Source organism: Protomyctophum parallelum (assembly GCF_964188405.1).
Source record: "Protomyctophum parallelum genome assembly, chromosome: 2".
Classification (NCBI taxonomy): domain Eukaryota; kingdom Metazoa; phylum Chordata; class Actinopteri; order Myctophiformes; family Myctophidae; genus Protomyctophum; species Protomyctophum parallelum.
This window is the reverse complement of record NC_139699.1, coordinates 51,387,319-51,531,497: the sequence shown is the minus strand read 5'-3', so window position 1 is coordinate 51,531,497 and position 144,179 is coordinate 51,387,319. Positions and strand designations below refer to the sequence as shown.

Sequence of the window (144,179 nt, the reverse complement as noted above, 5' to 3'; positions counted from 1 at the left end):
ATTAATCCAGACCTTAAGACCTTGAGAAGACTTTGGGTACTTGGAAAAGCACTGTATAAAGTATTATTATTGTTATTATTATTATAAAATGTTCTGTCACTTATCAGTTTATTCTGTCCTCTGCTTCAGGTGTATGCGCCGATCGCCAATCAGGACAAAAGTTTCCACAGAACACTTTTCCTGTTCTGCTGCAAAAGCCCTGAATGCTATGCACACAATGACAGCAGCTGTATGAAAGGTATTAGATAAGGTACACTACTAATGGCATATCTGAGGCATTCTCTCAACTCAAAGGTCCCTCTCCAGCATTCGCCCCTTTCAATTTTACCATCTGCTATATATCCTCACTACTCTTCTCTGCTCCCCTATTCTTTAATGTAGCGGTTCTCAAAAACTGTGTATGGATATAGCAGCCCAGCACCACACCGCACCTTATGGCCATGCACAGCCCAGCACCCAAAATACCGTTATCTAACATTTCCATAGCACAATGGTACCTTCTCTAATCCACAGCTTTTGCAAGTACATAGGTGGAGATCGTTGCTTCTTGCCTAACAATGTAATACAAACAAGTGGCCAATAGTCCTGCACACCAATGCAAATCACCTGTGCGAACCAAATGGATCAGATTCCTTACATTTCTGTAAACCCAGTAATCTCGCCTCACCAAGATTTCCTCCTCAGAGGACAGCCTGGTGTTTCTAAATTTCTGTGTGATATGGTCTAGACCGGATGCAAGATCAAATAGTCCTCACTCACTTTAGTCTACTGAAACATCATGACCACAGGTATTTGGGCAATCAGTACCGATTTGGCCCTGTTTGGCCTGCCTCAGTCAGACCACCCAGGGAGTGGGGCAAACATGTGTGCCCTCTTCGGCCACACTGAGCCCACTTTGGACCGGTCGCAGCAGGCAGTGCGAGGACTAGTATGTGGAAACGCAGCAAAAGTGGGGTCCGGGGACCACCAGGGGTTCCAGTGGGGGACCCTAGCTAAATTGTTGATAGTTATCTGGAGATCTGCAACCTGGATAGTGTACAAATGGAACCAGATAGATTCATAAGTGTCAGTTTGTTCCATTTGCACACTGAGTTATGAGGGTCTGTTGCCTAAGCCTAATGCTCTCCTAAATACATCACCTCTTCCTATCTTTTATTTTGGCCCCTCTTTGATCCCCACAGTATCCTGACCTCTCCATGCCTCCCTCGTCTTTTGATTACACTTGCACATCTTATTCTACACATGTTGATCAAGTCATTTGTTTGTTCTAACATATCAGTGTTTAGGAGCCAGCTACACAGGAGGAATGAATTCTACCCCTACGAACCCCCACCAGGTCTGTAGATTTATATGACTGACCATAATAATCATCATTATTATTACTGATTTACAATTAATTAATGTAAAATAAATGTAATTGGAACTCAGAGGAGCACTGTTTGCAATTAAAAGCATTCCAATAAAGCATTCCAGGTACATAGAAACTGTAAATGAAAAATACATAAATGAAAACCACTTGATAATTGGTTTAATTGGTTTCATATCATATCATGGGATTATTTTTATTACCTTAGTGACATGGGTGACAATCCAGGATATATTTTAATGAATAAAACAAGATGATTAATAATAATACCAGTCTGTTTCGTTATAAATTATACCTATCAGTGGTTGAGTAATTTCGACATCTTCATTGTAATTGAGACATTGTACGTCTAAATGGAGATGACAGAGATACAGCTTACAGGTTGTAGCTTTCACAATCACAACATGCATTTGGCCCTATGGTCAAAATATCCTGTAGAGACACCTTTTGAATTAAATAAATAAGTGTGTGTTTGTACCAGAGGATGAGACGGAGACACCCAGTGATCCTGACCCCAGTGTGCTGCCTGTCTCTGGGCTGAAGTTGTGTTGGGTGTGTGGTTGTCCTGGGAGCAAAGCATGCTCTCGCTGTCACACCGTCACCTACTGTAGCAAGCACCACCAGACCCTGCACTGGAAACACACACACAAGAAGGAATGCTGCAACCAAGGTTTGGATGGTTTCCATTGTGTGTGTGTTTGTGTGTAGGGTTGTCACGATCATGACATTTTATTTGACCATTCATTGTCATTCAAATGATTAATGATTTAATTGTGTTTTTGGCATTGGAACATCTGAAACATTTTCAGTTCAGAGATTAAAATAGGGTGCATTTTGCATTCCAAAACAACGTCGGCACTACGGTACTACTGTACTGTTTTTTATTCTAGTTTATTTTGCTAGCTTTAGTTATAATAATAATTTCTTCTGTTTTCTACATGAATATTGCCACATTATAAGCATATAAAATGAAATGGGAGTTAAAGGTATATTCAGTGATTTCACTTAATTCAAATATCACTTATTTTTTTGTTTTGTTGTGATAATCCTCCCTACTATAGAGTGTGCTGGCCATATAAGGAGTTCCTCCCTGTCCCCAGTTAACCCCTGGGGGTCAAAAAACCTTAGGTTTCGTTTTTGACTCTCTATCCTGATTGGACGAAAGGCTGGGTCCCACAGCCAAAAACGAAACCTAAGGTTTTTTGAGTGAAATCACTGAATATACCTTTAAATGCTGCAATTTGTAAAAAGAGGCTATATTTAATCATCTTCAAACTGGCAGATAGCAGATAAACAATACGTCACGATGGGACGCGTTGTGTATCTGCTATTTGTATGTGTTGTAGATCTGCTATTTTCACTACCCTTTGAAAACGTAAAAAGAAACACTTTGTGACGATTACGAACCCTGTGACGACTCGTCTTTCTGTTGTACTTCTTGTCCCTCTATGTAACTATGTAGGGGCTCTCAGCATCACAGCCACTTTGTTCCTCTTCCCTGAGTCTGAACTGGACACTGAGCCAGAGAAAGAGGAGTCAGACACCCAGGATCGGGACGAGACGAAGGATGAAAGAGAGGAGAGCATACAGAGTGCGGATTGTCCTTCCTTAGCTGATGGTAAGCTGCCGCCTCTCCAGCTCGGCTATCCTACTGTTCTCTATTCATTTCCAACATTAACATGATAAACTATGGTAGAATAGCTCAGAGATTAGATAGTACACTACTGCACTTGCAAGTTGCACCACATGCTCTTTCAGCGACCAATTTGAACAAAAATAATAAATTAATAATAGCACAGGTCCTGACCCTACCCCCTGCTATTTTCACCGTTTTTGCATTACAACATTGTGCGGTGAAATATAAAAATAACGCTTAAGTGGTTAAGCGGTTCATTATACAAGTATTTAAAACATTTTGCGTCACGTTTATTTGATCAATCTAAAAAAGTAATCAATAGAGAATAGAATAATCAGTATGAAAATAATCAATAGTTGCAGCCTTATTGCTTCATCAGTTGATCGTTTCAAACGTTTCACACCATGAAACGCAATAGCGCAACAGTGATTATGTGCCATTTTCTTTGTTTCTCACTTGCAGCCCTTGCAGAGGCAGACCTGGAAGAGATGGCCACCCATGAGACAGAAGATAACAAAATGGTCCAGAGGTTTAAAAAGAGGATCGCTTCAGAACCACATCAAGTAAGAAGTCTATTGCTAATACATACAAGACACAAAAGTACAAGTTAGGCTTCAGAGCTGTATATATACTAGCAAGGAAGTGTAGAAAAACAAAACTAAGATGGGTGGGGAACAATCCACTCACATATTGTATGATTATCTGTCTAACAGTGTTGTTATTTTTAAATAAGGTGCTGCGTTACAGCCGAGGGGGATCTCCTCTGTGGATCTCCTCCCAGCACATCCCCGCCCATCAGGATATCCCACCATGCACCTGTGGTGCCAAGAGAAACTTTGAGTTCCAGGTAACTGCATTGTTCTTCCTCACCTCTGTAGTTTGACTGGTGTGGTGTTATGTTGTGACATCAAGTGTGTTCAGTTACCCAACGTTGTGTTGGACTCATTACTTGTCTGTTTGCACATCTCCAGGTAAGCACTAGTTGTTAAACAGTCCTGTGTTTTCCTCTCCAGGTGATGCCCCAGTTGTTAAACAGTCTCTCTGTAGACTCCACAGGGGCCAGTATTGATTGGGGGATGCTGGCTGTCTACACATGCTCTGTTAGCTGTAGTAATGACAACCATTACTGCCCAGAGTTCATTTGGAAGCAGGACTTCAGCTCAGAGCAACACGTATAAACAAGCCTGTGTACCGACTGTCCAAGTGCCATTTTCATCAGACCCACCATTGTTTAAATAAACTCAACTGTTCATCAGCCTTTTTGTCTGAAGACAAATTATTTTTTTTACCAAATGGGTTCCCAGATTGGTCTGTGAATAACGTAATATTGTAAAACGACTGATTCCACATTTTGTTCCGTTGTAGTCTGACATGTAATAGAACAAATAAAACATAACTAATATTAGCTTAATTATCCCCAGCCACCACATTTGTATGTTAAAGTACTGACACATCACTAATGGTAAATAAGGTGGTGGGTCATGATTCATTTCATTTTGTATTGAACTGAATTGTAGAACTAAATCCTCTCAAGACAAAGGTGAAGGCCAAGTAAGTAATAGCCTGGCATTAGCCAGACTGATGACGTGGGTTCACTGTGTGATTGAATCCAAGCTGTCAAGTCATTCTAATGCCAGGCTAAGTACATAATGCTATATTACTTTAATGACTCGATATTTGACATGTCAGTCCCAGACATCCTCACATCTTCTAAACAGTTGGTGACTGAGATGTAATTACTTTAGCGTTCTTTCAATTGTGAATGGACACTGGATGTGTTTTTGTTCAAGGAGCCATATTAGTGAGTCACTCAGTGTGCACACTGGAGAACGAAAATGTGAAATATCCCTTTATTATACAGAAAGCAAAATCTTTGAGGACTGCTAATATATACATTTTTAATTATGAACAGGGCAACAAATTAAACAATTTGAAGCCAGAACAGGAACTTCATTGATGGTGCTTTCTCAGACTGAAGCCTTACTATGACATTGTAAAACAAAGTAGGCTTAAACCTGGGTCCCTGTTTTCGTCAGTGAGAAACTTCTTTGCCCCTTTATTTTCTTTTACCATTTTGAAAAACATTAAAGTTGTTCAACAAGCCGATCTACATCAACACATGAGTTTGTAGCACCAGCTATTTTTAACTATTCAACAAATGTTTTTCAAAATAGTAAAAAAAAGCGAAGAAGTTTAGGTTATAAGAGGTTTAGCATTGACAAAAATAGGGCCCCTAGTGTCACAACGCATCTAGAACATTTGTCGTGCAACACCATCCTATGACTGAATATAAAATAGGCCTTAAGTGGTTAATCTTAGCTTGCTGTTTACTTCCCAAATATTTTCTTTCCCCCCTGTCAATACAGTCACCTGTGAACAAGGATGAATTAACATTCATATCTGGTCCATACGTCAATCACAGCTCTGGTATCGCATCTTTAACCACATCGAATCATACCATTTCTGGTTGAACACATGCTCTGGACAACTAAGACTAAGCTCCAGGGGTATTAATTTGTCTATGCTAAGGGTGAAATCATAAAAACAAAGAGCTTAAATATAAATTTAAAAGATTAAGAGAGAGAAAAGAACCTTGGACAGATTGAAGTTAAAAGTGAATCTGAATACTGTGGCAAACCGGTGATATGAAACCTGGTTTGTCCTGTCCATCAAACCATCTTTCAGTGCTGATAAATGGAAGACGGTACTGGATACCAAATATAATACATGGTAAACATTCTGAGACAATCTAGATTGTGGGGGCCCAAAATGCATTTTCTTCAGTGCTACCGATATCCACAACAAATGTGTTCAATTTGTCTACACTTATTGTGTAACCTATTGCCTGGTGGTCTGAGCTCATGTATCACCCCTTGGGGAATAGAGTTGATTTAACCTTATTTTGGGTACGTCCCAGAGTCCTTATTTTGGGTACGTCATAGTTGAAAATCTAATCTTCAAAATGGCAAAAAGAATTGTTGATCAAAATAAATGCATTGGTATGCAACCCATTGTGAATTTGTAAATCTGCTATTTTCTTCTATTAGTTGTATGACAAAGTACAGTATATAGGGCTTAAACTAAGGACTAGTTCACCCCAAAAACGACTTATTTCCTTAATCCTATCAATTACACACCCCATGAAGCCTTGAATTCATGAAGATGTTGTTTGTCACATTCCTAAGCCAATAATTTGATGAAAATATGCTAATGTCTCCGGCAGGACACTCCGCCGGTCATCAAATTATTGGTTTAGGAATGAGACAAAAACTAAAATAAATCTTGATGAATTCATCCAAGGCTTCATGGGGTGTGTAATCGAGAGAAAATAAGTGATTCTTTGGGCAAACTAATCCTGTTTAGAGGAAATACAAATGCAAACACTACTTAATAAAGAACGCGTATGTTGTTTCAACTTACCCGAACACTAAGTCAAACAGATGAAACTGAAACTGCTTGATCAAAAATATTGTCTTCTTACATAAAAAAGGAATGTAGCCAGACGATACGTGTAACCAGAAACAATCCGTGGAAAAAACCTTAAAAACAGCGTAAAACAACAGTCCTTCCAGTCAGTGTGCTGTACTGTTGAATGATACAGCGTTGTTCCTCCTCCTGCTCAACGTTGTTGCAACACAGAGACTTCTGTATCCATTCATTTCAAGTCTATGTACAAGCATGGATTCGCTGCAGAACTTGAGAACTTGAAAATATGCAATTATTTGAGATGAGACAAACAAACATACAAACAAACAAACAAAAACATAAAATGTGTGCGCATGGACGCACGTGCATGACTGTAAAAAAACAGATCACATCCCTGTACAACAGCCCAAATGGCAGTCCAAGAAAAAGAGGGGGAGATGGGTGGAGCAAGCGGAGGAGGGCAGGAGTCTACGTAGTTTTCCTGAAGCCTTTTAGGATGGGGTAGATGTTCTCAAACGCCTCATAGATCTCTCCTCTCACTTTGGCACCTGGACAGATACATATACGCAAGTATAAACACACAGTATATCAGTGGTTATGCCATTACCAGCAGCTACATGAATTACATTATATAGTAGCCATGTTATGCCTAGGCATTATGACAGTGTGTGGGATTCAATTAAATTGTGTATGTTATACTAATATACTGCGTTATGTTATTCTCTATTATACTGTATACACAGCACATTTCAGAGCAAGAGTGGAGGGTTAGACTAGACATTTACAATGTGCATTTTATTTTTCACCTGTGGTGAAACTTATTTGACTGCGTTGAACTTAATACAAATGCATTTAATTTCTGTCCTGCAGCAAATCCAATATCCTTTAATATAAGTTGGACTATTTTTTTTAGATATACACAGAAGTTGAGGATACTAGCTAGCCAACAAAACAGTTAACTTGTTTTAGTTTGCCAAGGAGAGAACTCACCTGTCAATACGACCTTTCCAGACACAAAGATGAGCAGGACAATTCTAGGCTTGATCATTCTATAGATCAGACCAGGAAACAACTCTGGTTCATAGCTGGAACAGACAGATAAGACATACCGCGTTAACATTATAACGTTACAGTCAATGTTGTTTTTGGCAGCAAATTTCTATTTTAGTTTTAGTCAGTCTCTTGAATAGTTTTCACTTAATTTTAGTCACCCGGAATGTTTTAGTTTTAGTCAACTAAATATCACACGATTTTAGTCTACTAAATCCACAGGTGATTTAGTCGACTAAAATGTGTTTTGGAGGGCCTTGATGGTGTCGTAATGGCTGATTTGATACTTGCTGAAAATAATGCGTTGCGCTTTCAGCATGCAATCAAGTGTAAAATGACTTGTGTATATTATACTGGATCTCTTGTCCACTAATACCTTCCTAACATTTTAGTCCAGTTTAATTTTTTTGATGAAATTGTTAGTATATTTAGTCTTAGTTTTAGTCATCATAGCCTAGTTTTCATTTAGTTTCCATTTAGTTTGTCGGTGAAAATAGGTAGTCGAAATGAAACAACAGTTGTTGGACAAAAAGAGTGAAATGAGATGAGAGTGCAAACTGCAACAGTGCGATATAACATTTTGAGACCATTACCGACGCAGTTTCTAACCAGTCAGAGATAAGCCAGAGTTTGGACATTTAAAATGAAGGTACAAAAAAAAAGGTAAAGATACCTGCTGAACTGTTGATGTGTCAGGACCAGTCCCTCTAGTCTTATTGGGAACTTCACATCACAACTGCCCACCATGTTTTGGATCTTAAAGTCCAGGAACTTGGCAGGGAAACCCAGCTTTTGAACAACACGGGCATACTTCCTCGCTGCTAACCTGGACTGCTCTTCACTAGAGACCACATGTGAGGGCGAGAGAGAGAAGGAAGCAAGAGGGATGAGATCCCACAGAACGTGAAATGAGGTGTGTATGACTCCCAAGTTGTTTAGACTGCAACATTAATCACAACCTATGATAAATGGTGCATTTATATAGCGCCTTTTACATAGATTGTGCATTACATTCACACACCGATGGCGGCGGAAACCATCCAAGGCACCAACCAGCACATCAGCAGCAATTAGGGGTTCAGAGTCTTGCTCAAGGACATTTCGACACCAACTCTGGGGGAGCCCGGGTTCGAACTGGCAACCTTGCGGTTACCATCCGGCCACTCTACCCCTGAGCCACCACTGCCGATAGTTGGTTTTACTGACCTTTTGGCTCCTGTGCATACCATCTTTCCAGAGCTGAAGATAAGAGCAGTGGTCCTAGGCTCTCGTATTCTCATGATGACAGCAGCAAAACGCTTGGAGAGAAGAGGAGAGCATGGTATTGATATTTCATAGTGATGCACCGAATATTCGGCCGCAGAAAGTATTCGGCAGAAAATGGCTAAAAATGCATTTTCGGCCTATTCGGTATATATAATATAATATTAATCATATTCGGATATTCGGTATTCGGCTTTCGGCCAACTGTTTCCCAAGAATTTCCCTTTCGGTGCATCCCTAATATTTCATATTATTTATTTGACTTATTTGACATGCACGCAAATCATTTTAAATCCTACAACATATACTGTACATTCAAGATCATATGTTCAAGGCCTATAGTACATTTCGAGTGGTTTCACTGATCGTTTGTCGGCATAGAAACTTTACGATTTAACTAAACGTACATTTTCCCTTCATTGTCAATGGCGTTTTTAAAACAAACATTGACGGTCTGGGCACCGGACTGGTAATCCAGTCGCAGTGTGCCGCGGGTTCGACTCCCGGACCCGACACGGCCTTTACTGCATGTCATCCCCCCATCTCTCTCCCGTTTCCTGTCAGCCTACTGTCTGTCCCTTCAAAAATCAATAAAAAGGCGTAAGCCGCAAAAAAATATCTTAAAAAAACAAAAACAAAAAAACATTGAACTAAAAACAAACATTAGACCTGTATATAGGAAAACATGTTACAGCCCTACCTTAGGGTTGTACTCGGCATTCCTAGCTCTCAGGGCGATGGTCTTCAAATCCAGCTTGCAACCGAGATTCACTGTAGATACTATGTTCCTAGTGAAATGAATGCAGATCTTCAACACATAAAACCAAGAGAAGCCACAATAATAATTGATATCTTAACAGAGGCTATGACTGAGTGCAACAAAGTTATCCAGGAATGCCTACCTAGTGGCAAAAAACTACTTTCTGGCCTTGACAGCCCATACATCCAAAGTATCTGAAATGTTTGTTTCATGAAAATCCACCATAGGCATGTTATGACTGAGCTACTATCTGGCAAGAAAAAGTGTTTGTAAGCGCATGTTTTCAATAATGCAACGTCCTGCTTCCTACGGCATTGTAAGTGTCTGTGACACTGGTAATCCTAACTTCAATCATTTCTTAAATTTGAAGTTGATTTGTTATTTACCTTGCCTATTTTGTTTCTTATTTTGAAACTTCCTGTTACCACACCACACTTAGCTGAGGCCTGCTAGTCTCACACACCATTCTCACACTGAGCCTGTCCCCGTTTCCACACCTAAGTGCAAAACAGTTTTGCGCTGCGGACAGAATAAGCTGTGATGCGCATGCGCAACTGATTTTTAGACAGCTGGTGGATGGGAATTAAGCTCCACCTCCGCGGACGATTGACGCGGAGGAGAGCACTTCCAGGAATCTGGCCATCGCGCAAGTCGTCCGCGGAAGTGGAGCTTTTTTTCCATCCACCAGCTGTCTAAAAACCTGGTTTTGAAGCTGTGCGCAGCCGAAAATGTGCGCAGCTCTTTTGATAGTGTGGCAGCACCCAGAGAGTGGCAGAGGGGAAGCACCAGCATTTGTTTGCACAGCGTGCCTTTGTTACACTGCACAGCAAGGTATGAAATTAAATGTTTGATTGCTTATATGCAAAGTGCACATTCATACTGTAGGCCTACTCAATTAAGTAAATGTTGCCTATAAGACACAGCTTAAGTGAACAATTGACTGAACTTGTTTATATTGTTTGACAGTGCCCGTCATGCTATTTGTGACCATTGATGAAGCACCCATGATGACTGTTTGATGCAAGTGGTTCATGCAGCCTTTTAGTGCCCTTGATAGCAGACTAAAGCGGAGTGAGGTACATGCTTGTTTCTTGTGTTTTGTTTGGAGTTTCTTTTCTTTCGTGATTTCCCTTGGAGGTTTAATTATTATATTTGTTTGGCATTTTGTTTTGGTATAGGGTACATTTGGTTCTTTTGGTATTGGTCTTATAATAGAATTGTTGTGTTACATCACTGAATTATAATCTACTATAAATTGATCATTTGATTGTTGCATTGTATGAAAGTGATTTTATTGTTGATGAGTGAAACTATTAAATTATGTAAATTGATTGTAATGGTATTTATTCATTTTTTATAGTCATCATTTCAACTGCAGAGGGCCGCTTACAGGCATTATGTGCACAGATGAAACAGGTGGTACAAAGGACAATTGTGTGATTTCCATCGAGCGCTTCCAAACTCCATGTTGCTCAATGTTTTGCCACTCAGTCTAGATGAGGAGGTGTCCCGGTGAAAAAAGGTGATGCATGTGCATACTCTCTATTGTGGCATCTTTGCCAAATCATTGAATCTAATAGCCCATTCACACTAAATAACTTTGTTCCGGCATGCGCCCTGGCTACAGTATGCCACACAAAAATGTAAAAGAAAATCATTAAAGCATTAATAAAGATTACTCATATGTGTTGGAGATAAAGCCAGAGAGGCAAGACTGAGATGGTTTGGACATGTACAGACTACAGAGGAGGGATAGTGAGTATATCGGTAGAAGGATGCTGTAGTTGGAACTGCCAGGCAGGAGGCCTAGAGGAACACGAACGAGGAGATTTGCAGTATGGATATAGTGAAAGAAGACATAAAGTTAGTTCTTCTGAGAGAAGGAAAAGAGAGAGGACAGGGTGAGATGGAGGCAGATGATTCGCTGCGTCGAACCCTGAAGGGAACAGCCGAAAGGAAAAGAAAAAGAATCAAGCTTTTCTGCACCTGATCCAGGTCAGAATAATTTAAATATTGAGTAGATACTCAATATTCCCATATTATTTATTTGCTAGATAATACATAGTGCACCCTTTCAAGGAATAGTTTAGTACTGGCTTTGTTGCACTGTCTGCTACAAAATGCATAAACAAGTTACCAAGTACAATGGGGTAAAATAGAAGAACCATAATTATGCAACTTACTGTAGCTGTGGCACTATTCCAGAGCTCTCTGAAGCCGGCGTGGCAGGTGTGATGGGAGTCATGGGGGTGAGAGGTGTGGCTGTGTAGAGGGGGGTGTTCCCTGGCAGGGCAGTAGTGGTGGTGCCCCCTACTGACTGGGAGTGAAACAGCTGAGGGGTCTGCCCTGATGTCCCAGGCAGTCCTGAAAAAGAAAATAAATTTATATTTTATTTATATATACTAGTCCTTACCCGTTGTGAGATATTTGCCCCCCCTTGTGGCCGTGAAGGGTACTGCGCCCGGGTGCGTTTGTTATTGACTAATAAATTAATTAATAATCATTAATGTGTCAAATCCTGTGGTCAATGCCTGTGTGAAAAGTGGGAGTGATTGGTGCAGGCAGTAAGGAGTTACGGCACTGTTTCTGACAGACAGACACACACACACACACACACACACACGGACGGACACACACACACACACACACACACACACACACACACACACACACATTGTTAGAATTATAGTATGATGATGATGATATACACATACATACACTGTGTGTGTGTGTGTATATATATATATATATATATATATATATATATATAAATAAAATATAAATGTCATGCATGCATGCATGCATACCTAGGGTTAAACCTAGGGTTTAAAAAAAGGCAAAAGCATGCTCTGTTGCACTGGCCTAAAAGTGGGTCCTTAAAAACTGCTTCAACTTCTGAGATGTATGTATGAATGTATGTATACAATTTACAATTTAGGCATTTAGCAGACGCTCTTAATCCAGAGCGACTTACATTAAGCAAGAACAAAAAAGCATGGGAATACATCACATAAAAAGCATTTATCATGAAACATGCGTAAGAAAGTAACAGTGAAATATCTATATAATGAAACTATACATATAAACTATACATGTGTATGTATGTATGTATGTATGTATTTAAAAGGGGGGCTTTTTTGTAAAATCCCAGCCCACAATACGTTCATATATTTAAAAATAATTCCAAAATAGGGTTACCAGTGAATGGCAACATGCCTATTCACTGGGGACTATGCAAGGCAGAGGCGTCCACGCCCCTGAGTCCAAGTTAGACTAGACCACATATATAAGTATGTATGTATGTATGTACAGTTGGAATAATAGTAACAACAATAATATAGGTATACTGTACATTTTATTATTATTATTTATCATTATTATTGTCCATCCTACAAGTGGATCAAGCCGAAGGAGTCTGAAGTGTAAAAGGTCTTGCCCAATACAGGGTTAAAAGCCCAAACCACATTTGCCATGCACCACCTTGCAACATTGCACAGCAGAGGCTGATCTCTCTCCTCAATGGGACGTGTAATGGCTGTGCCACGTGATCGTTGGAAGAGGGCAATTACCAGTTCTGAGACTGCAGTTGCCTTTATACTCTCGGCTAGCATGCTGGTGTCATCCTAATGATGTCACGATGAATTGGCTATATCCATATATGGAGTCTCAAGGTCAGCCATACTCAAATATGGAGTCTACGATGTCAGACTTTGATGTGTCAGCCAGCTCCGTATTGGTGTTCCAGGCATTCTATCATACCCACATATGGTGTCCATGACCCACTAACAGCATTGACCATAACCAGGACTCAGTCAAACTTAGTGGTAGCTATGGCGATCTATAAAGAGCAGTAGAATCATTTCTAAATTAGAAGAATTAAAAAGCAAGCATAGTTAGAAAAATAAACAAGTATTTATATTAAACTTAAATATATGAATTATGAAATCAACACTTAACTTCAATAATTCTATATGAAGTATATAAAATAGTAAATATAAAATACATATTGTACATAAACTAAAAACTTCTCAATGTTTGTCAAAAACAGACGATCTGATGTGAGCTTGCAGATCTGCATTTTTGGGGTAAAAATGTTAAAAAGGGACACATCACCTGAGGTTGAATAATGGCCAATATAGTGTGACTCGAGACTGGACTACATCATCATCAATTCTCACTTTACCTGCGTTAGCCTGTTGAGCCTGCTGTTGCTGCTGTTGTCTCTGTTGCTCCTCCAGAATAGACAGACTGTTGGTGTTTGTGACCGGCTGAGGCGTCAGGCCTGAGCCATATGGCATCATGGGACTGAAGATAGGCATTCCTGGGGTCATGGCACCCTGCAAATTGAAGGAAAAAAAAGATTAACCACTTAACTAGCAATTGAACCCCGGCATCCATATAGACTTTGAGGAACATTAGCCCAAAATATCCGATCTACAAGGCATTGCAATTGCGTTAGAGCGTTGTGGGCTTGTAGATCGGCTATTTAATTATAGAAGGTTTAAGTGGTTAAATCCTATACACTTAGTTGCTCACATCACATCGTAATGCGATGCACTGTGAGCTTGTATATTGACACCAGAGTTAATTTGGTTCATTGGGAAGTGTCTAGCATCCTATTTTATTCAAGGCTTATAATTTATAGAGTAATGTTGGCCTATACAGTGAAGAGAAAGACAGCCTGTGTGGATATTATGAACACTGACACACTGCCCCAGTAGCAACCTAGCCGCGTCACCAGACTTTCCACCTCAGAGGAAAGCCTGGTCTTCATTCTAAAACTAACCATGTGATCCGGTTTAGAAAAAAGGAAGAAAAGAAAAATATAATCGTGGTTCCGGTTGCCATTGGATTGTTTTCATTCCCTACATAATGCAAATCAATTAGTTTAGTCTTGCGAGTTTTATACTAGGGGAATTATTTGGGAGAAATGCACGGTGCCAGGGGTTCTGGTCGTGATGATGTTATTTCCACTCAGACCGGATCATAAACCCTAAAATGTTATTGATCCCAGGCTAACAATTCAGCAATGGCTAATTGGCTATTAGATGACACACAAGTGACAACACAAGCAAACATGGGAGGAAAAGCAGACAAACAAAAACAGTAAAGGCAAATGAGTTAGAATAGTCTTGCCTAGACTTGTTGTTTAGTGTCAATGAACAAATGCCATAACACCAATGTTGTCATTCCCTTGCTGTCACATATGTTTTTAGATGATTTTAGAAATTGTACATGAGGGTATCGGTTACAGCATTATGCTTTTCAAGCGTAAGGTTGTAGCCTAGGTTCGAACCCTGCCTGCGGTTGACGTCAGCAAGGGCATGTGGTCACAACAAGTTCCTAACGCCAAATCAAATGGGTCCAGATCTGAGCCAAGTCTCATGGACACTGGGCTCACTTACTTCCTGGACTACATGTTGTCTCAGTAAGACGAATACCAAACGAGTTGCCCCTTTACCAACTCGCCCCGGGCGTACAGCCGGCGGAACTTCGCGGCCTGGTATTCGTAAAGTAACCCAAGTAAATTATGCTTAAACCTAACCTTATTACTAAAACTATGCCTAAACCTAACCCTATAGCTAAACTTAATCTCAGTAAAACGATGCCTAACCCTAAACTTATTTCTACCTTATTCTCAGTAAAACAAAATAAAGAATGCAAGAACCGGCGGACCGAGCGGTCGGCGGAAACAAAATCGAGGGGCGAGATGGTTTAGGGGCGACCGTACCCGATACCAGTAAGACCCAAGGCGGCCACAAAACGGAGCAGTGCACCAAAGCATTATGGCAATTGTAATGTTTTAGAAGACATTTGTAGAATCTGTCCTCAGGTCTAAATGGGTTAATACCGTTGGGGAAGCCAGCCCCTGGAAAGGTGTGCTGTTCTGGTCCATGGCGTCTGGTCTCAGCTAGCTGCCACCGAGAAGGCGGAGGCTATCTGTACGTCACGCAGCAGTATGAGAGGAGTGTTACAGCAGTCTGCAATGGAGGAAAATCAACGTTTATGTGCTGGAGTTTACATTATACCGGTATACACTTCCTCCTCTTTGTTAGTCAAGCTCTGCTTGGAATGGAGTAGTAAAATGAGACTTGAAATAAGAGAAACTTGAAGAATAATTTGTATACTATATTTAACATTTCCTAATTATATGCCATTTAACTTTCATTTGTTCCTTTAATATTAATATATTTGTAATTAAATGGCAGATATTGGCACGTCAAAGAAATCACTTTCCTTGGCAATTCCCTTTCACCTAGGAAGTCCATTCACACTTTGTGTACATGTTTTTTGACTAGTGAGTGGGTAAACATACTATACTTAGCCTTGAAACAAGACTGTCATGATATCATTAAGAAATTTCAATAACTGTTTGGGTTGAGATATGACCCGTTATGAGCATTGATTTATGTAATGAATTAACTTATTCCACCGTCGACTATAAAACAGCTCTGCACATAACATCAATTAATGTTGTAGTGGCGCCAACAAGTTGACAGCTTCCCCACTGAGGCAGCAGCGTTAGCTTATGTCTACAAGGGTTTTTTTCCCCCTCCAGAAAGGGCCCACCTTTCCAATAAATAAATCATTAATATGATTGATTTACACATGCACAATATTATAGTCCAGCTCTGTGGTTTGCTGTGGCAGTAGAACAGTCTCCATCAGATAACACAGCACAACTCAATCACACTGACTACCAGTCAACTTTGAAGCTTGCTATGCTAGCTGGCTACACGCTAAGAAATGAAGCGAATGGGTAGCCATTGAATAACATAACATCACCTCAAGATTGGTTAGAAATGCACGTTTGAAAAGTCGTGCATGAGCTTTTATACAAGTGTCAAGACAGGCGGGTAATGGTTGACAAACACTCACCGGCTCCGTGTCACTGTAAACCGTTTAAAATCACATTTAAAACAAAACACCACCATGGCATGCTCATTGCTCTGCACTGCACTGCGCTCTAGAAAACAGGAGAAACACTGGCAAGTGGCAACTGGCAAGGACACTACGGACACGTCACAAACACCCGGAAGTGTCTGCAGTGCAGAGTAGTTCGTCGCTATGTTTTGAAAAAGTAAATGGATTTCACTGATTGATTTATTTATTGATTGATTGATTGATTGATTGATTGATTGATTGATTGATTGATCCTGTATGTAGAATGGGTATATTTATATAATGAAAGTCAATACAAAAACTGCTAAGAGGATAAAACCATTAAAAACACTATTAAAGATTTGTTTACATGATCAGGGTCCTCCATTTTTAATTCATCAGAACATTTAAAGACGTACAAATATATATACTTGTATGAAAAAGAAAAAAAGGAAATCATATACAGTTTTAGAAAGTAAAAATGGGGGAAAACGTGTACAGTGTGGGGGGGGGGAATTATGTCAGAATTTTAGTTTAGGTGTGAAGCATCCGCTTATTCCGCTACATCACTGACTATTCCTTGGTGAAGTGTAACATCCGGCGGGAAACGGGCTGAAGCCTGAAGTAGCTTTCGCTTCCGTTAAGTCAAAGTTCGCAGCATTACAAAGCAGAAGCAGCAGAAAACATGGCGTCGCTGAGTGATAAGTCCGTTTGGGACGAAGTGGAGGATGGAATTGGAGAAGAAGTGTTGAAAATGTCCACGGAGGAGATAGTGCAGCGCACTAGACTCCTGGACAGCGAGATAAAGATCATGAAGAGTGAGGTTCTGAGAGTCACCCACGAACTCCAGGCCATGAAAGACAAGATCAAGGAAAACACCGAGAAGATCAAAGTGAACAAAACCCTGCCTTACCTGGTGTCCAACGTCATCGAGCTGCTGGACGTGGACCCCAACGACCAAGAAGAGGACGGGGCGAACATCGACCTGGACTCCCAGAGGAAAGGCAAGTGCGCCGTGATCAAGACCTCCACCAGACAGACCTACTTCCTACCCGTGATCGGCCTGGTCGACGCCGAGAAGCTGAAGCCCGGAGACCTGGTGGGTGTCAACAAAGACTCCTACCTGATCCTGGAGACTTTGCCCACCGAGTATGACTCCAGGGTCAAGGCCATGGAGGTGGACGAACGTCCCACGGAGCAGTACAGCGACATAGGCGGGCTGGACAAACAGATACAGGAGCTGGTGGAAGCCATCGTGCTTCCCATGAACCACAAGGAGAAGTTCGAGAACTTGGGGATTCAGCCTCCCAAAGGAGTCTTGATGTATGGCCCCCCGGGAACAGGCAAGACTCTGCTCGCCAGGGCTTGTGCTGCTCAAACCAAGGCCACGTTCCTGAAGCTTGCAGGTCCCCAACTTGTCCAGATGTTTATTGGAGATGGTGCCAAGCTGGTGAGAGATGCCTTCGCCCTAGCCAAAGAGAAGGCCCCATCTATCATCTTCATTGATGAACTTGATGCTATCGGAACCAAGCGCTTTGACAGCGAGAAAGCAGGTGACAGAGAGGTCCAGAGAACCATGTTGGAGCTTCTTAACCAGCTGGATGGATTTCAGCCCAACATGCAGGTCAAGGTAATGACTCCCAGTTTCTCACATTTCACATTAAACTTTGTCACATCATCACAGGTTTACAGGTAAAAATGTGTGATAAATAACAATGAAAATGGGTGATTTTTATGTCAAAATATCCTAATATAATATGAACAAACGTGGGGTCCCAATCACAAGAATTCACCAGGACTTCCCAAACCAAATGTACATTAACTTAAACATCATTTTGTCTTCTGATAGTACACATTAACATAGCCCTGGTCCAGTGCGTCAGCGTCAAGGCTCATTCATAGTCTGGATTTTCGGTGGTGAGGTGACCACCGAACTACAACATGACGTCACGAGCCGCGGTGAAGAGCAAACCACCGCCCCAGCCCTTGTCTCTGTTTTTACTCACCACCGCTCAACGTTATTTCAGCTCCGGTGGTCACCTCACCACCGAAAATCCAGACTATGAATGAGCCTTTAGTGAGTCTTCTGATAGTACAACATGTATTGTACAGGAGTGGACAAGTCAAGTGACTTTGCTAACCTTCCGTAACCCATGTGTTTCTACTAGGTGATTGCTGCCACCAATAGAGTGGACATCCTGGACCCGGCGCTGCTCCGTTCTGGACGTCTAGACAGGAAGATTGAGTTCCCCATGCCGAACGAGGAGGCCAGGGCTCGGATCATGCAGATTCACTCCCGCAAGATGAACGTCAGCCCCGATGTCAACTACGAGGAGCTGGCCCGCTGCACCGACGACTTCAATGGAGCACAGTGCAAAGCAGTCTGTGTTGAGGCTGGAATGATAGCGCTGCGTCGTGGCGCTACAGAGCTGAACCACGAGGATTACATGGAGGGCATCCTGGAAGTCCAAGCTAAAAAGAAGGCTAACCTCCAGTACTATGCCTAAGGAAACATCCGTATGTGTCTGTGAAAAGTGTGTCTTATTTTTCATTTGTAAGGTTTTCAAAGTTAACTACATTTAATAAAAGGAAATGAAAAATGACCTAATTCGATCATGATGTAGATGTGTATTTCTTGTTCTTCCTCTTGATGTTCAGCAGGAAATATTAGAGCCACTGCCAGTAGTCTACTACTTATTTACGGTGACCTTGTGTGGTTATGGTTCACAACTTACATACCAAACTATCTTCATAATTAAGCAACTCTAAAATATAGAATTTCCAATCTGTAAACATTACTGTGCAGACACAGAATTTGAATCCATTAAAAACAATTGTTCATTTTTAAGAGGCTAATTCTTGTCAAATGAACTTTCAACTCTGAACAGGATTACTTCAATAATAGGACACGTTTAATTTGCTGTGGGGATAAAGGTTGTTTGTAGTTTATATTCTTTAGTACTTCAATACTCAAATTCACCTACATTGGACCTGGTCATATGCAGTTTGCACACCAAGCTTTGTGGCTCACATCAGGCTGATGTGAGCCACTGCTACAGATGACTTAAAAGTATCCCCCAAGCTACAGGGATATCGTTTAGTGGTTGTTTGCTTTCCACAGTTGACCCAGCGTTACATGTGCATATTATTCTAGGCACTCAACCTTTATATAAATGCATGCTAGGATTGGGCCTCAAACTTTTAAAACGAACTTTTGCATTAAAACGTAGGGCTCTAAAAAATATTTACTCCTGAAAATAGTAAGATGTTTTAGGCAATTAAAACGTTTAAAATGTGGTTGCTCCAGGTCTATGAATGGACCAAACACTTTCAGATTAACAATATAAAAATGTACTTTCTGGGCATTCAAATATTTGATCGACTTTGACCATCCCACCCACAGGGGCCAAAGTGGGTTTGTTTAGAAGCAGCTTCCTAGGGGATACGATGGGTGGAACTCATCCCAGATGCTGAGAGCTGAGGCACAAAACCGCACACTAAAGATGGAATCAATCATAGAACACCAGGTGTGGTTAAATGTCTTCCCTGTGTATTTTTGGTTTCTTCCTGAAAGCTGAAAGTGAGTCAAAAGGCCCAATCGAAATAACACCATTTTAGTGACATAAGATTCATAACTAGGTATACTTAAAGATGTGTGTCCACTGTCCACATAACATAACATTTCCTGTACACTTTTTTGAAATACATCTTAGTATAATCATATCTGATGATCATGTTTGATACTTAAAATTGTGTAGTGCGTACAGGACTTACATGAAACTCATCTGAATTGCCTTTTCAAGTGGTAGGTGGTCTGTGTATACACTATAGTGTGTACTGTGCACACCTTGAGCAATAATGTAAAAAGAACATTCCAGCAACGTTTATTCTTTAATAACAATGTAAAAAGAACAGGAGATTAATTATTCTTCCACAAAATAATGAAAAATCCAGACGGAGCCAAAAACTACACAATGCCAGGACAGTGAGAAAAGGAATAGGTGAGTAAACCTGGGCAAAAAGGAGAAAGAATGGACATGAGTCTTTCCCTCCTCAATCCTTCCTCAGTGAGAAAGTTTCTTCCTTGATGCCTTCCTTGGTGACGACACATAGCCTAAGAGCATCTCCAGTGTAGACGTCTCTCTCTGCGGCTGAAATGAACACATCTTTGACCAGTCGAGTTGCCTTTTCCTGAGTCAGAGGAACGTGCTGTACACCCTCCATATTCTTAAAACCAATCTGGAGGCGGACGAGAGGCACAGGGACATGGAGTGTTGAATACCATAGAGCACAGAAGCAAAAGTACAAGCAATATTTTGACTTAGTTTGACGTTATGTTGTTATGAAATGTCATAACTGCAGCAGGGCACTAGTTCATACACACAGCACGTAATGTTTATTAATGGGGATATTTGATCATTTCAGTAAAAGTGATTAGTGAACAATATTGGATGTGTGAGAATGCATATTTACCTGGTTGTCTAGTAGTGGCTGTAGCATAGCACTGGCTGATCCTCCTGCCTTGTAGGTGTCTCTCTGGTAGGAGCCCACTGGGTCAAAGCTATAGACAGCTCCCTTGCCTGTCAGACAAACACATAATCTGAATGATTCGATGAAATCCCACTGCATAGTATAATACCAAACGTGTGACGGTCTTATTCTCAAATGTGTCTATTCAACACAAAAACTCAATACAAGACAAAACAGACAAAAACATCAGCTTACAGGGCGAGCAGTTGTGCATCATGTCCTAGTCTAGCTAGCAAGCAATATAATATAATTGGCCCTGCTTCACAGCATACCCAGAGAATAAGAATAAAAACAAAAACATTGTAAAAGGATGCAAATGTAGCTACAACTAAAAAAATTACCTTATACATTCTGTACTTAAAGTACTTCATAAAGTGAGTGTTATTGATACTCAGCTACAGACCCTTCCCATTCAGATCTCCCATGTCAGACATTACATAGCGAGGGCCTCTTCAACCAAGGGAGCTAAGCAACCAACATATAGGCATTGGCAAACAGCCTATGGCCCTCATTTATCAATTCAGTGTAAAATCCCAAATTCGAGTGTGGGTTTCGTAGTACACCCACGTCGCCACGGCATTTATAAAGTGATCGCAAACAGCTGATCCTTCCTTAATTTCGTTCTGACGTTAATGTGACCTCGCTAGCCTTGCTGTCATGTCCACGCACGCACGTAGGCCAGCCTACGTGCGTGCGTGGAAATAAAGGCGTGCAGTCCATTTATACCTTTTTTAAATAATATCACAGTGAGCCGCATCACCGCATTGCGCTCCCAAATCAAGTGCGCTCGCATAACAAGGCCAGTAAAGCACTGTTTGATTAAGCACAAACTAATACATTGTAAACATGTTATATATTTTTTAATTGCGCGATTTTAATTACTTGAAAAGTTGGAAATCTCTTTTTATTTTACATGTATATACTGTACACATACCGTTTTATATTAACATTTTAGGAGTGAAAACATATGTTTAGATGCCTGTGACAGCGTGTCAGCAGTTCAGACAATGCTGCTCCGCTTGTGTACGACAGAAAAACAGCCGAGGACAAAGCGTACGACAGCTCCTGACCAGACGTGACTTTTTGTCCTACTCAAGTTCAATTTCAAGCTTTGGCGGAAATGGTAAATGCTGAAAATGTCGGTAATTTCAACATGCACCCATATTTTGGCGTACGCGCGGTTGATAAATGAGGGCCTATATGTTTAGCACTACCAGGACTTACCCTCCTCATCCAGTCCTCCAATGATGTTGTACACATAGTAAGGGAAGAACCTCCTGCCATACAGGATGGTGGACAGCATGGCTGCTATGGCATTACTGGTCATCATCTTGTTGTTCGAGTGCTTGTACATCTGACAATGGCAGACAGGAAACATTTATTTTGGTCGGTCCATTCGAAATAATGTGGTCATGTGTGGTACATAAAACTACAGCTGGACGCTAATAAATACATTTTAAATGCATTGCGAGCATGATGGGGTGCTCATGACTTTTCATGCCTCTCTACATGGCTTGTACAGCTTGGAGATGAGGCAGAAACCAGATACACAATCTATATATACATTTGAATAGATGTTTTGTTTAGAGCACTTTAGGGCATAAATCGTTTTAATGTTTGTGTGATTTTTGATGATGATTTTTACTCATTCTGTCTTAGCGATCGCCAAAAGAGGCTGGTAATGCAGGGGTGAGTTAATTTGGATAATCCCTGGAATTTCAGGATCATTTCAGTAGCAGTGAGTTACTCAACAAGACCATGCAATGGAGAATAAGCGCCTACTGGCTGTGATTAGGGAAAAAAAATTCGCCGAAGCGAAAACATTGTGAAACTGACTTATGTGGCCGGTTAAGACTGATATGAGGTTAGGGGACTTGCATGACGGGTTAAGACTGAGGTTAGTAATAGTCGGACGTGACCAACACCACGTCGGACGTCTCAGCGTGTCCTAATCAAAGCCAGTATTGCATGGTTGATTTTCATTCGAAACTATACGACTATGCTCACCTTTAGCCTGGCGTCGATGATCTTTGTCAGGGTTAGGCAGTCGCCATGGAAGCCGCTGCAGCCAATCACAGTAGTGTCTGTCCTGTAGGAGGAGGAAGTGCAGAGGGTTGGCAGGATAACATACTCTTCCAAATGTTCTCTGGGACATCTGGGAGTCAGTGAGGGTACAGGCTTTAGTCCCGACATACTATTGGTCCGACTGTCATTAGACAGACACCCTACCCACAACCCTAACTAAGGTTCCATTTGTACACTCTCAGTAACACAGCCCTACGGGGCCATTTAGAACCCACTCAATGACACTGGTGTAGCAGTGTCACCAGAGAGCCAACATGCACAATAGCAGCACCCTGACTCTGTTTGACCAGTATGGAACAGAGCCTTCATTAGTGTCAGTGGTAACAGTGGTATTGCTCTGCATTGGCTTCCTTCCCTGTGTGCCCCTAACCTGGGCCGTGACTCGTAACACATGCAGAATACTACTCATGAGTCGTGAGTCTGTATATTACTAAGGTGGAAAAGCACAAGGATACTGCATTTATGTAAAAGTTACTGTGTAATCAGATTATATGGTGCAGAAACTTGTGACAAAATTGTCACAAAATGTGAGATTCTAATTAGAATTCTGAAAGATCAGTTATCTCCACATGGAACTGTTTTGAGCTGCCTAGCCATGTTAAAGCCTGTTCTTTATTATAGACAAGTTCAGAATGTTTTGTATACAAATGGGTAATTCCAGGTAGAATGTCTATGAATATTTTCAAAACATGAGTTCAGAACATTAGCTATTATCTGATATGCTCTGCGGAGAGGGTAATTGGCCGTCCCCTGCCCTCCCTCAAGTCCCTGCACGACTACAGGACATTGATGACATAGACAACGGCTCTGAGGCACATGTCAAAATTGAAGGTCAATTTTTCCAGCGATTTATTGTGGAAGCTTGTAGTTGTCAAGCTTCTGCGTGCGTAACATAAGTCCTAGAAAAGGTGCGCTGTGATTGGCCAGTAGTCACTTGAGTGACAGCGAGAGACATGGAGTCGCATAAGTGACGTCACTTGGGCAGCAACGCAGCGTGCCTTCAATGGAGACACGTCGCTCCAATGACCTGCAGCGGCCAATGAGGCATCTAGTTTTTTTAATATCTATGGTTGAGGAGAGAAAGAAAAGTCATGGCCGACCACTCCCACTCTGGCCACGGCCTCCTCACCCTGCTCTCCTCTGGGATGCTGAAAGCTACGAAAGCTGCCACAGACTACGTTTTTTGGCAGCTGAGGGGGAAATTACATTGACTTACATTGACTCTGGCTTCACTACCTCCCCTGCCCCTTAGTGTCACCGGCAAAATGATACACTATGAACTATAACTCTGCACTTTATATTTATCTTCCTTGCACAGTGTTGTCTTTGTGTTGTTCGTATTCATCTGTTATGTGTGAAATAATAATTGAATGCAGACACGATACTGCTGAAACAAATTCCTATGTGTGTACAGTGTGTACACACAATGGCTAATAAAGTCTGAATCTTGTGTCAACCTGTGGATATTATAGAACATCATCATGTATTTCTAATAGTCAATAGCAATATCACGCAAGTCCTGTTTTTCTTGGCGTTTAGCTATCCGGATAAACATTTGTGATGTCATGATTCGGTCAATTGTCATTCATTGAGCTTGCACCGCTAATGGGTTATAATTATGGTGCCCAGTCAGTGCCCACTTACAACTTATAGCATTTTGGAGATTCACGGGTGTGAATTGAATAGCCTTCACTTAGACGAGTGTCTGAAGCAACAATGGCAAAGTCTTCTCCAGCAACAGCCAGTACAGTCCTGGAAAACAACCCACATCATCAGATCAGAGTCAGAACAATTACTTCATCACAGTAAATATATAGTAGTATAATGCAAGTACACAAGTAATAAGTATAGAAAGCCACTTCTAAAAGTGGGGTTCATGGACCCTCAGGTTTCCAACCTGACCCATGTTTAACCCCAGTTACTTGCAATTTACATAGTTAAATGTAACACTGCCTGTACAAATGAAATGGAACCAAATTGACCCGTTTGTACACTCTCGGGAATATGTAGCCCTACAAGCAGAACCCAAATGCTACTGAAGTTTCTGACATTTGTTCGACCCAGATAGCATTGGGTCCTATACCACGTCGTCCATGCCACCTGTTTAAAACATTTACTGGCTCATGTTTACATCTTTACCGCCTCCCCGCGCGCTTTGACGAGATTCTTCAGTATGAGGCTTTCTGAATATGTAAAGTATGAGTATCCATACATGCCGCTGCGAATATCTCCTGTGGCGCGGAAGCCGTTAAGTATTTTTAATATATGTTTGCCCGATTTGGTCTTCTTTTCCTTCCTTGTTTATTGACACCTCATTGTACCGCCTATCTGGCTAGCTAGTGGCGCTATAGCTATGACACAGCAGATCAGAGGCAGGGACGTAGCCTCACAAGCCAACCGCACACCGGGAGGCGGTACAATAAACGGTAAACAAACAAGAAGAAATAAAGCGTCAAACATGGATTAAAAATACTTAACGGCTTCCGCGCCACAGGAGATATTCGCAGCTGGATGTATAGCTACTTAAAGTTGCCGAATTCAGAATAACTCAAGGAAAATAATGGCGTCACATGCCGCGGGGCCTATTTTAGAGAGAATTTCCATTTCCGCATTCCGGAATTTCCATACGAAAGTACAGTAGAGAGCAGGGACCCAACGTAAAACTCAACAAAATATCAAAAAGTTTTACGTAGGGTCCCGAAAGGGGCTAGGGAATATGTAGCTCTGGGCCATAGCCCTAACGCTAATTCTGCCCTGCATTAGGGTAGAATTAGCATTAGGGCTATGGACCAGAGCTAAGGGATAAGGACTGAGATTTTTTTAATTGAAAAGGTTTGCTTTGAGAACCACTGATTTTGTTTCGTGCAATGAACACAGCTGCACATGCTAGCCACCTCGTTGGCTAACCTAAACAGTCATTAAGTAAAGTCTAGCTATCAATTACACAAACGTGTTTTTTCCCCATAAATATATATAGATAACACTCACAATATTAATATACTTGTCCTTAATTTAGACTTTGATTATAAACAGGTAACATTACGTTAAGGACAAGGTACCTAGATTAGACTATGTAGCGTTATAGCTAGCAGGGGCTGGCTAACAGAAGTTGGACAGTAATGTTCGTAACTAAACCGTTGCCTTTCCTTCTTACCCTCCATTGAACGTGTACGGAGAGAACCGATGTTCTACCGGTCCTGTGTTGTGATAATATTTCATTTTCCCATTGTTTCCGAAAGCTTGTTGTGTGGAAAACATCGTTGCTGTCAGTCAGTCAGCACAACTAAACTCAACTGTAAACTCGCTGTATCACCGCCTCAATATGGCAGCCAGTCTTCCTTACTGGTGCCAGATTGTGAGAGAGAAACAAGCAGCCAGGTCCACGAAAACAAGCCCAAAAGAAGCGGAAAAAAATAATAATAATAATTAAAGTGCAACTAGTAACCATAGATATATATATATCTATGCTAGTAACTACCAATATTTACAAGCAACTTTATAGAGAAACTGGCCAAAGTAACCCCCTTGTACAAAAAAGGGAGTAAATTAGAACCCGGCAACTACCGCCCTATTTCTATTCTAAGCTCCATCTCGAAAGTGATGGAAAAAATAGTCTATGAACAGGTTGAAAAGTATCTTGCCACTAATAAATTGCTGTACGAGTTCCAATCTGGCTTCAGAACATCCCACTCCACTGACACATGCCTCCTCTATTTGAGTGATCACATCAAACACGAGGTGGATGCTGGAAAATACTGCGGCATGGTCATGCTGGACCTCCAAAAGGCTTTTGACACCGTGAACCACTCCATACTGGTTAACAAGCTTAAAGCTATTGGTTTTGATAGCACATCAGTGAGCTGGATGCAATCCTACCTGGAGGGGAGAGAACAGATGGTGGAGGTGAACGGAACACTGTCCCCTCCCCTCCCAGTGAGCTGTGGTGTCCCACAAGGAAGCATACTAGGGCCTTTACTGTTCCTAATTTATGTTAACGACATGACTTCAGCTTGTGACTGCAACTTGTTCCTGTTCGCAGATGACTCAGCACTGCTGGTCTCGGACAGGAACAAACTGCAGGTTGAAAAGACCCTCAGCTCTGAACTCGGTAGAATCTGCACCTGGCTCGCTGATAACAAACTATCCTTACACCTGGGAAAAACTGAATCCATCCTCTTCGGATCAAATAGTAAACTCAGCAAGGCAGATGGCTTCATGGTTAGAGTGGGTGACAATATTATCACACGAAAAGATCAAATTACCTACCTAGGTTCCATCCTGGAGGCTAATCTTTCCGGTGATAAAATGGCCACCAACGTAATCAAAAAAGTCAATCAAAGAACAAGATTCCTTTACAGGATCTCCTCACTGGTCAGCAAAAACACCTTGAAGACCTTAACAGGAGCCCTCGTACAAGGTTTCTTTGACTATGCATCCACCTCTTGGTACCACAGCACCTCAAAGGCCCTTAAAACAAGGCTCCAGACCTCCCAAAACAAACTGGTCAGGCTCCTACTTGGCCTCACCCCCCGAACCCACCTCACCCCTGCCCACTTTGACAGGCTGGGATGGCTTAGGGTCGTCGACAGAGTACAGCATCTTGCAATGGGTCTGGTCCACAAGATTCGATACACCACCAAGATACCCATGTACCTGTCTAAATACTTCCTTAATGTAAACGAAGTCCACACCCACAACACCAGAGGGAGTGCAACAAACCATGTACAACCCAGATTCGGCACAAACAAGGGACTAAATTCTTTTCGCTCCTATGCCACCAAAATGTGGAACGCCCTACCAACAGTCATTAAGACATGTGAATCCCTTGACTCCTTCAAAACCGCTCTCAAAGGGCACCTACGGATGGCTGCAATTCGAAACTGGCCTCTGTAAAATCTGAATCCCCCCCACCCCCCCACCCCATTTCCCTCACTGTATATTGTATATTTTCCCAGTGCTTGTATATTTTCCCTTTTTTGCTTCCCATATGATGAATTCCTGTTCTGTTCTTTAGCTACATAGAAATGTCTATTTGTATGTCTCTAAATGGTTGTATGTCTTTAAATGTTTTGATGAATTGAACAATGTGGACCCTGTTGTAAACAAGTGTAATGCTTAATTGGGTCGTCCACTCACAGTTGACAGTCTTTGTATTGAGTTTGTGCTTAAAATGTACTGTAAATTCTACAAACTGTTAATAAATATTTCAATCAATCAAAAAGCCCAACGTCGCTTATAATAAGCGGACATGGCAACACTGCAGCCGTGTCTTCTTCCTCCTCTCAACATCATCCGCTCCGCCTTTATCAAGCTGCAGCTAGAGTGCGCCCTCCACAGGCACCATGGTGTGATGTTCAGTTTCTTTGTTGGATAATGGGGTGGATATAGATCCAATCTAACAATACTATATACTACGCTGCATATTCACTGATCTGTCCTTCCTACTAGACTCAAATACATGTGCTAGGCCTACTTGTCTTAATCAGATTTTCGTTTTGTACTTGAAGTACATAACGTTTATGTGAGTGTGTGAGATTAACATGTTTTACAATGCAAATTGCTACAGATAAATGAAAAACACATTTTACTAAAAGCTTTTATTGGGAGGAAAATGTTATTTGGTTGACATTTGAGACCATTTCATAATACAATACAATGACCGAAACATAATTGCAGGATAATGGAGAGTAAAAAAGGAAAGTTTAAAGAAAATGTCAAAACATGATTCAGCAGAGCTGCAGAGGCTCTAATTCATAGTGGCCTACTACAGCACTGTCTGTGAGTGCATAGATTTCATTTCACAATATCAACAAGAAAAACATAGAAATCATTAAGCAAGAACATAATGCCAGTAAAGGGAAACAATCTTTCTAGTAGTCAAGCCTTAAGGCAGGTAGAGCTGGCCACTGATAGTAGGACCAGACTCAATTTAACTGGCTTGTAATGCACTTTCTAATAAATTTAAATCTAATAAATGTCTTAATAAATTCTGTTTAATTAAGGTTTTAACCACCCTGCCTTGTTAAATAAAACTTGAAATAAAAATACAAAGTCAACTATAACCCATGTCACTTTTGGGTTTTCTTAAAAGATGATTAGGACGAAACTGCCCATCATGAAAAATGAATGGCACTGCCTACTCTAGGTGACACCGTAGCAAAAACCAGGGGTCTTGTTAATTTGCTGAAACTAACTCCCAGTATCAAACGGATACACAGGATATAACAGAAGATAAAATACATGGAGTCAGAAATATATGAATGAAAATGTATTGTTGGACGGTGGACCTATAGCATACTATAGCACTGAGGGGGTAGGTGCCAAACCCCCAGAAAAGGGCACGCAGCACGGTTCTTTTTGTGAGAGTCCCTTGCCACATGTCCCGTGCCATTTCACACCAGAAATATCTTCTGCTAATGGAGCAAGATGTTCCACAGTAACTTGGTCCATGTCATTGGACAGAAAAATAAGCAAAAGGCCTACATTTTCATTAGCATGTAAACATTAAAGTATATAATATTGATAAGGGCCAAAGATGTTGGGCAGGCCATAATAAAAATAATTGGGGGGCAAAGGTAGCCTTGGTCCAAGCTTTACTCATTCACGAAGAGAAAAACCTGGTCACAATCTAAGGCAGAGAGTGTATTAGACCCTTTCGGAACCCTCGGTTAAGCTTTTCTGAATACCGCCACTTTCACGATACCACCCCCCCCCCCCCCCTCCCCGCACGTGCCCGAGTGAGAGCTGTGCAGGTGTGCCAAATACAAGACATTTTCAGTTTTACAATTTATTTAATACGGGAAAAGAATTACAAACAATATTTCCTGTTTTCCATGTAGAAAAATATATTTCATCTCTAATGGAATATAGCTTATGTTGTTGGGTGGTTGTTTTCGCTACCGTTCAAAAATATATGCTCCCAAAATGATGGTCTAAGCTTGAAAAATATATGCACCCTTACAATTCATGTCCCAAGAAAACCCATTTAAAAATTTAGGTAAACATTTCAACCTGATCTTCTTTCCGTAGGAATCTGTACGTGTACAGCTTCAGTCTGCATTTCTTTTATAATCTGGATCTACATTTGATCAACATTTTGTGTGCTGCGCCTTAAAGCCAATTTATACAAATACGTTTATACTATATGTACAGTACATGTGTGTACACAAGCCTTTAGGGAGAAACAGGTCTCGGTTGCAGTGTATTATTTCTGAGCTGATTTGGGCTTCTTTGCTCCTTTCTTCTTGGGTGTGGTGAAGTCTTTCTCACATAGCTCACACATCCAGAGACCTAAGGGAAAACATTTGACAGTGTGAGTGAAGAATGGAGCACAATAACCATAAAAATATCACAGGCAAACATCTATTCTGGCACTGTCCAGTAATAACCAATTTCTGGGGAAATATATTTAATTGGCTCTCCAGACAACTGGAATATTCAGACAGATCGCCGTTTAGAAATATTTGGTTTCTCTGATGAGACAAGGGGCCCTTCCTTCCCACAGAAAACAGATGCTTAAAAGGGAAGAAACAGCAGTCACTCAATGTTAATAGTATTTGTAGTAGATAACAGTAGCACAATTTGAAATTTGCACCCTATGGCCAGAAAAATAATGAAGTCTGTGTGTTTGACTGGATTGGCGAATTCATGTGGAGAGCGGTGAGGCTGCATGGAGGTGTGACTTTGTAGTCCAGGAAGGAAGTGAGACTATTCAGTATTTAAGTCCGACGTCATTTTGTAGTGCTATGTTACGTCCGGGTCCAAGTGGCACCAGCTCCCGTCCGCATCTCATTGTAAATAGAATATCTAAACGTGTGAATCTTTTTAAATTGACGTTATTTTTCAGAAAGGAAGCCATAGAGGGTTAAAATGGGTCTTAATGCTTCCAACTCGAGTAGAATTATTAATGTTTTGTATAAGTGTCCATGACAACAAAAATATATGATGTGGAGACAATAAAGACTATTATTATCATTATTATTGAAGGTGGCAACAGTCCATTTGCTCTGTAAAATATTTCGGGGGTATATTTAGAATGTGTGCAGGCTTGAGTATGTTGAATCTAGTTTGCATTAATGAGGATTTAGTTGACACAATAAAATAAAATGGCGATAGTATTCCATGTGGGGCAGACGGCCTGTCACAGCCAGATTTTGGAGAGCAGCGCAGCTTTGTTGTTGCGAGGAAAGCGGTAAAATGAGACTTTCGTGGTTGTTTTCGTCTCAGATTTAGTCCGACGGAGCGTCACAGTATAACTCCATGGGGACACAAAAGCGACACAAAAGTAGGACCCGGAAGTATCTCAGGAGGGGGCGCTCACGTCACAGCTAAAATACTGAATGGTGACGAACATGGCTTCATAATTAAATTATCTAAAAAAACATATTACACACATACAAACCCCAAGAAAGTGTTTCTTGTGTCCTAAACATAATAAAAATAAGCTCTGGTTGCAAAAGGGGTGAAGTGGCCCTTAAAGGCAGGTATGGTACTATTGTTGCTGCAAATAAATGTATACCGACAAATTGGAAGTCTCCAACTTATTCACATTTTCAAGAGATGTCTCAACGAGATGCTTTGCATTGCCAAGCTGGAACAAATCCGTCATGACGGACAGAATACACAAGCAAAGTTCAACAAAAAAAAGTGAATGCCATTCCTGGCAGTGGTTGACAAAAGTTGAGTATGTTCACTAATGGACTCATAACTATCCCTGGAGTTGGGTGGATGGAGTAAGGGAGTAAAAGTAGTAGGACTAAGTGTGTGTGTGTGTCTGTGTGTGTGTACTGTTTTATGAAATAAAACAGGGCTTAAGTGTCCACTCCCTAATAATTGTGCATAGAGTCAACTCACCCATGGGTATAGCATCCACGCCGACACAGAATGTGTGGAATCCTCGATCACACTTGTCACAGAACATCATTTCGTCCTCGTGATGTGGCTGCTGGCACACACTGCAGGTTTTACACTCCATACACTGCCAACGGTAGGTCTTGATCACACACATCAGCTCCTCACTCATGTCCAGGCAAGATGGATGCCCTATAGGTTGGATGCACACACATGCACAAGTAGACAAATCAATGATGCACACACCCACAGAGAAAGCCATACACATAAAGGCAAAGACGGAGGCAGTCTCTCACACAGACAAACATATACCATACCACGTGCACGCACACGCACGCAAACGCACACACACACACACACATAAAATAGATAGAGAGAAGTCATTAAAGGAATACATTGTGTTTACGGTTTCATTTTCCAAGCAAGGCTGGGCATTTATCCTGCAGTCATGCAGTGTGACTGATTTCCAACTAATCACACAACTTCCCTGCTTCCATTCTAGCTGAAGTCATGTATTGCACACCTTTCCTCCCTCTGCCACCACACAATTTACACACACACACACACACACACACACACACACACACACACACACACACACACACACACACACACACACACACACACACACACGTCTAAATAGGGCAACAAGCACCTGTCTTAGCAAGCCCTTGAAAGCAGAAAGAGCACTATTAACATCAACAAGGCTGCTACTGTGGCAGTACCCACTGGGTTCCACTGACTAGATGTTAGTGTAAGGTAGGGCTGGGGCGGTATGGGATTTTTATTACCGCGGTTATTGCCGCCCCCCATACCGCCGGTATGGCGGTTATTACCGCCCCCCCCCCCCCAAAAAAAAAAAAAAAAAAAAAAAAAACGTTTTTTTTTTTTTTTTTTTTTTTGCGGGGGGGGGGAATAATAAGAGGGCTAATTAAAGTTACTGGTATGGTGTGTGTGATATTAATTGTGAGATTACCATAATGACGGTAATCATTAAAGGACCACTTTTGAACCTATCTTCATATAATAGGTCCTCACTAATAGTCATGATAAAATGGCACGTTTCTTTCTACTCGGTCTGTGTCACATAGGAGGCCTAATCTAATTGAATACCCCTGCCATAAAGCATTACACTTGTTTACAAGAGGGTCCACCATTTTCAATTCATCATATCATTTTGTACACTATGCACTTCTATAAAGCCAAAAACAGGAAATCATCATAAAGGAGGTAAAAAGGGGGAAAACGTATACAGTGAGGGGGGGAAAGGGGTGGGTGGAGTCAAGGGATTTACATCTTAATGACAGTTGGTGGGGCGTTCCACATTTTTGTGGCATAGGAGTGAAATTAATTTAGGTGGACCCTCTTGTAAACAAGTGTCCACTCACAGTTAACAGTCTTTGTATTGAGTTGTGCTTGAAATGTAGTGTAATTCTGCAAACTGTTAATAAATATTTTAATCAATCAATCAATCAATCCTTGTTTGTGCCGAATCTGGGTTGCACATGTTTTTTTTAACTCCCTCTGGTGTTGTTGTGTTGCTGGCATGATTAGACTGACTGAGCGTCACTGTTTATTATGATACACTTTTCATTTCATAAAAAAAAAAAAAAATCATTTCATTAAAAAAAAAAAAAAAAAAAACCCTTTTTTTTTTTTTTTTAACCGCGGTAATGAACCCGATACCGCGGTATGCGTTACATACCGGCGGTATGGCGGTATTGCGGTTATTGCACCCAGCCCTAGTGTAAGGTGAAAATTCTATTAATGGTTTGACTAGTAGTCATAACACCACAGACAGCCAGGGGTGGCTGTCTGTGATGTTACTTATACTCAAGGAGTAAAAGGCCTAGGGGCAAATCAACTCATTGTATAATAATAAAAAAGCCAAACCACAACCTGCAATTTAACCTGATTCTCAGATAACTGTTGGGTCAAAGAACCCTATGAATAACTCATAAAAAAGGAATTATCCTTTAAAATAATAAATTTAACTTACCACTGTTATCACATTGGGAGCAGTGAATGAGAGTCTCTGGCTTTCCTTTCTTGTTGGACTCTTTACCCTTCTGGCAAATGCCACATATAGCATTGGGAATGACCTTAGGCTGCAAGGGCAGAATAATGCTATAAAACCAAATGAAATCATAAAGGTGACCTGTGTACTGTTACTGTAGTCATAGGCAAAATAACAAATGGAACCAAATGGACCCATAAGGGTCGATTTGCTTCCATTCAGTCTTCAGTTAAATTAACAGTAAGGATTTACTGTGCACATTTTCAATACTTAATATAAAAAAACAAAAAAAAACAGATAAAACATTTCATACCCCTTGTACAATTGTGCCCAAACACAGATGCAGATACCAAGGGAGAAACAAATGTACATATGTATACATGCAAGGCAGTTTGTCTCTTGATTTACATGCAAACAAAATGTGCCTTGTTTGAGACAAAGCTGATCTGACACCTTACAGCAACACAAACACATGTGGGTGTGTTCATAAAGGCAATCTGATGCTCCATTTAGAAAAGACAATGGTCTTAAAATACGTAAATTTTAAAATGTTTGTCAGATAATGGATATATAAATAATAATGGATATTACAAATTTGAACGGTCATGGAACAGCTGTGACTAGCTGGCCAGAAAGTTTTGCCAGTTAATTTGCTTCATTCTCGTTAATCTTGTAACACCTAAAAGTATACTACACAGACTCCTTTGACAGAGATCCCAGTGTGTTCTGAACACTTTGAGACATCATTTCCAGACCTGAGCCGACAGCCGCGGACGTCGGCCAGCGTCTTTTCTGGGTTTTTAGACAGCTGGTGGATGGAAAAGAAGCTCCACCCACGCGGCTGACTGCCACGGGGGCAAGCGTTTCCGGGAATCTGGCCATCGCGGCATTCAGCCACATGGGTGGAGCTTCTTTTCCATCCACCAGCTGTCTAAAAACCCGGAAGACAGCAGAAAACGTCCGCGCAGTAGGTCTGGCTACGGCTAGAAGGTGCCAAGAAAGGTGAATGAAGAAAGAAGAATGTTAATTTGCAAACAGCCCATTCAGATTACCAAATTATAAACACACCCGTCATTTCAGTCATTATTGCTCATGTCAAACTTGATCAAGGCTAACTGACCACCAAATGTTCGTTGACTAAGTAAAGAAGAGAAAATCACCACTTCTCTCTCCACTCTATGGGTTTGAAACTTTTATTGCAACTCTTCAAATGTGGTGTCTAAATAAGGACAATCTAAAAACAAAAAATCATCAGGTTAGACCACAAGACTGTCCAGAGAAGAAATTCCAAATGGAACAGAGGGGAGGGATATTCAAATCAGGACATCACACGTCTACTGTGGGACATTCTATAGACTAAAACTATACTGGTAGCCACAGATCAACAGAATATTCACTGACTTTGCTTTTACCGCCAATGCTAGTATACAATCTGAAATTTCCGGTTTTCATTTGGACTGTAAACCCCCTGTGTACAGTCATGCTGTACGGGCAAACTGCAGATGATAAAAAGCTATGAAAGTAATGAATTTGAAATAAATATGTTAAATAACCTTGCAAGCAATATACAGCAAAGTGACAAATTGGAGGAAAACCAAAAGAATAAATGGGGAAAACGGTGGGATCTTTGTGGCAGTTTGCGTCTTTGCAGGGTCATTGCAAATCATTGGTCCATGTCATTGGTGATCACCTGATTAGCATTTCTACCCTGATGGGGGTGGTCTATTCCAGGATGAGTATGAAAATGCTGTGAATCATATGCTATGGCCTTCGCACTCACCTCACCAGATCTCATCCTATTTGAACATTATCCTATAATCGGGCTGATTTTGGACCGACGTGTACGGCGGCATTCTCCACCACCATCACAAAAACGCACCAAATGAGGGAATAACTTTAGTTATTCCCTAGAAGAGTTCCATAGAATCTATACCAAGGTGCACTCACTGAAGCTGTTCTGGTGGTTCATGGAGGCCTGATGCATTGACACCGTGTTGTTTTTCCTTTCATTTGTCACATGTCTGTATATGTACTGGTGTGGTGGTCCTAAAATACTTTTGAAATATAGTAGTCCAACATTAAAATATTTGCCCGCTACCCTACATTTATTTGAGCGAATTATTTATTCCGATTTCGATAAGCTCTGTGACGAGATGTGAAGCATCCTTCATTAAAATGGAAGGAAGCATATTAGACAGAAGGCCAAAGACAAAGGTATGAGTTAATAAAGCACCAGGTTTAGTCATAGGAATAAAGACAGAGTTAAACTAAGAAAGAAAGAAGCAGGGGAGGGATTCACTCAGATACAGCTCTTTGAACCACTCACTTTCATTTCTGCTCTTAAATTGATGTATGCCATTTCGAATTTAGGATGTATTCAACACCTGCTTTCTTCAACTCAGTGAAGAGCCATTCACATGATTAATATATTCCAAAAAACGATCAAAGATCAATCTGTATCAAATGGTTGATCATGCGAGTACATGATGTAAACAGACTGGTAGGCAAACAGAATTCCCCAACCACTTACAGTATGACCAAAATGAGTGATTCATTGGACTTGAACTTGTTTCAGGTAAGGGGGCAAATTACTTTTGAATTTCAATTGAATGTGAATTCTGCAAAATGCAAGAAAGAGTACATGCATGAAATAATACCAGCTGGAGCTGGTATAGGGTATAATTTAACTGGGGATGCATAATGTTGCAAGAAGGTTTAAAGCTATCCATAGATATGTACAAAGAGGCAGACTACGTTGGAAAAACACACCAGAAGAGTTCAGTCAACCACAGTTCATAATCTACCTACATGTCTTTAGATCGTGGAGACGAGACAATTCTAAAAGGTTTTGTGTTTTTCTGACCTTAGGCTTGACCACATTAGATATATCAGCTTAGACTTTTAGACGTCTCGTGTCAGCAGACTGGTAACATTTAACAAATTGATTGATAGCCTTATTTAGGGTAACAAAGAGAGATTTGTAGCGATGCCAATTATCTCACCACCTCGCTAGCACTGCATGCCATGTGTATAGAACTGGTGACACCTGATGAAAACCATGGCTGTCAAATTCAAAATGTTTGAAATTGAAGATACAATAAAATAATATGTGGGGAACCAAAGAAGCGTATATCCTACAACATTAATGACAAAGGTAACAGTGATAATGATAATAAAATATTTACCATATAAATTCAATATAAGGAAGCTGACATAATCTAAATAATGTCACACCATGCATCTGCACACAAATAAATACATTTCATGTTTTAGGACTCAAAATTCCATCAAAACGCATAAAGCTGAACCTAAGGTATATTTAGCTTTGGCAGTTTGCAAATATAGTACAGCTTCTGACAAACAGGCCACGTTTCCTACATGAGCTGTCCAAACAAAAGTACATTTTATGAATAATATTTGAACAACACCATAGATATACTCTAGGTACATGAATGTAACCATTGGTTAAATGTGCTGCTATTTTGCCAGTTGCTACTGGCCAATTTTTGTGACTTTTGATTAATAACTTGCAAGTGAAACCAATCTGATACGATCAATATTAGGACATCAGGTTGGTGTCTGAGCTGTCGGTATCTACAAGTATAGTGGGCAAGGTCTCCATGTCTCAGCCAACCTCTAGATAAGTGACTCAGAGAAAAAGTCAAACTATAAAATAAAGCTGAACTAGCAGACGAGAAATGGACCCTGTTCACACCACAGAGTTGAGCTGAACTGAACTTCTGTGGGTCCAATGTACACAAAGGAAAACTAAAGTGGGGTGATAATGCCACGGTAGAATTTTGTGGCAGTGTAGATTAACAGACATGGGGGGGGTGGGGCCTTTCGATTTTGTGCACAGGGCCTATTGGGATGGTGTATTAGCTTTTAAGGACATAAGGAGCTAAAATGAAATTTGAAAATACTGTTGCCTAAAATCTGTCAAAGACCGATTTTGTAATCACTCCCGTAACAAAATCATTCATAGAGCCGTGCTAAACAAAGTGTTATTAAGAGATAAATAACACAAAAACACGAAACTAACATGCTAGTTGCAGCTGAACTCATGTGAGCCAGTGTGAATAGGGTCGCTGACTGTGTCCTCATCTATTCTAGGCAACTAATAAGGACAAGTGGGGCCAATATCAAACTGTCTGATTAAGTTAGAAGAGAGCAAAGTACATCACTAACATAAAAACAACAAACACATACGGATTTACACGTAAAACATTAGAGCTTATGCAAATTTCCCACTTGCAACACATTTTTGTTATAAACTCTCAAACTTTAGTGTTGCCAACATCTATTATTTTTAAAAGAATAGTTCACCCTAGAATGTAAATTATATAATTATTGTCTATACCCACTCGTGCCAGTGAAAATACAGATATAATTTATTTGCCCACAAAACACTCAAGGACATTGCTAGCAAAACATCTACCAATTTTCTCCATCTATCCATCCATCAATCTTCAACCGCTTCTCCATAGTCGGGTCGCTGGGGCAACAGCTCCACCAGAGAGCTCCAGACTTTCCTCTCCAGAGTAGTCTCGCATTGCCAGACTGTTGCCTATCGCTTCGCAATTTCCAAATGCTTCCGTCATACAGTCTGGAGCAACGGAAGCTCCATCATGAGCCTCCTCCCCACTTCCGTTTTGTCTTTACAGTCACGCACATTAATCCTAATATATATATAAATTATCTAAGCATATATAGCTTGTTGCTTAGCAGGAAAGGAAATACAAAAATAAAATGTAAAGATATTTTAAAATGAGTGAACGGAAATGGCAGCTTCCTTACTCGGATTTCGGGAGGTGTAGTTCCAGACTCTATATAGCATTCGGAGATTGTGGAATAGTTATCTGGCTACCCGGGGGTCTCCTTCCAGTGAGACGTGCATCAAGGACCTCCCTAGGGACTGGGACACTGGAGGGAATTTTCTCCAAAACAACTGAAACCAACAGTAGCCAGTCCTTTAGAGCAGGGATTCTCAATGTTTTTGGCTGGGGACCCACAAAAATGCTTTGGCCATGTCTCGCAATCTTTGTGTAGGACATAAATACTGATTTGCTCGTCCACATATGACGACCAAAAAACTAGAAATAGACAGACAGGCAGGGACGAAAACAATCTCTGCCTCTCTCTGTGAACTAGAGTAGACCTTATGCCCTTAAATATATAATGCAATGTATAAAAAAATATGTCTGTGACTTCTACATCTGTGATTTTTGTACTGTTTATATTGTGAACTGCTATTTAACTTCTAAGGCCTAAAAAAAATAACTTTGGTTTCCGATTGGCTGTAATTTTTGGGCTGAGTAGGTAGGGAATTTATTTTATTTTATTTTTTCGTGGGAAGGATGGGTAGCAAGGAATTTGCGGTGGCAGTGGCACCACAACACACACGCAACAGAAACACAACAATATCGGCGTGTGTTATTCAATGTGTGTTTGTGTTTCCCATTGAACCGGGTCTGCATGTCACGTTAAAACATGTTCCCCTAAATATTTCTGTCGGAGGCAGCGCGGTTTAGTTGAGAGAGTTGCGACATCTCCGTTCACTGCTTATTCGTGGGGCTGCATGCGTCATTGATCAGTCCATTGTCGTCACTCTCTGTCTTTAAACAGCTCTAGTCTAGAGGCTGCGCTCCGCTCCGCGGTCAGAGCTGAGCAACATGGCGGCGCACAGAGCGCTGTGTTGACAGTGTTGTTACAAACGATAGTGGTTCCTACGTGGATTTTATTTTTTATAACGTAGGATGAGGTTGCTTGTCCCGATGGTCTCATCAAAGAGAATTTTAATGATCAAAGACCTTTTTGGTCTTGACTCGGTCGTATTCTGAGCTTTTTTTTTGTGCCAATAATGCCAATAAAAGAATATGGGCCGCGCATATTTAATAGAGTCGGTCGGCAACCGGAAACCAACGTTTTCTTTTTTTAGGCCTAACTGTGATGCTGTGTAATTCATTGACACAGCTGGGGATGATCAAATGTTGGCTTTAAGAGGGTCCTATATCCCCAGTATTACTTTTTAATCTGCTGTGGCAGACGTTCTCAATAACATGAGAAATTGCATCTGAGCCAGTCTGGCATCTTTTAGTTTGGAGTGCAGCTTTATTCCACCTTGCTGGTTTATGAATTAAGCCTCTCTACCCATTGACTGCCAATGCAAATTGGACGAGGAGTCCCTCTACCCATCGATTTACTGCCAATGCAAATTGGACGAGGAGTCCCTCTACCCATGGATTCACTGCGTGCCAATGCAAAGTGGACGAGAAGTCCCTCTACCCATCGATTCACTGCCAATGCAAATTGGACGAGCAGTCCCTCTACCCATCGATTCACTGCCAATGCAAATATGGACGAGAAGTCCCTCTACCCATCGATTCACTGCGTGCCAATGCAAATATGGACGAGCAGTCCCTCTACCCATCGATTCACTGCCAATGCAAATATGGACGAGCAGTCCCTCTACCCATCGATTCACTGCCAATGCAAATTGGACGAGCAGTCCCTCTACCCATCGATTCACTGCCAATGCAAATTGGACGAGCAGTCCCTCTACCCATCGATTCACTGCCAATGCAAATTGGACGAGCAGTCCCTCTACCAATCGATTCACTGCCAAAGTGCCAATGCAAATTGGACGAGCAGTCCCTCTACCAATCGATTCACTGCCAAAGTGCCAATGCAAAGTGGACGAGGAGTCCCTCTACCCATCGATTCACTGCCAATGCAGTGTACGAGGAGTCCCTCTACCCATCGATTCACTGCCAATGCAGTGGACGAGGAGTCCCTCTACCCATCGATTCACTGCCAATGCAAAATGGGCGAGAATTCCATCTCTCTCTACCTACTGCTGCACTGCCAATGCAAATTGGGCACAGAGTCCCTCTACAGTACACAGCAGCCAGGTCAGGCCAGGCAGGTTAGAAGAGCACATTTGTCAATTCAATTCAATTCAGAGTACTCATGTTCAGCCAACCTCCCCTGGATAAATGTTTAAAAAAAAACTAAATTAAAAACAACAACTCTGACTCACTGCCAATGCAACAATCTATTCTACAGCAAGGCTGCTCCAACAACTCCAATTGCTTCCAACAATACTGAACTTTCTTACCGGGTGAACGTCTGGAAAATAACTTTACAATAAATCTCTAAAAGAGAATACCAGCACTCACAGAACCTTTTAACCCATTCAGGACGGGACCTACAACAATGTATAATCTCAGCCTCTCGGCATGTAGATAATAAAATAAAAAATAATAACCATTATGATCACAACCGGTGCGCCAGTGCGCATGCGTCGTCAAAATGTCAAAAAGTCTGTTTCAGTTGAAAACAAGCTACTATAACACTTTCCCAAAGTTACGTGCTCCTGGTAGTCGCTAAACCACGCGACCATAATTATTTACAAGATGAAAAGAAAACCATGCATCTTGAACAACACTGGGATTACTTAAACATGGAACCTGCAGCAGTAGGTGAGTAATTACTTTTATGTGTGTTGGACGTTTGTTTTGGTTTCAGTAGTTGAGCTGCTAACAAACGTCCTCCTGCTGCTTAACGACTAGCCTACAGCTACACTGTCTGCGAGCATCTTTGCATCAGCCTGTGTGGGCAGCATAACATTGTGGCAAACGTCCGTATCCCCCGCCCCCCCCGTGCGCACCAACTTGCATGTAAAGGTGCTCCTTTGAGAACTAGCCCAAAATAATTATGTACAGCCCTGATTATGATTACTCTTTCAGCATAAATAAAGCGAAAACGATGGAACCGAGTGGAAACAACCTGTATTTCGCCACCATTATTTAGCGCACCATTATTCATTTATGTAGCAAATTAATTTGGAACAGAGATTTTAACTAAATAGATTTGCACTACATACATGTCTCTTCTACGAAGAATAATATGGTGTCTTGCTCTTTTTAGAGCTCTAAAGGTGCTAAATAAAGCCTTTACATACAGTAGTTTTGCGAGCAGCAATATCCATGACTGTTTTGTGGACATATGTCTTTCCACTGGAATGAGGGAGAGTGGTAGAAGACACAATTTTCATTCTTGGGTGAACTACTTCTTCTCTATAAAATGCATGTAGCGCAGAATATCTGTTTCAGAATAAAAAGTTATATACTCTAAAAAAGAAGGAAAATTATAATAATGAAACTAGCAGCCGAAACCGTCTGCTTACTTGTCTTAGAAGTATCTTTTAGACAAGTGGGGGCAGACAAGAGGTATATTAAGACATTCAAAAGGGGGGGGAAAAGTACAAATTTAGAACTTCAATAATGTCTTCAGGCAAAACTAGAAAAAAGTGCAGCGAAGACGAAAGAAAAATAGTGAACCCATTCCTTTCAAATGTTCTTATTGCTCACAGTCTGATATGAAGAACAGAAACAAAACAACCAAGTTGCAACCATGAAAACACTGACTGAAGACCCAGTGTGTGTGTGTGTGTGTGTGTGTGTGTGTGTGTGCGTGCGTGTGTGTGTGCGCGTGCGTGTGTGCGTGTGAAGACCAGGCTCTCCAAGGTGAAAGTGCTGTTGAACTGTAGAAACCGGGGAACGGGGTGAATAAAGGTAGTGGGGGGGTGGGTTTGGAATAAGGGAGTAGTACTAGTAGAAGTAGAAAGAGGAGTGGAGGGGAGGGAGGGGGTAGAAAAGTGCTGCTGCTGTTGGAGGACAGGAGAGTTCAGGTGGGTTTTTCCTCTACCTTGTACCCCGGGGTGGTGGCTGCTGATTTGTTGGACGCTGCTGTATGGCGTGGGGTACCGCCATCCTTGCCCGCAGAGTTTGACCTGTCCTTGGCTTTGGACTTGTTGTGGCCCTGTCCACCAGCTGCTGCCTCCTGGCTTTCCACATCTGTCGTGTTGCCCGAAGAACTGTCCTGGAGAGAGAGTGTGTGTGTGTGGGGGGGAGGTGCATAGGTGGTTACACCAAGACCTTTTTATTACGTCAAGTTTTACTGAGGTAAATTTCTACTTAGTTTTTCTGACACAATAAAACAAGAAAGAGGAGTCATTCTTGTTCAGAATATGGGTTTTATGGGCAAGTCTCCCATTGGCTTAGAGGCAGCCTAGAGACGAGGCAGCCAATCATTGTTAGAAGAAAAAAAAAACATTAACACTATTGATAGAATAATCTCTAAGACAATAGTCGTAGCTAGGGATGCATAACCTGACGCTGCCAGATGAGGGCGGTATTGGGTAACCATGTTCCCCAACACAGCACTGAGCTAAGGGCGGGATATGTGCGAAACCGGATGTGAAGCTATATAGACACGTCAATATGATTGGTTGTGTTTGCACGCCCACACGGTGATAGACAGACGGTCCCATCCAATCATCTACCAAGTATCTTGAAAAAAAGGAACAGCCCCGTCATCGAATTTGCTTCCGCGATCCCAGATCCCAATAAGCTGTGAAACAAATTTGTGTAGCAAACTTCTTGGATCTGGCAGCGTCAGGTTAAGGGATGCATGTATCGGCCACATATCGGTATTGGCCGATATTTCAGTTATCGGTCAATATCGGTATCTGCAAATAAAACTGACATAAACACCCTGAGTGTCATAAACGGAGGTCTCCATCCTATCAAATAGTAACGCTCGACGCTCAGGACGGACTTTATTGATAATATCAATTTGATATCAAAACCGAGCGCATCACTCCACAGGCTGGGAGCGCCTGTTGGGCAACATTCAATGTCATTTCCGGTTGGGACGTCATTCAAAATGTTCCCCCCCATTTTAGTGGATGTTAAAACGTGAATAACTCTTGATCTAAATCAATCCATCCAATAATAATCAAAGATTATGTTTTTGACGGGCCATCGTGGTCCCGTCACTAATCGCGTTAGAATTAATCATACCTCCCGTTGTTGTCGATCGCCTCGTGGTGTTTTGGCTACATCTATCTACTTCAGCTACATCCAAGATGGCACCTGGTGCTCTTGAAATGTGCTCTGTTGCTGCAAATCGCTGGGCGCTCTGATTTAATGGTCCTAAATACCCCCGGGCGTTCGGGGTGTTAACCGATGGCGGTAGCCGATATTATCTGTTATTGAAAAGCTTACATTTTCCGTTGGCTAGGTTGGTGTGTTGTTATCTGCAGCCTACCAAGCATTCTGAACATTAATTCATTGTATTGAAGATGTATTTGTTTCCCTGGCACAAAAGGGGGAAATAAAAACGACATATAACTAAACAAACATATATCGGTATCAGTATCGGTATTGGCCAAGAATTTCCACATCGGTGCATCCCTAGTTGTAGCCCTAGATTGCATTGAAACTGTACTAAAGCAGGGGGATTGGGAGATTATAACTGCTACAGTACTAGTAATAGCAGCAATAGTAGTAGTGACGTCTTACAGATGAATTCTTGGGCTTTTTGTCGTCCTTGCCGTCCTCTGCATCATCCGAGTCGGGTTCCGAGTCCAACGCGGGAAGCTCTGGGTCCAGAGGAGGCTCAAACAGAGCCGTGTTCAACGGCAGGTAACGGAGCTCATCAGGAGAGTACCTGTGATACACAACACCTGCATCAACTACTCATTCTCACTGCCAGGGGAACCTATGCTCGATTTTTTTTTAATGTATTGCTGCAAATAGCATTTCAAGGTTTACATCTTGCCCATTATTATTATGGGCATGAAATTGTGTTTTCTGGCCTAGAGATACTGTCAAGTCATAGTGATATATCCCATTCAGGACGGGAACGCATTTTTGGTGTTTTTACCACTCAGGACGGGAAGCCCTTTTGGGGTTCTTGTTGCTATGTACAGTATATAGCAGCATAAGATATTTGTAAATTTTGAATACATTTTTCAGAAAACTTAGGTCAGTATTTAGAAGGCGTTGTTTAGAGTCAGCCTCACTCCTAAATGGGATATATTGTTAAGTTAATGTTGTTCCCTGCTTACTACTTCCAGTGAGTGTATGTGTTATGTGATGCACTGTGACTTTAAGGGAAGACCGGTGGATACAAAACGGATATGACCGGATGTTGTTATACAGGAGTCAGTTGTTGTGTTGGGTCTGGCGGCGTGCCGACAATAAAGTTGTGTTGCAAAACTAGTTGTTTTATTCCAGTAACAATATGGCTTGACAGTAGGTAGGTGATTCTCACCCTCTCTGATCTTCTACGAGAGATGGAAGATGCAGCCTTCCACACGAAACAGGATATAATAGGATTGTTTAAGACAATGTACCTCTTGTAATAGTCTTGGAACTGTCCTGGTATGAGAGATACAGGGTAGGGCCCCGTCTTGGTCAACTCCGGAGCTAGCACCTTGAACCTGCCCTGTGGTACTTGGATGATCTAGGGAAAGCAAATGCATTCATTCTCAAAACACTCCACCTTTGGGGTTTGTTTCCTTCTGTGAATAGTTAAGCTGGTGCTTTATTATTTAACTGGTGAACCAAAACATTTAAATATATTTTTGTACTGGGTCTATCATGGCTGTTGGCTGATATGCCAAGTGTTGGCGTTACATGTGCTTGTTAAAGTAAAGAAAAATAAACCTCACTCTTGGCACTGTGTGCGACCCATTACCTTTATAAATGGCATTGATCTAAGAGGATATTGCACCAGAGAAGTCAGAGCGCCGTGGTAACAAAACAAGCATTGCATGGAGCCATGACATCACTCACTGTGTCCATAGAAAACTAAATAAAGTATCGTTTGCAGGGTCTGTCTGGACGACATTGACGTTTTCGGGGGTTGAAAAAGCAACAAAGTGAAAACTCCTTCCATGTAAACGGGCTAAACGGTGAATCCGCAAAGCGTGTGACACCATGGCTCACGTGGGCTCACAATGTTTATGTTTATTACATTGATGCAGAGCCGTAAGCCATATTTGGAGTTCCGAGAATGAGCCCCGCTCGTCCTATGAATACAAATGTAGCGACTAGTGAAGGTGAATGTAAACCATGATGTAAACAAACTTTTGTGATAGGAAGTAGAATGGAAGTGTACTAGAATGTACATGCTTGCCTGGTCTATCTGGCAGTCCATCACCGCCACCTAGCCACCTGACGTGCACACTGCAGCGTTTTCATTCATTGTTGCATTGTCGTCGTCCCTCCTCTCCTCTCTCTCTCTCATTAGCAGGCAACATTGCAGCACTAATACTATCTCTCTCTCTCTGTGTTTCTGGCAAACAGCGCCCCTACTGGTACTCAGTCATACTCGTGCTCATTAATACATACATAGGTGAACACGGACATTGCTGGTTGTAGGAGTGGTTGCACCACTCAAAAATGATAACGTGGACTCTGCCATTTTCTCTGGAGACCGTTGCCGTCTAAAAGTGGCCTGATTCACTGAACCACTCATTCAATTAATTGTGGCTGTGACTAAACCCCATTGTCAACAACTTTAGCATATTAACATGTCATTGCTGTTAAGATTATGCAAAAACATTGCAAAGGCAAAAACTAAAATATTACCTATTGATTAAGATGTCACAAGTTCTACACAATTTCACCAGTGTTAACTCTATTCCCAATCTCAAAGTTGCACACTCAAACTCAACCCTCTTTTTGGGTTGTAGAATGTAGTTACTAGGACCTACGTGTGTCTGGAGGTCAAAGTAAGCCCTCCTCTCCTCCATTCTCTCCCTGTTGAAGTTACTGTTGAACTCTGCCGCCTTCTTAGCTGCCTTCTTGATGTACTCCGGAACTTTACTGGCCTCTACTTTCTGAGGGTTCTGCTGCTGCATTTGCTGGGTGGGAAGAACAGGAAGACAAAAGACTTCAGAAACTACTCTAGTGTTTTAATTCACAAGTGGTTATGGAGGAATCAGACAAATGGTACGAGGCAATGTAGTAGAAAGTAAAGATGCTCAATACAAAATGTTCATTCCGGCAATCACCACCCCGGCTGGGGTGGTGATTGCCGGCCATCGACAAATATTTAAAAATATATAATTCAGCCCGGCCCCGTGTTTTCTCACACAGTCTGACACATTGGTCCAAAAGGACAGCAATGAAGAGCTCCTCCAGCTCCTCCAAAAACATGATAACTATGCACAGGTTGGAATAGAAATAAATTATGGGTGGGGTGGGGGGCATTCCACACCTGAGTGGCAGTGCTGTGGAAGGAGAATTTACCAGATCATTATTCACGCTCCCTCTGGTGTTGTGGCTGAGGGAGTTGCTCACCGGTACTGAGGTCATGGAGGGCAGGGCTTCATTTACAATTTTGCATGTTAGTCTCATTTTCAATTGCCGTTTCCCTGTTAACGCATATATACTTACAGAATACTCTTTGGCTATCCGCTGTCTCTCTCTTTCCTGCAGAATGACAGAGTACTCTGAATGTTTGGGGGGATACTCCCTTATCATCAAATCGATCACTTCGTCACTCCGCAGGGCTGTCAGACCTGGAAAGGAACATTCACCCACACATCATGTATTACATCAAGGTAACGAACAAAAATGTTAAGTGTTAATTTTTATTCATCAAGTTCCTCAGTCATATACAAATAGTCAGTATGTTTTATGGTTTTAGATATAGGTTTGACTTTAAGTAATAAGAGTCTCACAATAACTCACTGTACTTGATCAAAATGGTATGACACTGTTAAAATGCTTCCTACCCAAAGTGCACTGTGTCTCAGTGATGACATTTTGTTCTCGTAGATGCAGCTTTTCCTTGTGGGACAGATCTCTCCTCTCCAAGTCTACAAATGGTGGAATAGAAAATGATTACTAATGACTGGAGTCTGTGTGCGTGTGCGCGTGTGTGTGTGTGTGTGTGTGCTTAGGATTGTTTAATTTGTCCTGGCTCTTAGTGAAGTTATCAAGTTTGTGTCCATTTATAGATTGTTGGGGACTGATCTTTTTTGGTTTTGCTTTTTCTTTGTCAGGTTTGGCACTTTGGCGACCACCAAGGGTGCAAATGGACCCTTTACAGTTCTGCTACTTGTGAGGGTGTACAAATGGAACCAAATGGACCCGTAGGAGTTTTATTTGCACCAGTTAAATTAACACTTAGAACTTCACAGTGTAGATTGGTGTCCCAAAGATTTATAAAATTGTTCCATTTGTAGTGTACCTTCTCATTATCTCCACACTGGCCTTGGAACACTTCAGGATTCCCCAAGAGGAAGTGGCTAATGTTGCCGGGAAAGGGATCAGACATTCAGTGCTTTAAATTGAGTTGGGACAACAGATGTTCAGGGGTAGGAGAACTACACCTTTATCCCGCCCTACGCCCAAATCACGGGCATTACTTAAACCTTGCCAAATCACCCAGAAGCATCTATGCTCCACCCGTCTCGCTGTGCCGCACACAAGCCGCATTCATCCCACCTCCACCCCATTCACCTCCATAGTAGCTCTTTCCCCTGCTCCCCTCTTTAAATTTCTATTCAAAGGAGCCTTATTGGCATAAGAAAACAGACATTTACATGGCTAAAGTGGAACAAAACAATCCAAACAAAACTCTTTTCTCTCTCTCTCCCTCTCCTACTTCTCAGGTTCCTGCTGGGGTCCAGTCCACGAAGCTGTGCCAACGATGTGAACAGCCTCCTCCCCAAAAACTCCTGGGTTAGCAACCCTCCCGGATCCTACGCCCCTTCCCCTCATCCATTCTTTTGCATTCAATAAACATCTTTAACCTTTGTCAAAGTTGTGGTTCTTGACTCATGAAGGGTTATATTTTAACTCCAGCCTTACCGGGATATTTCCTCTTGAAAGAGGTGACTCCGAGGTACTCGCTGACCTGTTCCTGCAGCATGTAGTACTCTCCTGTGTCGTCTGCAGGCCATTTGTACTCTGTCAGGTTCTCCGCTGGGAAATATGTGGGACTGGGAAAGGTAAAGACAGACAGGCAACAAGGATTGTAATAAATAAACCACCCACAATGAAAGAGGGCTTATAAACAGCAAGCAAAAAAAGAGGCGATGGGCTATATGCACACAGGCAATTTTGAAAAGAACTTGGGCCCCTTCCCTACTTCACAGGTGTTACCACTGATATTCTGTTCCTTTCTGGTCAAACACAGTCAGGGTGCTGCTATTGTGAATTTTTAACTCTGAGAGTGTACAAATGGCGGTCCATTTGTAAACTCTGAGTTACACACCCATATGGGCCATTGGGAACCCACTCAAGGTCACTTTAAGACCCACTAGTGTGTGTTTGTTTCCAGTGAGCCAACATTTAAGAGTTCATTTGGTTCCTTCTGTACACTCTCAAGAGTTATGTGGGCCCTCCGCCGCCCTTGACATTTTGCATACCAAGATGGGGGTCCTTGAGATTAAAAGTCTGAGAACCACTGCTGTATACAAAAGTACAAGGATCTCTTTTCATGAAATGAAAAACTGTACTTGGTTTTAAATGATTTTTTGAGCAGTGCTAAGCGCTCGCAATAAAGGGCTTTGTGAGAAGGTCTGTATGTTTGGAGCACGAAATGGCTTGTAGCATGACATATTGAACCCTGCAGATCATTGGGGTCATTCACTCTGAGACCCCTGCCACTGGGCCAGTCACGTTGAGCAGTCTCTCTCACACACACACACACACACACACAGGAACTATAATACAAGTATAGTTGCACCACCCAAGTTCGCACAAGTGCTATCTTTTTTTACGCAAATGTATTTTGCTGAAAAACTGGTTAAGAATCTGTGTCATTTTAGATTTTTGCATTGGCTATTAGCAGAAATAGCAGATATACAAGCTCACAGTGCGGCACTCAAGTGTGGGAACTACTGATTTAGAAGGCATTTGTAGAATCGGCCTCTATAGGTCTTAATGGGTTAACCCAGCGGTTCCCAAACCTTTTTGGCCAATGGCCATGCACCCCGTTACCTCCCGATCTAGCCGACGCACCCCCCACATGGAAATATAAATTGCATAAGCTATATAGAGACATATTTCCTATTTATCCACATGCACATATGGCATATATATGCAGCATAGGCTATATTCTGCCATATATCAATACATTTAATATAAAACCATTACCACCAATTACCTTTTCATGTCGCGCACCCCCTAGAAGGCACTTGCGCACCACAAGGGGTGTACGCACCACAGTTTGGGAACCACTGGGTTAACCTATTCGTGAAAATGTCGCAAATCTTTGAATATATATTCTTTCAGGCTTTCCACCTCGGAGGAAAGCCTGGTCTCTGTTCCAAAAGTGCCGTGTGAACTGGTCTGGAACGGATGATATCGTTACGTCATGTTGTAGTATTGTTTTGTTTTGTAGTCATCAGGCAGGAACAATCAAACGGAACTTCCTTTTCCCTCAAACCGGAAGAATAACCTGTAGCTTTTATTGAGAACAATCGGTTTGAGGGAAAAGGAAGTTCCGGAAGATTGATGACTACAAAACAATACTACAACATGAAGTAGCGATATCATCCGCTCCCGACCGGTTCATGAATCCGAAATGGAAAGGTTAAGCTGACCCACCCAGGATCCTGCATGCTGGATGTGTCACAACTCCTGGAGCTGTCCCCAGAACCCATTCTCCTCCTCTTAGGAAGCTGGCTTCCATCGTTGGACACTTCCTCAATCACATCTTCCTGTAGAAGACATCAACATTAGAATAAGAATGACAATGTATTGATTGAATACTCTAACTGTTTACAAATAGTACAGTGGTACGATTATGTTGCTGAAAAGGGTAACACGGAAATCCCTAATATAAGGGCTAAGGCTTGTTTCCACTGTGGTCCTGACTCCATTTCAATTCATTGAGACCTATAAAGACAGACAATTATAGCCTATACAAAGACATACAATAACATACATCAACAGTAACACAGTGACACACAAAAAAACGTATGCACAGTAAACTGTTTGGGATGGGGGACGTCTTGATAGACTTTATACAGGGACAAGTTACAAATTGCATATAATATAGGTGCTCTTTTATGGCTGTTTTGAAGGAGGGTAAGGAGTCTGCAACATAGCGAGATTTGACTATTATTGTTAACTTCTTATGATCTGACTCCAATACACACATTGTCTATAATAAACAGAGCACCAAATGACAATGTTTGCCGTTATGATTGACAACTCCCATAATGCAAAACATTAGAATGAATAGTTGTATAATAAAAAACTTTAAGAGAATTAACTGCAATTCCACATCCTTGGGTCAAACAAAACTCACTAAAACGTTATCCAAATCAACCCAGCTTACAGCTACAGTAGCTGCAGCCATACGCATGGATGGAGACGTACATCTTGTTTAGCACTAGAAAAGGCCTATTACTAGCATTACAAGTTATGCCAAACGGATTAGTGTTTATTAATCATTAATAATGTATTCACTTTAATCAATGCACTCATCAGCATTAGGAGAACAAAGAGGGAGATGCTGCTAACTGCTGCAGCTAACGTGCCATTCATTAACGAGCTAGCCGTTAGATAACGCCTCATTATACAGCACAAGAATGTACACAGCTTCATCATCATAAACACACACCGTGTACTCGTTGCCAGCCATGTTTAATACCTTTATGGATTGTGCTCCTGGAGTTGCGGGATTACTAGAGTCGCAAGGAGGAGGAGGTCTGATGGGGAGTACTGTAGCCATGTTGAGCTACTGCTGCAGCTGCTGAGACCAAACTACTTCTTCTTCTCTGAGTTTTTTGGCGGATCGCAACCAACGTAAAGGTGCATACCGCCACCTACTGTACAAGTGTGTGCAACATCCTTAGAGTATAGGCAACATATCATGTCAATTTTTGCTAGTTTAGATCCTTAGAGTATATATACTCTATGGTTAGATCCTACCAGAGGCTCAGAGCCATGTACTACTCAGGTTTGTACTGCACACATGGGCTAAAAATTGCTGATATTTGCGCCGCCCTCGTTGAAAACCACACAGTATTTCAAATTCAAACTCCAACTTCTCTCCAGGCTGCATGAGCAGCGCTCGCGCGCAGTTTCTGCCCCCGCCTCATCGTCGTAAGGCTCTGGGTCTGACCTGTCCTGAACCGGCGCGCGCACTTTTCATTTGTTCATTATTGTCCTGACCGACACTCCGTCACCTGTCAAGACTGTGAAGCGGGAACTATTATACTACCCTTCAAATTCAGCGTCGTCTACGTCAAGAGGTGGGTCTTTACTTGTCTTCCTAGATTTAGAGTAGACGAGGCAACACTGCATCGAGGTTGGAATGCAATTTAGTGAGTTTCTTTAGGATATGCTACCAGGCAGGCTACTATGGCCACATGCCATGGTCAAAGAAAAAGTAAAGTAACTTTACTTACTGTGTGGTGTGTGTGGGTATGCTAAAATAATAATAATTACTCCAGATCAGGAAGAAGTCAGCACCCTGGAATCATGGAGTGGTTCCACTGTAACCGCTGCTTCAGGAGGAGTGGGCCCAAGTTCTCTGTGTCCAGCTGCGGTCACATCTTCTGTGACGGATGCATCAACCCTAGTATGTATGAGAGCTATATTATTTCCTCCTTCCTGACATGCATGCCCGAATGTAGTCTGCTTGGTATCGTTGCTGTACGGAAGAAACCATCTAACTCCATTTTTGAGGTTTTTGATTTTGTTTTCCCAATGATATTGAAAACCGCCTAACTCCATTGGATCCTCAAACTGTCTGCCAAACCAGCTAACTCCACCCATTTAGCCATCTTTTTTCTCCATAAATCAGTACTATTGAATACCCTTTACGTCTGTGTGTTGGTTAAAAATATATTGAATCAATGAAAAGTATTAAAAAGCCCTTCGCCCTTTGGAGTTAGGTGGTTTCTTCCGGACAGCAGAGATATGGTCAAAAATAAAAAACCAAAAGAAAGCTATGGTGTCTGATATGGTGATTTCCTGTTATCCTTCAGAACAGTGCAACATATGCCGAGCCAGTTGCAGTTACCTGCCCATCACAGACGATGTTGGTATATTTATTAATATCTGAACGCATTGTACATTTAAGTGCTGCCAGTTGAAAATCTTCCTTATGATACACTATTCACTCACTCTTCTAGATGAAGCCACAGGAGAAGGTGTTTTTCGAGGACCCTGTGAAGCTCATTCAGTCACGTCTGGAGCACCTAGCACAGGTGCAGATCGATCACTATAGTACCATCCAGGGTTCTACTACGCAACACTCGCTGCACTACCATTTCCCCTCTCAAAGGCCCAGTCAGTTGAACTATCGACAATTAGAGCAGTGGTTCTCAACCATAATGGTCAATGGACCCTTGTAGTTGTAGATCTTCAACTCTTGAGAGTGTACAATTAAACCAAATGGATCCGTACAGGTCCATTTGGTTTCATTTCATGCTCTCAGGAGTTACAGTATTGTTAAACATCTGCATTACGAAGTTTTTTTTTAAACGTTTGCCTGTTACAGTATCTCTCTCCTAATGGTACCACACCAATACAGCATGGAATTGTGGGCAAAATCTTATCCAACGATAACAATATATTCTGTTTTGGATCTGCAAGGTTAAATCTCATCAGATGGTCGTCCGTTGCTCAAATGCAGAATAAATAATGGACCTTGATATGAAAACGGTTGAAAACCACTGAGTAGAATGACAGATTCTCATTCAAACTTCTTGTCTTAACAAAGACCTGTGTCACTGTCACATAATTCTGGAGCCCTGAATTATTGTCCCCATTAACCGTGTCCACTATAACTTACAGATTGCACAGTTTCAACGCAGACAGAAGGAGAGAGTTACGGAGTACTACAAACGCAAAAATGTGGAATTGGAGAAGCGTCTTAAGGATGTCACTGAACAGTGTTATAGGTTGATATCATTACTGGTTCCTTTTCTCAGTGTACTTTGGTTTATAACATAATGCTACCGGTATAATGTACCACTTTTGGGGGGGGGGTTTCAGAGTTGAAAAAGAGTTGAAAAGAGAAAATGCTGAATTGAAAAGGCCTCTTTCTCAGAGGAGGGTAAGTCTTGCAAGATGTTCATAACACTGACTAAAATGTTAGTTTCGGGACAGTGCACCTTATGTCTAATTTAATTATTACACTATTGCTCTATCATATCATAGACTTCACCATCAACAGGACAAATGCACGCAACTGGGTAAAATCTAAGTTATATTTAAGCATTATGTACTTTAATTATTGCAACATTAATGCATCATAACTTACTTTCAACAAGAAGAGCTGAACAGAAATGTAATTGTAAACTTTTCTCTCTTAAAGTGCTCAAAGGATCTCACTTCCAGTGTCCCCAGGTACAGTAAAACTAATGATTAATAGATATTAATCCACTCCTAAAATATGAATGGCTTGTTTAATCCTTCTCACAAGTTGATTGAACATTACCTAAACTTCTAATATAATAAACTTTATTTACAGTATATAGAACCTTTCTTAATGTTTACAAAGTTATTTACAGAATTAATAAAGTATTCATTGACGTTTTCATTCACCAGTCACCCCGCAATCAGGAACTAGAAGGTATGATTGCTATTCGTTTGATTCATAGTTCAAAAACTGTTCAAAAACACCGGTTTTCAATCAATTCCTGCGATTTCTATAACATGATCTTGGGCCCAAATATTTAATATGTTACCTATGTTCCTCAGTCACACAGGCTCAGCTGAAAGGAGGCCAAGAGAGAGAGATCAGAGATTCTCATTCACAGTAAGCCTCTTATAATAATAGTAATTATTTTTCTGGCACAATATTTGAAGAGATTGGTTGAGCTAGCTGAATTTGCTCCAGAATCACTACAGTACTGTAGTAAACTCTATTATAACATGATAGATTAAACAATTGGAGAGATTTAGTCCTTTTATGTTGTCTATTGTTGAAAAATAAACGTCATGTTAGATTTAGACCTTTCAGAATTATAACTTTTTGCATGACATGGAATGAAAATAATTAAATATTTACTATCTATCCATCTGCTCTCCTCAGACTCCTCCTGGATCAGCTACCTCTGTCTCCAGCCATAGTTCTCTTCATGATTATGAATCAAGTAAGTACAATTACAAATGCCTGTTGTATTTTCACAATTTAAGTGTGTACAGGTGCTTGATCAGAGACAAAAACAAACTAACCTCCATGAATTCAAGGCATCATGGGGTGTATAATTGAGAAATTGAGAAAATAAGTTTTCTTTGGGGGGTGAACTACTCTAACTTTGACTCGATGCAACGATTCCTCTAATCATTGTTACCCGTTTTCACAAAACATTGCCTTAAGCTTAAAGTATAGTATCATAGAGATGTGGGTAGTGAAACAATGAGGTGTTTGTAAAAACTCAACTATGCATGCACGTTTGAATTAGACTTTTGAAAACATGTACAAATTGTAAGTGAACAAAATGATGCGTTATATTTAGCTTTAATTAAAAAAAAAGTCTTATCTCTTTATTTTACAAAGGAACATCCACATTAACTCCAACCAGGTAAGAAACACATTTCATGAACTACTTCATTACATTTCCTAACAATGTACGGTCGGGAAGCATACATCCTTAGTCCCTTCTGTCAGTAAATACATTTTCCTCCTTTTCAGGTCAGACTATCATCTGTCGCCTGACATCTTCCAGCAACACTTCTTGAGTAGTGTATCACTCCAGTCCCCTAGGCCTAGAAATGGCCTGTAACAAATGATAAAACTATTCACTCTCACATCAGGGGTCAGTGTGGCCCTGTCATAACTCATAATTGAATGTCTGCCATGTTGTCAGTATGGACATAGTCCTCTGTGGTGGTGGTGGTGGGGGGATAAGAGAAGGGGGGTATTTAAGTTTGACTTTCTCCTTTGACACTAGTATAAATCCTTTTCTCAGGAAAAAAAAGTTTCAGTGGCCTACCAAGTTCACATATTAAGCTTATTTTGTGGGATGCTGATATTCATGATTTGGTTGGTATAGAATATCCTGTACCACGGAGTGATGGGACATTTGCATTTATTTGTTCATTAATCAATAAGTTGATTTAGCCGTTAACAGCTACACAATCCCACCGCATCTGGGGGATGAATAACTAATAATTTAGCTGTTTTGCAAGTTTGTGATTTTCTGAGTAATTCAGTTATTTTCTTTATTTCTTTCAGTATTTAATACTATTAGTTATTTGGTCAACTGATACTTCTGTAAGTTTGAGTTAAAAGCAACCTGATTCAACTATAGTCTCAGTTGTGTGGCAATAGTCTGTTTTATAAAGTGCAAGGAGATGCCATGTTTTTGTTGTAAAAAAACCTTTTTAAACCTTTTTCAGTTTGAATGTCTACAAATAATTTCTTTGTATGTTAAATTCACAATATGTATTGTAAAGGGATCCATAACTGAGGCAAATGCACAGTACATACACAATACGTACACAATGCATGCATAGAAAATAGAAATGCACACAAAAAATGAAGAAATAGTTTTATTAAATACATGTAGTGACATACCTGAATCTGACACATTTGTGCTTGTAATTAATCATTTCAGTCAGTAGAAATAACATGGTAATATTGCTTTGGATCATTTCATCAAACCCAACGTGCCATTTCTTGGTTTACATCAAATACACCATCTTCTATTTTGTCTAGGAAAGGAACTAATTTACTAGTATAAAAATGTAAACAGTGCCTTCCTCACCATAGCTACACCCTTTCTCTCTGCTCCAAGAATGACTATTGCCATTATTTCTTTCATTTTTAATGCTTTTTCTATATCATTAGTAACTTCTACTAGACTAGAGCATCCATTGTGGATCTTCCTCTCTTGAACCCACTTTGATAGGAGCTAAACAGATCTCTTTTTTCTATTACATATGAAAGCCTACGTACATACAACAAATCAAACGCAGCTCGCGGAGTCAGTTCAGTCAGTCAACCTCAAGGGGGGTTCTTGCCATGCTCAAAGGCTCATTCTATACTCAAGGGGTTAACATGCTGCATTACTATGTGGGCGTATAAGTGTGTGCAAGTCTCACACATCATTCGCCGATGCGGCAGTCAGCTGACCAATTGGGCAGGCTACTTAAGCTCACTAGACTCCATGCTCTTCCTGCCTTCCTCTGCTCATGGTTCCCGGTTGTATGTGATGTTTCCTCCCACCACCACCCCAGCACCACCGGTGGGCTCTGCTATCTATGCTCCCCACGGGGGGGTTATTGTATATCTATCTCCCTGCTCTTATGTTTTATGATGTTGCTTAATCATGCTGAGCAGGGAGAAATCCAGCAGAGCCGAACGCCAAGTCAAATATCATATGCACACTCATTACTCATTCTGCAATAAATATTGTTTAATCTATTCGTGAGTTGTCTGACTGAACTTTCTAAATTCATTTACAGAGGTGTGACATCAGTGCGATGGGCCTATAGCTCCCAGTCCAGGACTAGCTGGGTCCTTTCCTGGCTTGTTAAATGGCAGAATTATTGCCCTTTTCCATCCAACTGGCATACATCCTTCATTCCAAATTTTGTTAAACATTGTCAGTACTAATTTTAATGATTCCATTGGTAACTGACGGAACATGGCATAACATAGTTGATCTTGCCCTGGGGCTGTGTGCCCTGCAAGGCTAGCTTGAGCTCTCCCATTGAAAAATCAGTATCCAGAGCTGACATGTCACTCTCCCTCTTCTCCCGCACATTTCCATTCTCTCGGAGGACCTTTTCCTTCTCCTGTCTATGCTTATCCTCCAGGTGCTTACCACTGGACTGCGTCAAAGGCTCTGCCCAATGCATCAGCTTTATCCTTATCTGCCAGAACCAGTCTCTCTCCTTCTATTAGCGCTGGGATTTTAACTGTTGTCCTTTTCCCACTCATTCACTTAAACAGACCAAACATCCCCCAACTCTACTCCTCTGCCTGCCCTATACTGGAGCAGAACTCTCCAAGCTTACCTTTTTGTGTACTTAATTGTCTTGCGGGCAACAGCTCTTTTCCTTTGGTATTCTAGGGTGTTCTCTAGACTTAAGTTTTTCCTCAGAGCTCGGAATTCTTTATTTCTATCCTCTACTGCTCTGCTGCAGTCATCATTCCACCACGGCACAGCTTTCCTCTTACCCTGGGTTGTTGTTCTTGGGATACACATATGCGCTGCATTTAGCAAGTGTTGTGTAACTAGACTTGTGCATTGCTCTACATCTCCTTCTAGCGTAACTAAGTGAGCAGCCTCTTCACAACACACTTTAAAGGTATATTCAGTGATTTCACTCAAAAAACCTTAGGTTTCGTTTTTGGCTGTGGGACCCAGCCTAAAGTCCAATCAGGATATATAGAGTCAAAAACGAAACCTAAGGTTTTTTGACCCCCAGGGGTTAACTGGGGACAGGGAGGAACTCCTTATATGTTCAGCACACTCTATAGTAGGGAGGATTATCACAACAAAACAAAAAAATAAGTGATATTTGAATTAAGTGAAATCACTGAATATACCTTTAAATTCCCCCCAGTCCGCCTTGCTGAAACACCATCTGACACTGCAACTGCCTTCTTGCAATGCACATTCGTGTTGACTCTAGTAAGGATTGGAAAATGATCACTGCCTATTTTCCCTTGATGCTCCACTCACAGGCGCTTGCCAACCTATCTGACACCAAAGTAAGATCCAAGCATAAAGTTGTACCCCTGTTCACATCTACTCTTGTACCTCGTCCATCATTAAGGCAGACCAATGACCTTTCGTCCAATATCTCTTCCACTACACTCCCATTGTGATCTGTATGATTACTGCCCCACAGGGAGCTATGAGCATTAAAATCCCCACACCAAATCTCCTTCCTAGATGTAACCCCCTGCCATTTCCTTAAACATATCTGTGGTTAAATTCTGACATGGATTATAGAAATTAATTACCTTTATGTTACCTTCTTCCCTTGAACTGCACACTTCAATTATAACACATTCTTTGTCATTAGGGGAAGGAGTCCTCCTGTAGGCCAACCCATCTTTAATAAAGGTAGCACAGCCTCCACCATTTTGGTTGTTGTTACTTCTTTTTTTTTAATATATGTTTATTGGTAATAGGTTTCAACAATTTAGTACAGTTTGAACATTTTCTTTCTCCCTCAACTCATCCCTCCCCCCAGTTATCGTCATCATCAAAACAATATAAAAAATAACATTAATAATTTAGTAGACATACAAAAACAAATATACAACAAATACATACAGACATATGATATAAACAGTATGATACAAAAATAATAATTTAAGCACAGATAACAAAAACAATATAAATAACAAAAAATAAAATAAAACAAAATAAATACAATTATGAGTTGGGTTATTCGAGTTCAAGTTCAAGTTAAAAAACATGAGATGGAGAGGCAAGAGGAGATGCAGAGGAGGTTCCTGGCTGCTAAGCAGCGACAACAGAGGGCTGCCGCAGAGAAGAGAGAGCAGCAGAGGCTCCTGGCTGCTGAGCAGGAGCAACAGAGGGCGGCTACGGAGGAGCGAGAGCAGCAGAGGAGACTCCATGCAGTCACAGAGGAGCAACATGAGGAGATCCACCCGACACAACAGCCAGGCCTGGGTGCTCCGAACGGCGAGAAAGAAATGTGTGTCAAGAAACTGCTGGAGATGGAGGGAGCAGCAGCGGGGAGGCCCAAAGACTCAGTCCAGCAGCATGCAGCTGCCCTGGCCTCAGATGCCGAGGCACCAGGGGGTTCAGTGGGAGCTGGTGCTCGACAGGTCAGGGGGGCCGAGCCTCATGCAGTGGCTCTGGTGGCTTACAAGGTGGCTGCCAAGGAAGACTCCCCGGCTGCTGTAGTAGCGGAACGGGCAGCTAGAGGAGCGTCGCAGCAACGAGGACAACCTGAGGAAGCACAGGCACCTCTGCCCAAGGTGGGAGGAGGCATCATGATGGGAGACGGGTGGTACAGTTTATTGCTACCTCTTGTGAAAATCTTAAATGCTTCTGGGGTCACATGATTTTGATGGAAAAATAATTTGTAATTTTAAACTTGGTGCAAAGGGTTTAAAATTCACTGTATTATTGGTGGGAGTGTAACGGACCCAGAGAAGGCTGAACTTTATTTTGAAGGGTATGGCCGGAAGCGCCAGCCAGCTCCTTCCGGCTGTCATTAGAGAGGGCTATAAATCCAGCTTAGCATGTGCAGGGGAGGAATTGTTTGGCATGGACGGACGGCATGGGGAATCGCATGACAAACTAGAAATGTTTGGTGCGATCCCCATGGACAGGTAACTTTCAGAGAACACAAGAATGGACCTTGAGAGATCATATCATATCTCAATGATTTAGCGCCTAGCTGGAAGGGGGAAAAAGGTATTTTGTTTGGATGTCTACTCTGTACTGTTTGTCTGTACTGTTGTTGAATTCCCTAGAAGTTTATTATAAATGTTATATTGAGTTTTATGGTCTTGATCTATTGTGTAATGTGTTATGTTGGGCTGGTGGTTTATGATTCTAGATGCTTTGTGTAGATTATTAGAAATGTAGGCTGTGTAGTGTATATATGGAAGATGTGCAATGCCAATGCATGAATATGATTTACTTTATTATATGAAACTGCTTATGATGTACTGATATGTGACGTTATTGATGCGATGTTTATTGATCTTTGATGTATGTATTATATGTTTTTCTTTCAGTTTTCACGGTGACAGTTTACAATAAAATGGTAAAATTCATCAGTCGATCTCCAACTCCTTATTGCCAGCTGGGTCCGCTACACTGTGTACTCATGCATCATGCTGTCGGCCTGCCTGAGACCTTCTCAGGGGACCCCTAGGGTGCACATCTCGTTTATACTGTGCCTTTTATTGTCTTGAGTTCAGTTCCTGAGTGACACACCCAAAGGACATTTATATAAGAGATAAACAGTGGTTCAAAACGTCTACCTATCTGGGGGAATTTCTACCCTCCAGGGGGGTGGCTGACCACTGTCTGGAGCAAATGTTTATTCTGATTCTTTATAATTCTTTATACATGATGAAATGTAGGTTGGTCATTCTCTCCGACGGCGTAAGGCCGGTCGGAGGTGCCTCTGCTGTGCTATACTCTGAAATAAACATCGGAACATCTCATCTGCTGACTGCCGTGTCTCAAATTCTCTTCTGCTCTCCAGTTTTTGGTTAAGTCTCTGTACCGTGTACAATGGTAGAATAAGATACCACACCATTAACAATTAAGTGACAATATGATGTAAATGACACATGACAAATTCTCCCTTCATTGTCAATGGCATTTACAAAACAAACATTGAACTAAAGACAAACAAACATGTATAGGAGGGGCTAGCCCCCCTCAAATAGCAAAAGATATACAGGGGTTAAATTAAAATAGTAGCAAAAAGCCGATCTACAAGCTCAAAACGCGTCACACAAGCAGAGCTGGAGTGTGACAAGTGGTTGTTTAAAATACATAATTTTCATCAAGAAGGCACACAAATTATATCGTTTACAAATCAGAAAACAAGGTATCTGAAAATAATCTGACATTGTTTCATTTGTCTGCATCGATTATGTTTTTTACAATGGTCACGGTCATTAAAAAATATGTTTGTTCATACCTTGTCTAGTCGACTCCCATAGATTCCAGTGCATTCCGTCAACTTCCGGTCCAGGGCTTTGTCACACTTTGGCTCCCCATAGAGCATATAGTCCCCATTGCCGCCAGGGGCCGCCATTAGACTGGCTCCATGCATGAAGTGAATGAAGATGTCATAACTCTGATCAATATGATCTATGATGTCCCTTCAATGAATTGGCCGTCGCCCGCCAATGTTACGTACACTGAATGAACTGGTCGTCATAAGGAGATCCACGTGTGACTATATTTGGGAGCGGCTGTTGTTAGGGTACAGGTATCAAAAATAAGTTGCGCTATGAATTCTATACTTCTATATTTGGAAATACTTGCAATGCCACTCAACCAATCACAACGTCAGGTCAGAAAAGTCTGACATCACACCACCAAGCTGACATTATTCAACTTGCTTTGACTGTCCTATTAATGTTATCTCCATGTTGCTGAGAGAGGTCATCTACAGCAACAATGCCGACACTTACCTTACCGCCAAAAGAGAATGCTCTCTTCAAGAAGGTCCTGCAATGTTATGAACACAATCAGCACAGAAAAGGACTCAAGTTCTGCAAGCAAATCCTCTCCAACCCTAAGTTGGCAGACCATGGAGAGACCCTGGCGATGAAGGGCTTAACTCTGAATCTTCTGGGGAAGAAGGAGGAGGGCCTTGAGCTGGTGAAGAGAGGCCTGAATGCCTGCTGGAGTCACCTCTGCTGGCATATTTACGCCCTGCTCCACCGATCCAACAAGAACTATGATGATGCCATCAAGTGTTACCGCAACGCGCTCAACGGCAACAAGGACAACTTGGAGTACCTCCGCGCAATCTCCCTGCTCCAGATCCGGGTGAGAGACCTGGAGGGTTACAGGGACACCCGGTATCGGTTGCTGCAGCTGTGTCCGACCAAGCGAGTCTCCTGGATAGGCTACGCTATCGCCTACCACCTCCTGCAGGATTACGAAACTGCTTCCAAGATCATTGAGGAGTTCAGAAAAGAGCAGCAGGAGTCTCCAGACAGGGAGGCCTATGAGTACAGTGAACTGCTGCTTTACCAGAACCAGGTGCTGAGGGAGGCGGGCCGATATAAGGAGGCCCTGGAGCATCTTACCAGCTATGAAAAACAAATTTGTGACAAACTGACCGTAGAGGAGGTGCGAGGAGAGCTTCTGTTGAAGCTGGAGCGTCTGGAGGAGGCTACCGAGGTCTACCTCCGCCTACAGGAGCGGAACCCAGAGAACTGTAGCCACTACCTTGGCCTGGAGAAGGCTTTAAAACCTGGCAGTGTTGAGGAGAGACAAAAGATCTATGAGGATTCCTGGGAGAAGTTTCCAAGGGCTCTGGTTCCTCGTAGGCTGCCACTCAATTTCCTGTCTGGTGAGAAGTTCTGCAAGGTCCTGGACAGGTATCTGAGGATGAGCTTCAGTAAAGGCTGTCCCTCAGTCTTCACCACCATCAAGTCACTATACCTTGACAAAGACAAGGTTTCAATACTAGAAGACTTAGTTGTAGGTTATGAAAAGTCATTAAAATGCTGCAAAAGGTACAACCAGAATGACGAGGGTGAGGATGAGCCACCAACCACATTGCTCTGGGTGCAGTACTTCCTGGCACAGCATTACAACATGATTGATCAACAGACACTGGCCCTCAAATACATCAATACAGCCATCGAGCACACACCTACCCTCATCGAGCTATACATTGTAAAAGCGAAGATATACAAGCGTGCTGGGAACATCAGGGAGGCCACACAGTGGATGGATGAGGCCCAGTCCCTGGACACTGCCGACAGATTCATCAACTCAAAGTGTGCCAAGTACATGCTGCAAGCTGGAATGATCAAAGAGGCAGAAGACATGTGCTCTAAATTCACCCAGGAGGGGGCATCAGTAGCAGAGCACCTAAACGAGAAACAGTGCATGTGGTTCCAGATTGAGTGTGCGCGAGCCTACAAGTCCGCAAACAAGTTCGGCGAGGCCCTCAAGAAATGCCACGAAATTGAGAGGCATTTTGAGGAGATCACAGACGACCAGCTTGACTTCCACATGCACTGCATGCGGAAAACGACGCTACGCTCATTTGTAGACCTCCTGCGGCTGGAGGATGTCCTGCGAGTGCATTCGTTCTACCGCAATGCCGCCCACACCGCCATCAACATCTACCTGAGTCTCCATGACAACCCTCTCACTGACGATAACAAGGCGCTGCAGGCGGACACAGCCAACCTCTCAGCCGCAGAGCTGAAAAAGCTGCAGCACAAGCAGCGGCGAGCCCAGAAGAAGGCCCAGCTGGAAGAAAACAAGAAGAAGGACGACGATGATGACGAGGAGATCGAAGGTATAAAGGAGGAACTCATTCCTTACAAGCTGGCCAGGGTAGAAAAACCGCTGGATGAAGCTATGAAGTTCCTGACACCTCTCACACAACTGGTCAAAGACAAGATAGACACACACCTTCTGGCCTTTGAGATCTACTTGAGGAAAAAGATCCCCTCGATGATGCTCCAGTCAGTGAAGAGAGCATTGCTCATAGATCCAGACCACCCATGGCTCCACCAGTGTCTAGTACGCTTCTTCAAGGGAGTGTCGGATAGCAGGGATCTGACAGAGGTGGTGTCGACGGTGCTTAAGCAGGAGATTGCGCGGCTGTTTGGAGAAAGCAATGCCAAGAGTTTCAACCAGGCCTTCCTCACTAAGCACCGTGACTCTATAACACACAGACTGGCTGCTGCAAAGATGATGCTGTATCTGGACCCATCAATGGAAACGAAGGCTGTGGAACTGGCCACTGCGCTAGATGAATCGCTCAACAATAGAACCATACAAATCTGCACAGATGTCCTGGAGAGTCTTAGGAACGGTGTGCTGGGCAACTGTAAGGAGCGGGCGGAGGCGTACCGTGCAGAGTGTAACAAGCTGTATCCTTATGCATTAGCTTTCTTGCCTCCTGGAAATAACAATCAGAACCATGAAGTTATATGTCTGAGTTATAAATAAAGTAAAGAAATAAAGGTCCTATACCTGTGACAGTAAATCTTTATACTGGAAACGAACTGTATTGTAGAGCAAAAGAAAACACCAAACTATTTATTCCGTGGTGGAAAGTCTGGTGACGCGGGGTTAGGTGTCAGGCACGTACATAATGTTAGAGGCATGGGCAGATAAAGATATTGCAATTTAAGTTAAAAAGGAATTTTAACTTAAATTGCAATATCTTTATCTTGTTTAAAGGTAGATCAAACTAAAATACAATAGAACAATCAATCCCTTTTCAAAATGTAAATTAAATGCTCACTTCACTTCAAAATGTCCCCTCCAATGTCCCTTAAAAAGTAATCCAAGTATCCTAGTATCCTGAATGTTGTAGATCCTCTTTTGTTCAATAAAGTAAACAAAACAGGTTATAAAACAAAAAAAATGCTTACTGGAAAAAAGAAAAGGTCCTCCTCAACCAACCTTTAAGTCAGGAGCCCTCCGCTGGTTCCTTTGTGCACAAACACTGGATTGTTTTCTTAAGAGTCCAAAGCATCAGAAATGTCGACCAAACTTTACTATCCTCCCGCACCCAATGTTCCTTGGCCAAACTGCGTATTGGTTTTAGTTCAGTTCTGAGTTAGCTTAGTATTGGCTTGAAAAGAGTGTTTGAGACAACCACACCAAACACTCTTCTAACTGCCCAAAATGGAACCCAGGCTCGGCACCTCACTTCCTGTTTCTTTATAGCTTTCTGGCAGTTCACCTGGAATTGGAACTATTTCTCGCATACATTTCCCCACAGCTCCCCCTATGACCAAACTTTGTCATTTCGTCAACAGCAAATGTATGACCATGGTTCAACTACACAAAACACATTATATTATATTCTCCGTACACTACATTTCAGTGTTAGATATTCAACCAATATATTCCCTTGTTATTCCCCAGTAGGCCTATGTTTCATTATCTTTCAATACACATGAAGGACAGGAAATACATTATTTCACACATCAAAGTTGGTATTGTGACCAATATTTTATTATAGAAAAGTTAAACATTCCGTATGCGTCATGTGGGTCAATACATCATTTCATCATCAGACAATATTGCCTATACTGTAGGGAGCTGCTCGAGGGAAATTGAAACCACCTGCAATTCCTCAGAATTGCACCTTTCTAGTTTATCTTGGCATTCAGGCTCTGTCTGCTACATTAAGATGTGCCACATTTTCACGATTTTTCGAAAATAGCAGATCTACAAGCTCGTAATGCGGCACTCTGTGCCGCGCTATGAGCTTGTAGATCTGCTATTTTTCAATAGCTAAAGTATAACATAATGCTTAAAACACCAAAAGGTGTTCATTTGCATATATAGCTCTATGACTTCTCAACCTGAACAGTATTACCTGTTCTGTCTCTGACTTCTGAGAGTAATGTGTCCCCAAGTTAACTTTATAAAGTTGGGCTCGCAGTGCTTGTATGTTCTGAAGGTTTATTAAATGCACATATCAATAAGCATACAATAAGAGATGGGAGCCTTTCTTTATGAATTGAACTCAGTGCCAAAGAAAATGAGGATTAAGAATATGCAAGCAACATGTCCTCATTGCACATTAAGTGCATTCACTTTTATGTGTTATTCACCCTTGACCTGTCCTCGTTGAGGTAACTGTTTAATTTCAGAGCCATCATCTTCTCAGACTGTTGTTCTATATACCTTAAGTAGCCTTTATTAAGCAATAATGGTCCTTCAGAGGTTGAACATAATCTAATTACAGCAGCCAAATTAGGTCCTAACAAACCACAGTTCCTGGGGAAAAAGCCGTAAAAAGACTGAGTGTAATGAGATTGCAATTACAATTTAGCCGTTTAGCAGATGCTCTTATCCTTAGCGACTTACAAAGTGTAAGGAATAAGTGCAACAGACAAATTAGAGGTGAGTTTTCAGACAGTGACTGAAGATGGGGTGACTCTGTGGTCGTGACTGACAGAGAGGTGTCAGTCCACAGCTTGGCAGTTCAACAGAAAGGGAAGCAGCACGCACGCACGCACGCACGCACGCACGCATGTTGCTTCCCTGTCATTTATGGTGCATCCTAAGTTCCTGTGGTGCTTCCCTGTCATCAGAGGATAAGAGAATCATCAGACCAGTCAAGAAAAAAGGCCAAAAGACTAATTTTAATAGAATCGTCTCACTTTATATTTCATTTCATAGAATAAATATTGGTCAACAATCCTCAAAGCCAGTATCAAACCACCTAAAACCATCTTTGACTATTATACCCCAGGTCTTTGTTATTTATCAATACATGATCCAGCGTATCCAGCATGAGAACATGGACATGGTCATTTACATTACAGACAAAATGGTTTGTTTGTACAGGTTATGAGATTACTGCAACCATGGGTGTTCTCTGGTCCATAGCTCTAATGCCTCTGCATTAGAGCTATGCTACTCTTCTCTTCCTGCGCTGGCATGAAATGCAGACCAGCCTCTTGTCTGTAGCGAAAATGTACTACTCACCAATACAAAGGCGGCTTGTGTTATTAGAAAGCCTACTTTCCTTAGTGAATGCACTTTGACCACACGTACAAATTGCACATTTTGGCAGAATTTTGGGGTTTTTTTCACCAGAAGGAAAAATCTTGTCTATGGGGTTTTCTCTCTGCAATATCGGTAGAGGGTGCAGTGGAGTAACTAAAAGCATTGTATACATGTGGTGGGGGGCTCAGAGTGCGTCCACTAAGGAAAGATAGGCTTTCTAATAACACAAGCCACCGCCTTTGTATTGTGAAAACATAGTGAAAACATTATTTTTTATTTTCGCTGCAGAAAGAGGCTGGTCTGCATTTCATGCGAGAGAAGAATAGCATAGGTGCTATACGTGTTGCTCTGGTTTGGCAGTAAAAGACAGTTTGGGAGCACACAGGCAACAAAGCTTATTTACACTGACAGGCATGGGTATAAATGGGTTCAGTAATTATAATAAGATGATTGTGTTCATCCAGTATCGCTGCAATAGCAATTCTATACAGCACAGGAGGAAATAATGGTTTATTTGCATTGTTCATTGTTATTGGTCATCTTTACTGTACTGTATATTCCCAAAGTGGGGTCCGGGGACCCCCAGGGGTCCTTGAGGGAGTTCCAGCTAAATGATAGTTTGGAACCAAATGGACCCTTATGGGTCTGTAACTCTGAGAGTGTACAAATGGAACCAATGGACCATAACGGGTCCATTTGGTTCCATTTGTACACTCTCAGAGTTACATTAGCATTGATTTTACAATATAAATTGGGGGTCCCAGAGATAGAAATTACATTAAATGGGGGTCTGTGAAATTAAACGGGTTGAGAATCACTGCAGTAAAAATCTTCTCTTATGAGAGTCCCTGGCATATCTTTTTCAAATGGGGGTCTGCAGGCTTATTAGGGTCAATTTGGGGGTCCTTGGCATGGAAAAGTTTGGGAACCACTGCTGTATATCATCACTGACTTTCTTGTCTCTTCCATAAGTACATGGTATTCAGCAATGCATCCGGCGATGGATTTGCAACAGTGTATATCAGATCTGCAACCAAAAGCATCAAGGTGTTCTTTTGTGCAATGTGCAGTAATATTGCAGTGCCCCCTACTGTACAAAATTATATTTTCATTTTCAGTCACATTTTGTTACTTCAGAGCTAGAAGTGAGCTGTGAGTTGAGCAGGCACCGTGACCTAATGACCGTTTCCGTGCCACATTGGAAAAATGAATGGTGGTGTAATTGTCTATAGAAGCACTTTCGTCCCGATTGGTGGCATGAAATATCTGCAATAAGAGTATTGCAGTATGAGGAAAAAGCAATGCTTGGGGCTCTGCACTGCACTTAACCAGTAGGTTGACGTTAAAAACAACATTGACACAATGAAAAATAGTGAGAGAATAAAGTGCTTTTCAAATAGTTCTTCTGGGGGGGGAACCACTGCAGCGTACAATCAATAGCTGAAACACTCGTGTGGACATTCACAATGTTCTTAACAAAGAGCTCTGTACACATACTGTACTGTAGGCCTCTTAGAACAGGAATGTCGGACGTGATCTCAAAGGGGGCTTCAGCCCCTGCCCTTTTACCCGTCTGTAAAACAACTGCCCTCTCCAGACCACGAATGCAGCATTTACTATGGTGAAAGAAATGCAAACGCCCTCCTCTCCTTTCCATGCCATGCCGGAAGGCAGCATTCAAGAGAATTGGTTATTTTTCTCGAAGTCTCCTGAACTTCAATGCAACATTTTGCATTGAACTAACTTGTTTCGAAATCCATGTCGTACACCGCATCTCCAGTAGATAAAGAGTGCAGGGTTGCGCCCCGAAAATAGCTGATCTTCAAGCTCTCAACGTGTCGCGACGCGTTGTGAGCTTGTAGCTTGCTATTTTCACTATTTTGGGCCAAAAGTGCCCTCTTATGGGATTTCAGCCCATGCCTCTCTAACACTATGTATGTATGTGCCTGACACCTAACCCCGCGTCACCAGACTTTCCACCACGGAAGAAAGCCTGGTCTGTGTTACTTATCGCCTGTGTGATCGCCTGTGTTATCCGGTCTAGACCGGATAACACAGTTTTGGTACCCCGTTTGTTATTTAAATTATATGTAATTGGCTGCCAACCCTCATCTGAAAATATGTTGTTCCACGGACCCCCCCCAGAAGCAAAGTTTACTCATTTGAGTTAAAAAGGTTCGCTCTGAAAGAATATATTCAATGATTTGCGCCATATTTTCACGATTTCCCACAAAATAGCAGATCTACAAGCTCGTAGCGCGGCACTCGTGACAATCTGATATTTTTCAGCTAAAGTTTAACAAAATGCTTAAAACACAAAAATGGGTTCCCACCCTGAATGGTTTAAATGAACCACAGAGTGGACAGTGTCTGAATCTAACTCTCAAAGTAACTGCTGGCACTGCCGTCTGCAAAGATGGAAACTTTGTGCCAAAGGCTTTTAAGGTTGCGTGTGCATCTTCTTCATATCACATGGCTCACAGTACGATACGCTTTTCTATCTGCAACAATAATGAATACATTTATTTACTTCCGTAGCTATAAAAGCACCAGTGTGTTAAAAAGAAAAGAAGAAATAGAAGGAATTAAAGCATGAGCAATTTCTGATTAGCGTAATTTCTGAAAGTTCAAATAAATTCACAAGATTTTTGTATGCCTCTGTCAGATTTAGGTTTATGCTATTAGAGTAAACAATAATAATACGGTATAATAACCAACTATTGGTGTTCATACAATGTCAATATTTTGTATCAATTCTGTTCACATTTTTGGGGCACATACCAACCAATGCAAATCATTCTAGAATAAATGCTTTCAAAGAATTTACTTTCTTTACAAATATAGAATCAACAATTCTCATCACCTTGGCTTATAACATGGGCATATTAAACGTGTGATATTTACCAGTCATTCCACACTATGTTGGGTTATGTAAAAATGCAAATGCAATTTGTCTGTCTGCTGCATGGGAAGGAACTATAGCATTATTGTTAAAGGTTCTGAAAATTAACAGCTATGAAAATCTGGAATAAATTATTATTTGTTTTAGTTTTTTACACTAGACACTAGGTCTGGGATTGCATTTTTGAAAATTATGGCTTCCCAATGTGAATTGGTTTCCCAGCAAGCACAGTCCTGGACCTGGATGAATTATTGACGTCTCGATTGGAGCCAGATCAAGTCAAACCAAGACTAGTCAGATCTGGCCCAGAATATCACCTGATTTCAACCAACATAATATTCTGCCCACTAAGACGGACATCCCTGGATGAATCAGAGAGAGTCCGTTCGAGGCCAGATCAACTTAGGTCAAATCATAAGTCAGATCTGGCCCAGAATAAGCTATATTATTTCAACTGGTGAAGACGTCCTGGAAATGATGTAAAGATCCTCCCCTATTGATCATATGCAGACCGTGTCTATCTTTGCCAGCAAGGTGGTAACTAGGTGCAAATTTCCCAGTGACAGACCATTCATCCAAACAGAAAAATCCTGGTCTGATTGTAATTAAACATCAAACTCACCAACATTGCAGCTGTACGAAAAGCTTGAATTATCCTCTATCTGCAAAGTGTTTGTTTCATAAAAATCCACTGTAGACATGTTATGAGCTATATCCTGTCAAGAAATTCCTTGAAGATGATGTCAGAGTTTGGAAGGGCATGTTAAAGTAAAGTAACGTCCTGTGCGAATTCAAAACAGGTGGTACGCAAGGCCGTTGAGTGATAACCAACAAGCACTTCCAACACCACCTGCAAGGAATTTCTTGACAGGAAGTAGCTCATAACATGTCTACGGTGGATTTTTATGAAACAAACACAAACACTGCAGATAGAAAGAGGATAATTCAAGATGCAATGTTGTTGTACAATCAGATAGGACTTTTCTGTTTGGATGAATGGGAAATTGCACCTAGTTACCACCTTGCTGGCAAGATGGTCACCTATGTCTACATATGGTCAATATGGGCTGGGATCTGGCCTAGTCCTGAACGTCACCGGAGGAGTCGGAGGACGTCAGGGACGTACACACATAGACATCAAAGGGGGCTTCAGCTCCTGCCCTTTTACCCGTAAAACAACTGCCCTTTCCAGACCACGAATGCAGCATTTACTATATGGTGAAAGAAATGCAAATGCCACTCCTTTCCATGCCATGCCGCAAGGCAGCATTCAGGAGAACAGCTTTTTTCCGAAGTTCCGAACGTGAACACAGTATTTTGCGATGAACACATTTGTTTAGAAATCCATGTCGTACACCGCATATCCACTAGCTAAAGGGTGCTGGTTTGCGCCCCGAAAATAGCTGATCTACAAGCTCTCAACGCGCCGCAGTGCGACGCGTTGAGAGCTTGAAGATCTGCTATTTTCGCTATTTTTGTCCAAAAGTGCCCTCTTAACGGGATTTCAGCCCCTGCCTCTCGAACACTCTCTGCACGTCCCTGGAGGACGTCATCATAACGTCCATGACGTCATTTGGCTTGCTGGGTTGGCAGTCAGTATGATACCTAAAAGGCTCAATGAACCAATATTAGTGTCGCCCCTTGGTATTGTAAACCAGGGGTTCTCAATGTTTTTGGCTGGGGATCCCCGGGAAATGCTTTGGCCCTGCCCCACCCCGCCCCCACTCCCCACCCCCAATACAAACTGACTGCAAAAATAACCTTAATAATAGAGAAAATATATCATAAATGAATACTGAAACAAGATCTAATCATTAAGGAAAGTTTATGCATGTACTACAGGTATGTGTTATGTGTACTGTGTAGACTCTTAATTTCTATTTCCCAGCCATTCAGTTGCAATTTCTTTTTATATATATAATTTGGGGACCCCCCCCAAATAATTTGGTGACCCCCCCTGAGGGGTCGCGACCCACGGGTTGAGAACCCCTGTTGTAAATCATAAGGTCTATAGAAGACCTAAGATACAGGATGTCCTTATATGTACATGCTTATATACATTGTGTTCTATGCTCAACCTTCTGTTCTGAATATTTGTGTTCCTCTCAGTACAAACAGAACAGTTCTTCTTTCAGTTCTTTCCTCATGTTCTACAGATCCACAAAAATGCAATATATTTGAATCCATTTCCCATTTCAATAATATTTCAATATAATTGAAATATTATTATTCATATAGTTACCGAGACATCGTTGTCAGTATATTTTTGTTTGTTTCAGAAAACCATCGCTGCTCATTCACCTTTAAATTGTGAGTTAAAACACACCTGACTAGTGTGCGAGAAGGAGAGAAAACCAAAGAAATTAAAATCTGTGGGTTAAGAAGATCAGTCTTATAGTACAAACCTCAAAAAGCAGTTTGTCTGATGATGTGGTTCCAGCCTTGTGTGACCTCTCTTGACGAAGAGTGCAGCAAAATGACAAACCATCTCCTTGCTTGGCCACTAGGGGGCAGAAGAATCACACCTGGAACTCAAACATGTCATTCTGTTTCTTTGCCAGCTTGGCCACCTCTTGGCGAATAGCCTGGACCAGAGCCGAGGTGGAGAGGCTGCTGAGGGGCACGCTGACCATGTTGTCCTTCCCAGCTTGGGGCAGGTTCTGCTGGGACGTTGTGGGGGTGGGGGTGGCGGGGTGCGGCTCGGGGGGCAGGTTGTACTGCAGGGGGGGTAGCTGCTGGGGTGAGCTACCCTGGGGGTAGCGAGGATGGGGGAAAGCCTCCACGTACCCTGGCAGGGGCACCTGAAAAACAAGGTAGGCTAGGTGGTGTATCAGGAAAACACTGCCAACCAATGTGCTATAGCTGTGAATTAGATCAAGTAAGAAATTAGCTTTAGTGCGTGTGTGTGTGTGTGTGTGTGTGTGTGTGTGTGTGTGTGTGTGTGTGTGTGTGTGTGTGTGTGTGTGTGTGTGTGCGTGTGTGCGTGCGTATGCATGCGTGCGTGCGTGCGTGCGTATGCATGCGTGCGTGCGTGCGTGTGTGTGACGTGTGTGTCTTACACCAGTGTTTGTTAAATAACTAAATGGGTGATAAGGGAAACCATATGGAGCATACTTAAATGAGAGAAATAAAATCACTACAAAAGAACCAAAATAACGGGGAAGGTAATGAATGTGTGAACCTATGGTTTTTGAAAATGTTTTTTTTTCCAATTCAAACATATATCGTTTGAACTCCAATAATGGACTACATTTGGATATGGAGATAAAACATTTAGCGGCTATGATTTTACACCACGTCAAAAAAAGAATAATAATCAAATCTAATAAATGAGAGGAAAATAGTTGTTCATTTAGGAAATGTGCTCAACTACCCCGGTATTTTGCTGTGTCCACTCAACGCCAGCCATACATTCACTTCAGCAAATGGTTTCTAAATGACAGTACTGGTTCTGCAAAAAGACACTGCGTGAAGAAGGCATCTGGTTGGAACAGGCAGACAAGACAGGGATAAAGTAGTCTCGCGTAGCCAGACAAATTCCACAATCTCCGAATGCTTTATAGTCTGGAACTACGCCTCCCGAAATACGAGTAAGGAAGCTGCTATTTCCGTTCACGAAAATACATTTAAAAATATCTTTACATTTTATTTATTTATTTTCCTTTTCTGCTAAGCAACAACCTATATATGCTTAGATGTTTTCTATTTATATTGGGGTAAATTTGCGCAACTGTAAAGACGAAACGGAAGTGGGGAGGAGGCTCCACTTCCGCTTTATATTTTACTCATGATAGCTTTTCCCGTTGCTCCAGAAAGTATGACGGAAGCATTTGTAAATTGCGAGAGGCTGCAGTCTGGCAACACGAAACTAAGAGAACATTCCGTACAGACGAGGAGAGTCCAATGCAGGCCAGGGGAGAGTTGGGGAATAGGGAGGGTCACACAGGTTAGAACAGATCAAACAGAAAGAATGGAACGCATCTTGCTTTCATGAAAAAGAGAGAGTGTGAAATAGGGTATATATAATAATAAACACCCAATCCTGCTCCAGGGAAGTTATGGGCACAAATGACATTTCTTCTCTCAATATCTGTACCATAATGACAGCAGCAAAACGTTGCTTTACTACTGAAAGGGAGGATTAATTTGGATTAATCTGTATCATACTGTGGTTTCATAATTTTATATGAGATTACACTAACTCTTCATTATGGTTTTATCCATGGTGTAAAGTACATTTACTTTACTGTACTCAAGTACAATTTTGAGGTATTTGTACTTTAATGGAGTAATTCCAATTTCCAATACTTTTACTTCTACTCCAGTACATCTCATAGACAAATATTGTACTTTTACTCCACTACATATTATTTGAAAATGTTAGTTACTAGATACTTTGTAGATTTGGATTATTATTACAAAAAAACAAAACATACATTCAACCCTATACATTTCGGCCATTTGAAAAGAGCCGATCTACAAGGTCGCAATGCAACGCATTGAGAGCTTGTAGATGAGGGTTTTTTTTCCAAAAGATTTGTATACATTTGAATGTTTTAAATGAGGCATTATGCATAATGACTACTTTATAGAACTTTTGGTACTTTAAGTACATTTTGATGCCAATACTTTTGTACTTTTTAAAGTAACAGTAACAGATGTGAGTACTTTTTGCACAACTGGGTTTTATAACAAACCCCCCATGCATCTAGCCTCTGGAGTAGCATTGGGCATTTCTCAGGTCTTGGGTATGGGTCAGGCATGCTGGGGCCCACCACGGGTCTCTTACAGAGTCTGCCCACTGCGGGGTAACATCCTCAGGTTCGGGAGGATAGGACATCCAGGAGGGGCTGCGATAGGAGGTGGGCGGCGTGGAGACAAAATATTCAGAGTATCCGGGCCGGGTGGCTGCTGGGATGGCGTACACGGCTGTTATTGGGTTTCCTGTTGGCGAGAAGAGGTGGACAGAGAACTTGCTGGCATTAATGAATCTAAGCATTAATGAATCTAAGCGGATTCGAATGCCATCAATGCATCGAAAGGGACAAAATCCCATTTAACCCTGTAAAACCCTGTAACACGCGTTTTGGAGAAATTCAGTAGAGGCTGCATTCTGCGTTGATCACAGCTACAGTTTTGGCAGCGATGACATGCGTTGTCCGACATTACTAACCCTAACTACATGTAGAATTGTGTTAGCATCTGCATTAGGTATAGTAACGGCGTCCGCCGTTACAAACCCTAACCCTAACTCTAACCCTAACCCTAACTCTAACCCTAAAACTCAGTCTTAACCTGTCATGTACAGTAAGTCCCCTAACCTCAAATCAGTTTTAACCAGCCACTTAAGTCGCCTAACAGCATATCAGTCTTTAACCGGCCACGTAGTCAGTAGCCGTGATCAACCGTCCGCACATAATGCAGCCTATACTGAGATCTGGTAGGTCAGTAGACGGCTAGATTTAGTCAGAGCATTCAATTGCTCTGATTAAATGTGTTTTTTTTGTCCCTTCTTTCTTTTAATGTATTGATGGCATTCCAAACGTGTGTAGATAATCTCAGCCAGGGGAGAAATAACACTTATACTGAGTAAGTTGTATTGCTTATGCAGCATGCTGCTGCTGCACGCATGCACGGTCGCACGCACGCACCCACGCACATACGCCTCACCTGAGTAGTTGGACACGGGCTGCTCTGCAGTGATCGAGGGAAGAAGTGGCGCTCTGGAGGTAGGAGCGTACGGGTTGCCGTCATGTTGAGACTGTAGGTCGGTGACGGATGTCTCAGCGCTCCTGCCCTTGGGCCCCAAGTCAGACGACGAGCTGATGGAGAAGAGATCGGGAGAGACGATGCACTTACATGGACTTGTTGCCCAAATGCAATGCTCTGTCTATGCCGCTAGAGGGAGCAAGCACTCCACCTGGGTGAGTGTGGCGCACCTTATTGACATTCTTGGCATTTACCAATGCACAGGTTCAATATTCAAATCTAAATCTAAAATCACCCCTTGCCACAGCACATTATGTATAGTGAATATCCACTCTCCTAATGTGAATTTGTATGTGAATATAATATGAAAAATTGCTGATTGGGATGCTGCTACAGTACTAGCTGTGCGTGCATCGCAATGCATTGTGAGCTTGTAGATCTGCTATTTTCAAATGGACGAAATGTGTATAGGGTTGAAGTGGTTAATGTATGTCTTCTAATCAAAATTAAAATCACCAAAAGTAATTAGCAAGGTTTTCAAAAAAAAATTAGTGGAGTAAAAGTACAATGTTTGGCTCTGAGATGTAGTGTAGAAGTATAAAAGTATTGGAAATTGGAAATACTCCAGCAACGTGCAACTACCTCAAAATTGTACTTAAGTAGAGTACATTCAGTACATTAAATGCACCTAGTTGCTTTACACCAGAGGTTTCTAACCACCGGTCCGCAGAACGGGACATGTCCCACTGGTACGTGAGAAGGGAATCCCTAGTTTTCCCGACCTTCACCAGGAACAGCGGTGAAACGTTGACTCAGCCCGGTCGAATGAAGATGTCATGGATTCGTCAGGGACGCTGTTTTATAAACTGACTAAGCTGTTTTGTCACTGACTGTGATTTATAAACTGCTTCGAGTCCGTGTTACGTCCGTGTTGAGTAGCATAACAGCGACGTCACTTTCGAATCCTTGGTATCTTTACCGTTACTGTGTGTTCAGAGCAGCAGCAGCGGAACAACAAGCTGCAGCCTATTTTATCACACTCGTGAAACAAAACACCACACGGTACGGTACAGGGTTATTACTTCATGTCAAAACACTGCACATACCGTCTTAAGGAGGTCCCTGGAGGGGGTCCGGTGCGTGGTGGTAAAGGTGGTGGAGGAGAGCCCATGGCCATGTCAGGGAGCTGAGTGAAGCGAAAGGCCTCCAACGGAACATAAAGGAAATCATTAAACGTTACACAAGGCTATACTCTCGCACAAACTGTTATATCGTTGCTGTAAGGAGGAAACCACCTAACCACCTGCTTTTTTCTTTTCTTTTTTTTTTCATAAATCAGTGCTATTGAACACCCTTTACATCTGTGTGTTGTTTCGAAAATATTGAACCAATGAAAAGTAGGGGCACAAAACCTCTTAACTCCATTGGACCCTCAAGCTGTCTGCTAAAGCAACTACTAACTGCGCCACCCCCCCCCCCCTCTCATGGAAGTAAGTGACAATAATTATATAAAGGTTTTCCAGAATTCTTTTGGAGTTAGGTGGTTTCTACCCGACAGTAGAGATATGCAAGTCAAACAATAGTCATGTACTTACTGGTTTGGGCAGGCTGTACTGGTACATATCCGCTCCATAGGACGGCACCCACTGCAAGCCTAACCTGCAGTGGTGCGAAAATAACTCAAATGTTTAATTCATTAAAAGTGTTAATACTGCAATATAGAAAATACTCTATTTACAAGTAAAAGTCCGGAATTCCAAATGTACTTTAGTAAAAGTACAAAAGTATTGGCATCAAAAAATGTACTTAAAGATCCAAAAGTAAAAGTACTCATTATGCAGAATGTCTCATTTCAAGGTTCAAAATGTCAACAAATAAATTTGAAAAACAAAGGGTCCCGCACACTGTCAGACACTTGCCAAAATGTTTAATGTCTCATTATTAGGTCGACGTTTCGGCCGTTTAGACCTTCATCAGGACAGACAAATATTTTTGAAAATAGCAGATCTACAAGCTCACAATGTGTCGCATGGCCAACATGTATATAGCGCTGAAGTGGTCACTATATGTTTTGTAACATTAATACAAATCTACAAAGTAACTGGTAACTAAAAGTTTTCAAATAAACGTAGTGGAGTAAAAGTCGGCGGTTTGAATCCCGACTCCTCCTGTCCACATGTGGAAGTGTCCTTGGCCAAGACACTGAACCCTACATTGCCTCCAATGAGTCGGTCAGTGTGAGCTTGCCACCATGAATGTGGGAAGTGAGGTGTGTTGACTGTTCGCCACTTCACCTCCCGAGTCCCAATGTATGAATGAATGAACCATTGTAAGCACTTTGAGCACTTGGCAAAGCGCTATAAAAAAGAAAGTCATTACTAACCTGCCACGGTTCATGGTGCCAGGGGCGCTGGTCACCGCGTCCGTGTACGGCAGCGGGGGCGGCCCGGGGCTGTAGTGGCCAACGTGGTGGGGGTTGTGGTGCGAGTGTCGACCGGACGTGGAGTGGCCCCCCGACGCAAGGCTGAACGCCTCCTCCAGGAGCAGGTGCATCTGCTGCCGCACCTCGTCGATGGATGGCTGGGAGCTCAGGGTGGACGTCTCCGAATGCCCCTTCACCCCCCCCCGGCCGCCGCCGTACATGTACCCCCGTGGCCCCATGAGACGGTCCACGTTTGTCTCCTCGATCAACTCGGGTTCCGTCTACAGTACACAGACACGCACGTATACGTACGCACGCACGCACGCACACATAGACATTGAGCAGACGCTCTTAATCCAGAGCGATTTACAGTAAGCAAGGACAACACATGGTAATACATCAAATACATTAAAAAGAATTGTCATCAAGAATCATACGTAAGCAAACAACCTAACAGTGGAATATCTATATAATGAAACTATGGCTGTATCTTGCGTCAGGGGCACCTTTTTCTCAATTTGGGGATTTAGGATTGTTTAATAGGCTTTCCCCCTTAACATGGCTATTTTATGCCACCGCGTAATTTCGATCGTCTCCCTTGAAATGCAATGTTCGAGCAAGTCCGCAATCCACATTCGGTGCGAGGTTTTCCTCGAGGATAAAATGAAAACTAAATAAGTGCAGTTCACTAATTCAATCCCTTATTTAGAAAATAAATGATTATTACTTCGCCCCGGGAGGTGCAGGCAGGGGTAAAGTAGCTGCCCGCCCCACCGTGGAAACTTGGGTTCGATTACTCTGTGGTGCCTCTGTGGGCACTCAAACAAACACAATTGTTCATGTTCGCCAGTGGGAATTCAGCAGGGGACACAGGGTGATCTCTGTCGCTGAACTAGCGACTCCTTCTAGTACAGCAGACTGAAGAGCAGTGGTTCATTCATATTTTATTGTGAAGAATGAAGATTCATATGGTATTATAAAAATGCATTCCAAGAATGCAGCTATATTGCTAATTACCTTGGTTCACCTGGAAAACTAGGTGATGTCTCCGCTATGTGAAAGTATGGCCACCTGGGAAAAACAGAATCCATTCTATTTGGATCAAATAATAATCTCAGCAAGGCAGATAGATGGCTTCTTTGTTAGAGTGGGTGACAATATTATCACACTAAAATGAAATTACCTGCCTAAATTACCTGCTAAGAACAACTTTAGTTTTTTTCAACCAAGGTTCATGTTTTAGGTTGTTATTAGAGAAAGTAAAAGATGAGTGTTAATTTATATTCATTTGCTGCTTTCTTTCGTTTTAAGGGATATTAGCTGTTTTTGACAGGGGGGGGCGGGGCATTCGAGCATGAGGCTAAATATGTATTTTTTTTACATATTTTTATAGCGATCTTTTTCTATTATTGTTTACTATAGTCCTACTAGACCCCATAGAATTACATCTGGCCACAGAAGATCGCAGGATCTACTGAATGTGAAGGTAGTCTACTGGGGGGAAGCCACACTGTGTGTCATAGGCTAAATATGCCAGTTTGACACATTCAGTAGATCCTGTGATCTTTTGTGGCCAGATGTAATTTATTGGGTCTAGTAGGACTATAGTAAACAATAAAAAAAAGAAATCGCTATAAAAATGTGTAAAGAAATACATATTTAGCCCCATGATCAAATTCCCCCCTGTCAAAAACAGCTAAAATCCCTAAAACGAAAGAAAGTAGCAAATGACAACCTAATACATGAACCTTGGTTGAAAAAAACTAAAGTTGTCCTTTAACAGGAGCCCTCGTACAAGGTTTCTTCGACTATGCATGCACCTCTTGGTACCACAGCACCTCAAAGGCCCTTAAAACAAGGCTCCAGACTTCCCAAAACAAACTGGTCAGGCCAAGTAGTAGACCATTTTGATAGGCAGGGTACAGCATCTTGCAATGGGTCTGGTCCACCAAGATACCCATGTACCTGTCTAAATACTTCCTTAATGTCAACGAAGTCCACACCCACAACACCAGAGGGAGTTGAACAAACCATGTGTAACCCAGATTCGGCACAAACAAGGGACTACATTATTTTCGCTCCTATGCCACCAAAATGTGGAATGCCCTACCAACAGTCATTAAGACATGCGAATCCCTTGACTCCTTCAAAACTGCTCTCAAAGGGCACCTACAGACAGCTGCAATTCTCCAATCTGTTAATACATACTTTAATCAATCAAACCTGGGTGACACAATAGAGGGCATGCGCATGAAATCAGCATCATGCCGGTGGAGGTTAGCGGTGGAAAGGACTGGGTGGATTCTATAAATGTTACGTAGGTGGAAAAAGAAGGTACAGACTATAGTTTTTAGATGAGCTTCGAGGCAAAGGTCAGAGTCCAGTAGGACACCTAGGTTCTTTGCCACTGGTCTGACATTGACTGTCATGGAGTCAAGGCAGTTATGTAGATGGGATCTGGAGGTTAGGTAGCCAAACAGGAGGATTCCATGTGAAGTGCTTTGGATAAAAGGCCCTTGATGACTTGGTGGGATGCCACAAAGCCATCACAGATTGCAGTTGCTGAGGGCCAAGAAATTTAAGTTTGATAATGAGTCAGTAAGTCAGTGAGTTGTCCGTATACAACAGCTGGGTTGTTGACAAGGTGCTGACCAAAGCAGAATTAAGGTCTTATTCAATGCCACAGCGTGGTGCTCTTACATGTCAACTGACTGAGCTATGGTGATTGGTGCCTCCAGGTACCAGTAGAATCAGTAGCAGAGTCTGCTAGAGGAGAACTTAATACAGTCAGCAAGTTTAGTTTTATCTGCATTGCATCTCTCCTCCACCATCCCAGCACCACATTCACTCCAATTTTACAAATTATGAACAAGCAATTAAGCAGTGCAATTTATGTGAAACAATTTAGTCTATAATATTTGTGTATATTTATACTCATAGCTTCACTGTACAGATATTCTACTGTTAGACAGATGCTACTGTAGGTTCTTAGCTTGCTTATGAGTCTTGATGACTATATGTATTTGATGTACAGTATTATCATGTGTTGTTCTTGCTTACTGTAAATCACTCTGGATTAAGTGCGTCTGCTAAATGCCTAAATAGTAAATTGTAATCCTCTACTCTCCGTTATCCCAGGCTCTATATCTCCACTCACCCCACCCTTTTACTCTGTGATAAATGAATCGGAGCTGAGGCTGCCCTACTTCCTGTGCGAATAGAGGGTAGCCACAGAAGACCAATGCACAGTGTGCACCTCATAAATCAGTCCTCCCTGCAACAGGGGCAGCCGCAGAGATGTGGATCCACAGTGTTATGGTATGACCACAGCTAACAGTATTCCCACTGTAGTCCATGGAGTTGAGGTGCTCTGAACAGCTTTAGCAGAGGCTATTGTGCCATATGTTGAGCAATTATTGTATGGCCTTTAATACCACCCTTCGAGGAAAATGATGGAATAAGTTGACAACTTGAAGACCTAGAAATACTCAAAGCTAAAGACATTTGGAACGTGTGCTGGTTTGAAGTGGGCCAGTTCTGGGTAAGCTCTCATCTGTTAAACTTCCAACTCAATACTGCACATCAATATCTATCTATCTATCTATCTATCTATCTATCTATCTAAGTCTCTGTGCGTACGTACTGTACGTGTGTACATCTGTAATCCACGTAACTCGAAAACCATTCGCCCCACCCGACTTCAAATTCGACACACGCGTTCCACACCCCCACAGGGAGTGTAGTGCCCGGTGTCGAGTCCGTCGGATAGCTGGTTGTCCAGAACCAGCACAAAAGCCTCTGCCCGGGGATCTGGACCTGATCACCCTATATCTCTATATATGGAGCTGGCCTGTTCTGACATCAGAACACTTCATATTTGGCCATGCCTGACACAGAACTCAATATATAGGAATAAAGGGACACAGACACAATGGTGGAACGGGTACTCTGACACGGGTACAACGGGTACTCTGACACGGGTACAACGGGTATTGCATTGCCGGAGGGGGCATGGATCGACAACTTCCATCGTTACCGACTCTGTGCTCTACAGCCGGGCACTGGTCTAGTACACATAGTAAGAAGGTTATGTGAAGGAGATATATACATACAGACAGACATTGTATTGCTGTATTTTAACCACATGAACCCGAGAGTCACTACAGTATAATACTAGGTACTAGTATAATAATAGTTAAGCATTCGACAACAATAGGTGATTGATTATTCAGCGAACAAAGCAGATCTACATTGCTCGGTTTGCTCGCACTCGCAACACAAATAGATTTGGTGCAGATGGAGAAACAAAACAAAGCCATCAAGTACAGATCCCTGTGGGACCAAGTGCGGTCAACGAGGTATATAGGGTTTAAGTGGGTAAGGAGACCCTCGTTAATATTCAGACCGCATTTGTTGTGCCCACAGCAACGGCATTGCCATTGTCCCCGGGGAATCCAAGACGAGAAGAGTAGGGGAAAGCCGATTCCTTGAAATGATGATTCATTTGAATGATGAACCACTTCTCTTCGGTCTGCCGTGCTAGACTTGAAATCATATGTCGGACAAATATGTTGGATTCTCTATTCTCAGTGATGATGAAAAACTAAAAGGCAGACAGCAGCCTGTTGACGTCCGTAGTGAAGGGGAGTGAACTGATCGGTTATACTTTTAGACAGCTCTTGATACAGTACATAAAACTAAAATGAGACTTTATTATTGCCTCCGAGGTTTTATTATTATATGGTCTGTTAGTTTTGTGCACAACCAGAGAGACCCCCCCCCATGGGGAGGCCACAGTCTTAATGAGCAGACAACATCACCTATTTTGTATACCATCCAGCTCTGGTCAGGGTCTGTGTAGTCTCGCGTAGCCTGACAACTATTCCACAATCTCTGAAATGCTATATAGAATGCTCCCGAAATCCGAGTAAGGAAGCTGCCATTTCCGTTCACGAAAATATAATTTAAAATATTTACATTTTACTTTTTTATTTCCATTTCTGCTAAGCGGAAAGCTATATTATGCTTTTGATTTATATCAGGATGAATTTGCGCGACTGTAAAGACGAAACGGAAGTGGGGAGGAGGCTTCACTTCCGCTTGATCGCTTACTCATGATCAGAGCTTCCGTTCATCAGACCTGTATGACCGGAAGCGTTTGGAAACAGTCTGGCCCACGCGGGACTGTGGTCTGTGTCAGTGATACAGTGTCAACTGCCAACTCACGTCATAGCCACTGTTTCGAATGCCTCTCCTGGGTCTCTCCCGCATCACCAGCAGGTCCATTTCCGTTCCACCAGGGCTGGGACTGTTCAGACTCTGTCTGCTACGGTAGGCTGGCTGACCTACCTGGGAGTGCCTGCCAATGAGACCACATGCACACAGTGAGCCATTAGTACACATCAGACCTGAGCCAGCTGCTCGTCCAACTCCTTTGAAGTACTATAGTGTGAGCGTTTAAGTTAGGTTAGGTGTGATAAGTCAATGTAATTGACAATGCATATTTCAGGTTCAGTTCAGGCACAGAACAGAGCGGCAACATCTGACGTAACCATAATTTGCTCAAGACGGCTGTTGTGAAGAGTCGAATTAAAGACATAATTCACATCGATCACTACATATCATCATCATTGTCAGTTTTTCTTCAGCATTCTCATTCAATGATCATTTTTATTTAAACAGCAACAGTAGTAATAACAGACTTCTTATCTCAAAGGACTTCAAAGATCTTCTCTGGCAGAATAGTTTTTACAAAATATGACACATTCCGGTGCTCGGCAAGTATTAAATTAAGGCCACAGCATATGAGTCAACCCAATGACAATATTCTTGAGAGGGGCCAGTGTGGCACAGCCAAATGTAATATCGATAAAGCAACTAGCACGACAAAACAGCATAGTATATTAAATTAGAGAGTACAAGAAAGCCTATCAGATGGCATGCTCTGGCAGTATCATCGTTTCAGCGGGCGCAAAGTATATTTGATTCATATCTCTGTGATAACCCATTTTGGGCGGGAACCCCTTTTGGTGTTTTAAACATTATGTTATAATTTAGCTATTGAAAAATAGCAGATCTACAAGCTCATAGCGTGCCACTCGGAGCTTGTAGGTCTGCTATTTTTAAAAACTGTGAAAATATTTATTTCAGAAAACTGGAGAATTTAGAATATTCTTTTTTAATTTCGAGGTCAGGCCAAAATGTGATAAAGCACCCGCTCAAATACATAACACATTAATAGCAGATGTGCGCTATTTCACAGTATTATTTACACAGTTGTTAAAACCCCCATCTCGACTCGATGGAGGGTGAAACATTGAAACTGACAACAGCATCCAGCTTTGCATGAAAGCCAACGCTGGAATGCTGCATTCCTCTCTGAGGACATGGCAACGCATATTATGTACATGGCACTCTGGTATGGAATAGATCACTGGCTCCCAGACGTTTTAGCCCTGTGGCCCAAAAGGTACATTTGACGTTTGCCCGGGACCCGAGCTAACTTCTTAAACATTTGTTTTCTAATGTATGTTTTCTAATGTATGTTATGTATGTTTTCCTGGAATTACTGAAAAAAACATTGAATTTTGTGAATGTTTTGTGAAATTGTAGGAAACAAAAAAAACCAAAGACCCATTAAAAAAATGTTTCCGCGACCCACAAATTGGTCCCAAACCCAGTGTTTGGGAACCAGTGGAATAGATTGTACGTTTGTTTGGTGTAATAAACTAATCTGTCCATCGCCATGTGCTCTTAAATAAATCATAAGGGCAGTACAGTACATGCAGTAAGCAGCCCAGCGGACGAACAGGGCAGCTCAGAGCATGCTGCCAATCCTCTTATCTCTGTTTGAGGATCAGAATCATATTAATCAGACACGCCTGGCGGTGTCTCTCTTCTGGGCTTATATTGTATTGGCCCTGCACAGTGACAACATTACAGTTGACATTGTGACTGATCTATAGTACAATGGACAATGACACATACAGGCTAAGAATGATCATCCCCTTCCTTGCATGGATGAGGGGGATCATATGGCATACTGTGCCATTTTTCACCTGTGGCATTTTACGAGATTATATACACATTCTATCTTCATCAATTCGTCAAATGGCCGTTAGTCCAACCTCCACAAGCCCAGCGTCCCTATTCTGGGCATGTCATCATAACAGGCAAACATTCATAAAAAAATTGCCAACTCCCAACTAGCCAAGCTCACATTGCATTAGGACACATTGTGAACAGAGGAAGAGACGAATTGTGTAGAGAGGAAGAAAAAGCCCTTACCCCTTATCCCTAAACTTATTTGCCTTTTTTTTTTAAACTTTTTTTTAAAACCTTTTAAAATAGTTCAAATACAATGTAGATCGGCTAGTTGAACTATATTGTAATTCTTTTCTCGAAATGGTAAAAAAAAAAAGTTAAGGGGTGGCGCAAGATAGGGACCTCAGACTATAGGGCATACATGGGCAACTGGCGGCCCGGCAGCCACATGCGGCCCCCACCTTCACTTAATGCGGCCCTCAGGTTAATATCAGAATACTGATATATTATTGATTTCAGCTGTTACAATTCCAAGCATGCAAGCATGACCCTCTTTTGTATGTCCAATGTGGTTGGATTTAGTTCATAAAGTTAACATAACTATAACGAAATTAATTTGAAATTACTAAATAAAAGGGTTCTTTTTCAGGATTCCAATGAAAAAAATGGCCACATTTTTTTCAGGATTTCAATTCAAATATAGCAAATGTTCAGATATTTTTAGATCGGCTATTTTTGCTACGACAGTAATATGCACTGTGACCCGGGGTGGGCAACTTTGACGATGGAAAGGGCCACTATTTCCACACTGCATGGGTGGGCCACCCCTGCTATAGGGTATTACATTTACAGGTTAAGTGGTGAGCTTATTAATGCCCCTGCCCCGGCCTTGCCCCCCTCACCTCCTGCGAGACTTGACGTACGTGGACCCCCGGTCGTCGTCGGGCTCCAGCGGTCTGTCGTGCTCATGGGGTGACCTGTCATGGCTGTGCCTCTGTCTCTGTGCCAAGGCTCTGCTGCAGGTGCCATCGGCAGAGGGGAAGTCATAGTAACCTTTCCTCTTAGCCTTCAGCCTCAGCTTGTTCCTGTAGTGCTCAATGTCCGACTTCTGTTTCAAAGCCATGCTCGCCTGTACAAAGATATTATTTAATAATTATTATTATTTCATTATTATTTATTCATAATATTTGCTAAATTAGTATTCATTTTCGTTTCTTTTGGGAAGAAAATGTATTTCCATCATCACAATCATTAGCAAATGCTTAGATCAGTGTTGATGTCGCATGACACTTCCCCAAAAAATCCTTTTGAAGCAGAGTCAAAAGTCATTATTTTTCTTTGAATTATAAATTTAGTAGGAGGGAAGGCCTGCCACAGCAAAATAAACAAATTGTTTCTTGCTTCACAGGGTTACAATTTATATTGTTTGAACTTGTATATGTTTATTTTGTACCCAAACAATACTGGCATTTCAGACTTTAAAGGTATATTCAGTGTTTTCACTTAATTCAAATATCAGTTATTTTTTGTTTTGTTGTGATAATCCTCCCTATAGAGTGTGCTGATCATAATTATAAGGAGTTCCTCCCTGTCCCAAAAAATCCCCGTAGGTTTCGTTTTTGGCTAGGTGGCCCGGCCTTCATCCAATCTGGATAGAGAGGGGCCTTCCGCCAATCATAATTGAGCGGGGGCGGGCCTTGGTGTGTGTGCTGTTGGCCTGTTGCGTGTCCCCCCACTGTAGTGCGTGCATGTGCACATCTTGTTACCGGGGCGGACTGGGTGGTTTTCCAAAACACCCAAATCACTGAATACTCCTTTAACCCATTCTGGGCGGGAACCCCTTTTGGTGTTTTAAGCATTATGTTATACTTGAACTATTTTTGCAAAATCATGAAACTGTGGCGCAAATCTTTGAATATATATTCTTTCAGAGCGAACGTGTTTAACTCAAATCTTTGCTACTGGGAGGCCCCTGGAACAACATATTTTCAGATGGGGGTCGGTGGTCAATTACATATTATTTTTGGGAGTCCTTGACATGACATTGTTTGAGAACGACTGTCACAGAATATTGTCTATTTAGAAGACTTTTTTTTAAATCGTCAGGTTGAAATGGGTTAATGATAGCTCTTGCATGTCAATCAGAGAGTGTACAAAATAATGTTAATTAACAGTAATTAACATGTTAATTAAGAGTGGATTTTACAGTGTAAAACTACACAGTGCAGCTTTAAGCAGGTTGCCTGTGGTTCAGTTGGTGAACGCAGGGCAGAGCTAACTAAGTTCACTGATTTTCAGCCTATCTTCATATAATTGGTCCTCCTCACTATATGCTCATTAAAAGATTGGACCACTTCTAATGTTATTTCATCATGTCTACTTTCGTCTTAGAAGGGGGGGGGAGGGAGAGAGAGAGAGAGAGAGAGAGAGAGAGAGAGAGAGAGAGAGAGAGAGAGAGAGAGCACAAGCTTTCATGATGTGTTTCCTGAACCTACTGTATTTAGAGTTCGGGCATTATGACTATTTGGGTTATTGGAGTCCACTCAAAATTAAAAAGTAGGTTTCTACACATTGAACGAGATGGCATGTAATGGACGAACTGCACTCAAAACTCACGTTGTGCTTTGTACTATATGAAAAACATGATAACATGATACTTCACTAAATTTGACCAAGGGACCATGGAGCAGTTGCAGCTTTGTTACATGGCGGCCACCTAAATGCAGCTATAGCATCCCAAATCCTAATGTGCACTGCGCAGTGCAACACCATCGATATGGTGCACACTACACCGATCTAAACCAAGTACAGCACTTGGTTTTGGTTGCAAGGCTTTCACACCAAATCCAATTGTGTTTTATGTATACTGTGGAAGGAGAGAGGAGACCTGCACACCGTTTTAAAAGCTCACAAAATAATTGATTGACAACAGAGCCGTTTAAGACGGTGTGCGGAGCTCCTCTCTCCTTTCTTAGTTACTTTTTTGGAACCTGCACCCGTTGAAATTTGAGGATGTGCGTGCACCTCTGGACTATTTGATGTATATACTGTACTGTGGCCCTCAGGGTTAGGGGCTGTGTGCGTGCATGCGTGCGTGCGTGCGTGCACAGTCTTCACCTCTCCATTGAGAATGGCGGAGTCTTGACTACGGTCAGAGGACGCAGGGCGTGAGTAGTTGGGCTGAGCTGCCATGGGCTTTATGGAAATGAGTTGCAAGGAGCCGGATGAGGTGTCGTATGGATCTGAAGAACAAAGAGGAACTTACATACACTGGAGAAGAAAAAGACACATCAAATTGACTGTGATATTTACGTAGCCTCTCAGCCTGTCAGTGGCTCTCTCATTTGTCTGAGTCAGTGTTGCACGCACATCGCACACACGCATGCGCACGCGGCACACACACACAAAACGCACGCACGCTCGCTCAAAGCTGAATACTTACCACACAGGGTCAGTTGGGCTATCTCTATGACGTACTCAAAGAGATTCTGTCAAACAGATTTGCCAGTAAAATGAGGTGGCAGGAAGGTCACAGAGTCGACACATTAAGACACCTCCGTTACTGATGGAGACTTAAGACTCCATGATTGCATTCGTTATCTCACATCTGACAAATTTAAATGTATCGCCGCTGATTAATAATTCAAAGCCACTCCATGCAATTACCATAATAGTCACAGTTCCGCTGAATTTATGAGTAATGTAATTTATGAATAAACTTCCATTCATCTAAAACACCTGAATTAACATAGTTATATAGTGAGTTACTGAGTTATAGAGGTAATTCTGCCCTAAGAATTTAATTTCATAGAGCACTTTACTTAAGTTGCTGAGAATAAAAATCAGGACAATACAAAACATAACATTATTGTTATGTGAGCTCAGGATGAAATGGATGCCTGATTGTCCATGAGCTATCTGCAAACTGTATTATCTGCAATATGAGGGTGTGAGAGTGTTGGGGCTCCATTTTCGTTTGATCTTTCTAATTACCGTAGGCCGTCTCTACGGAACGGTATGAAAAGGAAAAGGAAAGTTCGGTCAATCGGGTTAAACCCCATTTGCTGCTATGGGGTGATGGACTGAACAGCAAATGAAACTGTGCACCCCGGACAATGCCTGGCACAAATAACTTCTTTGACTATACAATTATATAAACACAATGGACACAAGGAAGTGGCAGGCACTCACTTCTGCTGATTATAGGAAAATTACAAAGAGATGCATAGGAGAATAAGGAGAGATGACTCAGCCTGACTCTGTGCCTGGACATCTCCATTGAGGCGCGGTGCGCGCCGCTCATTACCAAACTAATTTGGCATACGGTTTACGGGTGCTTTTAAAATGCACTATGCGCTTTCCCAAATGTGTGTGACCAAAATAGCAATTTAGGGGAAAGCGTGCCAGCACGCCCATGACCACACCTCTAGGCGCAAATACCGGTGTCGGCAAAAAATATAGCGGGTGACGCTGGACGAAAATACCATTAAGGGACAGAGAAAGCTCCTATATTCGTAATTTTGTCCCGGGATGTCCCGATCACGTTTTTTTGCTCCCGATCCGATTCCGATCATTTGATTTTGAGACATACCGATACCGATCTTTCCCGATCCGATGTTTATATTTTTATATAACACTTATGCCATATCACAATAGCAAATATCCTAATGTATGTCACTCTAGTGTGGTCTGTTGTGTTGCCTTTCAATTATTGAAAGGCAAAATGTGAATATACTTCCCTTTCTATGCATGGAATCATAGCAAAAATAATGATGTATTGGTTAATTAGAGTGAATACAGTTCTAGAGCTTATAGATTTCCTTTTCCTTTGTTTTCATCATAGGTGTCTTTCACACCTCTGACCACTAGTCTTTGTTTGATGATCTCTGACTGGGACCAGAAGGAGCATAAATAAACAACCTTTTTTACAAAATCTCATTGCTTATACATCTTTCTTTGAGATTTACAGATTGAAAAATCCGATCTTTTCTCCGCGATTCCGATCTATGAGTCAGTTATTGGTTCTTTTCCCTAGAGAGTGAAGTCTGGAGCTCTCTGGTGGAGCCGTGGCCCCCGCGTCCCAACTACGCATAAGCGGTTGAAGCTCGATGGATATTTTCGGTAAATTGCCCATACTTATAGTAGAGGTAGTATGTCCTGTCAGCATATATAGTGTCTCATGTATATTCATCAGGTCCGACTCTCTGCTCGTTTCGCTGCTGACTGAGAGGCTATAGCTTTCCTGGCTATAAAAAGAGCTGCAGTGGCACTGGGTCCCGATCTCTCTCTCTCTCTCTCTCTCTCTCTCTCTCTCTCTCAGGGTACTTAAGTGCACCAGAAACAAAGGAACGCAGGCTGGAGAAGTATGTTATGCACAGATAATGGGAGAGGAGGAGGAGGAGGAATTTTGGATTGGATAATAAATGCAGTAGTGTGTGTGTGTGTGTGTGTGTGTGTGTGTGTGTGTGTGTGTGTGTGCGTGCGTGCGTGCGTGCGTGCGTGCGTGCGTGCGTGCGTGCGTGCGAGGGAGAGAGAGAGAGAGAGAGCATGTGCATGTGTTACACACCTTTCCTCTTACGCGGCTCCTCTTTTGTCGGTTTCTGCTGCGCTGTGACTTTCTGCACCGTCAAGTCCCTGCCGGAATTCAGCTTCTCCGATTCGTCGCTGATGACGGAACCGTCCTCGCTCGGCAACCTGCTGCAAGTAACCATAGCAACAAGAAGAGGCGGCGATGAGGCCGACGAGAAGCAGCTAGGGCTCACAGCCCGGTTATGTCACCATCACATCCCTTTAACACTCTCCCCTTTTTCCATCCTTCCATCCTCTCCCTCCCTCCAACTAACAATCTAGTCTCGCACAGTCAATAATGTATAGGCTACCAAAAAGTCTTACTGTATGCCCATGATTCTAAGCTCTGCTATAGGCTGCACACTCCTTTGTTCTAAAGTTTCTCAAACAGTGGGTCATGAGTCATGACCCATTTGTGGGTCACGGATACATTTTTATGGGTCCCTTTATTTTTTGTGTACTACCGTGGTGTAGTAGACAGAGGCAAACTGGTGATAAAGGTGGAAAAAGTACTCCATTGTTTTACTTTAAAAGTGTCAATACTGCAATGTAGAACTACTATGTTACAAATAAAAGTTTGGAATTTAAAATGTACTTGAGAAAAAGTACAAAAGTATTGGCATCAAAATGTACTTAAAGTACCAAAAGTAAAAGTACTCATTATGCAGAATGTCTCATTTCAAGTTTTCAAATGTATAAAAATCTTTTGAAAATAGCAGATCTACAAGCTCACAATGTATCGCATCGCCACATTCAATATCGACAGTAGGACAATGCCATCCTAATTAGAGCGCGGTCACGCGTGCGTGCGTGCGTGCGTGCGTGCGTGCGTGCGTGCGTGCGTGCATGCATGCATGCATGCATGCGTGCGTGCGTGGCTGCGTGCATGCGTGCGTCTGCCTCTTTATAGTGTGTGTAAAGTGTGTGCGCTTGCCTGTGCCTATATAGTCTAAGTCTACATACGCACATGTTCCATGAGCATGGCTGTGCTTCATAGACACAATACATGCATATGAAGCACATAGCAAGTCAATGACAATGCAAGTCAATGTGCATGTTGAAAAGCAAGACCGACTTCCCATTTATTTAACTTTATTTATATATTCATATAATACTTAAGCCAATTATTGTTTGACCAGCTTCAAAAGCTGTTCTACAAGCTTGTGCTGGAGCTCTAATCAAGGCCCTGCTCAGAGGACCAAGGGGCTGACTTTGATATCAAAGCAGCATGGTCTGTGGCCCAACAGTATGCAAATAAGGACACACAGTCACAGTGTACACAACAGAGGGACAGCCGAATAGTAGCTATACTCCTGAAGCGTGATCGACAATGTTCCTTGTCATGTTCACAGTGAAATGTTTTTCTTTGCTTCTGGGGGTCCCTGAAACAACATATTTTCAGATGGGGGTCGGCGGCTAATTACATAATTTTTTTGGGGTCCTTGACATGAAATTGTTTGAGAATCACTGACAGAAACATAGGTTTTTCAGAAAACTGTCAGGATTTAGAAGGCATTTTGTAGAATCTGGCCTCAGTCCTAAATGGGTTAAAACATACAGTGTGTAATCTGTGTATAAAGCACCTAATCAACGTTTTTGATGCAAAGTATATCAAAATGTAAACAGCAACATTGACTTTGTATCGCATTGTATCGTTTTGCAATGCAAATAATCGGTATCGAATCGTTTTGTAATGAAAATAATCGATTGCATCAAAACTAAGTACTTTTTTTTACTAATTTTAAGATTTTAAGAAAAAAAGAAAAAAAAGAAAGAGCGGTTTAATTACTTTTCCATTCAATATCGCTACACTTGGTCTATGGATAAATGTGTGTATTCTCTGTGTTCATGTCAAGGTACAGGTTTATGTCCATGTATTTGCCAGAGAATCACTGCACAGATTGAATTTATTTGCTAAATAGTTACTGTGTCGATTTTAAATCATTAAATCGTATCATATCGTGAATATCGTCCATGTATTCATGTATTGTATACTAAACCATGTACAGTATCGTGATACGTATCGTATCGCTGTTAAAATGTATCGTTACATAGTGTGCAAAGGACATTTTCATATTTCACTTTTGGGGGGGGGGGGGGGGGGGGGGGGGGTTTCATGTACTTCAAACTGGTTACAAAGAGAGTTCTCTCTCTTTCTATGTCTCTGCAACAGCACACTGAGGGCATGTTGTACAATTATCTAAAAAGTAATCTGTTTCACTCTGCTGGACCATGTTAATCATTTCCTGCTTTGATCAGACTATTAGGGATAATGTCAATCGGTTAACTTAGTGGGGGTTTTTTGCAATTCATTTTCATAACTGAAATTTGCCTTTGAGACGATTACCATTTTAATAGGTTTTGGTTTTCTTTCTGTTAACCTAAGATGTGGTTATGGGGTCTGAAGCTAAACAAAATGTTGTTGCATAACAAAATAACGTGCCAAGAAAGTACAGTACATAGATTTAAGCCCAAGAAAATCTGTTGACTCTGCATTGCCCACTGCTGAAACATCCATTTACTTGGTTATCATTATCTTGCATAATTGTGAAAAGATTATGCCCCTCTGTAACAATTTTGACATGATTTAAAATGGACATCAATTACCTAAATGGCTTCACTGCCTGCCGGATGTGGCGAATGGTCAATTTCACCTGCCTATACTGACATCCACTTAAAGGACCACTTCACCACTTTTCAACTTCACTTCATATAATTGGTCCTCACTAATGTTCATGATAAAACACCACTACTCAGTCTGTGTCTCATAGGAGGGCAGAGGGCAGTTCAGAAACCCGTCCACCAGTGACATCATCATTATGGCAGATTTGTTTTTTAAACAGGATTTTTTCCCAAAATATATTTAGATATTTATTATCGTGAGAACGATGGCTTCCATTATCGCATTCACGCATTGCAACTTTTCAGGAATAGAAAGCCTGCAATTTCTATTAGCTTGGATTCCCCATCGATGATGTTACTGGTGAACGGGTTTCTGAACTGCCCACAGCCCTCCCATGAGACACAGACCGAGTTGGAAAATAATTGGTTTGATTTTACAATATTGGGGTCTCAGAGACTGAAATGCTATTAAATGGGGCTCCGTAGACTAATGCATGTCAAATTCCTTGAAATTAAACGGGTTGAGAATCACTGCTAGAGACGTAAAAGGGGGCAGGGGGTCCCTGCATGACATATCTTTTCAAATGGGGGTCCGCAGGCTAATACGTCTCAATTTGCCTTATAGGACCTTAAAGTCACACCCTGTGAACTCGGGAACTGTCAGCAGTTTTGACAGAGAAGAACTGGGTGCGATATGGCCCCAGATGATCCCTGTGCTTTAGACCCGCTGTTGACCTGTCTATCTAGCATCAAATGTTGGATGAGTGAGAACTTTCTCAAGCTAAATGAGGATAAGACAGAAGTTCTCATAATCGGATCTAGCGAGCAGAAAGAATCAATAATAAGCAGACTTGGCAACCTGACTGTAGAAAGTAACAGTACAGTAAAGAACCTGGGGGTTATTATTGATTCTGAATTGAATTTTAATTCACACATTAATCATGTTACCAAGATTGCCTTTTTTCACCTTAGAAATATTGCACGAATCAGAGCCTATTTGTCCCTGGACGATGCAAAAACGCTAATCCACGCCTTTGTTTTTTCTCGGCTTGACTACTGCAATGCACTGTTTTCAGGACTGCCTAAGAAAACAACTGACAGATTACAACTTGTCCAAAATGCAGCAGCTAGAGTTTTAACTAGAACTAAGATGAGAGAACATATTACTCCAGTTTTGGCATCACTGCACTGGCTTCCGGTTGTTTTTAGGATTGATTTAAAAATTATTTTACTTGTCTTTAAAGCTCTCAATGGTCTCGCGCCCTCCTACCTACATGACTGCCTGCATAAATATGTCCCAAACCGGCCCCTAAGGTCTTCCACTGCTGGCCTGCTCGCTTTGCCTAGAGAGGTGGCAACTAGAAAATACGGGGAAGCAGCTTTTTGCTTCTACGGGCCGTCGGCATGGAACAAGCTCCCACTGTACATTCGTCAGGCAGCCTCTGTAGACATTTTTAAAGCTCAGCTCAAGACCCACCTCTACAACATTGCTTTTAAGTGATTTTTATTTTTTTATTTTTTTGTTATTCATGTCCTCACTGTATTATATTACTGCTTGTTTTTTATTGTCGTTTTTTAATGTCGTTGCCCTGCTTTATCTGTTCTTATCTTTGTACCACTGCCTTCTCCTGATTTGACACTGCGCTATTGTCCTATTGTTTTAAACTCTATGCCTGTTTTAATGCTGTTTTGTTTTGCTTTTGTTTGTATTCTTTTTTCTGCTCTGTAAAGCACTTTGAGCTACATTTATGTATGAAAGGTGCTATATAAATAAAGTTTATTATTATTATTATTATTATTATTATTATATATTAGCATGCAGACAGTGTTTTGTCTGCATTTTTGTCTGGAGGAGATTGAGAAAGTATGCTGCTAATAAAAAGATACATTAAGACTGGTTGCCACCATTGGTGTGTGAATGTGGGAAGTGAGGACGCCGGCGTCGACTGTTCGCCGCTTTACCTCCCAATGTATGAATAAATGGACCATTGTAAAGCACTTTGAGTAGGCACGTAGTGCATAGAAAATCTCAATAAAAATGCAATCTGCCGTCACCGAGCCGGATGCGTGGACGCGACCTTAGGGCGTCTTACTGGTATTACTACAGATTATAACGATACATCATGCAAATCGGTACACAGTATCTCTATAGTCATGTGATCAAGACGGGTCTGTCCGATGTCTCATATTCCATCCTGATTGCCTAAGATTTGCTTCCAAAGTCTGCAGGATTGGTCCGAGACCTGTGCTCCGACTGAAGCCCATAAGCGCAATATCTCCCCTAGCCAAGCAGGGGTTGCATCTTGGAATAGTAGTTGAAATTTGGTATCTCATGCGAGAGACCAGGGTTCCGAATGTAACATAAAAGTTAAGGATTGCAGCTTTAAAATATTCTTCAGTGTTTCAAAAAGACGTGACTCAAATGCTAACCATTAACACAAGCAGTCCAGACATCAGAGGAATGAATGCCTTTAACTTTAGATAACGACCTGCACGGTGTTGTCAAAGGAGATAATGATAAGTTTAACATGATGAAATAATGGATGTCAAAAATATTTCAGCAAAGCGTGATTTGAGCTGCATTTCATATACTGTACACTCAGACGTGAATTTGGCCCAGACCAGCCCACCACAACCAGCTCGCAGATAGCAGAAACTCTACCGCCCACTCCGTCGAGGCACACACAAACAAACAAGCCCTAATACCACCACTTTTACAGAACAACATAAATGATACAAACCAACAGACAACTACACAACCCTTTGTAGAGGGTTTATTTGTCAAATTATCATAATGGCACTGGCAGAATGGCAGCACGCCCGGACCTTTCCTAGTGGCCAGTCCAGCCCTGCAGACAACTACCAGTGTGTGACAATAATGTGACCTCTATACTCTAACCATGACATATCACTTCCATCATGTCCTGCTATGGACAACTTGTATCTTGAAAATGATAGGACCATGTGGCATATTTAGCCCACTCACAATATATTTGACATGACTGCCAAGTGCCAACCATTTTACAAAGCATACCGTGGTTATTTTGAGTTTAATGGAAGCCACTGGATTCTATTTTATTTATTATAATTTTTATTTATTTCGTTATGGTATATAGAAAGGGATCTTTGATATTTCAGATAAGAAGAAAGAAAGCATGCAACAAAAAAAAGAAGAATCTCGTGATCTGATCATGATCAAACCAACCACTGCCTTTTATGACCAGTTCAAAGAAGTATGCAAAACTACCGAAGGACACAGGTTAGGTGCATAGAAGTTGCACTGTACCTTTTGCGCATGTCAGCTGTGAGGTTCTTCTTGTTGGCAGTTCCATCCTTTTGCAGGCTCTTTTCCAGGGAGTGGGATGCATCTCGGATGGGCAGGGGCAGCACCAGGGTGTCCTGAGTGACAGGCAGGGTCTCGGCGTCCCCTCCCTGCTGGCCTAGGTGCTGCTTGGCATAGTCGAAGCCCTGGACCGGCTGTGGAAGTGAAGTGGTGGGCGGTGGGGGCAGGGTTTGGGCGAGAGGCAAAAAGAGTGAGAAAGTCTTAAAATCTACTAACTAAAATACCAGTGGAGTAAAGTAACTAAGTACTGTACTTACCGGTAAGTACAACTTTTAGGTATTTTTTCTAGGATTTCCAATTTTGAATACTTTTACTTCTACTCCACTACTTTTCTGAGGAAAATATTGTACTTTTACTCCACTTTTACTTTTACTGGTTATCTAAAAATATAAAAAATTGCATCGTTGTGCGACGTCTCCCCCTTTCTGTTCAAGATTTTCATTACTTAACATACATTAATCACTTAACCTCTACTCATAGTTTTGAGTCTTTGAAAATAGCAGATCTACAAGCTCACAATGCATTGTGAGCTTGTAGATCTGCTATTCTTAAAAGATTTGTATAGATTTTGAAAACTTGAAATGGGACATTTTGCGTAATGAGTACTTTTACATCTCGTACTTTAAGTACTTTTTTTTAAAGATATTCTTTTGGGTAGAGTACAGTGACTTGACAGGAAGGCGGAGAGAGACGGATTCGAGCCCGCGGCACACCGTCAGGCTGGATTACCGGTCTAGGTGCCTGGAACGCTCAGCCACGGCCCAGGCCACTTTCAGTACATTTTTTTCTTCTTTTTTTTTTCTTCTTTTTTCTATCCCATGCTTCCTTCATGCTTGAGTGTCCAAGTTGCTCCTTTACAGCTGACAGGGGGGAGTTTCCCTGGTTGGACGTAGCGCGTGGAAGGAACACGTTATTCCAACCAGTTCCTTTCCCCTCCATCAGGTGCCCCGGCTGGCCAGGGGGAGGCAGTTTAGAGACCAGGATTACTGCATGTTTTTGTGAGGGTACCTACCCTAGGGGACACAGGGAGAACATGCAAACTCCACACAGAAAGGCCCTTTCGCCAACCCCGCCTTCGGGTATGGGCACTGATGACACGGAGGAGGAAACACACCACCAGCACCCACAGCGTCCCCAGCGGGAATCGAACCCAGGACCTTCTAGCTGTGAGGCGACAGCACTACCAACTGAGCCACCGTGCCCCTTGATGTATTGATGCCAGTACTTGTACTTTAAAAAGTACAAAAGGATACTCTGAATAATCATACTTTTACTTCCTACATTGCAGCATTGGTACTTTGTGTTTAGGTGAAAAAAGAACAGAAAGAAAATAATAATTAATTAATTAATTTAAAAAAGAAAAAGTTGTATATTTGCAATGGTGGGTCTTGCAGGGTTAAGTAAAACAATTGAGTACTTTTTTCCACCACTGACTAAATATCTGACCATTTGTTTGTTAACATAACAGGAAATGTAAGCAGAGAGCTGAGCAGGCAGAAACACAGAGATAAAGGCAGCAGCAGCACAGCCTGTCATCTATCTACACGGTATACTGTCACCTAGACAGACGCCTCAAAATAACTCACATATGCAGCTCGTATATGAGGAGTCCAAATGACTTAGATACCATAAGTGAGATTAATGTTTTAGAGCTGTGGCTTGATAGTGTTACGCACTTCACTTCACTTCCACCTAGCCTGTGGTTGTCTCTGTCTCTCCTGTCTGTATGCGTGCGTGCGTGCGTCCATTTATCCTTTTCTGTCGACACACCTGCGGTTTACCAGCTCATCATTACCAATCCAATCATCGAGATCATAGTTTTGCCACATCAGTTGCGCTCATGGACATGTTTCAATAATATATTTTGACTATTCCCTGCATACGTCAACGAGGTCCATAATCACAGTACCAGAGGGAGCTCCACTAATGACGTTCAACCCAGATTTGGCTATAAAACAAAGCTCAATGTGGAATGCCCCACCATCATGTTAACTCCATACTTTACCACCTTTAAAACCGCTCAGTTTTCTTTCTTTTTTTTACCTGCCTATACTGTCTATATGTAGTGTACACAGCCTTATCCGCTAGCCTGCCCTAGGCTGCGCTTATCCTCCTGTTCTGCCATTTTCCCTTTTTCCTTCTGATATATTAAAACCATGTTCATATTGAATGTGTCTCGAACCTCGATCGTGTTTTTTGCTTGGGTTCATGGATCTGACCGTCGACCGCAACAGATAGATAAGCACTGCTGGCTGCTTTCCAAACTCAACATGTTCAATAAATAAATAACTGTGGGCGGAAGAGAGATGAGATTCACAGCCTCTCACCAGATATTGTATTCAATGTAGATAATTAGAAGGAATACAGATCAGAGGGCAAGATCGTATGAATTTTTGGAGAGAATGTGTGCGTGCTTGGCACAAATACCGCTTAAGGGTCTGGTGTGTACGCGCACGCACGCACGCACGCACGCACGCACGCACGCACGCACGCACGCACGCACGCACGCACGCACGCACGCACACACACACACACACACACACACACACACACACACACACACACACACACACACACACACACACACACACACACACACACTTCGTAAAAGATTCAGTAGTGCTCTCTTCACACTTCACAGTGTCATAAATTGTGAGTCACACATCACTGCCTCAATGTATCCAAGCCACAGTTGAATCAATAATACGATAGTCCCCTGGCTACACTACGTCCATTTCTCTTCCTACATACAGTATAATTTAGGCCTACACACACAAGCACACGCCCAAGACATTTTCACAGTTAAAAGTCATAGCTGATTTACAGAGTATAATTCCGACAAAAAGCCAGGGGCAAGTGTCACGTCGATAATAGTAAGTAATGATGTATCGGAAGTAATCCAAGCAATATCACATTTTGAACTTGGAATAGACACATTTACAGGGGTTGTTTTAATTCTGCTGAATATGCTAAGTAGAACATCAGATATATTCTTAAGTGTCAACTGCATGCCGGCATTTTAAGGAAGTCATCTGTGTCAAATTCAGATTATAAAATCCAATTGAGCATGATCAGGAAATGTTGTGCTGGGACTTTGCTACATTTGAATTTAGTGTAGTGTCCTAATATCATGTTGGCACTGGTGATGACTTTTAAAGGAGAACTTTGTTTGGTTGTTTTTCAACCAAAGTTGAAAAACATACTCCTTTCTTTCGTTTTAGGGATTTTTGGACAGGGGCGGGGACATTCGAGCAACTAGCTAAATATGTATTATTTTAATAAATTACATCTGGCCACAAAAGATCACGGGATCTATTGAATGTGAAGGGGGAGGTGACAAACTGACTGAGTCTATACGACACAGTATGGCAGCCCCGTCACTTTTTGCTTAGAGAAATCTTTATTTACAAGTTATTTACGACGAGCTCAGTGAAACAGGCCCGATATCGCCTGCCCCCCAGATCGAATCGGACATAAATGTAGCATTAAAGTTGGGTATTGGGAGTCCCTTCAGATGCTGTGGTTTAAGTCAGTGGTTCCCACACTTTTTCATGTCAATGACCCCCAAATTGACACTAATTAGACCGCGGACCCCCATTTAATGACATTTCTATCTCTGGGACCCCCAATTCATATTGTAAAATCTACAGTATGTTAATTTAACTCTGAGAGTATACAAATGGAACCACACTCTCAGAGTTACACACACATAAGGGTCCATTTGGTTCCAAACTATCATTTAGCTGGGGACCCCCTGGAACTCCCTCAAGGACCCCACTTTGGGAACCACTGGTTCAAGTGGTTGAAGTTATATCCCTGGGATAGAGTAATGGGCTATCACTATGATCTAGTTCAGTTGGCATAAGTTGCTTGTCCCAATTTTAAACACCTGACCTCGTTCCTTCAGTAGATAACACATGCACACGCACATGCACACACAAACAGTTATACTGATATGCATAATCAACAATATACTGTAACCAATAGTCCGGGTGCATGCTTTTGGTTAGACATACCATTGGTCCAATATCTCAAACCCTCACCCCAACCCTAACCTCCCATGGGGCAGCACAACTAAACCTAACCTTAACACTCTCCCAACCCTTAACGCACCCCTCACCAACCTTAATCCGGTCGTTTTAACGCACACCTCACCAACCTTAATCCGGTCGTTTTAACGCATCCCTCACCAACCAGCCAATAGTCAGAGAACCAATAGTCAGAGAACCAATAGTCAATAGTCCGACAGCCAATAGTCAGACACACAACACACAACGCGCACACACACACACGCACACGCACACGCACACGCACACACACACACACACACACACACACACACACACACACACACACACACACACACACACACACACAGACACTCTATGAAGATACGGTCAGGTTCAATATGGCATGTCTTCCGTGAATTAAACCATCTCAAACACACAATCCTATTAGCATGTACTGTACGTCTCTACGGAACAACCTTCAGATAAAGGAGGTTTGCAATAAGTTGATTAGATAGTCACATTGATCCCAGAGATCTCAGTGAGTGAGTGTACATATCTAGAAGATTATAGACCTGCACAATAGCATGCATGCATCATGCATGGGGGAATTAATTTACTGCAGTCAAAGCCAGTAAAATAGGTGGAGTAATCCATACTATATATGCATTACTTCGCATACAACCCCCCCCCCCCCCCCCCCAGTTGAGAATTAATAATTGGCCTCATTGATCTATGTTCTAAAATGCCTAATATGCAATCTATGAAATGCCCTGTGAATGTCCCTTTTTTCTCATTTTTTTGCAACCTTTGCAAGATCTATGAAACTCTCTACAGAGCATATTAAAGATGAGTGTATACTGTAGATGGCGGGGTTTATACAGTAGTCAATTCATTGTTAGTCGAGTAGATGGGACAGGTTTTCAAGTAGGATCCGGGGACCCCCAATAGTCCCCCAATAGTCCTTGGGGGAAGGGGCCGGATATTCACAAACAGCCGATCTACAAGCTCATAATGCATCATATTGTGGCATGTTGTGAGCTTTTAGATCTGCTATTAAAAAAAGCTTCGCTCATGGGTGCCCTTGACAGGTGTCATGTCCTTGACATGAAAATGTTTAGAACCACTGACATAGAGACAGTGGTGGAAAGACCACGTACAAGTACAATCAATACTGCAATGTAGAAGTGCTCAGTTACAAGTCAATGTCAGAAATTCAAAAATGACTTGAGTACAAAAGTATCGGTATCCAAATGTACTTAAAGTACCAAAAGTAAAAGTAGTCATTGTGCAGAATGTGTCATTTCACGTTTTCAAAGGTATACAAATATTTTTAATATAGCAGATCTACAAGCTCACAATGCAGATTGGCCATTTTCAAATAGTATGGCTGATGTGGTTACTGTATGTTTTGTAATAATAATCCAAATCTACAAAGTACCTAGTGACTAAAGTTTTCAAACAAATGTAGTGGAGTAAAAGTATTTTTATATTTGGATCCGAGATGTAGTGGGAGTAGAAGTAAAATAATTGGAAATATTCAAGTGTAGTACAAATACCTCAAAATCGTACTGAAGTACAGTAATAAGTAAATAGTTTTTTTTCTTTAAGATTTGTTTTTGACTTTTCTGCCTTTATTGATAGTATCAAGTGAAGATAGACAGGAAAGAGGGAGAGGGAGAAGGGGAGAGACACGCAGCAAAGGTTGTCATGAATTGGACTAGGGGAGAGACACGCAGCAAAGGTCGTCATGAGCAGGACTCGAACACACGACATGCTGTCAGGCCAAAGCCTATATGTGGGCATGCACCTGGAGCACTTGGCCAGTATTACACAAATGTACTTGGTTACTTTCCACCACTGGCATAGAGAATATAAGCTCATCATGCCCGGTCATGCCCCCCCCCCCCCCCCCAGACACAGACACAAGGAACATCAGATACCTGGTGGTAATATCCCACGTCCCGTCGATACGCCATCTGAAAAACAAGAGGAACCGTGTCAAAGTGGCATGTCATGTAAATGTCATCCGTTTCTCTCTCCTGTCAACCTTGCTGCGAGGACGTACTGTATATCTATGCTGTGAAATCCTGAGTGTTCATTTAACTCTGAGAGACACTGTACATTTATATATATATATATATATATATATATATATATATATACGATTTTGCAACCCATTTTTTCACCAGTGTCAATTATCTAATGTAATCCTGGACGGGGGGTTTCACCTGGTTGGATGTAGCGTGTGGGAGGACCACGTTATTCCAACCAGTTCCTTTCCCCTCCATCAGGTAGCCCAGCTGGCCAGTTTCAGAATTAGAAACGGATAAATGACCACTGTGCGTGCGTGTGCGTGCGCGTGTGGCGTGCGCATATTTATATGTACCTTAGCACGAGGATTAAGGTTGCCAATGGCATCGGCTTTGAAGTCATTCTTGTTCTTCCTGCACAGCACAGCTGTGATGATGATGATGATGAGGGTGACCACGGCGATAGGGCACAGCACCGCAGCAATGATCCACAGGTTGTTAGGAGGGTTCTTCACCACAGCTAGAAGAACAACCCAGGTAGGCATTAGATCAATGCGTGCGTGCGTGTGTGTGTGTGTGCGTGTGTGCGTGCGTGCACGTATGAATGTATGTGTCACACTCCAACTCGATATGCATTTATTTATTTTTTTCAAGATCAGAAAGTAGAAAAAAGAAAGAAAACAGCTAGGCAGTACTAGGCTATATAAACCACAACAATACACATGGTGATTGCTCAATCATCTGAAACAGGTTTTAACATTCAGAATTTAGAGATTCATTGAAAGTGCACAATGTGAATCCTGAAAGACACAGCTGCATCAGTTACACCCACTCCACTAGTGCATAAGGGAAGGGGCATCCTTGTATACAATGTGCCTGATTAAGCTATTGTGGTCACAATCTATAAGAGAATGCAATACACCAGGGGTCTGCAACCTTTTTCACATGAAGTGCCCCGTTTTCATTTTCGTGATAGTTAGTGCCATATATAATTATGACACCACATCAAAATGAAACATTTCCAACTGATTTTGAGTGTCCATATACAGTAGTATACACATAACAAGCTTATAAATATTTTCTTTCACATCAGGATGTAATGATTATTAAACTCAGAGCAGTAGCCCACCTACAGTATGTCCAATAATTCCTCCCCAGTCATGAGTTAGAAGTTTGAATGAATGTACAATTATTTGCAGGATGTACATGTGAGTGTCAGTGGACTTATTTGAACTGACTATGGAATATTTAATTTGAAAAGAAAAATTATTCTCTGTCTCACTCTTATGCCAGTGTGCCAGTGATAACCCTCCCCTGTGCCAATGTTGGCACCCGTGCCTAAGGTTGCCTACCCCTGCAATACACCACATGCATGGGCAACTGGCGGCCCGGGGGGCCACATGCGGCCCCCACCTTCACTTAATGTGGCCCTCAGGTTAATACCAGAATATAAATTTGTAGTTTAAAGGGATAGTTCAGATTTTTGGAACTTAAGCTGTACAGAGATTAAAATCGGGTGCATTTTGCATCCCAAAACACAGTTTATAGTTAAGGGACACAATAAAACAACGGCCTCTGCATCCACGGGATGCACTACTGTACTCAGCATGTACAGTAATGTCGTTGTAGTGGGGCTCATAAAATGTCCCTGGGACTCATCTAAAAGACCATCCCTGCACTATTTTTGGGCGTAGTGATATGGACACAAAAAACATAGTTCCGTATGATAGAGGGGTCAAAAATGAACGAAAGTTGCACTAATATTTTAGAAATAGGTGAACAATACAAATGACGTTTGTTTTGTGGATTCATTTACTTTTAATGCGTGGCTCCCTGTGCCCCCCAGAAAATGAACTACTTCATATTTCACCAAAACCAGAGCAGAACTCCCACCACGGGACTCGGGCAATCAATTAATACAGTTGCAACCACTATATATATAGTATTTCATACAGCTTAATGAGCATTATTAAAATGTTTTTTTCTCTTTCTTTTTTTTTATGTCCAATGAATTTGTATTTAGTTCATAACTATAAAAGCATTTGGAAAAGCATTTGAAATTAAATAAAAATTATACTTTTCAGGATTCCAATAAAAAAAAAGCAAAACAAATATTCAGGATTTCAAATCAAATACTGTAACAGCAAAAATAGCTGATCTAGAAGCTCAAAACGTGTCGCAGTGCGACAGCTTGTAGATCAGCTATTTTTGTAATAAAAACAGTAATATGCAATGTGGCCCTCTGGAGTGAGTGTGGAACTACTGTATAGTGGCCCTCTCCATCCTCAAAGTTTCCCCACCCCTGCAATACACTATCTCTCCTTTTACAGACTCTTTCTAATCTCTGTCAGTCTCTCACACACACACAGAGCAAAGAATAGCACTGCACTTCAAACAAACCATGTCCCACCCTGAACCGTTTCAGAGATTAAGAAGTAGGCCTAAAAGATCTTTTTAAACAGTTATTCACTTCCTCACATCTTAGTTATCTTTATTTTCTAAGTCCAGCAGCAGCAGTCACATTATTCTTGTCGGTCTGCTAGTGCAGTGGTTCCCAAACATTTTAGCCTGTGACCCAAAAGACAAATTAGACTTATAATAAAACAAAACGTAGGAAACAAAAAATAAAGGGACCCATAAAAAAAGAAAATCCTGCGTCCCACAAATGGGTCCCGACTCCTGAGTCTCCCGACCCAGTGTTTGTGAAACGGTGTGCAATAAAGTCTGTCTTTCTCTCTGATGGATCATGGATCAGTGAGTGAGTGCATGGCTGTTCTTACGTTCCGCTTGGAGCTGGACAAAATAGCCCAGGGTGAGCGCCATGGTCTGAGAGTCCACCGTGTTCAGCACCTTGGCAGCAGAGGTGCCCGGCAGCGGAACGCCGCTCTGTTGCACGTAGTACGTCATCTCCGCCGGGTTCTTCAACCCCGCCACCCTCCTGATGCTCACCATCTGATTGGAGCAAAACAGGTTCATCAATATGTCCGTATACAGACAAAATGTCTGTTGCAAAGTGGAAAATGTTAGATTTTCTTTTCTTTTTTTTCCACAAAATCAGACCCATCATCAGACCCAGTGAATGAATGTCAAGTCTGCAGGTTGTCTTCAGAACATGTATGTCACTTATTTACTACGACACTATATGGGGTATTATAGGAGTTATTAATTTGCAAAGACCCTCATAACTCTGAGAGTGTACACAATGGTTGTACACTCTCAGAGTTACAGACATGTAATGGTCATTCAGGGCTATTCTGGTAATCTTATTGTCCACACATCATTATGTCCGTGGCAAAAATTGATTTTTGACCAATCTTTTTTCCATATACTGATTCAATTTCATCCAAGAACCAGGGTCAGATGGGGAAAATGCAGGATGATAGCCACTTTATTTTCACTGGCACTTGATAGAAGAAATAAAAAAATCGTATTCTTACGTTATGCATAATGCATAAAATACTACCATGGAGAGAAGAAACTACTTTGCTGAATATTCAAGTTAACCTTTGGTTTGTTGAAGAGCAGTTAGAAGATAAGCTAAATAAAATCACCCCAATTACTTAGGATTTGGCACTGTTTATATATACGGTATGCAGAAATCTGTGTCTGAGTGTGGGCCTTTACTGCCTTATTTTATTGACCATGAAATATTATGCACATAAATTATATAAATGATCAAAATCTGTCTGGACTACTGACAATTGAGCTCACTCAGAGGCCTTCCTATTTAACCAACTTAGTACAGCTATGAGCCAAGTAAAAAAGTAGTTTTAGTCTTAACCTTAAATACATGTAAATTAATACCGAGTGGTCCAACTCCCCTCTTCCCCCCCCCCCCCCACACTCCTCTCTCTCTCTCTCTCTCTCTCTCTCTCTCATTAGCAGGCAACAATGCAGCACTGTCTCTCTCTCTCTGTTTCTGGCAAACAGCGCCCCTACTGGTACTCATTATATTGGTGCTAATTAATGAACACATAGGTGAAGACATAGGTGAACACATAGGTGAACACGGGAACACATACGGGAACACTTGCTGTTCCTTGGTGTGGTTGCACCACTCAAAAAAATAAAAAAATAAAATCTAGACTCTGGGGCGGATACGGAAACGATGCGCACTTGTCTGTACATGTGAAGGGCGGGCCTTAAACTTAAACTAGTGTGTGACTCGTGTTGTTAAACTGCATTAAACAAACTAAACATGGAGGAGGTGGAGGAGACACCGGCACCACAAAGCGTTTCATTCACTACTTATTATTCGCATTATTTTGAGTATGTCTGCGATAAATACGAGATGAACATTATTGTCCACTGCAAGTTGTGCATAGGGAAGGTGTGGTTTTCATTGAGTCTGTAATTTATGAATTCATACACAGTAGAAATCTTAGTGTTCATTTAATTCAAATGAGTGTACAAATGGAACCAAATGGACCCATCATCATGTGTACACTATACAGTACACTTTTCAGAATTAAATAAACACTGCAGAATAGGGTGGGGGGGGGAACTGCTAATGTTGAAAATGCAAAGTAAGACTTTTAGGGACAAAAGGGGGCGAGAAAAAAAGTAATAAGTAAAGTAATAATTAACTAGTTACTTTTGGCATTGAGTAATAAGTATTAAGTAGTGTAACTGTATTACTTTTTTTAAGTAGTAAGTAATACATTACTGTTTAAGAGTAACTTTGACAACACTGCATCTCAGAGGCCAATATTTACATTTACTCCACTACATTTACTTGAAAACTTTAGTTACTTTGACTATTATTACAAAAAATGCATTGACCGCTTCAGCCCTATATACATTTCGGCATTGTGAGCTTGTAGATCTGATATTTTCTAAAGATTTTTATACATTTTAAAAACATGAAAGGGGACATTCTGCATAACAACTACTTTCTACTTTTGGTACTTTTAAGTACATTTTGATGCCAATACATTTGTACTTGTAACGGCGTAGTTCTACATTGCAGTATTGATACTTTTACGTAAGCAAAACACTTGAGTACCTTTTCCACCACTGATAGTATGTTGGAGGATGAGTGAGTGCTCAATCTGCTCATTCATCCACGGACGTATACCTGGACGGTGTAGCTGCCCACGGTAGTGGCTCTCCTGAAGCGGGTGCCCTGTTGTCCAGCCACCACAAACAGCTCTGCCAGCCGCTGCTCCATTAGACTGGCAAAGCTTTGGTAGTGCCCCTCAAAACTGGAGTTATCCACGTCCTGGATCACTAGTGCCAACCAAAGGGAGGGAGATGAGAAAAAGTCAAAAATGGATGAATGGACAGAGTGAGAGAGAGTAAGAAGAGTGTGGGGTGGGGGTGGGGAACAGATGGATTTCAAGGATGGAGAATAAAGAAAGTTGCAATTAAAGGGACCAGAATCAGGATCCAGATCTGATTTTAATGAGACAAGAAACACTTTATGTGGGTAATGTGTTTTTAGATATTTTTGTATTTCAGTGTCCATGATGTCATGGACTCTGGGCTCACTTCCTTCCTGGACTACAATTCCCATAATGCTTTGGTGCACTGCTCCACCTTGTGGATAGGAGGAGGCGAGGGCTGTCTTAAGCCCAACACACACCGGCTCCGTCCGACGCGGCGCGACGCTGCCGCGCGGCGACGCCTGGAAAATAGAACTGGTTCTATCGGTGCATCAGGCGAGGCGCCAGCGCTCGTCGGACGCCGCCGGTGTGCAATAGGTTCATTGAAAATAACGGAGGCGGCTGTTTTGACGCGCGGCGTTCGCAGACGGTGTGGGAGGCCCTTTACTGAGACAACATGTAGTCCATATTATTAAAGGTTTCATTACATTAATTTACCTGAACTTTGAAAACTTTGAACATTCCCTGGATTTTTTTAAATGTCACAATCCCTTTAAAATAAGATCTGGTTGCAAAAGGGGTGAAGTGTCCCTTTAAGAAATTAATCAGGTCAAATGTTTCAGGAGGTGATAGGGTGCTTCTACTCAGTAGAGCATAGAGTAATAAAAGGATAGAGCAACAACCGGAGCGACAGCCCCGCCCCCTTCTATTCATTTCAGTGGAAGTTGCTCAGTGGCGTTTTTAAGCACCCGGGAGAACGGTCAATTTTTTCAATTTCAATTTGGACACCAAAATGTGGTAGTGCAAACGAGCGCTCAATGTTAAAGCCCAGATGCACGGGGTTTCCTCGTCATAAATCCACAGGTCCGCCCGCAGTCCCCGCTCTTACCACTAGGGCCACGTGCTTCAATGTTGGAGAGCCTCCCTGGCATGGGCGGGCACAGGGGGGGCCGGGGGTGGAATTAAAAAAACAACAACAATGAATTCATTATATTTTCGTAATGACGAAGTGAGGAAGTGAGTCAGTCAGTCAGTCAGTCAGTCAGTCAGACAGACAGACACGTAGGTAGCAACCCACCTCTTCCGTCTTCCTACCTGTGTAGTCAACTTGGCAAAAGTAAAGGCAGTTTACAATAAACCCGCCCCGGCCCTCCGGGTGGATCATGATCTTGGGGAAAAACCTATTTTACAGGAATTCCCCACAAAGTCATTTGGAGAAACCAAACATTCGTTTTCCACCTTTTATTACAAGAAGCGTGCATGCATGGATGGAATATTCTGTTTTATTCTATTTTGTTTTGCGTGCTGACACTTCCAGAATGACAGAAAGTCAGTTAAAAAACATGAAACCCCCGTAGTGCTGGAAGTTATATGGAGCAGGCTTGTGTGTGCTACTGTAGGCCTACTACCTAAATAACTCATGTTTAGGGGAATTGTAAAAAACGCAAAAATAATAACAAAGAAAAAGCGCTCACGGGATTACTTCCCGACATATTGCCCCCCTGGGGGTCAAGTTCAAACTACCATACGCCCAAGCTCCCTGGCCGGGGGCTTGCAGTAGAGTCACACTGTTCGGAAGCAGATTACAGCCGAACGATACGCACTATCACAATTCTGCCTGTGATCTGTACCAATTTTTGAGAGATTTGGACAAAATCTGTAGGAGGAGGAGCAAAAAGTGTGTTTTGAAGAAAATTCAAATTTGGTGGAAATTCTTATTATACATCTTACGGTTCAAGAGTTTTAGGGAAAAACTTAAAGTGGGCCGTTATAGCGCCACCATGAGGCCGACTGATGTAATTCCTTTTGCTTACGGTCTCCGTAAGCACCATTATGTAGTATGGTCGGTGAAGCTCTTTTCATCGCTCCTGCTTCAAATGTAGTCTTCGATTTTCCCATAATAAGTCTATGGAGAACTAATTAATTCATATCAATTAAACTATACAACGGATCTCTTAGCAAAATACAAGCACACGATTCCCGATGAAGCCGGTCGAAAACTGTGGGAGGAGTAGTGTGCCAAAGTATCCTCATTTACAATGCAAAAATGCGACGGTCCGACATGCGCTGCTCCCGTGCTTGTGGTTATGGTTAGGTTTCGGATCAATAGTATGTCGGAACTAAAGCCTGTACCCGGGCAGCACACCTAAACCTAACCTTAACCCATGTCTAACCAATGACTAGTCTAAACTAACTATGCACCCCTTTAAATGAGCACATGCATGCAACAAAATTGCTCCCTTCAGAAGAGGCATGTTATTAATATAGGAGAAACAAGAAGTGAAACAATTGCACTCCTTCCTACCTGTGATAACCCAGAAGTCTCTGGTGGCAATCGAGGTGTTTAGATTGTGGTACTCCAGTGCTGCATGCAAAAAAAGAACAGTGCCAACATTAGTTGTACTGCCTCTCAATTAAAAATATCAATCAATTCCATGGGTTCTATGCACACACGCCATTTTGTAAAGAACTCTGGGTCCTTCCCTACTTCCTAGAAGTTCCTTCACAGCTGTTACCGCTGATATACTAATGAAGGCTCTGTTCCATTCAGGTCAAACAGAGTCAGGGTGCTGGTCACTGGAAACACTCAATAATTCTTATCCCACGATTTTGCAACCCATTTTTTTCACCCAGTGTCAATTATCTAATGTAATCCAGGGCGCTACACTTCCTCTGCCAAGCTGGGCGGGCAGCGAACTGACCTCATGCCTCCTTCTATGCATGAGGAGTCCAAGCTGCTTCTTTTCACCTGACAAAGGGGAGTTATTCCGACCAGTCCCTTTCCCCTCCATCAGGCGCCCGGGCTGGCCAGGGAGAGGTAGTTTAGAGACCAGGATTACTGAATGTTTTTTGTGAGGGTACCTACCCTAGGGCAGGGGTTCTCAACGTTTTTGGCAGGGGACCCCCGGAAATGCTTTGGCCGTGTCTGGCGACCAGCGCACACAGCGTCCCCAGCGGGAATCGAACCCAGGACCTTCTAGCTGTGAGGCGACAGCACTAAAGTGCCCCCTAAACGCTCTCGGAGTTATGGGGGTCCTTGAAATTAAAAACTTTGAGAACCACTGCACACTTAATGGAACAGCTGCCTTAATTAATATCATCTGTAACACCTGTGAAGGAAGTAGGGAAGCGGCACGGAAATAGGAAGAGTTATTCTGCGTGCTTAGAGCCCATTGGAATGAAACACAATTTCAATATAACAATAACAATACATTTCAATATGTACTTGTCCCTTGGCTCTAATCGGATCAATAAACATTTCGTAATATTTTCTAACATCCAAGATAATATAAAACCAACTGGCATGGTTAAAAAAAAAACAATCAATGAGCTTATCCAATCATTCATTGTCATTGAAAGGATAAAATGTATGTCTTAAATATATGCATCACCCATTGAACTTTCTACTCTAAGACTATAGGACTACTTTTAAAACTTCACACATTTGAAAAAACCTGCGTTTTCATACTCATTATTTCAGGTGGATACAGAAACAACACGTCGAGCTTCCAGGCTACCGGGGTACTCAGTCTCGCTTTGTTCGTTTAGTTCTCTTATGTCTATTTCCCGCCTGATTAACTTTTTGTGCTGGTCCAGTGTTTGGTGGTTGGGGGGGTGTATCACACAGGCCTATTAAAGCATAATTGCTGCTGAAATGTACACCCTGGCAGGTTGAGGAAGAGGCGAGAGAGAGAGAGCGAGAGAGAGAGAGAGAGAGAGAGAGAGAGAGAGAGAGAGAGAGAGAGAGAGATTTGGAAAGTTGGTCTAGGAGGAAAGAGGAACAGTAAGGGCTTGTTAATGGCTAGGTCCTCAGGCGCTGTCAGCAGAATCAGTTTAACACTGTCCAATACTTCCAGCCATGTAGAATAATAATCTGTGATGAGGTTTCACATAAAACCCTATACCTCTCTCTCTCTCTCTCTCTCTCTCTCTCTCTCTCTCTCAAGGGGATACAAGCTAGAACATTCTGCGGCAACCAGAGAAGACATGTTTGCAAGATATAGGGAAATTAAGTATCAATTCATTGAGTCCCCTATTATAAAAACTAGCCCGCTCATCCTAGCGCCATTCGATGTGTCGCAAATGGGAAGAAGGCAATAGCGGGAGGGCGATGCGAGTGCTGTACTGTACCCCTTTGTACTGTATTGCACTCCTTAGTATTGCACTGTACTGTAATGTTGTCCTCTGTACTGTACTGAACTGTACTGTACTTTACTGTACTTCAAGAACATTGCCCATCTCTCTCTGGGTATCGAGGCTATCAATAAACTGCAATATGTCCAGAATTCAGCTGCCCGGCGTGCCCGCCTGCTCACCAGTACCCGTTCCAGAGACCATATTACACCTGTCCTCCGTGAACCTTCACTGGCTACCGGTTAAACAAGAATCCACTTCAAAACACTAAATAACCTGGCTCCCCCATACCTCTGTGACCTCCTCAAACGCCATGCCCCCTCTCGCTCCCTCAGGTCTGGTGATGCAAACCTCCTCGACGTCCCCAAAACCAAACGCTGTATGTGGGGGGACAGAGCTTTCGCCTTTGCTGCCCCAACCCTGTGGAATGCCCTCCCTAAGGCACTCAGAGATGCCCCTACTCTTCAAACCTTCAAATCCACCCTCAAAACCCACCTATTCAAAAATTCCTTCCCTAGCTAACCCTTTTCACTGTCTTTTAATGTTCTTTAGCTTTTAGTGTTATTTTTCCTTTTTCTATTAAAGTTGTTTTTAATTTGTTGTTACCTCTGTAAAGCCCCCCCATGTAAAGCGTCTTTGGGTACTCAGAAAAGCGATATATAAGTTTGAGATATTATTATTATTATTACTTCTTTGTATTTGTACTGTATTTTACTGTACTTCTTTGTACTGCACTGTACTTACTGTATTTTACTGTACTTCTTTGTTCTGTACTGTACTGTACCCCTTTGTACTGTACTGTACTGCACTCCTTAGTATTGCACTGTACTGTAATGTTGTCCTCTGTACTGTACTGTACTGAACTGTACTGTACTGTACTTCTTTGTTCTGTACTTTATTTTACTGTACTTCTTTGTACTGTACTGTACTGTACTGTACTGTACTGTACTGTACTGTACTGTACTGTACTGTACTGTACTGTACTGTACTGTACTGTACTGTACTGTACTGTACTGTACACTGTACTGTATTGTACTGTATTGTACTGTACTGTTAGTATTGTTATTAATGTTGTTATTGTTGTTGTTATTGTTGTTGTTCTTCTTCTTCTTCTTATAATGATTATTATTGTAAATGAGTAAGTTTACAAAGAAGCTTATTATTATTATTATTATTATTATTGTTATTATTATGATTCTTAGTATTAGTATTATTATTGTGATTATTACATGGATTATTGTTGTGATGTGAGCTTGCTTGTAAATGAGTGAGTTTACAGGTGACCATGTATGATACGACATGGGTACACCTTTTAGCTCACATGTTTTCACTTGTATAATAGATTGTCAGAAAGGGATAAAGAACTACACGCATCAAATGCTGCAACTTATCAATCAATGGCACTGCCAAAATTGCCAAATCTAAAAAATATATATTTTATTATTGACATTTTTACCAACAAATAAATAGGCTAGTTACAGTAGCTAAGCTGCCCACTTAAGCACCCTGACCACGCCCAGCACAATGACATTAGCACCCCTGGCTAGTTACAGTAGCTGCCCACTTAAGCACCCTGACCACTGCAACAATGACATTAGCACCCCTCCCCACCCCAAGGATGGCCTATAGGTGAGGAATGTTGTTTTTCCAGTTCTAGATGGGAGATCATTAAGATGCTGCTGCATCCTGTATTAAGATGCATCCTTACTTCCTTCCTTTCAAGCAATGGAATTTAATTGAATGCCTGGAAATGTACCATTGTTTTGTCTGTAACTATAGAGTTTTTTCCACTTTTGATCTAAGGGGGCAAAGAGGTTGATTTAGGGTTTAGGGGGCAAATACCCCCTTTGCCCCCCGTGGTGCCGGACCTGCAAATCCAAAAGTAGTGTGAAATGCAGCCTACTGTTAGGGGAGCAAACACCCCTTTGCCCCTCCCCCCCTTCCCTCGTGGCGCCGGGCCTGCAAATCCAAAAGTAGTGTGAATATTTCCACAGCCTAATTACTAAAGGATATACTAAATAAAAACAACTTTATTGGGGGGGAAACACTTCTACAATCAAAAACTGTGGAATGAACTGCTGAGGAGTGTGGCAGACCATTGTCTGACCACGCCACGGACTTCCACGCTTAATGCTTGAAGCGTGACAGTGCTGCGGAGAAATCACCGTGCCTCTTGTCTGAAGCAGCTAGCATGGAAGCTATATGGATTATGGAACCTTTCCCTCCGATTGCACACAACCATGCCATTATCCACGCGTCCATATCCGATAGCTTTTAAATGTAAATGTCCCATCCACTGAGCAAAAGCGGTATAAACGCCTTCTTCATTCATTCGATTCATTTGGGTTTTCTGACGGAGCTCAGCTGTAGTGTACTGTACTGCTGCTGGCTCTATGGAGCAGTGTAGAGTAGGCGTGGCGCAGCATTAGAAGGGCGCAGCAAATTCACGACATTGAGGGGTAGAAACGATCCCGGTCGCGTGGTTCATGTAACGCGTGTGTCACTGTGAAGGACTGGCCCCATTAAGTGAACGTAGTTGGCGTAGTAGACGCCAACATGACGATTTTGACGTAGGCTGTTGAGCTTGAGCAACAACAGCGTGTTTCACAAAAGTAATATTTGTACAGTAAATAAGACATTTCGGTGAATGCAATGTAGCCTATATGTATTCTGGGAGTGTGCAGATTTTATTTTGCATAGAGAGATGTGTGGTAAAAGTGTGGTTCGGTCGGAGAAAGAGTAGGGATAAAGGCAGATAAACGGCCATGTTTATGTACCCCCTGTCTATTAGGGTAGCAGGATACAACATAATACATACTCTCATTATAATTCATATAATAATGTTCAATATATTAAAGGTGGTTTGCAGGTTTAATGTCAAACTCAAAATCCCCTTGTCAGTTATCATGGGAGATCTGAGAGCTGAAGAAAGCAGCTGTCAGGACTGTCGGGTCTCTGCTCGTGTCAAGAGTGTGATTTGACACTAATAAGAAACCAGCGCTTCTTTCACCTGACAAATAGCACTATGTGATCATTTCTTGTTTGACACTCATTTACTTTACTTTCTCTAATAACAACCTAAAACATGAACCTTGGTTGAAAAAAAAAAAAAGTTGTCCTTTAGTAAAATTGAATTGGATTGAATGGAATGGAATTGAGGCTTCACCCATTTGATGGCTGCTCAGATGGTCATCATGAGCAGTGATGACCCAATGGTTGGGAATCTGAAATAATAAAATAAATTTGTATTCCCGTTGTTCCCGTTGCCGTGTTTTCCGGTGTCGCTTTGCCCCCCCCCCCCCGTTAGTTTTAAGTCTCATCAGTCGCTACCTGTTGGAATAAAATATGGATTTACCAAACGAACTATTCCAAGACGTATTACGAAACATGTCAGATTCATACACTGCATCAAGGCTTTTATTGGGTAGACTTAGGGCCGATTCATACTCCTATTTTAGAGCCGAATAAAAGTCGGTTCGGCTCTGTAGAGCCTACAATTTGACGTCATTTGAGGTTCGGGGGGGGCGGGTACCGTCCTAAAGTCGGCTCTTCGGTGCTACTGAAAATTTCTGACGAGCCGAAATCATTTCGGCACTACAGCGCCGAAACAGCAGTAAAATAGGAGTATGAATCGGCCCTTAGGGTCTATGATGATGCCCTTGATCAAGGAGAATTGCGGGTACTTATTCCAGATTGTGGTTTCCTGCCTGATGACTACAAGTCAGTGACTACAACATGAAATCTTTCAGACCATGGGCCAAGGTGTTGTGAGAATTCTTACCACAGTTAATTATTTACCGCAATAATTGGCTTTGAAGTGAAGAGACAGCTGCCGCTGCTAACATATGCCAGGTCTCTCTCTCGCAACTCCCATGAATAGTGCAATATGACTAATGGCAGCAGGAGTTTCAGTTTTCTTTCTTTCTTGACCTCATACTAGTTCAAATTAAATTTGTACTGTGTAGAAATACACAGTACACACAACGATACACGAGAGGTTGTGGTAGATTATTATTATTATTATATCAGGACTATGGGTGTTGCTGGCATGAATGATGCAAAGTCAATCAAGTTCAAGGTTGTACTTTATTGTTAAATCCTGTGTACAGGTACAAAAGAGTAAAACTTATTTTTGTTTGGCTTCCTTCAGCATTGGTCCTGTAGCTGTGATAGCAGCAAGATTCACCCGCAATGTTTGAAATTGACACTAAACAAAACATAGCTGCGATTTATCGTGATTGTACAACGCAGAACTTCAATGCATTCCAATTGTGAGCCCCAATTAAACCATGTTATAAAGTACAATAAAAATGGTGTTAGGTCAACATTATAAGTACATAAAAAGAAGGAGCAATGAAGGAGAAATGCATGTGAACGTGCATGGTATATATCAGAATAAATAAAGTGAAGCGCTTTGTATCCAGTAGTATCCAGAAGCAGTCAAGTGTGAGGTTGTAACTGAAATCATGTGTGGCATATCAAGATCAGGACAGGGTGACATATATTATCCCTATGCTCTATGCGTTTTATTAAGTCATGCTCTGCCCGTCTCTCTCCCTCTCTCTCTCTCTCTCTCTCTCTGTGGTGCAAGACGGGGAATTATGCCACTAGTGATGTTCTCTCTCGATTAATTTTTTACACAATGAGTAGTGCATAAGCCAACTGTGACATGATTTTTGTATTGCAGTGTTTTAATAAAGGTGCTTTTAAAGGTTCTCTCTCTCTCTCTCTCTCTCTCTCTCTCTCTCTCTCTCTGTCTCTCTCTCTCTCTCTCTCTCGTCTGTCTACTGTTCCCTATCAATAAAGCCCCCAAAACAAATCTTAACTAAATAATTAAAAAGAAGTGATCACACGATCAGGCTAAATTAAAATTATGTCTTATAGAATACTGCAAACTTCAGAAAGGAACCACTGTCTCAGAGTCTTTATCTCCCCGTACACAAAACAGTGTATAAATCTTTTCCCAGTAAAAAAATGGGCAAGCAAACATACTGGGAGTCAACTGGGAGTGCCATTTAGACTCCTGCTGATTCCGTCATTCCTCATTTGTCATTCCATTCGTATGGCAGGATTGCAAGAAGCAGCTCGTTAGTACTGAGTACAGTAAGTACAGTATGCATGCCCTTCAGATGAATGGCAAGAAGGGCTCAGTTATACCTTTGCATCAAATGTTTTCCAATCACTCCGTCATTAAAACAACAACAGCTGTGTGAAGGCAGAACGACAGTCACAAACATGTCATTTACTCAAAGGCTGGGAGCCGTCACTCATCCTTACTGCTTTCTTAGTGGTTCCTTTTTCGATCTCCAGTGGCCCTTCATGTAGAGTTCAGTCTGTCAAAAATGTTTTCCATTTGGCCAACTGAAATGAGGAAACTGGAGTTTCTAGGAATAGAAGCAGGCTTTTAAAAAGAAAAGCACACTTAACCCTTTAACCTTTGCGCTAAACAGAAAAATTCAGAGTCAACCAAACTCTCTCAGTCGGTCAACAATGATACAACTATAAGTAACTTACGCTCTGCAATGATGAGTGGGGGGTAGAAGAGGAAGTAGCCCACCAGTTCGGCCGTCAGCTGGCTGAGCAGGTTGGAGGCAGTGGTACCATTAAGGTAGACGGTCCCATTCCTCACAGTGTACACCAAGGAGACAGCAAGAGAGCCCACCACCTGGGAGACACTCAGCATCTAGGAGGCAACACCAAGCACACATGGTAAATGGTGCATTTATCTGGTGCTTTTACCCAAAGCGCATTACATTCACCGATTCACACACCCATTCACACACGGATGGCAGAGGAAAACCATGCAAGGCACCAACCTGCACATCGGGAGCAATTAGGGGTTCAGCGTCTTGCTCAAAGACACTTCGAGATCGAACTGGGAACCTCGCGGTTCCCATCCGGCTGTTCTACCGGCCACTCTACCCCTGAGCCAATGCAGCCCCACATGCCCAGAGTTGGGATGTAGAGTTAACAATAATTATATTATTATATATTATTATTATATTAATTCTATTTAGCTCTATTTAACTATAAGAGAGTGTACAAATTGAATCAAAATGGCAATAAACTGCCAATTAAGAAGCAGTTGCAACGTTTAGGTTTAATGCTACTACATGTTAATGTGGAAGCTCATTAATACAAACATTATCTCCCCAAGCTACTATCAGTTCACATCTGAGAAGCAGCTTTCATTTAAAAAGGCAAACATGCAACTACAAAGGCATGATAATTACCCACAAATTGCACACACACAGCTTGCTTCCTGCTACTTTACTTTAAACTTCCTACATTACTGGCAATATTTCCGGATGCAAAAGAGTTAACAAAATATTACTTTAAACCCTGTATATATTTCAATCTGTATTTTCACAGCTGGAAACTTGAGTAATTACATTGACCTAAAAAGGGTAACACATTCTACTGTATTGGACTAGGGACTTTCTGCCCTAGTCCAATACAGTAGAATGTGTCAACATTACCTCATATCATGCTAAATGTAATATTTGAGCCTCCCGTGAGAAACAATGACAATATTCAACTCTGTCCATGTGTTGACTGTACTGTTAACAAACGTTTTAACAAATTAACTGCTCGTGACGGAACGTTCTGCCAATTAGAATCCAACCCGCAACTGCTTTTGGCAGGATGTCCAATATTGACTTTTTTGCCGATATCCACTTTGCCGATACAGATATCAACCGATACTGATATATGCGGTCGTGGAATTAACACATTATGACTACTTTTATTGTGATTCCCCGCTGGATGCATTCATAAATGTAAGCTTTATCATAAATTCGGGAGAATACATTAATACATTAATGTGCACTATAACCTTGAAAGGGATGATGCGGTTAATGGTTACGCCACAGACACATAAGTTCTAAGAGTGAAAGAACAGCCTCTCACAGTGTACCTGAACAGTGAGTCTGCTGTGGGTGTTGAGCACTTTGCTCTGTGCTTCAGAGAACACATTCTCAAGCCTTTGTTCCATCATCTGAGAGAAGCGGCAGGATCGTGAGTCATCTCCTGCTCCCACAAATCGCAGCACTGAAACACAAAACATCAGCATACGTGTGTAAACACCCATGGTATCGAACCTGGGTCTCCCGCGTGGAAAGCCAACATCCTAACCACTAAGCCAAAGGCAATTGCCTAGATGGCTTGGGGGAGATATTAGACTTTTGAGGCCATCTGCTACACTCACTCCCCTTTTGACTTCCTCCAACGGGGAAACCCAACTGAGCAGGGCTTCACTGTGTTTTTTGTTGATGTTCAATAACGTTTGATAATTGTTTCTCATTCATGAACGCAAAACATACAGCATGTGTATTCACCAATTCCTCAGCAATCACCTGATCACTGCTCCCACTCCCAGTCTCCCACCACAATCAATTGTACCATCATTTGGGGCTACACCCCTCTTGTTGAGAGGGAACAACTGATGAATGTAACTCATCTCCATACACACTGGGAGTGATTATTTGTGCAATTCATTTGCATTGATTTGATGAGTACATCCACACTGAACACGAATGGAACGCAGCGATCAAATGACACTCACCAAAACGATTTTTCAGTGTGAATAAAATCACCAACCTGTATGATTTATTTGTCTCTCCTGGTGTGTATGTAAGTGACCTTTAGAATATGAATATGTTATTCTGTGTGAAATGATGAGACTGTCTCGAGCGTACAACTACGACTTTATTTGAAAGACGTTTCGATCCACCAAGGATCTTCCAAACAGCTAGTCAATATTGGGGCTGAGATAATACATTAAAATTGGAATTATACACAAAGCAGACGAGACATTGAGCTCTGTGCTTTATGGTCCTATCGTTGGGTGCGCCTTACAGCACAATTAAGTGCCCATTTTCAGCAACGCCCTGCACATAGAAACACACATTAAAACCTGGGAGCTGACCAGTACAACCTCAGTCTTATGCTGTTGGCCACTAAGGGTTCAGTGCCTTGCTCAAGGGCACTTTGGCGGTGTTGGGTGAGTGATGACCATTCTCCTCCCTACCCAGAATTTTCCTGCCCTTCCGGGGAATCGAACCGGCAACCTTTCAGCTGCTCTACCGTTAGGGCGGCCACCGCTACCCTGCAAAATATTTATCTTGAAAAACATTTTAAATTAGTTCAACTAGCCGATCTACATCGACATGTGAGCTTGTAGATACCGGAAAGCTATTTTAACTATTTTAAAATGTTTTTCAAAATAGTAAAAAATGGCAAATAAGTTTAGGTAAGTGGGGTGACGCAAGATATGCTCTTTTATTTAAGTTTTTAAAGTCAGAGGGCCTCATTCAACTGTGCTGTACTAAAACAGAGTTGAGCCAGAAGCTCTCTACCTACAGTACTTCTCTTATTCCTACTCTCACCTACAGCACATATGGTCATAAATGTGGGTCATGAGTCATGAGTTATGAAAAAAAAAAAAAAAAAAACATCACAGATGCGAGCAACAAAAATGGGTTTTCTCAGGAGGGTGGCTGATGGCCTCTCCCTTCAGGATAGGATAAGAAGCTCAGTCATCCGCGAGGATTGGAATGGAATGGAAAATGTTTTATGGGCTTTTTTATGCCTTTATTGATAGGACAGGATGGTAGACTGAAATGGGGAGAGAGATGGGGAGTGACACCCAGCAAAGGTTGTCGGGATTCGAACCCGCTACACACTGTGAGGCTGTCATTGCAGCCTAGGGTGCCTGGACTACTTTTTTTTGGCAACTGAATTGACCTGAATTATAATTTTGTTGAGGGATGGTATAAATTAGGCATATGATTTGGGCTCCTGCTTCTGTATTGTAATTTAAACCACTTGACCCACACCCACCTCGTTTTTCTCTGCTCTGAAGACATGCCCAGAACAAGTTGACTTTTTCCGCTCCATTTCTCTCTGTCTACCACATCCTCGCCAGTCAGTGGTATTATGCTGATTAATACTGTGCCTATTTATTAATAAATTATATGTAATCAACAATATACAGTTCACAGATTTATAAAATTGGCTGGTCTGCACATTTCTTGAATCCACCAGTAATTTAAAATGACACTAAATTACAAATTTAGTGTTTTATTTGTGCACAAATAATTAGTGAATGAAGCCCATTCTCCAGAATCTCCATGCATGCTCCGGGCCCAAACTTTAGTTATCCATATTTAGTATTTTCATAAATACTAAATGCCCTAATGAATACTTTGTCGTATGATAATGTCATGCAAAAGTTCTGACAAAATGTGTTCTGACATCTGCATAGACTCCAAATTTGGGCATGCCTGACAAAGAACTCCATATAAATATGGGCATAAAAGTGAAATCTGCGCCATCTCATCTAACTAACTATAAATGTACAAAGTCTCTGTACATACGTGTGTACATCTGTAATCCACGTAACTCGAGCACCGTTCGCCCCACTGACTTAAAATTTGACACACACATTCCACACCCCCTGTCAGATACACAGTTGTCTAGAACCACCACAAAAGCCCCTGCCCGGGCTCTGGACAGGGCCCAAATTAGCCAATTGATCACACCTGATCACCCCTAGATCTCCATATATGGAGCTGGCCTGTTCTGACATCTGCATAGACTCCACATTTGGGCATGCCTGATAAAGAACTCTCAAATCTCAGCCTCTCTGTAAAACATTGAAATAAAACATTGACGTAATTAATCTATCTTTCAAAATCATTTGATGGGTAAAAGGAATCTTACTGGTTGTTAATGTTGATGTAATGTTGGTGACGTAATTAAGATATGTTTCAATATTGGTTGGGTAACAGGTAACGTATGTACTGTAAGTTGAGTACTATACTGTGGTCGGCTGGCTGTTATGTGCTCAGTGGTATACTGATGTTGAGGGTGACGTAATTAAGATATGTATCAATGCCGGGGTATAACTGGCTTTTGATGGTGACGTAATAAAGATAGGTTTCAGATTACATACATGTTACATACATTCAATTTAATTCACCCGACACTGTCCTAATTACGTCACCATCGACAGCCAGTTATAACCTGACACTGAAACATATCTTAATTACTTCACCATCAACATCAGTATATATACCTCCGAGCATACGCACATTTGTACGAGAACGACCACAGTACTTGCGCGCTCTGCTTGCGCAAGTAATAACTGGGTCCGGCAAGCATTTCCAACTTGCATCGTTCCATGTAGGCCAGTGCCCAATGGGCACCGCTCTATAGTATATAATACAAGTAAGACGCGCGAACGCGGGAAGCGAACGCAGCTCATAAATTGCAATAACAACAATTCTAATAAATTACGTACTTTTTTAAGGTTTTTTTTTAAGTTCTCTTTTTTCTTTTTAAGATTTTTTTTTTAAGTTACGTTTTTTTAAGTTACGTTTTTTTAAGTTATTTTTTTAGTGTGTGTATGTGTGTTTGTGTGTGTGCGTGTGTTTTTTGTGTGATACAGCTGCACCCTCTGGTGGCGGGCGGGTGGTGTTACAGAGTGACACACACACACACACACACACACACACACACACAGACAGACATGTTCTGCTAGGTCTCATAGTGCTCACTGCCTTCGCAAACATGAAAACATTCATAAATAAATAAATAATAAAATGTATAAAACCTGGCTTCCCAAAATAGGGAAGCCAGGTTTAAAGTGGTTAAATCTGTGTGTGTTTTATAATAATATTTAGCCAATGAAAAGTATTGTGACCAAATAATAACTACACTGGATCCGCCTATAAAATATGGGACCCGCATTTGCGATTTATTGGCCCTCAATTTTTTTATTTATTATCATTTATTTATTTATAGTCCGATGCAGGTGTGACCTGAGCTGTCTGTGTTTGTTTTGTTTTCGTTAAAATCAATCAAAACAAAAAATGCATTATTGTGTTATTGCGTTATTTTTTCCATTTCCTGAAAAGTAGGCTAATGGTTTTTCACAAGGTTTTCTGCCCGACAGTGACAAACAATATTTTCACATTGTGACAAGTAGAATTAATCTCAAAATGAATTTTCTCCATGTACTCTCAGACAAGCTGACCTGTTTTGAGCTGGAAGCCGCTGGCCGGGCTGGGTCTCCACAGGGCAGCAGTGAGGGGCAGGGCTGTTACCATGGGCAGGTACTGTCGCAGGTCAGCGATCAGCCTATCGCGGCCGTAGGAGGCCAAGGACTCTATCACCACGGACGGGGGGTACACCATGTCTGTCCCAGTCACGTGATAGGCCACCGTCATGTTGGGAGACCCAAATACAGTCTCCACCTGGGGGGAGGGGGGGGGGGGGGGGGGTGAGGGAGAGCAGTGAAAGGAGATTGTCTTCTAACTGGAACAGCAAGTTCAGTCAGACAACTCACGAATAGATTTAACCAATATTTATTAGAGAATGAGAATACAAGTGTGCATACAATATTAGACTTGCCGTTCGGCTCTGCTGCATTTTCTCCCTGCTCGGCACGATTAAACACCATCGTAAAACATAAAGAGCAGGGGGATAGATATACAATAAAACCCCCACGGGGAGCATAAATAACAGAGCCCACCGGTGGTGCTGGGATGGTGGTGGGAGCAAACATCACATAACGACCAGGAACCATAGCAGAGGAAGGCAGGAAGAGCATGCAGACTGGTGAGCTTAAGTAGCCCGTCCAATTGGTCAGGTGACTGCCACATCAGCGAATGACGTGTGGGACTTGCTTATACACCCACATAGTAATGCAGCATGTTAACCCCTTGAGTATAGTATGCGCCTTTGAGCATGGCATGAACCCCCTCGAGTATGTCTGCCTGAACTAACTCTGCAGGCTACGCATCATTTATTTCCAGTGGTGGAAAAAGTACTCAATTTTTTTTACTTGAGTAAAAACATCAATACTGCACTGTTGAAATACTGCATTACAAGTACAAGTCTGGAATTCAAAATCTGCTTGAGTAAAAGTACAAAGGTATTGGCTTCAAAATGTACTTAAAGTACCAAAAGTATAAAGCACTCGTTATATGCTGAATGTCCCAATTCAAGTTTTTCTTTTTTTTTAAATGTATAAAAATCCTTTGAAAATAGTAAAGGATAAAAAAAGAGAAGAAAATAAGATAATGTACAGTGTAGCATAAAAATAAAAAACCTCAGTAAAAAGGCAGTGCAGGCAAACAGAAAAGTAATTTCAGCTTTGATTTAAAAGAACCGAGAGAGTTTCAGATACTGTATGTGGTGCATAAAAGCGGAACGCTGCTTCTCCACATTTAGTTTATATTTCTGAGGGCATAAAGCTGAACTGTCCCAGATGATCTGAGCGGTCTGGACAGTTGCATGATGCAAGATCAGAAGTGTATTTTGGGCCTTAATAACCATTCAGTGATTCATAGACCAGCAGCAGTGTTTTAAAATCAATTCTTTGACAGAAAGGCAGACAGTGTAAAGACTTGAGAAATTGAGTGATTTGGCAGTATTTTGGCCCACTTTGTCGGTGTTAGTAATGTGGTTGATTGGTGAGCTGTCATTGCACTATTGTGGACGGACGCATGCAAAGATTAGTGGAATGGATAGGAAGACCACTTCGGAGAGAGAGGGAATTAGAGAAGATGCAAAGACAGGTGAGATGCGGAAGGAAAGGACTATTAGGCGAGAGTCTGGGACAAAGAGGTCTGTATGTTCAACCCTGAGAGGAATCACTGCGTTCTCACTGTCAGGGACAATGCAGAAACACAGGTGGATTCTCTGTTTCCAGTATGAGTAGGCTGTGTCTCGTTATCTGTGTGTAAATGTGAGTGTGTGACAGAGAGAGAGAGAGAGAGAGAGAGAGAGAGAGAGAGAGAAGAGAAACAATTTGCTCAAGGTGAATCATGCCTGTGTGTGACAGGGTGGAAGGGACTTGGAAACAGCAGGGATGAAAACATTGCATAACAGGGTGTGTGTGTGTGTGTGTGTGTGTGTGTGTGTGTGTGCTGTGTGTGTGTGTGTGTGTGTGTGTGTGTGTGTGTGTGTGTGTGTGTGTGTGTGTGTGTGTGTGTGTGTGTGTGTGTGTGTGTGTGTGTGTGTGTGTGTGTGTGTGTGTGTGTGTGTGCGTGCGTCATGTGTGCGTGAGTGCGTGTGAAAGCAGTGAAACTGCACATATCTGTCATCCAAAATGGAAGTGAATACCCATGTTGACAGAGAGAGTTTCACCACTCACCACCACCATAAGGGCACACAGTCACATAGCTTGGAATGAACACCATCCCTGCTCACAATCCAGCCTTGTTATGAGCTCTGTGAGCGGAACCTTTTTATTATCGCTACATCCACTCAGCCTTCGCCCATGTGAAGCTGTTATTGAGGCATTGCATTTCACTAAGTCAGAGCCTGTTAGCTACTGACTCAATCTAAACAGTGTAGCCATGAAGGGATTAATCTGAAGTGTACACCCATTCAGCATTTCTGCATTCCACTTTTTTCCTTTCACTGGAAAGCTTTTAATTACAAAGAACAGAGTATTTAACTTTTTCCAATTTATGCAGTCTTCAATCTGGTTATCTTTCTCGCACACACTCCACCCTCTCTCTTCACCCAAATATCTTTAATAATAATAATAAACTTTATTTGTATAGCACTTTTCATACATAAAATGCAGCTCAAAGTGCTTCACAGGGCAGGACACAAAAATAAAATACAATAAAACACAAGTAGTTAAAATGATAGAACAATAGCAGAGAACAAAACCGAATATAAGAACATAAAATAAATAAAAACACATAAAATAAATAAAACTCAACTAAAAGCAAGGGTGAAGAGGTGAGTCTTGAGTTGAGATTTAAAAATGTCTACAGATGGTGCGTGTCTGAGCTCGAATGGAAGTTTATTCCAGGCTGTTGGGCCATAGAAGCAAAAAGCTGCCTCACCGTACTTTTTTGTGCACATACCTTTAGGCACTTCAAGTAGGCCAGCGTTGGAGGACCTGAGGGGGCGGCTAGGGACATATCTAGGTAGGCAGTCACGGAGGTACGGAGGTGCGAGACCATTGAGAGCTTTATAGACAAGTAACAGAATTTTAAAGTCAATCCTGAAAACAACCGGAAGCCAGTGCAGTGATGCCAAAACTGGAGTAATATGTTCTCTCATCCTAGTTCTAGTTTACCCTAATTAAAGCAGGCAATGTGAAAGCTAGCTCATGGGCAATGTGCGAAAAACAATCAGTGGTAGCGTTTATAATGTGAAATCCTGGATTTGAAATGTTCTATAGTGGTCCTATAGACTCCTAGTTATATTTGTTGAGTACAATGTCACATGTCATGGTGAAGCTGTTTGATTAAAACATGAGGAGAACTAACTTCCATTTGTTATAGACATTTGAACAGCCGCAGTATGAGCTAATTTGTAAGATTAGACACACCACACGAATATTACTAATTATAAATTGCATTGACCAGCACAATAACCAAATCACTGATAGACACAGTGAACATTACATTAACATTGCCCAGTAATAATAATCCAATCCGTATAGGGCTTTTCAATACGATTAAATTGTGAAACCACGATGAATACAACTATAGACCTACAGAATAAAAATAACTGAAACATCAAACATTCGACTAGAAAAATACAATTTCAGACAAAGGAGAATTCGACATGAAGTAAGACTGGATAACATTTGTCGTATTTTGCTCTTGCTGTAGTAATTCAATGGCTTGCCGCACTGTAGCTTTGGTTTTTAGCCTACTGCAGCCTCGCCCAACTGAGGATTAATATAAGGCAATACCGAGAATGCAGTGTGGTTCTATATTGGTGTGTGTGACCAAATTTGACTGAGGGACTGCCATTGGATTTTTTTGAATTTTCGTTTTTTCATGTCATATGAAAGAAGGGAATCATAGCTTCAAATTTATATATTGGCTGTTCAGTTTGACCCACCAGTTTTGGAGATATGGCTTATAGAGTAATGTCTTGCAGAAAACAGCGAGTTGAGAAAACAGGCTTGAAAGGTTCTCTTCTGTGGTCTCTAACATTACACCTAGCTACATGTTTAAGCATTTATTTCATATTTACATGTCGATTTCAGCTCTGTCCTTAAATTGTCACTTTACTGTCATATGGGGAACCCACAAAATCCACCCACAGGTTGAGAACCACCACTGACATCAGGTTACATGGGCTACCTGACTGATGGCATCATACTGTAGGAGAGCCTGATTTGCTCAAAATGATTAGCATAAAGAGAATTGCACATAGTCAGTCGACAGCTTAGTTGGGAAACTGCTTGACCGTAATATAAAAAGTTTGACTGTACATATAGCTACATAGTAACTTCCACTTGACATCTACAGTATGGTCTTGACATCTGATGTGCTAACTATTGTAACTGAGCTCTGACTATGCTCACTGCTAAACTCCTAGACACACGATTATTTTTAGATGATCAATATAATATCTACAGCAGGTTAATTCAGCCATGTCAAAATTCAAATATGCCTCGGCCAGATCTTTACTTTTTGGCATTGCAATGGAGGTGCTCTGCCAAGTGCCGACCGCCCGACCCAAGTCTGTATTTTACACAAAACCATTTCTGTCTCCTGAGAACCTGAGCTATTTACTTTATCGGATTTATCGGATGTGACAGCGCTGACCTTCACAACACTGTGGGCCTCAATCCTAACAATCTGGTATACTGTCATATTGGAACAGTACATAATCTAGGAGGTGTTGAGAGAAATTAAAGGTGTAGTGAAATTTTAAAAAAAATCACACTTTTAGACCACATCCGTGGTCATCATATGAGCATACCTAACAATTGATGCCAAAGAAATTGGTACATTTTCATTTTAGTGTATTTTTATATCAAAAGTCCATATAAATCGAATTTGAATTACTTCCTGAAAACTAAAACGTACTGCGTGATGACGTGTCGAGGCCCACATCGATAAAAGCCAATAGAAATGAAGCTCACCCGTTTGATTCCCCATACTGTATCTGCACGAGCGTCCAACACAGCTGCTACTTACTGATTACAGAAATCCTCAGGTTTTTTTTTCCAGACAGTGTACTACTCTGTTTAAACTTAATCATCAAGCTAAAATATGCATCTGAAAACATTATAGGTATAGAAATAAGCCACATAGCAGTAAACTGGTACAGCTGGCCGACTATCTGACTTGTAAACAAACACACTCCATGCGTCCTGCGTGTAGCATAGCTACCGTCCCTAGCTATCGTCCCATCGCCTGAAGGGATGCGACGCTCAGAAACTTCAGAGCCAGCGTTTCAAGCTGAAACTTCTAAATAAAATACCCACCGTTTCCATTTCACTACACCAATTCCATGCCTAAACCTCCATATGGTTTACCAAGATCACAGCTGCTCTGTTCATTTCCAAACCTAGACCCGCTTCTTCAAATTCAATTCCAGCCACTGAAAATGGCAATTTATTAGGGATTTGCAGTGCACTGCAGTAAACAGACTGTCAAATGCTACTAATATGCTACCACCCAAAAAATACACACGCACGCACACAGGCACGCGCACATGCACACAAAGGACCCCCCCCCCCACACACACACACACACACACACACACACACACACACACACACACACACACACACACACACACACACACACACACACACTTCAACTTGTACTCATTGAATGCATTTCAGCACATCCTCAGAGGCAAGAAGTGCCCCTAAACCACATAGTCACAGCAAAAGGAGGCATTATAGGCTTATTGGGAACAGTATAGAATGTTTTTGGTACAGTGGGACTGGGAGCCATGAATGGATAATCCACAGACAGACAGAACAATTGATATTGGATCTGTTGGAGAAATGCTGATCAGCAGCTGATGTGTGGTTGCTACAGTAGTTTTACAGTAAGGCAGATGGTCACATGAATGCACTGTGATTTACCTGTTCCCCTGTGTTTCATAGGATTACCTTTATAGGCCTACTAGAATTTTGCGGCCGCTCATCCCAGAGTTACTTTGCCGCTATGCTGCTGCACACTATGGGAAGAAGGAAATTGCGGGAGTTGACTCCACATGTAGTAACGGATGGGTTATTAGTTATTATTATGTGTCCTTATTAGTGTAGTGTAGTGTAGTCAACATGTTATGGCTCGTACTGGTAGATCGTGATCTACCTTTTGGCCACCGCTTAACTCAACCTTTTTTGTCCCAGGGCACACTTTACATAGCCTAACAATCTCGGGGCACACCTAGATATACGGTTTGTGTACACTGTATATATACCGGTGTGTATATATAGTAAATATATATAGTAAATATATATATTATATATAATATATATATATATATATATATATATATATATATATATATATAAATATATATATATAGAATATTAGTGGTCCATGACATGAAAATGTTTGAGAACCACTGCTCTAAAACAACATTGGACAATGATGTTTGACAGTCAGCAATATTGTTGCTTATTCTAGATAAGACTTTAATGATGACTTTTTCGGATTTTCTGACTTGATCTGGCCTGTTAACATTTTCATAGACCTGGTTGCTTGTTTCCCTCTCAGTCAATGTGGCAACCCTGGTCAATGCCGTGTTGACTGTTGTGGTTCTGTATGATGATTTAGCTTAGCACACAACAGCTAGGAGGATGCAGCAGGCTGATGCCGTCATGTTTAACAGTATTTTGCGCAATTTATGTCCCCGAATTTAAGGATATGGACTTTTTTAACGAAATTTAACGTGTTGCTGACTGTTTACCTCCCTCTCACACGCGCACGCGCGCACACGCACACACACACACACACACACACACACACACACACACACACAGCTGACGTCCTCTCCCACCGACGTCAGCTCCTTATTCATACACGCTTTGAGCTGAGAGAAGCTATACAGCGCCTTTTAAATATGACAATGCTGTATCAGCTGCACAGTTCAGGCAAGTGTCTGTGGCATATTTAACTTTAACAAAATAGGTTTGACAGCTTAAATCCGCGCGGCAGTGTTGTGTGTGTGTGGGACACGGGGTAGTGGTGTGTGTGTGTGTGTGTGTGTGTGTGTGTGTGTGTGTGTGTGTGTGTGTGCGTGCAATCAGAAGTACTGGCAGTAGCGAAATAACAAACGCGATCTGTCTAATCGTAGTAGTTAGGCACAAACCAAGTACTTTCTAAGAACAATGTTGATGTAACTAAGACATTCGCTGAGTGAGCTATATTTTAAATACAGAGATTTAGAAGGAATAAGCGAAATGGTGAGGCGACTATTCCCCCTTCCGTGAGGTATGGTTTCTCTGCGGAGTGCGGAGAGGGAGATCCATAGGGGAGATCACATTACAGCAGCCAAAGAGGGAGGGGGGTGGGGGGGGTTGCGAACTGTTTTTCATGCGCACATCTTTTCATTGGCTAGTGCGCTTGCGCCACGTGACAACTTCTCACTTGTTAATATAGATGGGTTCCTTGACATGAAAAAGTTTGGGAACCACTATAGCCTTTATTCCACCAATCCATACAATCAGAATCATAAAGTGGTCCAATCAGAGTCATTGTTACAGGCGTGTTTGTTGTTTCAAAAAAATATGACATGGAGTAATTTCTAATCTAATACACCTGTTTTTTTTATAAAATCTCACCCGTGCGAACTGAGTGGTGGAACTATTGTTATTGTTACATAGACTGTGTGTTATAATACTTATAGTGTGTGTGTGCGTGTGCGTGCGTGTGTGTGTGTGTGTGTGGGTGTCTTGGAGCCAAGCAGAGTTGTTGATTTAAGCAGCTGCACGTAATTAAAAACCTTCATGCGGCCATAACCTCACCACCACCCTGCCCACACTCTACTCATCTGTATACACTTTTATGCCGAAGTCATGCAATATGGTGTCTAAAAATATCCAATCTATATGTATTAGCTCATAACGTGTCACATTGTGAGTGTGTATAGATCGGTTAATTTTGGCACAGGATACAGTTGTACCGTAAGGCCTAGTATGAATCAGTGCTTCAGGCTATAGGTGCAGTTCCTCAAATATGTGACATGATGACCCACTGCCTTCTGGGACGCATTCAGTCAGCCTCATTTCTATATTAGTCCTCATGTCTCCTCACATGCTGTGTAGCCTATATGAGGGTCCTGGGTTTAACAACCCATTCTGGATCTACAAGCTCATAGCGCGGCACATTCGTGAAAATGTGCCTTAAATCATTATATTGTTCCACAGAGTCAACGTTTTTAACTCAAATCTTTGCTTCTGGGGAGGTCCCTGGAACAACATATTTTCAGATGGGGGTCGGTGGCCTATTACATTTTTGGGGTCCTTGACATGAAATATTGAGCACCACTGATATAGAAACATAGGTATTTCAGAAAACTGTCATGATTTAGAAAGCATTATTGAAATTTCGATGTCAGGCCTAAATGGGTTAAGTGGTTCATTCATTAGGCTAATAAACTGCCAGCATTGTGGTGAAAATGTTAGGCCAAACAAACAGCAGACGCTGGGCTATGAAATGTTCCCTCACACGACATGCTGTTTCAGAGCCCAGCCTGTGGAAACAGCAGATGCAACACTACTAATGAACACGTCTGGAGCCAACTTGACTTAATTACAGACAAAAGTTGTGTGGCAAGTGGGGATTAAGTTTCATTTCGGAGGTGGGCAAAGACAAGGACAGTACAAAAGAAATAAGTAAATAAAAAATAAATGTGCAAGGTAAAACGTGCATTTCCCGTCAGTCCATCACCCATCAGGGATGGATCTCCCTGATGTCATCAATATTAAGCCCATATACTGTATGGGAATGCCCATATATGGAGATCCCTGATGTCATCAATATTGGCCAGCAACTTTACATCTGACCTCAAACCTCAAACCCTTAGATCTCCATATTTGGAGCTGACCTGTTCTGACATTCCATGTGTTGATCTGACCACATCAAAGTCTGTACACTCAATACACGCTAAATATATGGCCAGCCCAGTACAGAATTCATTCCATGTGTTGATCTGACCCCCCATGCCAAAGCGCCAGTGCTCGCCCAGCAGTCTGCTGTCACCCAGGCGGATGCGTGTACGCGACCTCGAGGTCACCTCTCGCCCACAGGGCGTCTTACTGATCATGCAAGTGCATTAATGGTGAGGAAAGCAGCTATCATCCTTCGCATAATACTTTTTATGTGAAATGTGGAGTCATTTTGAGCATATTTTGAATTATCAGAGTTAGAGTAAGTACATCATGGCAAGATAACTGAACCAAAACCTCTACCAAAGTGCTCGTAAAGAAATTGAGTATACTTTTATCACCACGGATGGCCAATCAACCGGAGGTGATCGTGTCGTCCCTGGCCGACGCACTACATTCGTCAACAGTCACTTGCAAGCTTTTACATCTCAAGTGAAATCATGCATTAAGGCAAATTAAACTTGCCAACATTAACTAAAAACTGTAACTGATTTTCTTCTTCCTCCACCGTTACAGAATGTTCCTCTTCTGCCCACGAGGATGAACTCCTCTGGGTTTTATTATGTAATATAATGCTTATGTGTTGTTGCTGTTTATGCTGTATTATTTTAAGTTTTTTGTATACAGTGTGAATGCTCTGTCTGTTTTGTTGTTGTACACCTGCCCAGGGGCTTCAGATGAATTCCTGCTCTCATCTATATCTGTACAGTGCATCACATTTCTATGGCTGAGATTTGTGTTCAAATGTGTACATTGTCCATCTCAAATAAACGGAATAAACTAAACTAAACTGAAGAATAAATGACACCTGAACCCTGTCGTGCCGTATACTGCCATTGTGTTCTTCCCACAACTATCCTTTGTATGAACTTGATATAAATGGCAATGGTAACATATATCTGCTGTTTTATTTCAAAGGGATTACTGGCCCGGGCGGCTGGCGTAGCAGTCTGGGCACCTTGGCTGGTAATCCAGTCTGGCAGTGTGCCACAGATTCGACTGTATACCTATCCCTCTATAAAAAATAAAGGTGAAAGTCACAAAAAATATCTTTAAAGGAATTACTGTCTGAATTACTGTCCAGTGTCCTCCCATGCTGTACATCAGAATAATACTCAATATTAGTCACCAGCTGTTTAGGATCCTCATGCAGTGGAGGCTGACAGAACTTCATTTGTTCTGGTATCCATTAAGAGTCTAAATTCCATAAAGTATTATTACCAGTACATTAAGCTCCTGGAATTGCAGCATAACGTGTACTATTCAATGTGCATGTTAAGTCAATCTATTACAGTATACAGCATCATTGCTATAATTGCCGGAGCACTTGCCCTAGCCTCGATGACCTTATACAGGCGTATGTAAGGGCTCAACTTATGTAATTTCATTTCATGTAGACATAGCCTCTATAGTGTATACTCATACTTTCATTGTACAGATATTCTACTGTTAGACGGATGTTAGGTTCTTAGCTTACTTATGATTCTTGATGACAATTTGATTTATTACCATGTATTTGATGTATTACCATGGGTTGTTCTTGCTTACTGTAAATGGCTTTGGATTAAGAGCATCTGCTAAATGCCTAAATTGTATAATTGGCTTTGAGTCTATACTGTAGGATAAATTCCCCTTGGGAACAAATAATGTTAATCCTTGCCAATTCACCCTTAAACATATTAAAACACACCACCCCCATCCTCATACATTATTCTCTAAGCCGACCAGATGTATATTTAGCGTGAATTTTCCTAGGATTACATGGGTCTGACCTGTGCCTGGGCCATGGAATCATTCCTAGGATTACATACTGTATGGGTCTGACCTGTGCCTGGGCCATGGAATCATTCCTAGGATTACATACTGTATGGGTCTGACCTGTGCCTGGGCCATGGAATCATTCCTAGGATTACATATGGGTCTGACCTGTGCCTGGGCCATGGAATCATTCAGAGCTTTCCTCAGACTCTGACTCAGCCCTCTGCGTAGGTTTTGTCTCTGGATGCTGTCCAGACGGTTCCTTCTTACATAAATGGACACAACTGAAAGAAAGAGACAGATGGACAGAGAGGGAGAGAGGAGGCAGAGATAATTAAAGAAATAAAGAGCAGAACAGGGCGTGCAGTGACAGGCAGTATTTCAACTCGTACTGTAGAGAGCATTTCCAAGACTTCGGACCACTCTATTGCCGCAGACATATGTTAAATCATACATTGGATGGCTTCTAGGAAGATTAAAAAAAGTGGGTGAAATTCATGTATAATTCAATCATGACTACCTGTTTTCACCCACATCCTCTCTGTGATGTTGCACTGCGGCGGCGGGGGGGCATCGGTGGTGGTGGTGGTGAAGGGAGAGAAGAGGACGGTGGAAGGCCCTCCCCTGGGAGAGCTGCTCGTCCTCTGGACGGCAGGGGTGAATGTTCTCCTGGTGGCTGCAGCTGGCCTGGTGGTCACCAGGTGGTTAGAGTTAACTAAAGGGGTGAATGTTCTCCTGGTGGCTGCAGCTGGCCTGGTGGTCACCAGGTGGTTAGAGTTAACTAAAGGGGTGAATGTTCTCCTGTTGGCTGCAGCTGGCCTGGTGGTCACCAGGTTGTTAGAGTTAACTAAAAGGGTGAATGTTCTCCTGTTGGCTGCAGCTGGCCTGGTGGTCACCAGGTTGTTAGAGTTAAAGGACCACTTCACCACTTTTCAACTTCTCTTCCTATGATTGGTCCTAACTAATGTTCATGATAAAATACCACAATTTTTTCCTACTCAGTCTGTGTCTCATAGGAAGGCTGTGGGCAGTTCAGAAACCCGTCCACCAGTGACATCATCGATGGTGAATCCAAGCTATTAGAAACGTCAGGCTTTCTTTTCCCGAAAAGTTGCAATGCCAAAGTTGAAGCCATCGTTCTCACGATAATAAAAATCTAAATATATCTTGCCTAATGATGATGTCAGGGTGTCCGAACTGCCCAAAGCCCTCCTATGAGACACAGACTGAGAAGGGAAAAAATTGTGGTGTTTTATCATGAACATTAGTGAGGACCAATTATGAAGAGATGTTGAAAAGTGGTCCTACAACTAACGGGAAAAACTAAAACTAAAATAAACATGTTCGTTAACTGAACTAAACTAAAACTAGAAAAGGAAAAGAAAAACGATAACTAACTGAATCTGTATTGTGTATTTAGAAAACAAACTAAAACTAACTGAAATGATAGACAAAATTGTGTGCAGGCTTTAAAAGGGCAGAAAATGTCAAAACGAACTAAAACTAAACAATAATGAAAAATCCCAAACTATAATAACCTTGTGGTGTTCAGGAGGATGGTGGTGGCTCTCCTGGTGGGCTGTGGTGTGGTGCTGGTGGCGTCCCGCGGCTGTGCGGTTGCAGCAGCGGTGACCCTCGGCGAGGGTGGGGGGGTGCTGCGGGGGGGTGCAGTTTTGGTGTTTGCAGCTGCCGTTGTGGTGATGAGGCGATGCAGGGTGGTGGTGATGTCCCGCTGATGTGGGACCAGAGGTGATACCTGCAGTGGGGGGGAAAGTACTCGTCATTTTTTACTGAAGCAAAAGTATCAATACTGCAATATAGAAATACTCCGTTACAAGTAAAAGTATGGAATTCAAAATTGTACTTGAGTAAAAGTACAAAAGTATTGGTATCAAAATGTACGTAAAGTACCAAAAGTATAAAGTTATTCAGAATGTTCCATTTCAACTTTTCAAATGTATAAAAACCTCTTTTGATCGGCTATTTTCAAATGGCCCAAAATTTATATAGGGTTGAAGAAGTGCTTAGTTTTGTTCCATTTGTTCCATTTCAACTTTTCAAATGTATAAAAACCTCTTTTGAAAATAGCCGAGATCGGCTATTTTCAAATGGCCCGAAATGTATATAGGGTTGAAGAAGTGCTTAGTTTTCAAATAAATGTAGTTAGTTCTTAAAAGTAGAATAATTGCCTCTGAGATGTAGCGGAGTAGAAGTAAAAGGAAATATTTAGGTAAATGTACTTAGTTACTTTCCACCACTGGATACCTGAGATGTTTTCTCCGTGGTGGGCTTGACCGGGATGCTGATGTTATTGACTTGAGACGGGCTTTGGCTGGTCTCGTTTGCTCTGGGCGAAGAGAGCTCCGTCTCTCTGGATGCTGTCGTGGTGGTTAACGTCTCCGTGTCTGTCTCTGTAGAAACAAACATCACACTGTGTGAAGTCAGGGGCACTCTTCTTCATCTTACAACATTGAGGAGGGAATTCGGTATTCGCTTGGAGCAGCTATAAATGTTACTTTATTCAATCGTCATCTAATCTATGATTAGGTGATGTAATGATGATGTAAAACAAACAGTGTCAAAACAAAAATGTAATTATCTTTATTGTTAATGGCATTTAATGTTTGTGTTAGGGACAAGATGACGTACATTTTCCCTTCATTGTCAATGGCGTTTTTAAAACAAACATTGAACTAAAAACAAACATTAAACCTGCATATAGGAGGGGCTAGTGCCCCTCAACAAACATCACAGTCGTGTGAAGTGAGGGGCGCTCTCATCATCATACATCATCATCATACATCACATTCCGTTCTCAGCCAATCAAATCATCACAAATGTCATTCCGGCCAATCACTTTTGTCCATCTTCCCTTTCTGCCATCACTTTGATCCTCAATATGTACTTCGAATCATCGCTATGGGGTGATCAGCCAATCAAATTCACACAAACACGGAAAGCTGGGCATAGCCCTCCTATCTAGCGCCCCTTGTAACTTCCTGTGATAGATTTAAAAATAAGTCACACTCGTGTGAAGTGAGGGGCGTTCTTATCGTCATACATCATCACCACATTCCGGCCAATCAATTTTGGCGTCCTCACTTATCTGTCCTCACATTCCGTGCTCAGCCAATCAAGTCATCGCTATGGGGTACACACAAACACACAAAGCTGGGCATAGGTGGGGGCTAGCGCTGCTCAAAATTTACTGATTTGGACAAACTGGGGGACAGAAATGGTTCGGCTAATGACAAACCTGTGACAGATGATGATGATGATGCTGGTGTCCCTGACGACGGTGATTGTGATGATGATGATGGTGGTGATGTTGAAGATGACGATGGGGAAGTAGTGTGATTCTGATGATTTCGTGCAGCTACGGCAGTGAGAAATAGGTTTGAAGAAGGAGATGAAGGCATTTTAGCTGAAGACACAGCGACAGTGTGGTCTGTTGACGATGATGATGAGGATGATGAGGATGAGGATGATGATGATGATGATGATGGGGACAAAAAAAGCACCCCAACTTGAGAAAATGTGGAGACGGCGGTATTCGAGTATGAACGGGGCAGATCCGCATCTGTGGCTGGATTAAGAGCTGATGATGATGACGATGTTGATGATGCTGATAACGGTGGGGCATGTGACAAATATCCTAAGGGCGCCAATTCCGCTTGTGTCGGAGTGTCAGCCGTGTTACGGATATTGGCAGTGACTGATGAATGATGAGAAGGCTTGACTGGGAGTGTTATATCAGTAACAGATGCAGCCGTGGGGTAGCCGACATCAATCATTGTCTGTAGGGGCTCATAATTGCCAGCATTAGATGCAGAGGCTACAGAGGGGGCTAGTGAAGGAGTCGCGGAGTGGGAGAGCGCTGATGGGGAAGCATGTAATCCTGACATTGGCCAAGCTGACGGAGTGTTCTTCTCAGTGGCTCTTTGTTTTCCTGGCATGTTTTCATGATATGTAACAAACAGCTCAGGCCCGTTTGCTTGAACCGAATACAGTTCGCTGGTGTTTGCCGTTGCTTCTGCCGAACGCAGTGGATAAAAGCTGGACATGCGTTCGCTCAGTGCTGGACGTTCCGGCGTCAGTGTGTCGGCTGGCGTTTGGAAACTGGAGGTATCAGACGCGGTAGATTTATTTCCTGCTTCTGAGGAAAGGCCCTGAAGAAATATAGTTTCAGCACTTTCTCTTTTCTCATACGGTGTTCGTTCGCTGCTGTAGCTGAAGGTACTGCTATCCATACCAATGCTGGTTTGACTGTTCTCAGAAGTTGGACTGGCTGCAGGAGAGGATGTGAAGGCCATGGTTGTTTGAATGTCAAAATGTAACTTATTCCCACTGACGCGGGAAAATGGTCCCTGTGAGTGAGAATGATGAATTGTCATCAGAGGTTGAAGGATTTCTGACAGGGCGAAAATGGAAAACGGCTCATCATAGCGACGTGTCGCAGTAGTGTCTTTGCGAGAAAGGCGTTCGAGGTGCGCTAATGCCACTTCAAAAGTGCCTGCGGGTAACGGGGTACTCGCGGGGGATCCTTGGACGGAGCCCACAGGGCTTCTTTTCAGCGTCATAAAATGTTCAGTAATGTTGAAAGAGGGGAGCAGTGATGTGTGCTGCAGCAGTGACGGAACGTCTGTCTTGTGTAATGTAATGTCTGTGGTTGCTGCAGAGCTCCCGCGTAGGGCAGGGGAAGGATAATCTGAGCGCTTGACAGTGTTTTTCTGAAAGATATCAGCGGGCCCGTTCAACTGTGTCACGTTATCATCAGAATCCAGTGAAAGCGCACGCTCCGCTGGACTGGAGCCATGCCTAGTTGAGTGCATATGAAAACCGTGATCCGTCTCCTCTGTTTTTGTAATATGAGCAGCGATTTCGTTTAAAGATGCAACTGTCGGTTCGGCTCCACGGGACGCCCCAGTAGATCTTGTTACATAATATGGTGTCTGTGAGGTGGGCATCTGTTTCAAAAGCAAGGATTTGGCTTCATCAAAGGTAGCAGCTTCACTATTGTCAGGTTGGACAGAGACATCTTCAGCGTTGTCGTGGTATGTTTGCTGGCTTGATTGGGAGGGTGATGAGTCAGTAGCCTGAGAGGGGTTTGGGAGAATTTTGTGCACAGCATGAGAGGGCATGACCTTTGTTGGTTTCACTGATAAAGAACTGGAAAGAGACATACTTCTATCTGCGGTAAGCATCCGTTTCAAAAATACCCCTCCACTTTCCTGGGGAGAGCCTGCCTTTGAGCTGAATTCAGGTGTATTTGTATTTGTGCGTGATAAATGTAGTGATTCTGATAGAGTGGATGATGTCACTGTCCCAGAGGGGAAATGCAAATTTGAACCACTGGTCCACTCAGCTCTTATCCGCATAAGTGAATATGAGCTATTGTGGTGCATTTGAGCAGAGGCAGAGTAGTGTTCTGCTTCTGACATCCCTCGCTGGCTGTTATTCATAGCGAGAACTGAAACTTTAGGGCTAGCATGGCCTGCCTCTTTCTCTAAATCACCAAGATAGGATGCGTGCTGCTGCACAGATGCCATGCCAAGGGGGACAGTCGTTAGTTTGGCAACTGCAATTTTAGGGAGAGGTGAGATATATTGCAGCATGGTCCCCGGGGACTGGAAGGAAGCTGTGAAATGTGTCACTGGGGTTTTTAATGCTGTGGCTCGTGATATACTTGGCATTACAGAATGCGAATGTGCCAGGGACCAGAACGCAGTCCCACTGCTACTGGCTGCTACTGTCTTGACATTCTCCACCTCGCGTAGTGTTCCCGTCACACTCTCTCTTGTGACATGACTACCTGATACCAAATAGCCCTTAGGACGACTAGACAGCTGTGCTGATGTAGGCGTTTGTAAAATCCCCCACTGGCTTTGATCAGTTTGAACCCTTTGATCATGCATAGTGGGAACTAAAGTGCGTGCATCCCCATTACTTGTGGAGATGGAGTTCATACCTCTCTGGGTTTCTGTCGGTCTGTCTGAAAATGTCAAAGGGAATTGTCTGTGGCTTAATGTGGAGAACGATGAGTCTGCGCCCTGTGCTGGTGTCTTCATCATGTTTGTGCTGGCGCCTGCATTATGTTTTACAGTGCCCATGTGTGCTTCGCTCACTCGGCTGGAATGATTCAGTGGTGAGTAAAACGAGTGTGCTGTCTTTTTATTGCTTCTTTTTGCATCGGTGTGATTTCCACTGCTCGCCCGTTCAGTGTAAGCGGTGTCAGATAGAGACGCTGACACTCTGGCGGGTCCACTTGAAACGGACGTCCAATCAGCAGCCGAACTAACGGCGGACAGTGCAGATGTCGAGCCTGCTGTCCAGTCACGAGCAGTGTTGGGCAGTAGCTAGCTACAAGTAGCGAAGCTACATAGCTTAACTACATTTATCAGTAGCTTGATGGTAGCTTCACTCCTTTTGAACCAAGTAGCGTTTTTTGTAGTGTAGCTATTTTTAGACCCAAGTAGTGACGTAGCTTTCAACAAAAGCTATAAGTTACAAATTGACTGTTAAATAAAGTTTTGTGGGGGGAAAAAATCCCTGGAAAAAAATCCATGATTGGTTGGTTTAGATAAGAAGAGTCTGACACAGTTATGTTGTTAAGCAAGAGGATCCCATGCAGCAGCTGTCCTTTTATCTCTAGCACAACACAATGAATTACTCACCTAATGCTGCCTGCAGGTTCCATGTTTAATTCCAGCGTGTGTAACCTACATTATTGTCTAAGTGAAAGTTTTCATATTGAAAATTTTGATCGCTAACGTGGTTTAGCGACTATAGTACTTTGACAGCTCATTCATCGTAGCTTGTTTACAAGTCAAACGGACTTCTTGTGCAGAAACTGCCCCATCAAAATAAGAGCCACTTGTATTGATTAGTCAACACTAGTTTTATTTCTAAGTCTACCTACAGGACATTAACATCTCATTTAAGTGCCTGTCAGCATTCTCTCAATCTGAGTATCCCATCCTCAAATATTCGGTAAAACAGTGCCTATCGAGGCAACAGTCTGTCTTGAGAGACTAGCATTCTCTAGTCTAAATTATGTCTCTCAGCTGGTGTGCAAATGGCTAGGCTGTGGCAATAATAATTTAAAAAAAATAACTAAAAGTAACTAAAATCGTTCATTTTTTGGAACCATGAACTTTAGTTCAAAATGTTGAATTATGAACTGAATTAGTTCCTTTAAAAAAATGTAACTGTGAACTGAACTATAGTTAATAAAAAAAAGAACTTTCCCAACACTGAACACATGAATCAGCCGGCTCCTGACACCGCAAGGTACATTAATACAAGTAAATGTGAAAAGGTTGACACCAAAAGCCAGACAGAGGGCTTGTTTCCTGTTTGTTTTTTTAATAAACAATCAAACTCAGCATTTTTGCCTGCCTATTAGGCTATTTGTTCGGTGGAAACTTGATCATTAAGTTGATAAAAAATATTTTAAAAAAAGTAGTGTCCATGTAGCTAGCTACTTTTGCCATGTAGCTTATAGTGTAGCTTGCTACAATTATCTGGGGATAGCTTCGTTGTAGTTGAGCTATATTTAATAGAGAGTAACTGGTAGTGTAGCTTACTACATTTTCCAAGTAGCTTGCCCATCACTGGTCACGAGGTCCCACCGGTGCTAATGCTGCAGTTTGTGTCCGTGGGAGTGGCTTGGACGGAGTCCAATGGTCCTTAAATGAGGCAGCAGTTGTAATCCGTTCAGAGGAAGATGATGCTGCTGCCCCTGTAGCTGATGATGATGATATTGATACTGTTGATGATGATGATGATGATGATGATGATGATGATGTGCGCCTCCAATGTTCACCTATGAAGGACACAGGAGATGCACTGTAAAAAGATGATGCCGTGTTAATGGCCTGAGGCTTTGAGATGAGACGGTCAACCAGACCTGGGCTGGTGGTGGACGGATTCCTGTTGGTCTCCACAGAGGCGGATGAGGAGGAGGAAAGAGACAGCTCTGACCCTGGGGTGAAAGCATCTGAAGGCCATTGGCTGGTGGTGTGGTTCCTGTCCCCGGTGACAGCTGGCGAGGAGGCGGCTCCGGTTTGGATAGGATTGGGCGGCGGATGTTGGCCGGTTCCCGCCAGGAAGGTTAGAATGGAGGAGAAGGCGGGCTCCTCTCTCCTCGGCGACACGCCCCCCTCAGATACAGCGCTGCCATCTGAGTGGATCGGTAAAAGAGGCCCCGCCTCCGCTGCTGGCAGGTCGGCCAGTGGACGAGCAGGAGCGGCCGAGACGGTAGAGTTACTGCTTGGTACAGAGGAGGAGCCAGAGGCATCGTAGGCGGTTTCATCTGTTAACAGATCAGCAGAAAAGAAAATGTCCATATTAGCTTCAAAACCACTAAGACAGAGCTGTGCCAATTAATTTCAAAGTCTGAGTAATCGTTTGAAATTCTCTTTCATGTGGCTCAAAGCTAATATATTATTTATTCAGACAAAGAGAAGAGCAATCACAAGTGTTGTGGTCCATAAGACACTTTTAATCTGCCTGAATTGATGCTCCCTCCCAGTAAGGGCAGACAGAGTGAAAAATATGCCCGTCTAAGCAGTCTGCCTGTAGCTCCATGCATAATGACTCAAGTCAATGTAATGACAGATGAGGTTTCTATGCATAATATGAACCTTTTGACATTTTATAATCCATCCGTTTCTTTTTCAGCCAAAATGACGAAATAGGAATGTCAGGTTGAAAAGTGATTACGTATTGCTGAAAAATGCTATGTTGTTAAAATTTTCAAATAGGCCATTTCAAATCTTTCACAATTTATTTTCTTTCAATTTCTTTTCTTTTTTCAAGATGTCAAAAAGAAAGCAAGATGTCAAAACAAGCTTACAACGCACTGTGTTGTAATGTGCTTTTGAATAGCCGAAGCTTAAAATGCTTAAACTGAATTTGATGCAACATTAAACTGAATTTGATGCAACATTAAACTGAATTTGATGCAACATTAAGTATTTTTGCTAGGGACCCCCTGGAACCCCCTCCAGAACCCCTGGGGGTCCCCGCTCGACCCCACTTTGAGAACCACAGGTGTACAAGAGTCGGGCCAGAAAGTGTTTTGTTGCCAGTGTAACAGAGTAGCTCAGTCTGAATCCTATCTCCCCTGCAGGGCCAAGAGGTATCCCCTCTTACTAGCGGCGGAGAAATTGGTCTCCCACACGGACGGGAGACCCGGGTTTGAATCTCGGGTGCCTGGAATATCCCGCCTATCATTTACCTACTATAGTCTGTGAAAGAAAACCATCCAAAGTATTTTACAATGTGAAACAGGTCTCTAGTGCACTGCGCAAATTCCTTAAAGATGGAGTGCCACACTTTTTTTGTCTATGAGGTGACAGTACTTCATTAGACACCCTGGGGTCGTTTTTATGTGCAATGATGTATTCCCTTTGTATTTAGGGCTTCTTCCTGGAGGGTGAACCCTTGACAGTTAAACGTGCCAATGAATAAAACAGTAATATAGTGACATCACATTATCAGCCCCTCCCCTAACCCCTCCCCCTTTATCATACAACTACAGCTGTGGGTGCGGCTTAAGTTCAGGTGGATCACCACCCATCACCAACCACCAGGCAAACCAGGCATACTTAATGAACTGGTGGGGGTGCCCACATAAAAACGACATTTTAACAAATAATGTACACTTTTTTTTAAATAATCTTCCTCCTTATAATATAAGGTCTTACTGTTATATTATAACAGTAAGACCTGATTGTTTTAGGGTGGAAAAAAATCATCACTCCATCTTTAAGTCAGTGAGGCAAGAGGGCCATTTTTCTAACAATAGATTTACAAGCTCATAACAAGTCGCATCCATAACCTTGTGAGTATATAAATCGACCTTTCGGCACGCAACACTGTCGTGATACGACAAAGTATGACTCAGGCCTTAAAGAGCGGCTCTTAATTCCTCCATTCCCATCACGTCCGTCCCTCTGCACATCCCCAACACATCCATCTGGGGCTTCATTTAGAAAGATTTGCAACCCTCTCACATCTCCCACAGGCTCTGTGTGTGTCCCTCAAGCTGAGGCGCATCCAATAAATATTCAGAGAGATAAATGCACATCTTTGAGAGCTCAGTTAAACTTTGTATATATGGAATATAGCCTACTGTGAAGTTGTTCACACAACGTTCACCTAACTTTGCTACTACAGGGAAAACATGCATACTGTATGTACATATATGATACTCTTTTTACTCTTTGTTTGCTCTTTTTTGCACTCTCTTGCCCTCTTGCTGTTTGTTGTTATCTACAGTATGCTGCTGCATTGTCTGAAGGAAGCCAAACAAAAATATGTTTTACTCTTATGTACCTTTCCCCAAATGTAACAAGAATACACTAGGGCATTAACGACTTGAGATTTTCCCCAGTCGACTTGTCAGACAGTAAAGTTGAAGTCGTATCGATTTATCGTTTATGGCGAAGGGGGGGGGGGGTTCGGCCGCGGGAAGGCCGCGGAGAAAAACCACACTTGACACACTGCTGTTCAACTTGAGCAACTTGTTTTTTTTTTTCTTTGTTTTTATTCAAAAGTTTCAAACACAGGTAAAA

At 42.0% G+C, this 144,179-nt stretch overlaps 8 protein-coding genes across 9 annotated transcripts in view; 4 read left to right on the top strand and 4 right to left on the bottom strand.

Moving 5' to 3' along the window:
* The window catches only part of LOC310854458 (programmed cell death protein 2-like), a gene marked incomplete at its 3' end in the record, with an annotated part of 5,003 nt that extends 823 nt beyond the window's left edge, over positions 1-4,180 (top strand). Inside the window, exons 2-8 of one of the 2 annotated variants that reach the window (XM_083759119.1) lie at positions 130-238; positions 1,280-1,336; positions 1,848-2,036; positions 2,829-2,984; positions 3,480-3,565; positions 3,736-3,849; positions 4,016-4,180. In XM_083759119.1, coding sequence (XP_083615245.1) covers positions 130-238; positions 1,280-1,336; positions 1,848-2,036; positions 2,829-2,984; positions 3,480-3,565; positions 3,736-3,849; positions 4,016-4,180 — 876 coding nt within the window. Of the gene's footprint in view, positions 1-129; positions 239-1,279; positions 1,337-1,847; positions 2,037-2,828; positions 2,985-3,464; positions 3,566-3,735; positions 3,850-4,015 lie in introns of both variants that reach the window. The other variant, XM_083759118.1, reaches the window with a different exon arrangement.
* Positions 4,181-4,639: 459 nt separating this feature from the next.
* tbp (TATA box binding protein) lies at positions 4,640-16,477 on the bottom strand. The gene is made up of 9 exons (XM_083791582.1): positions 16,381-16,477; positions 15,353-15,482; positions 13,685-13,838; positions 11,685-11,865; positions 9,442-9,529; positions 8,685-8,776; positions 8,152-8,319; positions 7,419-7,513; positions 4,640-6,976 (listed from the first exon to the last, which is right to left on the bottom strand). The coding sequence occupies exons 2-9, from the start codon at positions 15,395-15,397 to the stop codon at positions 6,897-6,899; spliced, it is 903 nt and encodes a 300-aa protein (XP_083647708.1). The 5' UTR covers positions 15,398-15,482; positions 16,381-16,477; the 3' UTR covers positions 4,640-6,896.
* A 566-nt stretch (positions 16,478-17,043) lies between these two features.
* Positions 17,044-18,996, top strand: LOC310878093 (26S proteasome regulatory subunit 6A-B). The gene is made up of 2 exons (XM_083792206.1): positions 17,044-18,013; positions 18,552-18,996. The coding sequence occupies exons 1-2, from the start codon at positions 17,069-17,071 to the stop codon at positions 18,888-18,890; spliced, it is 1,284 nt and encodes a 427-aa protein (XP_083648332.1). The 5' UTR covers positions 17,044-17,068; the 3' UTR covers positions 18,891-18,996.
* Positions 18,997-20,255: 1,259 nt separating this feature from the next.
* Positions 20,256-26,321, bottom strand: psmb1 (proteasome 20S subunit beta 1). The gene is made up of 6 exons (XM_083760161.1): positions 26,153-26,321; positions 24,643-24,750; positions 22,921-23,002; positions 22,138-22,267; positions 20,857-20,963; positions 20,256-20,622 (listed from the first exon to the last, which is right to left on the bottom strand). The coding sequence occupies exons 1-6, from the start codon at positions 26,254-26,256 to the stop codon at positions 20,437-20,439; spliced, it is 717 nt and encodes a 238-aa protein (XP_083616287.1). The 5' UTR covers positions 26,257-26,321; the 3' UTR covers positions 20,256-20,436.
* A 3,485-nt stretch (positions 26,322-29,806) lies between these two features.
* phf10 (PHD finger protein 10) lies at positions 29,807-51,415 on the bottom strand (the record flags this gene model as incomplete). The annotated part of the gene is made up of 12 exons (XM_083759565.1): positions 29,807-30,288; positions 31,852-32,040; positions 33,848-33,956; positions 42,575-42,748; positions 44,233-44,380; positions 45,069-45,178; positions 46,434-46,583; positions 47,119-47,243; positions 47,460-47,543; positions 48,541-48,671; positions 50,284-50,396; positions 51,335-51,415. 12 exons carry the CDS (start codon positions 51,413-51,415, stop codon positions 30,203-30,205), a joined length of 1,500 nt encoding a protein of 499 aa, XP_083615691.1. The 3' UTR covers positions 29,807-30,202.
* A 464-nt stretch (positions 51,416-51,879) lies between these two features.
* Positions 51,880-53,892, top strand: LOC310854667 (E3 ubiquitin-protein ligase RNF212B-like; the record flags this gene model as incomplete). Its single annotated transcript, XM_083759342.1, has 7 exons — positions 51,880-51,924; positions 52,149-52,267; positions 52,677-52,729; positions 52,824-52,898; positions 53,488-53,594; positions 53,689-53,749; positions 53,854-53,892. Exons 2-7 carry the CDS (start codon positions 52,168-52,170, stop codon positions 53,890-53,892), a joined length of 435 nt encoding a protein of 144 aa, XP_083615468.1. The 5' UTR covers positions 51,880-51,924; positions 52,149-52,167.
* A 7,889-nt stretch (positions 53,893-61,781) lies between these two features.
* Positions 61,782-64,307, top strand: LOC310854666 (N-alpha-acetyltransferase 15, NatA auxiliary subunit-like; the record flags this gene model as incomplete). Its single annotated transcript, XM_083759341.1, has 1 exon — positions 61,782-64,307. One exon carries the CDS (start codon positions 61,782-61,784, stop codon positions 64,305-64,307), a length of 2,526 nt encoding a protein of 841 aa, XP_083615467.1.
* Positions 64,308-72,251: 7,944 nt separating this feature from the next.
* On the bottom strand, positions 72,252-137,912 carry LOC310854664 (UPF0606 protein KIAA1549L-like; the record flags this gene model as incomplete). Its single annotated transcript, XM_083759339.1, has 25 exons — positions 72,252-72,533; positions 74,522-74,676; positions 75,403-75,554; positions 76,548-76,645; positions 77,037-77,100; positions 77,825-78,144; positions 83,090-83,222; positions 85,810-86,036; positions 88,025-88,149; positions 90,474-90,604; positions 96,384-96,574; positions 102,391-102,426; positions 102,837-103,000; positions 105,261-105,432; positions 107,558-107,709; positions 110,110-110,169; positions 117,453-117,621; positions 118,855-118,988; positions 122,977-123,196; positions 133,768-133,883; positions 134,120-134,286; positions 135,138-135,355; positions 135,865-136,030; positions 136,856-136,975; positions 137,809-137,912. The coding sequence occupies 25 exons, from the start codon at positions 137,910-137,912 to the stop codon at positions 72,252-72,254; spliced, it is 3,876 nt and encodes a 1,291-aa protein (XP_083615465.1).
* Positions 137,913-144,179: the final 6,267 nt, after the last annotated feature.

Coding starts and splice junctions, on each gene's coding strand:
- psmb1 (XM_083760161.1), bottom strand. CDS start 26,256: ATGTTTTCCACACAACAAGCTTTCGGAAACAATGGGAAAATGAAATAT. Junction 22,268..22,920: donor TCATCGACGCCAGGCTAAAG/GTGAGCATAGTC, acceptor TGCCATTGTCAG/ATGTACAAGCACTCGAACAA. Junction 20,964..22,137: donor TGGAGGACTGGATGAGGAGG/GTAAGTCCTGGT, acceptor TTTGTCTGACAG/GCAAGGGAGCTGTCTATAGC.
- tbp (XM_083791582.1), bottom strand. CDS start 15,397: ATGGACCAGAACAGCACACCTTTCCAGGGGCTGGCTTCCCCAACG. Junction 7,514..8,151: donor ACACATCAACAGTTCAGCAG/GTATCTTTACCT, acceptor TGTCTGTTCCAG/CTATGAACCAGAGTTGTTTC. Junction 6,977..7,418: donor TGGAAAGGTCGTATTGACAG/GTGAGTTCTCTC, acceptor GTATCTGTCCAG/GTGCCAAAGTGAGAGGAGAG.
- LOC310878093 (XM_083792206.1), top strand. CDS start 17,069: ATGGCGTCGCTGAGTGATAAGTCCGTTTGGGACGAAGTGGAGGATGGA. Junction 18,014..18,551: donor AGCCCAACATGCAGGTCAAG/GTAATGACTCCC, acceptor TGTTTCTACTAG/GTGATTGCTGCCACCAATAG.